The sequence below is a fragment of the Amphiprion ocellaris genome, chromosome 16 (assembly GCF_022539595.1).
Source record: "Amphiprion ocellaris isolate individual 3 ecotype Okinawa chromosome 16, ASM2253959v1, whole genome shotgun sequence".
Taxonomy (NCBI): Eukaryota; Metazoa; Chordata; class Actinopteri; family Pomacentridae; genus Amphiprion; species Amphiprion ocellaris.
Genome location: NC_072781.1, coordinates 16,702,397 through 16,817,214, shown reverse-complemented (window position 1 = coordinate 16,817,214; position 114,818 = coordinate 16,702,397). Strand labels below are relative to the sequence as shown.

Sequence of the window (114,818 nt, the reverse complement as noted above, 5' to 3'; positions counted from 1 at the left end):
AGTCAGTGTGTGTGTGTGTGTGTGTGTATGTGTGTGTGTGTAAATGTGTGACTTCAGGTCTCAGCATTTTGAGGGAAGTGTTTTGATGCTCGGTATGACTCACATTTCCCTCAATATATCGCACTCAGTGGGTGTACTTGCCTTCCCTCAGCAACAGCCAGTCAGACACTGAAGGCGGTTTAAAGCGCAGGTGCAAGTGAAAGTATAATCCAGGCAGAGCAGAAGCAGTCGGGGTAAGATGATGTTTGTTGGGGCTTTGTGCCAAAGAGGAAGTTATTCTGCTCTCGAAAGCACGGTTGTGAAAATACAGTACAACTCGCACAGATGGCCGCGATGAGTCACGTCACAAGGCTTCCTCCTTTTCTGCTGGATAATCCTCATCAATTAGCTCTATTGTCAGCTGGCTTTTCACACTAGTGAAATTGATGCCTGAATGCTCGACAGCAGAGAATCTGGGCCTCTTTTTCCTTTGAACGGTGACTCACCCGTCGGGGAAGAAAAATCTTTTATTGTTGGAGCTTTTCTCTTCAGTGACTCTAGATGATTTATTTACGAAGCCAGAGGCATCCGCAGCTAAACCCTCCCACTGTGTACTGTCATGAATAAAGACGTAGTTGCATCATAGTGGTTTTCATCAGTTCACACCAAAGGCACACCCAAAGGGGTATAAAAACTGCACTTGTGGGAAAGACGGCGAACAGGCTCTTACCTGTCCTTGTCCCGCTTTTAGTGTTTGAATGAGGTTTTGTTATCGCTGCGATTGCTTTCATGGTATCAGTGACAGGAACTGGATACAGCCACATGAGATTTTCGGAGGCAGATGTGCGACTGGAAACGTTATCCCTTTCTCTGACACATACAAAGACACACACACACAGAGTTAACACTGAAAAGGAATGTCAGAGCTTCAGAAACAAAGACTGAGCAGCAAGACAGTCTATCACTTCCTATGTTAAACTTGACCTCTGAACCTAACGTGTGCTAATACAGCTGACAGGTGAGGTAGGAAAAGGGCAGAATCAAGAGGTGAACAACAAATCTCTTCTCATAATATTTCTCACACTTCACCATTTTCATGCACTAGTAAGATGAAAGACTGGAATTGCCAAATATTTACTGATAGTGCAATTCTCTTTGGTCTGTTGCAGAATCTGTTTACCACCTACTTTGCGTCAGATTAGACTACTGTTTTTAAAGCTGTACAAACCAATATTATAAAAATTATGACTAATGTAAACTGTGCTGGTTATACCCTAAAAGAATCATCACCTGGTCAGTAAAGATTCTGATAAACTCATGAACCCAACACCTAAAAATTGTCCCTCAGGAGATGGTGGAGACCAAAACAGAAGTAAAATGAAACAAATGTTGGACTCTATGTTCTGGAGCCCATTATCACTCTTCATACAGCGGCTGCTTTGTCAAGACCCCTTGACATTACATTTGAATGCATTGGGTATCCTTAGCATCATATTTAATGCCCAGTCTAACAGATCTATAATAGTTTTAGCGAATTTCCTGAATGTCTAAAATAGATGCCATGAGACATAAACAAATGATCTAAGCTGGTGTCATCATTAAATATGTTCCCATATTATTTCATTTGAAACTTTTGAAATATAGCAACAAAAAAAGCTAAAATAAAATTTGCATTGACTGCTTTGGAGAGCATAAACTATGCTGTGTGTTGTTGTCAGACGGTGGCGTTACTGGTTCCACATAGCTGTAACAAGAAAAGCACTGAGAGCACAGTACTCCGCCAAGGCTGCGCAGTCATTGTATCATTTCCCACGGCTGCAATCTTAAAAAAATTCATGGCAGAAATCACAGCACTATAGAATGTGGCCATTTAATAAAGATGCACCAACAAACAAAATGACCTTGGGCTAAGCACAGGCTTGTGTTATGCATGTGTACGGATACCGAATCACTTGACCTAAATACAGGGGTGGGTAGAGTAGCCAGAAATTGTACTCAAGTAAGAGTAAAAAAGTATTTGGTGAAAAGACTAAAGTACTGAGTAACTGTTTGATTGTAATGTCGGATTTATTTTTTAGAAATTATGTGATCAGACAAAAATGTAAAATAATGTGCAAATACAGGTTTTTCCAAATAATAAAATAAAAAAATAGCAAAAATAACATCTTTACAAAATGACAAGTTAAGGCACAAGAAACACAAATTTCCAAATCTCAGTGTTTCACAACATAAAGCTTTTGAAACAAATACCTGGAGTAAGGGAACGTTTTTATGTTTGAACAGTGCAAGATACTTCCAGTCGTCCCCATCCCCGATGAAATATACAAAACTTTAGCCATCTATGAGTTGAAATTGGAGAAGCCATGTCAACTGGTGTTATTCATGTTTTATGCCATCCGAGGTGAAGACAACAAAAGATTATATGAATTATCTCGTTTTTGAAAAAGTCAGAAACTACTTCAAATGAGAGTATGACCTTATTTGTGAGGCTGAGTACATTTTTTTTCTAATTTTGTCATTACCATTGACTTTTTTTTAAACTGGATACTTGAAAATGTGCATCAAAACTGGAACCACAGCTGCTTCTTTTCAGGCAACGGGAAGTTTGCCTTGCAACAAGTGTTTATTATTGTGAAAGGGAGTATTTTAATCCAAACCAGGATCTTTCCTGGATGTAACCAAGTAGTTTTGGTGCTTTCACTTAACCAAACAGCAAGTGAAAATGAAACAGCTAACAAAAAAAACCCAAAAAATGTAAGTGGAACCACCAACAGCTCTGCCAATGATTCCAAAGGAGACGTTGTGTGTGTCACTCAGATAACAACAGCTTTGATGAAACAGGAGTTTTTCACACTCTGGGAAAGAGAACAAGGTATTAAGAAACAATATAAACTAACTTTTAAATTTGCTCCATCTCTGTGTGGTGATTGAATAGACAGCTACTAACCATAACATATTTACAAAGATGTTGTATGTCAGTTTTGTATTCGCATATAAAATTTTTGCCATTTCGAAGATTTTTTTCACTTAACACATACATGTAAGACATTGTTAATATGAAATGATGACTGTGGAAAAAGATGTGGTTTCAAAGGGATATAAAAAGGGGACAGTAAGTGAAGTCTAAAAACAGCTGATAGTGAATAAGTAGAGGTCTTCCATCTTGACTTAACCTCTGGGAGAAAACAAGAATGAGATTTGGGAGGGTGAGGCCAAATTTCTACAGAAAAAAGGCAACAGCGCTTCCTCTCTCATTGCTCATAATCAGAGTGTACAGTATTAGTAAGTGTAATCCAGTGTGACTTATAGTCTGTCTCGGTGAAGCACCGTCATGGAATCTGTGAATGATACAACGCATGTGTTGTTGTGGTGTGAACAACACTTACATCATGATGTAGGTGTGTGACAGAGGAGAGCTTCGCTATACAAGAAATGAGGACACTGCATCTGTTCGCTGCTGAAAGTGGGACAGCTTCAATAACTTACTGCATATGTGGTATCAGTCCACGTTTCTCTCCTCAGGCGGTACGCAGATTTTGTTTTTGAGCAAACTTCTCCTTTGCTACACTTTGTACAGAAGCCTTGAATATAATTTGCGGGGCAGTGGCACGATGTTGAATTTCTGAGGGCTGTTTCTGTTGATTCAGGGGAAAATCCATTTTACAACATGTGCAGCCGGCCAAGTGTCCAATTAGTGCTGTAAAAAAAAAATCCTCATCGAGGCAGAATTGGAATTACATTCTGTGAATTCTGGAGCCGTCCTTGCCAAGGTCTGACACAAGGGAATCAATGACTTCACTGAAATATCAAACTGCGCCATAAATTATAGTGTTTCATTGCCTACAACCTTGATCCGCCGGAGTGAGGCAATTTCACCATCTTTGCTGTTGAAGATGAGCCGCGGCACTCCAGCTGCACTCCTGCGGATATTCAAATAATTGCCCTCTGCGCTGTGTGAGAGAGAGAATGAATTTGAATAATGTATTGCAACGGGAGTGAGGCCACAAGGCCTCTGAGGTCGTAAATTCTCCTGCTACATCAGCTCAGCCCATGAGAAAGGGAGGCACACAGGGTTGTTTATAAAATGCCCTTGGAAAAATGAGTCTAATCCCCAGCCAAACCGTAAGCCATGGGGAGAGCATTAGATAACCCACAAGCTGCAGAGTAATGAGAGTAATGAGGGAGATGGAGAAGCAGAGCCAGGACAGAGAGAATGCATCCATTTATTGGCTGTATGCTCTGATTGCCCAGACCATTTGAGACAAACTGGAGCCTGACACAGTGCTGGAGTCCATTTCGTCTGATCAGCAGCAATAAGCGCTTTCCACAGCCAGTGAGTGCTTCATGCTGGCTGCAGCCATACATCATGCACATTGTATAACCTCTCAAATTATGTCTGGTTTTGTACTATCAACATCAGTGACCCTCCGTGACTGCAAGCACAGACACACTGACTTTCAGACGTGTCAATCTTGAACCATAAATAAACTCTTACTGGAAATGTAGCACTGAAGATAGTGAATGTATTTTCTGTTGTTTTTGGGAGGGATGCAACAGCGCTGAAAGTCAAAACCTGCTTTTCCTTAGAGAGAAACATCTCGGAAGAAAAGTAATTGTTGCCTGCTGCCCAAATTGCAGCTCATGTCATCGCCTCACCTCTGTTTTCAAGCCGCTAACAAGTCTATCACCCTGCTATGTGAACGCCAGCTGCAATGCAAATATTGCCGCTGTGATACTTTACACACCTCGCGGTGTTAGAACGTGATCAGATGCTGAAGGCGATGACGCACATGAGTTCGGCTGCAGCCAACTTTTCTGTTCAGGCAACTTTTTTTCTTTAGATGTACAAGATGAATGCATTTTACAACGCAACACTTCTTACGTTGCTAGTTGTGTAAACCACTATACTGCTTCATCACTAGAGAGCACAGGAAAGCAAACACAGGCTTTTTACTCGCAAACAGCACAACAGACAGGCCTACCAGACTCAAAGCCCACATTCCCCCAGCTCCCCTTGATGTCTCATTAGCAGCAAAAGCAGGCTTCCTCCTGTTCAGACAAAAAAATGAGAGGGGCAGGACTGTGTGTGTCGGTGTTTTCTTGGAGTTGGGGGTTGGGGAGGGTGTCCTAAAGGATAGTTTTGCAGAGTGCAGGTGAGCCGCAGGGGCTGCCTGGCTGGCTGGCAGGGTGACTGCAGTGTTATTGCCTCCAGAAGGGTTCCTGTAAATGAGGACTGCCTGCCTGCATCCCCCCAGCCTTCCTCTGGCAGCCCACCCCATAAAGCCTGGGTGACGGAGCAGGTAATAAAGGGCCTGAACACAATGAGTCAGCACTTTAGCCTCCATTTAATTTCATCTGAATGCAGCGCTGACCACCCCCACCCTTACCCCTTCTGTCTCCCCATACCTCCACTGCTCCCTCTGCTCGCTCTGCAGTAGACTTAACCCATTCCTGCCTCCTGTGTGGGACTTAACTGGTAGCATGAGGGCGCTTTAAATTCAAACCTGCAGAGCAAACACTGTCTCATGGCCATGTGATTTTTTCTTTTTCTTTTTTTCAAAACTGCATTCCTGTCACCTCCTAGAAAATGCAAGTAAATCAAACCGATGTGCTTTGAACGTTTCCTTCCTTTGTTGGTTTTGGTATGCCGCCTCTTAAACTTGGTCGTGCTGACAGTGAGTGTTAGTGCGGGAGAAACGGAGGCGGGGGCTAGAGAGGGAATGTAGGCCACACATTCCTTTCCTAGGAGCTGTCTGTGCTCATGCAAACAGTGGTGCACAATCAGACCAGGATTTCCGCCATTCCACAGCATGGGCCAGACTTTTCGAGTTTTCCTCTTACTTCGCACGAAGCCCCAACTCTGATCTCCACTGATGCCTGCAGCTTCCAGTCTTGCATGACATGCAACTTTCCATCCCTGAAACTGCTCCATCTCCTTCCGTTAAAATTATTGCCTAGCTGTTGCTCTTTGCTCTGCATTTGAATCATAATCTCTCTAGACTGTTTGTACGGTCTGAAGATAATTTTACAATGTGGGTTTGCTCTAGTCCCAGTTTTAACTCCATATAACACCAGATCCTTCGTCATCCAGTGTCTAATTATGGCTTGTCCCTGCACTGCTCCTTCTTCTGCTCCACTGGGCTCTCTAATTTTTACTTATTGTTTGTGCCGTTTCCTGGAAAGGACGGTTGACATTGTCCAGACCTCCTCTCTCCTTTCGTTCTTCCTGCTTCTCCCCCTCCCACCATTACTCTCTCTTTCTCCTTCTGTCTCCCTCTCTTCTTCCTCCTTAATATTTCCATCTCTTTGCCTTTGTGTCTTATGCAGCTGCTGTACAATAACAGTGTTTGACTGCAATAGTCCAGACAGGACTTTGGTTTAAATAAGCACCCCCGAGGCCATGTAATAACCCAGCAACCCCCCGTCCCTGTCTCTGGGTTGGTCCCTCAGTGCTAAAGCCCGCTCCACAACACATTCCTCCTCATGCACCCTGCCAGCCGGTTAGCCAGCAAGCCAGGCAGCCAAACCACCATAGGAAAAATACAGAGCATGGAACTGTGATTCACAGCCCTGATATAGAATATCACCTCCTCCCTTCTCCCAAGTCCAACAGCTGGTTTCCTGGAAGCAGACTTGTGTGGTGTGAGTTCAGGCCGGGGAGGGACGGTGGTGGGAGGCGGAGAGGCCCCGACTCTGCTCCTTCAAAGGCCTCTCACATCTGCAACTCTCAGCCACAGTGTTGCAACATCTTCATGAGCAGCCTGTGTTTATGTGATGGGGAAAACATGCGTTGTAGAAAAACAGGATTTGACGTAATGCTGGTTATCTCATAATGACATCAGTGGAGGTCACGGCTTTCACTTGCTGAAGGTTTGGAGGTGAAGTGGAGGTTTGACTGAGATAGATGGTGGCGCCTCAGAGGGATGAACTCTTTAGGGTGCCTGTGTTGATGACAATTGAGGAATTATTAACTCATCACTGAATAAGACCGTCTACTCAACGTGTATAATATCAGTGTAACTGTTAGCGTCAGAGTGTGACAGTATATCCATCTGGAACAATAAAGCCCAACTTATTCAAACCCCCTTAGCGATTGATGTCATCCACAGCAATAAAGAAACCGTTTGCCTCGAATGCACCACAGGTTTTAAAAAGTGTTTTTTTCCTGCATTTAAATGTTTTATTTATTTCTGTTACATTTGCAAATAGAGTGTCCTTAACCTACTTTAGAGAGCATGTCAAGTCATATGTCTCTGTGGCCTTTCCTGTCTACACAATGACCCTCGAGTAGAGGAGAAGAATAGGAGCAGGGCTCACTTCCCTCCTGTGCATGAACAGCCTAATTTAGGAAAGCGTGTCAGTGTGAACCTTTGTCACATTGCTGGGCTCAGAATATCCATTGTTCCCTTGATAGAGTCATTCCACTTTGAAAAGGCTTTTAAGACGGCGGAGAATATCCTGCATCCTGCACCCGTGCAGTCACATCTGCATTTGTATGCATGCACCCTGCGAATTAGTGCACACATACCGGCGGGACGACTCGTATACACCCGCACACGCATGCACGATATAGGGAGATTAAGAATGGAAGTAGGCTAGCACGAGATCATGTGTGCTCTGGCTCATTAGGTACATTTAATATAGTCTGCCTGAAAAGCCATCTGTTCCAGGCGGATGGTGCCAGATATGATGTGATGCTGGCAGCCATAGTTGTTCCTGTTTACCATTTTGAAAGATGGTTATGTAGTAAGGCTAGACTATACTCTTTAAAAGGATCACAATTCTAATCCACCAGACAAGGAAGCCTTTAATACAGGATTAATATTAGATTTGCATAAACATAGTTTAACATTTTCAGAGTTATGATTATTTGCTTTCTATTTTACAGTTAGAAGAGAAGATCGTCACAGAAAAACTCACATTTGTTTGTTAGCTATGCATAAAAACTGCAAATAGGGAAACCTGGCTATGTCGAATAGCACCTAAATCAGTCTAACAGCATTTATAAATCTCATTGCTTAATAGATGGTTGCTTGTTTAATGCGTACAAAGATACCTTTCTGAAGTTGCTTTTTTGTGGGGTTTTATGCCAAACTAATTCTTGGTCGCAACCATTCTCTGTTGACTGTGCCAGCCAAGAAGTATTAAATAGCCAGACTTGTCATTTTTCTGTTTCCAGTTTTTATATAAAAAAATTCTTAACTTGCTTGCTAGCACAGATATTAGAGTTATAGTTCCCTCTCTGATTGCCCTGTCTCCAAACTCCTCTGCTAGCCAGCATTCACATCACATTAACGTTAGATAATTGAGTATGCTCATTAACCAAATAGCACAGCAAAAATGTTGCCATTTCAAAAATGCAGTTCCTGCGACTAACTTCACAATAGAGTGCTACTTCATGTTGCTGCTGCTTTACTTCTGGGTGAACTCACAAGGAGGTCATTCGACACACTCGCCTGCCTTCAAACCTGTCATGCAAGGGAGTGGAAGCAACAGTTTAAACCTGCACCTAAGAAAAGAGGTGCTTTTTATTGCTTGAAAATGTAACAGACCATGGAGTGATGTTGACATCATATTCTCAACACTGGAACACTTCCTGATTTTGGTACAGATAGCTGTCACAACCACACACTGTATATAAAACATGGACGCCACCCACTGGATCCATCCTGCTCTTGTACAACTAGACATGACGAGCAAGGGATGGATCTGACCAAGAATTAGAGAACACTAAGTAGCCTTGTCTGTTTTATTCTAAATACGACTATAATTTGCACAAGGATCATTGTGCTGCATTCAAAAAGTCTTAGAACTAGTGATTGAGACCATAAACTTACAAGAAAAATGTTTACTGCAGTAACAAATCAAGAGAGAAGTAGGATAATTTTCTATATAATCTGACTTCTTCAGACTCTTCAGAGGAGTCGCCCCCTGCTGGCTGTTAGAAAGAATGCTGGCTGAAAACACTTCTGGATTGGCTTCACTTTTTAGATCCAGAGGTAATGCAAACATCCAAGTAGGTCTCACCTTAACTCCCCCTCTTTCTCACGTAGCCAGATTAATTCATTGCACTGTGTTAGTGCTGTAGAATGGTCTGACTACACCTCACTGTCATTCTGCTATAGAGGGGAAAAACACTTTTGCATGAAAGGACATGAAGACTGTGATTGGAATTCTAAATTTAGTTTAAAAAAAGAAAAAGAAAAAAACAGGCTGATGTAAGTAATGTGTCTTCCGTCAGACATTTCATTTCAGGAACATAGCTTTGCTAGCATTGACACAGTGAAGGTGAAAGATCTCTAATTTACCAAACTATGGTCTTTAAATGTAAACAAAGAGATGACTATGCAGCTGTAGTTGATTTTAGCTCACCATTTATGTCTGGCTTACTAGATAAAGTATCTATATTTTCACCAAAAAAGTACTAAATGAGATGCAAATGCCCAGTAGAGTTTGGTCAGGAGGTGTTTCATATCTGTGAGTCTGTGTGTCACTTTTGCAGCTGTGTCTATTTCTGTGGCTGTATGTGCGTGTATGTGTCACTGCAGCAGGATTTGTGTGTCTGCATGTGAATCCGCAGAGACAGAAAGCCCCCGAACCTCTTTGCAGTTGCCAGCAGCCCCCCTCTTCTCGTCTCTGGCTGGGGGGGTCTTGGGGATTAACTTTCCACTTCTCTGATCCACTTTTTCACAGAGCCAATAGCTATGCAGGTCTGGAAATGTGTTATGTGGCTGTGTGTGAGACAAAAATCAAGGCCAATTCCAAAATAATTTATGAACCCTGTCTCAAGGTTATTTCTGTTCTTTACCTTTGCTGCCTGTTCGTTCCAGTGACCTCATCTTCATTATGAATCTCAACGTAAACAAGGGCATCATTTGCATTCAGAGGACGTTTGTAATTTACGGAAAATGTTACTTTGCCTTCTAAATAGTCACCTGATATATTTTGGAGTTTCTCACTGTTGCTAGCATTAAATTTAATCTGCTGTTTGTTACATAAGCTTGTTTTGCATATTTCCATTAGGTTTTTGTATTCATGCTCCTTTCCAAATCACAGTAATTGCTTCCTCCTCTTGCCTTTTTCAGTGTGAAGAGATTACGCTCTGCAGCTGCAAATGATTTTGTTTTACAATTGGACGGGGAATCCAAAATTAGAAAGGGTGAATACATAGTGACAAAGCTGAAGTTTCATACTATAATTTCACATCCAGCTACCATGGCTCTTAATGCACTGCGGTTTATTAGCACAGTATATCTCGGATTTCAGGAAGCACTGTAAGATTTTAGCAGAGCGTCATTTAAACCGCAGGGTAGAGATATAAAATGGGTGAGTCCTTCAGGAGACGGGATTGAAAGCCTCCATCAAGACAGCCAGAGAGGAGGGAGCTGAGGTATTCCTTTGAAGTGGGTGGCTCAGATATTAAATAATTGAGTTGTAGGAGATTAAAGTTTCAGAAGCTAATTTGGTCCCCTCCACGGCCTGTCACTCTGGGGCTTGAAGAGTCTGCAGCCTGCAGACGAGTGGTGAATAAGTGTGACTCACTTCCGGTGTGTGGCTGAGCTGGAGAAACCCTATATCTGTGGCAGACTGAAACGGGAAGTTCATCCAGGGCACACAGCGTCTCTGACTCAGAGCGAGGGTGACGCCATTTTTGCTGTCCGAGTTTTCAGGAATCCAATCCTCCATGTGCTCGAGCAACAAAGAGGCACAGAAGGGTTTCACTTCCCCTCCTTTTCTGCCCCATAAACACTCACCGTAGTTGCTGACAGCTCAACTGTTATGTGGAAAGAAGTTCATTTGCTGATGCAATAGGAATACGTTGCTTGTGTAAGACTGGATTTCAGTGTTATTTAGATGGGAGTGCTCAGTCGCTGCGTCCTGACGGGGAACAGCCTGAAGGTGAAAGCTCCCGTCTTTTTGTCTGGAATGTGCCTCTCAGCTGACATTGAAACCTAATTTCCAAGCACCTTGAGGATGACACTGCCCAAGTGGTACGTAATTGATATGTATGAGGGCATATAAACACAAGCACATTGTCTTTGAGGAGAAACAGCAGAGTCTGTTGAAGGAGGTGTAAGGACATGGTGGTGAATTACCTATCTTGCTTTCTTTTCTGTCTCTTTGTGACTTATGCTGGTGCAGCAGCACCACAGCGGGCCACAAGTCTTCCACAATGACTCAAACCCCTGCGGCGATAATGGAAAAGAACAACTCTATCTTCCTGCGGCAATAGATTGGCTGGATAAGGTCTGACTGTAGATTTGTTTTCCTGAGTCTTTAACCTTGCAGAGATGAATCAGACTTACAGTAGGTGTGGCCCAGCTGAGGCCTGAGCTGTCTCTGTGGCGTTGAAATATGAGACTCTAATGTCTGGTTCTGCAGCTCTCCCCGTGGCCCTGAGCTCACACTCTGAGCTCTTTTGTTTACAATTCCTCTTCGGAAAATTGCTATTTAACAAAGCAAATATGTGGTATCTGCTCATCTTGTATATTCAAATCTCCTCCAATGACATCATGTCAGCTCAACAGCCGGTGTGAACACTTACAGCATCCTACCCCTGGAGTATTTATATCGCTTAGTGCAAAGCTCCTGTCACCTGGGCCAATAATATGTTTTGACTGTCAAGGTTCAGAGTTAGCTCAGGGCAGTGTTGCTATGTTGCAGGGAAAAACAGGCCGGCTGTTGTCATGTGGGCCAGAGGGCTGCTGGGATGGAGAGCCAAAGCCCTGCGGTGAAATCAGTTTATGGAGGAGGACTATGTTTAAGAATGAGCCCCTGTGGGCTGTTTACACCATGCTGAACCAGCATTACTCTCATCTTGCTGGAGGAAAAACAAATAAAGCTTATAAACTGAAACTAAAAAACACATTATTACTGCTGCTCTGCTGTATTATTACTAGTTGCTGTCGGTTGCATCATCTCCTAAACAAACTACATGTCTTTTTGTATCAAGTGTATTTGCAGTCTGATGGGGCAAAATGTGCTGCAAAATGGAAGTGTTTTATGGAGAATAAGGACATTTATTGTAACGTTCTTATTGTTAAAGCCTTTATTGAATTTATAGGAGATGTTTGTTAGTGCAACATTTTCTCAATATTTCATCACAACGAATGTAGATAAATGTATTACAAGACCTCTTATGATCTCGTATTTAACCTTTAAGATGTGTTTTTCTTATATCTCAAAGAATTTCCCCAATGTGATGAGACAAAAATGGGACTTATTTGCAGTTTAAAAATTTCAGGACGTGGATCACTGAGTTGTCACTTCATCAGTTGATTTCAACTTACTCTTATGAGTAAAAAATCAGATTAAACAACCTATAAGTCGAATACTTTGGCTTTAAGATCCAGTATCAGTGCAGTGATGACTGTGTATTTGTGTGAGCGAAGATGGTTTCCCTTTTAAATCCTATGGAATAGAATAGGATGAAAAAAGCACACACAAACACAGAAAGGATTGGCAAATTGTTCCAGACATTTATTCATTTTCTGCCCAAAATGTTACACCAGCCGTTGATGAAACAGCAGAGCTGTTGAATACCAGTCACCAAGGGAACATCTGCATCAGCTCCAGATAAACACACATTATTATGACTAAAACAATAACCCCGACAACAAACACGGGGGTAGACTTCAGCGAGGAGCCGCGACTCCTCACCTGCATCCCCCTTCTGTTCATCTTAATCCAACTTGAAAACTTTACTGTGCCTCACAAAGAAAGAAAAAAATAAAGAAACAGCCCAAGGGTTTCTGTGGTGTTTTCAGCGAGGCACTTAAAACTATCTCTGTCACTTTACCTCTTGCCTTTACTCCACTGAGATAATGTCTTCACTGCCTCGAGGGATGATCTCTAGGATGAACCCTACAGATGAAAGAGAGCAGTGTGACGACAGGTGAAAAAAGAGAAGAGCAAACACGACCTGGCGGGGAGTTTTTGGCGGTGGCAGCTAAACAAAAGGCCCACAGCTACGTAGATCCCTCCCTCCTCTGGTATGGTGTAGCTCTGTCTGTGTCTGTGCTCCTGTGCAGACTAGCTCCACTTTAGCTGCAGGCTAGGAGGGAGGAACCGCGGCCAGGGTGTGTCTGCTTACCATGGAAGCAGGTGGGAAGCTTGCACTTAGAGGTAGGAGGGAGGGAGGGAGGGAGGGACTGGGAGCAGGTGGTGTGGTGCCACTGGCTTCATCCCAGCAGCTGTGGAGCACCGGGATGACGTGACGCCGCCCCTGACAACATCACGCTGACATGTAGTGTAGCCAGTCACCTTTTCAACAGGAGACAAAGACGTGCCAGATGAATGTGGAAGGTTGACATAGTCGAAATACGTCCTTTCAGAGCTACTCTGAACATAACCATCTGCTCCTCTGTGTTGCAGATTTGCGCTTTCTCCTCATGGTTGTTTCTGGAAAATAAACATATGTAGCATTTGTCAGGCCATCTGAACACCGATCTTCATCAGTGGCGCTTCAGTCGAAAGAGGACTTGCAGAAATTTAATCAACAAAATATACTAAAGGATCGAAAATAATTAAGAGAAGAAGAACTCATTATGCATAAATCGGCCCCTATGTTAGACATATTGTTGTATATGGCATTAAAAATACACTTACTTTATATGCAGTTAGGTGTTTTACCCTGGTGAACACAAGATAAATCTGAGAAGTGGGAGATCCCAAAAGTGGCGCAGCAGATAAATGACAAAATAAATGATAAATTAAAAAGGAGCCCTCGAGACACGCACCATTAGAATTTCAACTGGCTCAGTGCTTAATTATATTGTCTGTATTATATTCATAAGCTTATTAGGTGTTTTGGTTTGTAAAATAAAAGTAAAGTTTAAACTGCAGTGAGGAACCTTTTCCTCCTTCTGGCAGTGAGAGTAATTACACAAACACTGTCGGTTCCATACTTATTACATTTACATCTGTGCACCCAGTTTCTTTTTTATCTGAAGTATCAGAAATTTTTCTTGGACACGTCTAAGGCTTTCCCACCTGCTCCCCTCTTCATAGCTACCTGTGCACCAGGTTTAAAACTGCAACATTCAAGGAAGCGCTTAAACGTAATGGCCGTTCATATATATGTAAAAATGACAGCTTTAAATATAGTGTTTTAAAGCTGAGGTAAGTAGAAATCTAGAAAAGTAAAAAGGCTAAATTTCTGAAGCTGTAGTAGACGTCTTGTGTCCTCTCAGACCACTTAAATTATACAAAATGCTGTAAAGTTGGTGTGTACCTTTTGCTAAATGATGCTAAACATCCTGCCTGCCCCAGTTTTAAACGGTAAATAATCTACACTTATATAGCCATTTTCTGCCTGAGCAGTACTTGAAGCACTTTAATGTGTTTCTTATTGATCCATCCATGCTTACCAAAAGTGGTAGAGTTGCCATACAAGGTGCTCACCTGTCATCGGGATCAACTTCATGCTCAGTGTCTTATTCAACATGTGGAGAGGTCAGACTGGTGTCATTGGAAGACATGTTCATCACCAACAAAGTCACTTCGAGTGCTATCAGAATGTATTTTTGCTTTTGCCGTTTGATTGCATGCTATGTATTTGCACTGTAGCTGTATTTTAACACCCTAAAATGACACACGAAATGTGTAGACATGGCGTGAATGTTCATGAAGTGGCGTTCTATTTATACACAATCCCATGATATTAAGTTAGGAGTCGACACTGACTGGTGAACTACCTGCTCTACCATTTGAGATACTGCAAGCAATGTTTAAGTTAGACTTAAATATAGTATTTCAGTAAATGGACTTAGTTTATTTTTATCTTTCCATATTAATTTTCACAGCTTTCAGAACATTTACTATATGAGGCAATGCTTCCCGCTTGGTCACTTTTACAAGACACTCCTTTTTTTTTTTTTTTTTCCCAGAGGTTGTCCCAGATATCTGGCAATGTTTGATCTAGGCCAGCTCCACAGCAGGGTAGCCAAGGGGGAAACCAAGGAGCCGAGTTAACTAGTTCATGTCACTCATCAACTTATTTTAACAGATAGAGGCTACAGTTACTGTGGCGAAAAAAATAGGCAGCTACTTTCACAGAGTTCCTACTTAAAATCACTTATGACCTGTTTTCAGAAACACTTTCTCACATCCCAGAAGGATTTTTCTGACACTAAGCAGCTTAATTTGTATATAGTCATCTCTGTTCACTTTTCCATTGCGTTTGCCAGGTCAAGAAAAAATAAAAAGGATAGTGAAGTTCAGGCGAGGGCTAAACAAAGCAGCTGCTGTCAGCGGCCATCAAATTCTAATAAGGCATAACCTAGTCCTGGGTGGGCGAGGGAAGCCGCTGTTTTTCTGCTATTTCCATTTATAGACTGCACCAACGAGCCCCCTGGGAGACTGCTTGCCATGACTCATGTCTCCAGTGCTTCTGGTCCAGACTAACCCCCCCCCCCTTCATCCCTGAGCATCACTGTGCTTTCTTTTTTTTTTTTATGTTACCTTGAATGTTTTTATCTTCTGCATGTTTGTCTCACCTTTTCCTATTTTCATTGTTTGCTTTGTATTTTTCAGGAGGCTATGTTTTCATTCATGCAACATAAAGCCTTGCGAGAAGAAAAGAAAAAGGGGAACGCGAGGAGTGAATCAATGGGAGGAGGGAGGGTTAGACAAGCCACCGTTAGCTGATGATGAAAGCGATAAGCGGGCTGAATCAGTCCCATGTAAATAGCAGCTACAGTACAGACGGCGGCCATTTCCCAGAACTGTTGTTGTGGTTAAATGGCAGCGTCAATATGGGGGGATGTCTCTGTCTGCCTCTCCCAGCACAGCAGCCTGCAGGCTTTTCACCGTCACGTGGTCTGCTTCCCCCCCCCCCGTCTCTTTGGTTATATTCCAGTCACGGCAACCGCCCACCCCTCTTCCTCCCCTCTTCATCTCTCCCTCCACCCCACCCCACCCCGCCCCTCTGTGCTCTGTCAGGTCACCCGCCTTGTTTGTTCAGATGGAACAGAAGAGGAAATGAAAGCTCTGGGTCTGCTGTTAACCCATCCCTGAGACTTTGCTCCATTATTGTGTGCATTCCTGCTATTTTTCACAGCGCTGCTCGTTGCTTTGTTTGATGATGATCTATATCGGGATACAGAAACCGTGTTATTGTAGAAGTAGGGTATAGGAGGGGAAGGGGGGGTGAATCTGAATAAAGGACTCTGCTAAAAATACAGGCAAAATCTCAAGCTACTTCGAATATGGTGACAAAGCTATAACCACAGCTGAAGATAATAACTGTGGTCTACTTAATGTGCAGCCTGGGATATTCATGCATGTATGACTTGACTGGAAAAGTGCTGTGTCAGAGTCTAGCTGAGGGTAAAGCCAGAAGTCGTATCCCTCTCCTTATTCTGTTTGCGAAGTTTCACACTTTCCTAAATGCATACGAGCTGCTGCGTGTGTGCACTGTACAAGCAAACAACGTATGTATGTGTGGGTGCATATGAGAGCTTGTGCTCATGCTCATGTTTATCCTCCAGTCTGCCACGTTCTTGCTTGGTTACTATGCAACCAGGTCAGAACAACATGGACACCGCAGTAGCTGAATGGCCATTTTGGGTAAAAGCACTCTGCAATAATAAACAGCTTCTGGCACTGAGAAGTTGTTTCCCAGCTGCAGATCAGTGCCAAAATACAGAATTAACTGCAATACCATTTACTGCTGTGGAAAAACATCAGCCGTCCAAACCCACATACCTTCAGAGGCTTTGAACAGCTTGTAATCCCTCAGCAGCTAGATGGCTCTCAGAAACACGCCAGCTCCGACTGCTGCCAAAGAAATTACTGCGCACTTATAGTGTTACATTTGTGTAAACTAAAGTGTTTTTTCCTCACCCTGCTGGAGAGAGTTTTTCAGGGTACCAAAAAGTAATTTTGTGAGCTTAAAATGTGCTGCTTTTTATCTCAACTTGGCCACAGCTGCCTATTGTGTTTGCTGGGAGCCCGGAGATGTCTTTACATGGGGAAGATAAGCCTTAAAAGCACAAAACAGCTGCCTTGGATTTTTATAATGTCAGAGCAGGAATGCTTCATGCTTATTTTGAAGTGGCTCCAAAGATATTTGGAGCGATTTGAAGGGAGATCAACTGAACTTTGCCCTCTCTCAGAGGAAGGGAAGAGAAACAGAAATACTGTTGCTGCCAGAATCTGTGAGGCTCAAATAAATTCTAAATTAGACAAAGTGAGGCTGTGCGGTCGTACATTCCCATCCTGTGGGTCATTTTATTCAAGCGTTTCATCCTAATCCACCAGTTATGTTCTGTCAGTTATCCTTTATTGACTTGAATCAGTGGAAGCACACTGTGAGTACAGCTTGTGCAAGCTGTCAAGGCTACAGTTTGTGCTGAGTTGTGACTATAAGGCCGTGCTTTGTTAGCCTTGCACTGACATGTCATCATCATGGCCTCCATGACTACTATGCCAGGTTTCTTGGAATCACTGGGAACATGGCCTTTTCCCTGGCAGCGAGCCACGTTAAACAGATCACTCACAGAGTGTGTTTTGTAATTGAATCAAACAAACAGGATAAGCCGGACAGTAAACAGTGTGGAAGGAGGGCAGGGCGTTGCAGGAGACCTCAGGTGCTGCTGCTCCACCTACGCTGTTGGGAGTTTGTGTTGGTCTGCCACCCTGCTGTCAGCAGCCCTGTGCCCATGCACTGTAATGTACACAAGCTGAACAAGCAGCTTGGTGTTACAGTTTCATAAACGCAAGCACATTTCTGAGAAGAAGCAGACACCATGTGACCATATCACATTACACCACTGAGATATTCTGCAGCGTGATCACAACCTTAGAAGTATCTAGACAATGGAGGCTGTGTTACAACAGAAATAAATACCTTCACATTTTGATAAATTTGCTGTGGAGAAATGATGATGATGATGATGATGATGATGAAAATTGTCATGAAGTCTAGATGAAGTACAGAGCTAGACTTAACAGGAAGTTAGTGCACCTTAACACTAATGGCTGGATGTAGGGGGAAACAGGCAACATAGTCAGGATGTTGCTATAAGCCTGCCATTTGCTGCTTATTTCATTTGGCTTCATACAGTTTTCTTTGCTACAAAAAACAACCTCTGGGCAGCAACCCACCACAATGAAAATGTAAAGTTTTGCCAAGGATCTGGATAAGGCAGCTATCAGCTTTCAGTGAATTGTCCAGTTTACTTACAGCTCCTGTCTAACTGCAAGCAAATGTTGCTCCACAACAATTCCACATTACACTGTTTTGAGGCCACGCGAAAGCAGCATCTTTCACTTAGCTTCCCCCATGATGACTGTAATTGGTTCAAGGAAGTCCAAACAAGCCAGAGCATTTTAATACATCATTTTTAATTGTATGTACAATCATGAAATCTGGTGTATATTATACATTAGTGGGCAACATGGTGGTGTAGTAGTTAGCAACGCTGCCTCACAGTGAAAAGGTTCTGGGTTTAACCCTGGTGGTCTGAGGGGGCCTTTCTGTCTGGTGTTTGCATGTTCTTCCTGTGCCTGTTAAACTTTTCTAATGGTGCAAAGTCCAAAGACAAGCATGTTAGGTTAACTGGTGATTTTAAGTTGGAGTTAAGTCTGACTCTATCTAGGACTCTGGCTGAAGTCTATCTAGGATAGACTTCAGCCCCCTGCTACAATTTACAGGTTAAAGCAAGTGTAGATAATGGATGGATGTTGCTTAGTGAGCTTTACTGTGATTAGTAGACATTCGTTTTCAACTCAGGAGAGAGATAGGTAAGCTGCTCCTTTGTTTTCAGTCTTCATGCTAAACTAAGCTTCATCTTGCTCTTGTCAAAAAAGTGTATTACTCTAATAAAATGTCAGACAGAAAAGATGATATTTTAAATGTTAAAATGTAAATTTATTTTCTACATTTTACAGTCTTGTATCACATATTGTGAAGTTTTCTGAACTGTGTAGTTTGTACAGTACACATGGATTCACTGTGATTCTCCCAGCAGTAGACAGTTTAGTTAGACTAGCTGGCTAGCTGGTCATTTTCAGATTTACCTTTACAATTTATCCAAGTATATACCTTTTAAAAGGCCTGCCAAGGAGGATATCGAGCTCGAGTTCAGTATGTTTGCTAAAGGCTCTAGTTAGGGGTTTGAAATTGTTGGTATTCTGAATTTAACCACAGGTTAATATTGTCATATCTACTCCCTGCTAAAGCTTTGTCAGGTTGTTATTGAGCTGCCAGTGACTGAGTTTTAAGTTAGTAGAGACAAGAGTGAAGAGAAGGGAAATGCATTACAGATTGCTTGGGGTCAGAGGTCATGATCCAGCCTGAGGAGAAGCTCACCTTTGTGGTTTGTGGATAAATACATGATGGTGTTTTGCTCTGGGCTGTATCCAGGCAGGACTTGATTCTGCATAAGTCCCTCCCCCTCTGTGATCAGTGGGCCTGGGCTGTTGTGACTGGGCCAGTCTGACAGATAGACCGTAATGAGAGTCGAGGCTGAAAGCCAGGCTCTGTGACTGCAGGGCCAGGCCAGGCCAGGCCAGGGATGACGCAGACCCCGGGAAACAGAGAGCACTGTGGACAGCGCTGGCCCCGGCCCTGGGGCCCCCCAGCCCCTCCTGTGCCTCGGAGCACTTCCTGCCTCTGTCATTCTACCAGCAAATCCAATCCCTGATCAAAGGCCAAGGAGAAAAAAGGGGAAGAGAAGAGCGAGGAGACAGAGAAGTGAAAAGGGCGAGGGAGATTGACGTGTATGTTGGGGGGAAAAGGGAGAAAACAACAAACCGCTCTTTATCTGTCAGGGGAGGCAGCTGCTCGGGCCGGGGCACCTGTGTGCCTGCTGCCTCCCAGGATGACGCCAAGCTCCGCCCCAGTGCTCGATAGTGCCAGAGCCATGAAAGGTTGCCAAGGCAACACCCCTAGCCCACAGTCTGAAATAAACAACCTTTCAACCTCATCTGAGGAGGGTAACCTTTAGATGATCTGTGGCCAGGCTGAGGCTGTGCTGGCACCACCGAAATGACTAATTACACCTCTGCCAGGTTCACATTGTACGTGTTTTTTGTGTAAATGTCTGTTTGTGGGAAATTAAAATTAGGAACACTCAGTTTCTGGAGGCAAAGGAGCAAACCCACCTGTTCTTACACCTGCCCGAGGCTACACCGAAATCCTGCAGGACTCAGGCAGCACCATTGTTTCAGGGCAATTACCCAGGCCAGATTAAAAATCAACTATCATTGAGCAGATGTCCTGGCTCTCTCTCCCAGCACGGGAGGGAAATCTTATTACATCTCACCAGGCAGGGCAGGGACAGTAGAACCCTTTCCTTGGGATTGGATGTGTCCTCTCTGTTTAGAGTCGACACTCACGCGCACACACATGCTCACCGGTGTAGAGGACAAGGCTTGTGCTTCTAAGCAGAAGTGACATCCCATTCATTTGAGCTGGTCAGGGTCTGATGTCCCCCATCTTATCTTACAAGGCTTAGCGCTGTGAAATGACATTGGCCCAGCTCCAGCAAAGACCAGTGCAGTGGCTAGCATCACTGAGGCTGGCTAACGCTGCACTACATGCACACACACGCTCACAGGGAGTAATGCGCTGCTGTCTGTCTGCAGCTTAATACTGTGTTATGGTTAAACGCTGCCATTCAGCATCATTTCACAGCTGTTAATGTTCTGAAGCGGTCACTGTCTGTCGTTGCTAAAAATACCCCTGACAAGAGCTCACTAATTGATGTCAAATGTGAAGCTGAACTTGTCAAGTAATATGAGCTGATTGCTTCATAGATTGGTGCCATGAAATTGGACAAGTACACTTCAAATGTTAACTTGATAACGTCTGCACTATGAATATGAAAAAGGCACAAAAAAAAAAATCCTCAATCAAATTTACCTGAATGTATTCTCTAGCTTGTTTATGACGGTCACTTGCTGGCAGTGATGCAGAAGGATGAGGAGACAGTTGCCATGGTAAACACACTCACAGGAGTAAAAATCCTTTGTGTGACATAATTGCTTTCATTAATTTTCTTGTTAGGAACGACACAAGATGTGCAAATATATACAAACAGACAATGTCTTGCAGCTACATTCATACGCATATGAGCGTGCACAGTATGCGAGCACAATCACATTCGCTTATGTGCTTGTTGGGTGTGCACATATTGAGCAGACTGTGGTGCAGACTGACATTTTAACAATATGTCGTGTGTTCAGTCGTCAGCAGCATCACACCATGTTGTTTGACTGGAGGTAACAAATGAAATCCTGTCAGCACGGCTGTGCTTTAGCCTGCTATCCGTGTCAGTAGTGTCATTTGTCCGGCTTGTCCGCGTCGGTTCTTTTGAAGGTTTTACTCTTTCATCCCCCTTCATTTAATCTCACCCATCATGACAGCAGCACTGCTGTTCCTGAGTTTCCATGCAGGGTGGGTTCACAGGGATGAGTGCAGGGTGGGAGGGTGGATGATTGATACCGGCGGGCAGGCGGCTCTGGTACAGCCGTGGAGCAGTGAGCGTGAGGCGCCACAAGATGATAGAGGTGGCATATGATAAACGAATAGGTGATGAAAAAAAAGCCTCTGAAGAAGAACTATTTCCTACCCCAAGGGTTCATTATTTACCTTTCGCGTTTCTGTTGAGGCCAAAAACAGTCTGAGATGGTATAGAACCCTGAGGAATTTGCCTGTTTACATCTACTGTTTTCCAAACTTGAAGGAAAAGCTTTGAGAAGATGCTGAAATAAAAACATAAAACCCAGTTTTGCTAGTCTGAACATCACTGACAACACTGTTTGACTTATTTTGCATTCATCCACTTGATTACTGAATAAATTTGCCTGGGCTTTGCTTGTGCTTTGCTCTGCGTAGTCCATTAATATTCCAATCATCTCCTGTATCAGATAAAGGGAAGAGACAGACTCCTCTTCATCTCTCAAAACACCAGCTGTGCAGAGCTGTGAGACATCCACACATGCACATAGAGCTGTAAACAGAGCACTGCAGACACATTAATAGATTCATACATGCAGGCAAACTTATATAATTGAGGAGTTTGCAGGCAGCTGCATCAATATTGCATGGCGTTCATCCTGCATGATTCATCACATGCACAGACTCTTTTTTCCTTAAAAGAATTCACCAATTTCAAATCGAGGCCCTTGGAAGAAAGTGGAGCGGAAGTGAGCACCTACAGATATCACCTTGTGCAGTCAGGTGGGTGATGATATGCTGCTGGCACCCCCAACAGTCCCTCCTTTCATAGCCTACTCAACTCGCCCGTCCTCTTGCCAAACCTTCATCTCTGAGAGCCTCTCTATCACTCATGCTCCACACTATCCTTGTGTTTTCCCCCCTTCAATGTAGAGAAGCGCAGTAAAGCAGTAGTTTTACCCCGTGCCCCTGGGCTTTGCTGGTTCCCGGTCCTCCGAAGCGATTAGTCACTCAGGCATTGAGTGGACAAAGAGTCTGGAAGCTTCTGATAGAGGACCGCTCGCAGCCCAAGTGACAAACCCAAGGACGTTTTAGTGTTGTTGTTGCTGTTTGTTGCAGTTGTTTATGGGGATGACTGCGTGAGAGTGTCCAGTTCCTGGGGGCCGAGGCGAGGCAGTGAGCCGTGGTAATTACATGCCACTTGTCACAGTGCTTTCTCCCTCTGCTCTGACCATCGCCAGCAAAAAGCTAACAGCTTGTGTGTTATCTTCGTAATGATTCACCCATCAGTTCACATGGACACAGCACTCCTCTGTCTCCCCGCACACAAACACTCACCCCGTGTTCTTATACGAACCCACCCGCCGCACAGCTCAGTGTCACAAACGCTGGGCTCCGCTTCCCCACTGAATTCAGATTTTCTGCACTCTAGTGCCTCATTTAGTTATATTTAGGATCAGCTAGATGAATCTGAAATACAAACCCATCAGCGTGCATCTTAGCACACACAGGGTAAATTGTTAAGGTTGCTGAGCAATACAGTGGGTTACCTTGTTTCCCAGGAAACAACAAAATCCAATTAAAGGAGCCCATGAACCATAGAAACATGTGGTAAACACAGCATGGCACTGCTGCGAGGTTGTTATTCAATCATCAGAAGTAAAACAAACAATTACTGCAGAATGACCCTAATGCAGGAACAAATGAGAATTTATGCATGAGGAAGCGTGGGTTGGGAATGGAAATGATTCATCCCTCATACATGTCGGCAAGAGTCTGCTCGAGATCCTTATTCACAAGAATAATGATAATACTGATGAGACAAGCATTGTGGGAAATTTATTATTTTGCTGTCTAAATGTCTTTCATGTTCAGGACAAAGCAGTTGCAGAGGTTTTGCATTTCAAAGAGACTTTGCGGTATTGTTGTTATTAGGATTGATGCAAGAATGTTACCAATGCTAATAAACCAATGCTAATTATGTGATTGAATAAATTTTAATCAGAAGGATGGCTTTTTAGAGTTGAAAAATGTTTCATAATGCCTCATCTTTTTTTTATTGTGTGATATCTTATTTTAAATGTTGGGAACATCTGTGGAAGGACTGCTGGCTGTTGGCAGATGGAAGATGACTGAGTAAAACACAGACACCTGGATAATTTGCTGATAAGAATTCACACGTCCCCACCTCTTATATTACACCGTCAATATAGATCACCCCTACAGCTGGATGTGTATTCTCATCACATGCTGGGGCAGTGATGAAGAATCCATATGAATAGGATTCATTGTGATTTTATGGAGGAATCGCATTTCAAAGCTGGCTCACTCTCCCAGTTGCCATAGCAACAGTCTAACAGCGCTGGTGCTAGATGAATGGATGGGTGGACAGACAGACTAATGCAGGGAACATTTACTGCAGATGTTTGTAACACTTTAATCCCCTTCATTTACCATTTATGCGCTGTACATAAACACTTAATGGTTAACACTTTGTGATGCTGTAGCTGATATAAGGAACAAAGTGTTATTATTCTCAACCTCTTGACACTCTGTGTGAATTATGGGTGTGGCAGAGATCCACCCTTTCCTTAGAGCTTTTTGGTAAATAAATGATGTGACATTACTGACTGCCACATCGGCAACAGGATACCATGATGATACCCTCTGCTACTGAGGGATGTGAGGACGACCGGAAGAAGTGGCCTTGAATAGTGATTAAAGGCAGTTAATGTTTCCCGCTGAGCTGCAACAGACTGCAAGGATTCGCGTGACATCAATTTTGTCATCCACCGAAATAGTGCTTTAAACAAGGGCTTACTATGAACGGAGACAGTATGGGGAGATTCTCCATTATCCACACATTTTGACTTTCGAGATGCTTTGATTTGTACATTCATTCAGTAAATGGAGCCCAAAAACAGCAGGATACTCTAAATTCTCCAGACATCCTGTGCTTTGTCTACCCACTGTGTTCGGCACACCTCAGAATAACTACTGACACAACGTTGGAGTCTAATTTGTAACTAGAGTCCACATTGGTCATGCAGAAACCATAAATTGGTAAGGACAAAATAAATTAGCTTAGTGTAAATTCATGCTTTGAACACAAACCAAAAACACAAAAGGCAAAATACACTCGATCCTCCTGCTATAGTAATATTTATAATCCTCAGAGTGTTTCAGATTATTCATCGCTTCAATGTTTGTAGCTACAGAATCAGAAAAATAATTGCATTTTCTGAGGCCTCGTCTCCAGATTGTTCATTGGTTAATGTATTCTGATTTTACTGCATTTTTGTGGTTTAGCTAAATTATAGCAACAAATTTGGAAGGGAGCAATTCATTTTAAGCCCCTGTGTTTAGAATATGAGCAGTTGTAAGTGTTTCTTTAGTAGATCTATTACAACTCTGTCTTCACAAAATTATGTTCCAATACAGCTTAGATGCATTTTCAGTTATGTTTTAAAAGAAATGTATTTTCTCTAAGTAATGTTACATTATAATGTAGAACGGGGGCATTTCCACTTTGACTAACCAAAAAAAGTCCAGATTTAGGGGTTAGAGGGGTGGTTCGTGGCTCAGGTTTGACACAACACTTTCACCCAAGAGACTGAAGGTTCACATCCTGTGTGAGACTTTTAGTCTTAGACTTCAGTTGCTCTTTTACTCACTGTTTAGTTTCATTTTCACTCACTGTTTGGTTAACTTCATACTTCAGATTAAAATACACCCTTTTACAACACGTTTGAAGCTTTTCCATTTTCTGGGTTACTACGGTGCTGAGTCCCAGCTTTTCTAATATTTGACTGGTCGGCTGAAAGTGAGTGACAGTAAAGCAATAAGACAAACGGCAAAGACATGTTAATTAGAAATGTATTCGTGAGACATCACAGACAAACATCATCCAGGAGATAATGCATTTCTCTGAAAATGGAATTAAGAATGCAGTTTAGCTGTACAGGAGACAAGGCTCATTTGTTAACAGCTTTAACTCAATGACCCACAACATAATTCATAGAGATGACTCACAACATAGTAAAACACACTTGCAATAATAAGGTTATAATTGCATTAAAAAGCACTGAAATGCTCTTTAGGTGCATACTGCTACAATAATATATGTTATAAACTATTTGTTAAGGGTTGATCTGACTCAAAGTAAGGGGATACCTACTTGGAAGTGCTAAAGTAATTGAAGAAAAAAAGATTAACGTGGAAAAAAACTGGTTAAAAAGCATCGGCAAGGCTGCTGCACATTCATCATGTCATGACGCCCTTTACATATTTTCCCTTTTTGGCTGATAGCATCACTGGTGAGTTAGCAGCCAGATGGCCTGTGTGCCTCTACAGCTGACTCACACTAACTGGTTCTGAGGCTTTGCTCTCCACTACAGGCTGTTAATCATGCTATTCTGAGGCACAGTCAGCCGTTTCTCCCTTTCCCCTGATATACGGCGTTTAGCAGAATGGCAGCAAGATGATTAAATCTTGTGTTGCAGGAGTGTTGCACAAAGAAAGAGATTGCCTGTGTGCAGCCGAGCCGATGCTGGATGTGATTGAGTCGTCCTTGTGATTGGAACCCGGCCTCCCCCGGCCTCTCGCCTGCCCTCCCTTCATCTCCAGACTGGTTGTGGCTTGTAACCATGGCGACAGCTGGTCTTGTTACCTGCTCAGAGGGGGAGGGAGGGGAGCTCGTGACTTTGAAGCTTGGGTTACTAGCCACGGTGGACGGACCGAGGTCGAGCGGAGATGTTGGGGGGAGGGGGACTTCACACAAAGACCATACTGTTCTCCTCACATCCATTCACTGCTCCAGCAGCCAGAGAGGGAAACAAGATCAATAGCATGAAGTAGTTGATTAGAGTAACTCAATATTACGAGTTAAGTTTCCAGAGATGCTTTTAGAGCAGCCGTATCAGCCCCTATCTGTCATGTAAGCAGACAGAATCATTGCCAAGCTCCACACACCATGAATAAACTCCTAAAAGTAGGACTGACTTCATCACTCCCAACGGGTATCCTAGTGACACATATTTACCTTAGCGTCATGCCGCAATCACATAGCTTACACTGGAGGGGAGCAGCAGTTTAATGTGCTCTCCCCGGAGATCTGAAGCAGGTTTCATTAATTGTACGCACAGAAATGAGCATGCGCCGCAGCCGTCAAACAAACCATCTTTGAATTGCTTTGGTGTAAGTTTTCTCTCAATAGTCTCAGTAATTTGTCTCTCAGCCTTTAGTGGATCTGCACTATGTACCTCGCCCTGACTAGTCTGACTTCAAGGCCCCCTTCAGTCTTTATTTACACACTGACTTATTATTGAGAGGCTGCTTTACACAGAGAAGTAATTAATTTTTGACTAATGATGTGCCAGTTGCTTGACAACAGCAATTACATCTTAATGAGTGAAAAGCTTAGTGTCAAATGATTGAGATGCAGCTGGATTGGTGTTAAATAGCTTTTAAGCCCATAGAAAAGCCAATATGACAACATGTGTGGGCTAAATACACATTTTCATCTTCAAACATTATCCTGTGGAGTGTGATTAATGTGGGGGCACTGAAGTCTGGCTTTGGTGAGTTATGGATTTTCTAAATGATTGAAGAGTAATATTTAAAGTCTGAAGGCTGAAGGGCAACAGACAGACTACAATCTTTAAAGCCGCAGTTTTCCGAGCTTTTCAAATACGCCACTAAGATGGTCGGAGGCTCACCTTTGTGTTTTCTGTGTGGTTTGCTCTCAGCAGAGTGAGGTGAAGTCAACACTGAAACTGTACATTCACTCAGCGCCGAGCAGCTGCGCAAATGGCCTCAGGTCTCCCCTAGAAACAGGCCAACGCATTCCAGAGACGCATCAATGGGATTTGTTGTTCTGATGGAGCGAGGCAGGCAGTGGCCAGATTTGGAAGGACTGTTGCCATGGAGACCACTCCAAGGGCCAAAAGCAGCTGTAGACAGTCAGCTGATGCCCTTTGGGTAAATCCTTTCAAACATGATTTGCTTACTTCTTTATTTATTTGTTTCACTTTCAGCTAAGAGACAAGCCTCTCAGGATGCTCAAATTGCCTCCACCATTTTGTATCTGGTGAGCAGACGCAGGTGGAAAACTGCTTTATTGAACCTTTCCGGATTTTATGTGTATGTAGACATACGCTAACATTCAAAAGTTTGGGGTCACCTAGAAATGTTCTTATTTTTGGAAGAAAAGCAGCTTTTTTCAATGGCGATAATATTAAATTAATCAGAAATACAGTCTTGTTAATGTGGTAAATGACGATTCTAGCTGGAAATGGCTGGTTTTTAATGGAATATCTACATTGTTTCCAACAACCATCACTTCTGTGTTCTAATGGTACTTTGTGTTAGCTAATTGTGTTGAAAGACTAACTGTTGATTAGAAAACACTTGTGCAATTATGTTAGCACATGAATAAAAATGTGAGTTTTCATGGAAAACACGGTATTGCCTGGGTGACCCCAAACTTTTGAACAGTAGTGTAAATTTCTGATGTGAAAAGTATGATATGTGACTAAAGAGGTGAAATCATAGTCACAACAGAAAGACAGTGGGCTATAATTGTTGTAGTCACCTTTCAAGCAACTGAACCAAACATATTTGCTGTTTTCTCTGTTTTATATCTTTGTAAACTGAATATCTTTGTGTTTTAACTGTTGGTTTAGTAAAAACATGTCTGAAGATATCTCTCTGGAAGACTACTGTAACTACATCAGTAGGTTTTTGGCCTCTGGAAAAGAGGCCCTCAGTCTCCAAGCATACTTCCTTATGTTACACTCCGTGTTAATGTATTCAGCATGTCACCATGTGAGTCACATGTTGCATGTGTTTTGTGTCTCTGTCGAACAGGCCGCTGTCTGTGTGAGCGGTGGCGAATTGGACCTGTTTGAACAGATAATGTGGTCCAGCACGTCAAAGAGGACAATGTGATCTTTTCTGGTCCGGAAGAGAGTGCGTAACACTATCTGCAGCTTAAATGGAGCGAGATAAAGAGTCATGTATCAGCACTGCTGCTATCCTGCAGGAGACAACAGTGGGTGTGGGTCATCGCTCAGTTTCCAGTTGCTGTTTTGTGCAAGTCATGAATGATATTCTTACACCATGTGAGCCGACCTCACCTTATTATCAGGGAATATCATGCTACAAGCAAGATAGGAGCAATGTTATGTAGCCTTATAGCTCACTAGTGTTTTCTTTCAGGATTAGTCAGTCACAGTCAGAGTAACCTGGTTTGGTGTCAGGACTGCAGGTGATTAAACAAAGCTGCAAAATCTTGCTGCGCTTATTTGAACCTCGTGGAGTTTACACAATTACTGATAGCCGGTGACATATTTTATCTGCCGTCAGCACTGTGCACTGTCTGAACGGCCGAGAGGACAGATGTGGCTGTGAGTAACTGCAGTTTTGTGTTAAATGGAAGTTAATGTGCTTTGCATGCAATTTCCGATGATTCAGTATCTACATTTTCAAATCCCACTGCAAAACTTGTGGTCACTTCGCCACCACAACGGTGACGTTCCAAAGGTCTGGCATTTTAACCTGACAGCAGTGAAAGGTTGACGTGGGTGTGTGTTTGTGTGTGCACGATGCCGTTTGTTTGCACTGCAGCTAATCCGGCTCACCTTACCTTGCTCTACCAGTAATCGTGGGAAAGAATGCAGCTCCTCCACTGTACTTGTTTTCCTTTGTGTCGGAGGTGTGGCTGGGTCATTATGTGGAGCGCTGCCACTGCTTCTCATGACAGTCATGCCTCCCAGGTGTCACCTTTCTAGATCATCATGTTGATACTGTAATGGGGAAAGACTCTAAACAAACTGGAGCTTGAGTGACCTCATTTGCCTCAGGAGGTTCACAGCAAACAGCCATGGTTTCCTTTTACATTCATCATTGTGCTCTGAAACTGTAATTAGTCTGAAAGGCAGATTTGGATGAATGGATGGAGCTGGTCCAGCTTCACTCTGTACCAGAAATGATTAGGATTTCATTGCTAAAACTGTATTAGCAGAAATGATTTAATGATGCAGATAGATCATTACATAGAGCCCAACTTACAGACAATCAAACATAGTGCATAAAATTGGTAATATGTTTTGAAATATGTCAACAGCTCTTTCAGTTCGCTGCATTTACAGTTTATACACAACACAACGGATTTATAGCTGAAGTCCATTTGAGGCCCCAAAATTCAAAGCACTTCTGCAGCTTCACTTCTCTTCTGTACACATCAGCAAAAGGCCTCAGAAGGGTAAATGTTGGCCACTTGGCTGAAGTTTGGTAGTGCTCCGCCACATTTGGGCCCATTTAAAGCAATGTTTCCCAGCCGTCAGCAGCTGCTTTCCATCGAGTGGCATTTTCCTTGTCTACCACCCCCCTTGCTCCTCCCCGATGCTATCCCCCCTCCACCACCACCACCATCCCCTCTTTCTTCACGTCAAACTTGGCAGGCGAGTTTACACTCCGATTTTCAAAGCCGCCCTGTTCTCTGTCAAATGTTGCGTGGCAACATCAAACGCTCTGCCGGACAGAGCCTTCCTGGGATTCCAGCGTGGTGGGCGGATAATTGGAGGCAGGCCTCAGCGGATCTGGCAGATGTGTGATGAGTTTTTACTGGAGCGTTGTTTTTTTTTTCTTTTTTTTTTGGAGTGGTGACTATGTGTGTGTGAAGGGGGAGTGAGAGATGGTGTTTAGAGGGAAAACATAAGGGCTTTCTTTGTTGTCATCCCCTGCTCCCTCCCTAAAGCTGGTCACAGGGGCGTCGTATTGGCCAAGTGGCCAAGTAAGGGCTGATTGTGGCAGTAAACATTGCATACAGACACGATATCTGAACCCAGCATGTGGAATTTGAATGTCTTAGGTCTGACTCACAAAGCCTTTCAGTCTCCAAAAAAATTCCACATGTCCTGTTCGTCTTTTTCTCGGTTTCACTTTTTCTGGAAGCTGGATTTTTCTGTTACTTTTGCAAGAAACACCCAGATAATTACTGGGCACCCTTGTCTGGGGGTTGACCGCAGTTTTGGATGAAGGTCATTACAGTCGCTGTCAAGCATATAGTGATTGCAAAGACATGCAGGAATTCCTTCCCACTTTTCCCTCCACCCGCACACCCCACTGTAAAAGCAGGAATGCTGGACTTGGATTCTTAGTTTTCCTGTCCATCCATCATTGAGCAAGCATAACAGGGACCCAGACCAGCTCCTCCCAAGCCAAGGGTGGGCTTCCATTGAAAGTGCAAGAGGCCAGGGCTCTGTGGAGGGCTGTGGAGAGGGAAGAGAGTTTGGGGGGGTTATTGGGCTCGGGAAATTGTTAGACAGAGAGGGAAATGGACAAAGGAAAAAAAAAAAAGACATGCAGACAGAGTTCCAAGAAAAAAAGAATGAAACAGCCCTCCCATGTTTTGGTTAAGTCCCTTGGGCTCATGCAGACAGTATTAGGTTTAATTTTTTTCTTTTTACACAGGAAGGCGGTGCAGATGTTCCTGAGAGCAGGCCTGCGGTTTCCCTGTTTTCCTTTTGCTAGTCTGTTCCTGGCTCTCCAGCGTTGCCAAGGCGCTCCCTTACTCGGTGCTGGCGTTTTTGTTTTTCCTGAGAGTGGGGCTCCAACAGGAGGGTCATCTCCAGGCCAGCTCCAAATGAGAAATAGTTGGCCGGCTGCCCTGGCGGCCGCTCAAATCCGCCCTTTTGAAAAGATTACTGTGCTGCTGCTGCCGCCGCCTCCTGTGGGGCATGCCAGATCTGCTGAGGGGAGAGGAATGTGCAGGAGGGCTGGAGGAGGGAGGGTGAGAGCAGGGAGGAGAGGGGGGCACCGAGGGGCCACATTTCATTCGACCTCTTTCAGAAAGTTTTTCTCATTACTTTTCTTCTCCCTCTCCTCCTCAAATGTTTCAATTTCTGCTGCACAGAACAGGCCGCGGACTGTTCACAAATAAAACCTGACAGGGTTTTTCCACTCAGCCAAGAGCTGTGTGACACAGTCCAGTTCAGCCGCCTCCTCCCTTGGTTGTCTTTTGGCTGCTTGTTTTTGTTTCTTAGGGACTAGTGATGAATGATCGATTGATAGCGTTAAGGCCCACTGTGGGACTGCCGCTGGCTATCTCTGCTAAGCTGCTTTGCCCGATAGGCTGCTGACTGTGGAGACTCCAAAGCCAGAGCAATAAAAGTTGATTTGTGGGGGCACTGTGAGAAGCCCCAGACACTTAAGAGAGGTGTGCATGTCTCCTCTGGCCTGTCACAATCAATAGTACCCCACCACTGCTGGGCCTCCCTGTCTCCACCGTGTTTACTCTTAAATAATGCATCACACTCTCACACAAATACCTTCCATTCACACTCGGGATGGAGACCATTAGCCGTGGCCATGTGGAACAATGAAACACAGCTTCTGCCTCTTCTTTCTTTTTGTACAGCCAACAGATAGAGCATTTTCCTTCTCCTAAGTGCTTCTGCAAGGCATCATTTTAGTGCTGCCTGACCTAATTGAACAACCTCAACATCCAATCTTTTCAGGCTCAGATTACACACCCTCCTAGTTTCAGCTCGGATTAACCTCTGAAGAGAACTCTATAACAATTAGTGGAACAATGAAGATAAAAGGCCTTGCCTGAGCTAGGTTGTCAGAACCTGACATATTTTTCCCCTCTTAACAACATGCCCAGAGGGGACACATGCCTCCATGTTGTATTTATGAAAAGGGTTACCACAGTAGATATAATGGTATGTTAACAAGGTGTCAAGCACAAGGAAACACTTTCCCTCTATTGTATGTCATTGTTTATGATTTTTTTAGTGATCATGTTACTGGAGACTTTGATAAATGCTGAGTAATTACATCACTCCTCTGCCATATGAATGTGGGAGCCTCCTCAGGGATCATTAGCTGCTGACAGATTTGGAATGATGAGGCCTTGGTGGGTGGTCCTTATCTGAGAGTCAGGAAACAGGGCCAGACCCATAAACACTCTGCTCACCACAGAGGAAGCACCCGTGTATGGAGACCACACCCTAAGTTGCTGTAAAGCTTAAATGTGCCAAAAATATAAGGGGGCCTAAATCTCTATTCAGATCTTATTGTCTCACAGCCCTTCTGGGCAGAGAAACAACAACCCAGCTTGGTTTAATTTGCGAGACTGGTCTGTTCCAGTAAACATCACCGTGCATGCAGGCAGAGTTAGATGACTGCTATCAGCGTGTCTGCTCTATGCTAACACTATAAGAATCACAGTGTGTGTTCCTGAGTCACATCATCTGCTTAGCAACATGCACGCTGGGGAGAGCAGGACAGAGCGATGTGATTGGGGGAGACCAGGACCCTCAGGACACAGAGCGCTAATTGCAAAGCTGTTTTTCTCCTCCATTTTTAACAGATGCAATACGCCAGCCACAGAAAAGGGGTTGCATAACAGGATTTTACAGCAGATACCTCCTCCTCCGTGGCTCTCCCTCCATTTCCACCCTTTTATGCACTACCCCCACCCTCTTCCTAGCAACTCCATCTCTTCCTCTCCATCCTCTCATAACAGCTGGGGCTGAGCCAGATAGTTCTGATGCTATTTTAAAGCTTACACACAGGCAAAAGAGGGGGAAAATTCTGGTATTTGTTTTTACTGCAACCAGTGTGAAAAATGCACTTTTATACGTGTGTATTTAGGACACAAATGAAAAATCTTTTGTTAATTGGTTTGGAGGCAGTGTTGTTGACCTGACTGGGGTCTTTGGCAGTGCTGACAAAGAGCTCAGTATGGCCAGCCTTTGTGCAGCAGAGCTGGAAGAGCGGTTTCCATATTGAGACAATATGCACCGTGACCCCTGACCCAGCTCAGAGGCGGCGGCTAGAGAGCACTCAGAGCCTCGCTATCCAGAAACACAAAGCATTCCAGGCTCACACACATCTACAAATAAGAGAAACAGAAAACATGTTGGCACAAGCAGACGACGCACACATGCACACCAACTGTTACTTTTCGTTCATCAACCCTGCGGGCCAGAAATTACACATGCAAGCGTTTTGCTGTCTGACGGGGGCAGGGCAGACTTGGCTGGGGGAGCTGAGAATATTTGCAACACACACACACACACACACACACACACAGACTGGTGATCTCACTTTGTAAGGGAAGGCGAACATGAAGTATTTGTTGCCACGGGGCCAAGAGAGCAAGAGAGAGGGTGGTGGTGGGGGGATTTGTTGTGCTTTGTGGGAGATGGGAGGGAATTAGACATAGCTGTTATATGACTTTTTGTTCAGCGCAGTTTCCACATCGGTCCCAGGGAAAACAAACAGGAATTACGCAATGCTAATGTTACTCAACCCTGATTACAGCCTTTCATGTGAACATCAGGGAAGGGATGGTGCTGTGTGTCAGGGTGTGCGTGCATACATGTGCAATGAATACACAAAAATAAAGGACTTCTGCTTTTGAGCACAAAAGCCCTTCTTTTCTACATCTCTGCTGTCTTCTTTTTGCATGCATGTTTATATGTGATGGTGCATGTCCCATATCCTAGGAACACACTATTATGCACTCTTTCCATGTTTGGATGACTGCATCTGCCACCCACAATATCTCTCGCAGTGACATCCAGTGTGCTGAGCGTGTTTTGATGTTTGTGTGCTTGGCTAGCGAGGGTGATAGGAGGATAGTCCAGAAATAGAAATGTTTCATGAAAACATCAGAATGGGGAATCATTTCACTGTAAAGACTAGTTTCATAATCGCCCTGGAGGAACCGAGGCTTGTCTGTTCCATTTGAGCTCCCTTTTTGCCCTAATTCACTTCTGCAACTCGAATGTATTTAACCCAATGTCAGCTCTGACTACCCTCGATCCCTTATCCCAGCCTTTTCTCCTGTCAGGTCATGTTTGTTACGAAAGAGTTGAGTGCATTTTTTTTTTTGTCAGTGAAGTGCTGTTAACATCAGAGCTATGATGATGACTGAGTTACAGTATGAGAGGATGCAATCATCCTCCATCTGAAAGCTGGTCAGCAGAGAGGAGGACAGCCATGAGTAAACAAGGTGTGGCTCCGTTGAGACGATTTTCAGAGAAATATATTTTCCTGACCAATCATTCTCTGAGTCATTCTGTTTTTGAGTATTCTCCTGAGATTTGTGTACACTGAAAGCAGCCCAGTCTCACAGCCTCCCCTAGCAGGGTGCTATGAAATAGACTTGTCAGGGCTCAGGGCACAACAGAGAATGTTTATGTAAGAGGTCAAAAATAGGCAGCACATTTTGTCATGTTTAACGTTAGTCATGAGTTCACCAACTCTCTCAGCACAGTATCAAGAGGCCATTCAATGTGGCCTCCACTTTCTGTTTTTTAAACTCCAGTAAGAAATGCAGCCATGCTAGCTCATCTGTGAGGCTATTGTGTGCATTTTATGGACCCTAAATAACCTCCAATATAATGCACTGTATTATTGCTTGTGCTTATCACTCGGTTTGTTCTTTTGTAATTTCACATGTATTATGTTAAATTGCAATTACTACTGTAATGTTTTAGTGGGTTAATTTATTATTACAATGACCTACAATCACACAGGCACTCTGGGCAGCTTTGGGGTTAATTGAGTAAAACATAGGGGCGAATATATGTCACCCTGACAGCATCTAGTATGCAGTCATGTTACACTGTTGTGCGAAAGAATTAAAGAAATTATTTGTGTGTCTTCAAATGTTCAACATTATAATTAGATCCTTTTAGCTAAATGCTAACATCAACATGATAAAATACTCACAGTGACAATGCTATCATACTGCCAAGGTTGACTGTTACTCTGGCAACCATCTTGATTCAGTGAAACAGCAGAAAGCAAAACTAAAGCTGACCATTTTCCAGGGACTAGGAATGTCTTGAACATTTGTTTTCCCCAATCCATCCCACTGTTCTTTAGATACTTCAGTCTTGATTCTGGACTGTATAAATGATGGACATAGTGACTGTGGCAGTTTGTGGACTACTGTTTTATAGTTTAGCATTTGGTCTTCTTGTTTTTTGATAACAATGAACGGGGTTTGACTATTTGACAAAGAACTTCAGGATGGTGATTTCGTAACGACCTGTCAATTAAAACATATCCTGCTGTATATCGTATTTTCCTCTAAATGGGACCATAATTTAAAAAAATGAGCTTAAAACTGTACTAAAGAATACGTGAAACTAGCCTTTAAGACCATAAACGCATTAGGAAAATGTTTACTGGGGTAATAAATCAAGTGAGAGTTAGAGGCATTTTCTCATACGCTTCTATGCAATCTGAATTCTTTTTGCAAAAAGAGGAGTCGCCTCCCGTTGGCTGTTGAAAATGTATGTTTAAGGCACTTCTGTGCAGGGTTCACTCTTTAGACCCCGAGGATATTTCCATTTTTTTATGTACAGTCTGTGTTCTGAATCAAAGCATTGGACAGAGCAACCAACCAGCACAACAGCCATCAGTCCATACGTGATGTCCCATATGACTTACTAAACATTAGTGTTCATACTGTGGTGAGTCAAGCAGAAAATTGAGTCACATATTTCATAACATGAATGAGTAACAGCATCTGACAAACTCAGCATTTCATGCACCGCTTTATTATTGCAGAGACTGCCAGTAAATTCCACAGGGGTGTCTCTGCTGACCTAACATAACGCCTCTTTCATCATATACATATATTGAATATGTAAACTGTCCCACGGCTACCATCCTCAGCATTTTCAATAATGTGAAAGCCATACACTGAGAGCTGTTAATCACTATGATGTCCTCGCTTGCACAGAGAGAGACAGGTACAATGACACAGACACAAGGCCTCACATATAAAGCCACCGTCTGGGGTGTGAGGTGTTTGTATGGACTATTGAGCCCAGTTAAGATGAAGTCTAAGCTAATCCTCATAGAAAACTCTGTGCTTTGTTCCCTAAAAATGACCTATATACCAATTCCAATCTCCTAAAAAGAAAGACCTGATTGTCAAATGGCAAATCCAAACCTATCTCCCCTCACCGTTTACCCACACAACCTGCTAACCCAACCCGGCTCCAGCCTGAACGCCAAATCAATGTGGATCCAGATCAATAGGCTTATTAGAGCTGCAGTTGAGTGGTGAACAAAGCCGATTAGCTGAGTCTACACAGCATGTCCCCTCAGGTTGAAGAGAAACACAGAGAAGGTCACCAGTCACAAGGTCATTACGCCCTGTGGAGCTGCTGGTTGTACATACTGAGACGACCCTCTGCCTCTCAGCACATATGATTAATAGAATTAGACTCTGGGAAACATTGATCAGCACTCTCTGTGCTTGCTCTGATCCATGCAGAAATCCCATTGATTTTTAATCATGTTTAGCTCCCTTTTGGAACAATGCTCGTTCTGCCTCTAATGCTAATGTTTGAAGGAACCACTTGAACCAATAGATGTAAAGTTCTAAGATATGCAAGCTTGAAGAGAGCTTCCCAACTAGCTTTGCTTCAAAAATTTGCTGTGAGCCTTTTAAAGGTCAATGAGTGCAATAAGCCTTCTTTTGTGACTATTTCCGTGGACGCCTGAGGCTGATCAGTGAGGTGCGAGCTGATGGCGAGTCAAAGAAAGCAATGTTCTGCATTCAAAGGATATGACATGAATGTCCTGAAAGTCACAGCTCGGCTCATTTTTGTTACCAAAGAACATGTCTGAAAAGCTGCCAAAAGACACTCAGCACTTTGTGAGTTCTGCCTGTATAGGTGGTATAAAACTGCATACATGGGGGGAATGAAAGAGACATATTCATGCTTTCAGGGTAATTTCATCATGATGGGAACCAGAGGCCTTATAAACCTTTTCAATCAGCAACTTTCGTGCAACTTACGGGCTTTCCATGACCAACATGAAGGTGGTTTCCTTCCATTAGAGTATACAAATTGATAAGACTGAGTCAGGTATAATATAAATGGAACAAATGCTGAATATGTGATTTGTAAGGTGGGTAACACTTGGTGAGCTTGTGAAAAAAGACAAGATAAACACTATGGGTTCAATGTAAAAACAGAGACCACTGTGTTTAATTGGAAAAGCAACTTTCCCAGGACCTTCACATGTGTGACTACTATGTGCGGCCAAAGATGAATGGGCTGCTCTTTCTCCTTTTCCAGAGAGATACAGGCCTTGTGTTATGATCCCAACTTTGTGAATAGGCTCTCTACACTATCCTGAAACTAATAGGGGGAGTAGGACTGTCTTTGTCTGCTCTGACCCCCCTCCCAGCACAAAGGCCACCTTTGACTGGGAGGCCTATAATGAGTTAGAGGCAGCAGTGGAGCAGAGGCCAGGGGAATATTTGATGACTAAGAGGCTGCATATGCCACTGTAAGAACTGTGTGATTAATGAATGCAGCATCATCACAGATTGGCCTTCACCCAGTGCTCTGAGATCATCACCTCCACTCCCGCTTCCCGACTCAGCCCAGATTAATCTAAGAAAGGAAATGTATACTTGAACATATGGATTATTTCCCTGCAGTGAAGTAAACTTGCATGTCATTTGGGTAGTTTTTATAAAGTCAGTGAGGTGTGCTGTAGATGTGCGGATATTGATCTGGAGCTTTATATCTTGTGTGCTTGCTCAGGGTTTATTTGCAGCTGCTGTTACTGGAAATGCATCCCTGGAGCGATCTGGATTCAGCTGATCCAATTAAAACGCTGTGAATAATTGATCTGACAGTGAAACTGAGCCCTGTCACATGGGAGCGGTGACATCATCATTTAAGGGTTGAAAAAGTACTCCTGTGCAGCTGGACTGCCCCGGGTCGTTTGTTCCACAATCAGTTCACTGTATCTGATTACCGCCTGTGAAGGACACAAAGCAGACAATGTGGACAGAAGGGGAGGTTACACCAACATTATAACGCTCAGCAAGACTGTACCAAGACAACCGACTCACTGATAGCTGGGGCCTGGAAACTCACGAGACTGTCACATTGCAGTCTGCAAACCTGACCCCACTATGCAGAGAGAAATTAACCTCTGATTTGATGTGGCTACACTGCTGAAGCCGAGGTTACTTTCTGCTAAAGAAAACAAATCTTCCTTTGTTTCCTTTCTCACAGTCATTGTTTGCCTCTCGTTTAGGACTTCTTCTGCATTGCGTGCTACAAAGGCCATTCCTTAAGAAGACCTCCATATGAACCAGATGTACTCGTGGGTCGATTATCTTCTTGGCCATGAAATAAGGTGCAAATAGAAGCCATGTTTGGCCCTGGCCTTGGAGGAAGCTTAGATTGTAATATCTAATGAAACCCCTCCAGAGAGGTCTGCCCCTACCGCTCACCGCTTTTTCATCTAGATCTGCACCACAAATGAGAAAAGGAGGCTGTTGAACATCCAACATCTTGTCTGAATTAGACTCTAACCCTTGGGCAGGAGGGGGAGGCTGTGGTAGGGGTGCTCTCCATCTCTTCCTTCAGTTTCTCACAGGGGGAGGAAAGGGTGTGGGGTCCCACTTACAGCTGAGTCTCATGCTACAAACATTTTGCTGGGTTGGCACTTCTGATCCGGTCATAGTGAACTCACAGGTCTGATGAAATCATCCAGTGTTTGTTCCCACATGGTCACACAGTCATCGTGCATCACTGTGTAATGTCCAGGTTTGTAAAGTGGCATTATTGCTGTCTGGCTGGGGAGAGCTTGGATAATCACCATGTGAGCCTGATTCAGAGACTCCAGTTTAATGTGGTTCCAGTCTTAATTTGCCTTCTCTGTCTGGATCAAAAGCAGAATTCTTTACCACTTTTGTCATTAAATGAGCTGTGTTTGGCAATTGGGTCGCTACAAGTAGCACCACGACTAGTTGAACCACATGTCTAAATCGAAATAAATAGCTTTTAGGAGCAAAGCTCTTTTATTGATCAAGTAGCATGGTAGGTAGCGTCCATGCAAGCTACATTTATCTGAACATTTCTAAAGCGAAAAGCACAGTCGAGCTTTCATTGTAACCTGAAATAGAATTAAAAATGAGTATGTGAAGACAGTACCATACACTGACATATAAAACCAACAGCAGAACTTCTATTTGACCATGGCATCCTGCTCACTACTAGCTAGCTAAGTGTTTTTCACTCACAAATTAAACATAAAAATAAGCTGCTTTAGACACATTAATGCAACATAGCCTGCCGCATTTGTGCAGGGGTAAATTTAGTGTAGTGAAGCTTTATTTAGCGCAGTGTAAACTGCTAACTTAGCATGCTACACTTTTCAAGTAGCTTTCCTAACAGTAGTTATGAGACTGCGACTATATATGCTAACACTCCATAGCTCAAATTGTGCATTAACGTTGGTTAAAAAAAAGAAAAAACAGAAATGCCTCGACTGCTGCTGGAGGCATCAAAACATCTTGTAACATAGTAAACTCTACAGATAAATAAGTGTTTTTTCAATTTGGTTTTTGAGAGGAGCTAAATGAGATCAGAAACTGCTCTCATGTTTGCGTATTAAGTATGCAAGCTAGCCTTGTAATCAGACTGAATTATGTTTCTTGTTAATAAATCATCCAGACTGTATAATTAGCTCTTTCTTATTGTGAATGGAACTGCTACTAGCAGAAATGAAAACTTTCACATTTTTATTATTGTATTCATAACTGAAAGTCAGCTTACAAGACAGTCGTGTCAGCTCAATAGGCCACATCACACGTATAAAAATTGTTAAGCAAGTTGGAGATTTGGGCACAAATTTAAGCCTTATCTATGCAAACAGATATTTTTTTCTAGACAGACACACCTCATCAGTCTTTTTACATGTCTCCATACACATGAAAATGCAAAAACAACTAGGGCGCTACAACAACCCACCTACCAGCACATCTACATCTTATTTTAGATGTCATTTCTTTATTCCACAAGCAAACAGAAACATGAAAATGTGAATTTATAATCATGTACTGGAACGATTTCCTTACAAACAAGCTTAAAAAACCCATTTCTGTACATATTATACTAACAACATACCAGGTATGCTGGTCAAAGCCAGCCGAGATGCTAAGCAATACATTTTAGCACAAAAAGCATATATTCCAAAATGTTTAACTGATTCTTTAATTAATAAGCATTTGAAGGGAAATTTGTCTGGACTGTCATCTCTCTAGTATTAACTGCCAAACAATTTTGAGTAAAGATGAAGTTGATTTAAATACTTCTTTCTTCCCCATTTTGAGAAGGTTGGTCATAGCAAACTTGGCCACACATTTCTCCATGAATCGAGTCATTGGCACTTCAAGCGTAGAACGAGAGGACCCTGTCAGTTAATTAGAAGAGGGCAGTGACGGCTCCATCCATCAAATTACATTTTCTTTATCCCCCAAACCAAGTCTAGTTGGAAAATTTCCCTCATCCGTCAAATCGGAGAACATGTCCAACTGCAAAGACCACAAACGAGTGGAGAGCTGGAATGAAATCTTTCGAGCAACACACTGACATGAGCTCGACCTCCCAGAAAAGGTCATGCGGTGTTACCATGGCAATGGGGAACACCACCGGTATGTTAAAAAGGTAGCCAGGAAGGGGAGCAGGGGGTGTCTAAACTAAATCTACAGCTGAGGTATTTCAGTGGGTGGGTGCGGATGCATGTTGAATATTAAAATATCTCCTCTAAATGAAGTCAGAGTAGCTGCGCCTCCATTCATTACACCATTCTGATGTTCCATAACCATTAACATCTGTTAAAGCCCAATACGCACCATGACACATCCAGTTCTCTGGACAAGGAGGGTATTTTTAGACATGTACTCATTAGTGCTAAGAGATCATTTGTAATGAAAGACAGGAGGGGAGAAGGAGGCCAATAACACTGTGAAAGATGGTATCCATATTCAAATACCTGAGGAGCGGAGTGGATTTAACTGGTAGTGAAAAGAGCAGAGGTGAGATGTGAGGGGCAGGCCAATCAAAGATTCCGAGGAGGGCAACGCAATAAAATAGTCAGGGCAAGGTCAAGAAAATTATACAGCACATTATGCAGTATGTGAATGCTTCTAGCTCCGCTTCTAAAATATAGACTACACATGTAACCTCTAACTAATTACTTATGCTCATAACACTGCAACGCTCTCTGGACTGAATCTATTGTTCTCACTGGGATCAACATTCCTCCAGTAATTCACCATAATTCAAATGAGCTCGTCAGTTCTATTAGCAGAACGGCTATCATTCAGAATCAGGCGTGGTATTGATTAACGGACTCTCCTCATTGAGAATCGTTCCATTATTCCTCTCGGGGATGATATACATCCTGCAGTCAACATGTACCATATTTCCTGTTTTGGTCATACAACGGTGTTATCAAATTGTGGAAGGGTTATCTGTTTTTCTGTAATGGCATTCTGATTTAATTTGCTGCAGGACGGAAAGTGCCGTGCAATCCGTCTCTTTCTGCAGGTAGAGGTTAGATTGGATAAGAATACAGTGCCATTGTCTTACAAAGTGAGGACACAAACACAGATAGGATGGCAGACAGTTCTGCCGCTTCCCTCCTCCTGCATCTCTGTCAGTGGGATGTACCCTGATACAACAGTGACCCCTGGTGGATGCACTCGCTACTTAAACTGTCAATGAACTTAAAGCAACCACGTGTAATTTTCCAGGTGTTTTTACAGACTAAAAACGATTCCAAATATAACGTTTATGAACTGTCATTAGTATGCTGCTCTTAACTAAACCCTTATTTAAGTACCAGATGCTGTATCAAGCGCCAAATGTGTCAAAATGAAGCCAAAAAAGGAAAAACAAAAAAAGCGCAAAAGACTTGGAAATGGCAGGCAATCTGAATATGCTTTTGCATATTTCATTGTAACTATGACCCACGAGCCTGGCACTGTCACTGGCAAAACAGGAAAACACAGTGGAGTGATGGACTGACTCATTTTGCCAGAGCGGCCTTTGTGACCACACAATTAGCCTCAGAACAGTGAGCACACCAAATATCCGAGTGCCACTCCACAGGGATGCCAAGTTGGTCTGTGGGCACAAATGGAGTTGGCCAGTTTGGCCGGTGATTTCACTGCCATGTGAGGCCAGTCATTGTCCTCGCAGGCAGCCGGCAGATGGGACAGAGACGTGGCCAGGTGCTGAGAAGTCAATGATGGAGTAATAATACAATAATGTTAGTATTAATAGTCATTTATACTGAGAAGCTGAAACATCTGATGAAATCCAGATTCATCAGTAGTCCTGTGCTGTGAATTCAGCCAACTGTTTGGCTTTGGAAAGGAATGTTTCACTCTATTTTTACAAGTTGCAATGCTTTGTAAACAAAGGTCTTACAAGGTTGGAACAATGAATATAAATATGTGAAATGAACAGAAGGTTAGGATTGGGGTCTAAGTGCCATTTGGCAGTATGTACATGCATATCAAAATTATGGGATCCTTTTGACTCTTAACATGCTTATATTAAACGTAATTTTGAGTGTTTATCTCATGTCATGTTTATGCATACTGACTTTATAGGTATTCGTCATTTTGGGAAAGAGCTTATTTGCTTTGTTGCTGAGAAATAGATAAGAATATTAATACCACATTTATGATTGTACAGTAAATATGTAAATGATCGAGCAGGGAAACAGCTGGTGTGGCTCTATACAGCAAAAGTGAGCCTGTTCCCCAAAATGTTGAGTTATCTATCAAAAATCAAGCACTGATTGGGGTCTTATGCATGTTTGTTGAATAAGCACAGAAGATGCATTGCTTTGGTTTCATGAGGTGGTGGTTTATTTGGATCTTCCAATATTTGAACAAAAATAGAACTGTGACTAAAAGTGAAATAGGATTCAGTATGAATCCTATTTAACAAAGAATCCTTTTCCACATCTGTCACCCACGCCTCAAGAGTCTACAGATTTTATTGTGCACAGAGCTGTCATAAAGAGGATGCTGAAGAAGGTACAGATGCACTAAAAATATTGTAAAGAAATGGATGTGATGTCAGTAATCAATAGGACAACACTGATTACAGAATCCTCCAGCCATGAAACACGGTGCCTCTCATGTCGCTGTGTGCCATTCACTGGGGATAACATACGGTGCAAAAGGGCTCTTACATGGGCAATATTATCTGTAATGTCCCCTGTAGAATGACATGCCTGTAATGACCACACACAGCATGCATGTAATGGGAAAAAAAGAGAAAGAAATGCAGACGACAGGATGGCGAGACCACAGGGTGTTGATTTCTGGGAAAGTGGCTCCGGAGGTTGGAAGTACGAAGACAGATGGCAACATGGTGCCCCGATTCCCCTATGAGGCTTCACACACAACAAGAAATCCATTTATGAGATGGCTCTCTGAGTATAATGCCACTAATTTGGGTCTGATGAAGAACACAAGAGCAGGGCGCCAGCGATGGGGACTTTCAACCATCTCTAAAAGGATTTTTGAGAGGCCAGATGTGCTGTGCAATGAATTTAATTCAGCTATGTTTATTCCTACAGGGGATTTTTAAAGGACATCTTATCAGGTTACATACAGTATATCGAGTGTTTTATATACCCAAATGATTGTTGTTTAATGCTTACTACTCCACTACAATACAGAGGCAAAAATCCTAATTTTTAAATGTAATTATCCCAGGAAAAGCATCAATTCCCTGGAGAAATTCACAATATATAAATGAATCCAGAAAAGGCCTATAGAATATCCTGAGATGGCCTATTCTGCATTGTGAGTATGTTTACTTTTGGTTCTTTAAGTAGATTTTGATGCTAATACTTTCATATTTGTACTTTTACTCCCTCTGATGCTCTGCAATTTACATAAAAGATCTTCTTCTTCTTCTTTTCTCATTAAGGAAGACAACATGCAGTTCAATTTCCTGTCTAAGTGCCGCCACAATGAATTTAGTCTTACAAAAGGTTCACCTACTTTGATTGGTATTGATTTTTTGGAGATACCAGACAGACAGGACTCTTTCAATAAGGATCAATACAGGAGTCTGGGACAGTCAAATCTGTGAATGGATCTGTGATCAACTCCCCAACCCTTGTATTAAAATAGTTCATTTGCAGTCAGGCTCGAGGCATGGCTCTGGGTTTGTTTGTCAGTCGCCCACTTCAATCCACAATGAAATATCCCACCAACTATTAAATGAACTGCCATGACATTTTCAGCAAAAACTTGCTGTTCCAAAAGGGAACCTAATGACAGTGATGATCCCCTGACTTTCCCTCTGGCAAAACCAGCAAACCGCTGACATTAATGATTTTGAGTGAAATTAGAGACAGCTGGATTGCCATGAGATCTGGCTCACACTTTCAAGTCTGCCCAAGGTTAAATTGCAATGACCACTTCTTACGTAGCATCAGCATCATGTCAAATTTTTAATTTGTCCAGTGTAATTAAATAGTAAAACTGAGTGGCGTCACTAACCTATGGGGAGCGCTGAAGAAAAAATCTTACAGTGTTGTAGTCAGTCTGACAACCACACAACCTGGTAGAAGGATATGATTATACTCATCTGAAGTTACATCCAGTAACTACTATTTTTTGGAACAGTTTCCCTAAAGCAGTTGTTCTTGTACAGATTTCTATTAACAATATTCAACTATGTGCAACCATACAGGAAGTTCTGACCAACCAGAAAATGTTCACACTGATTCTGTAGCAGTTCAAAAATGTTGTATTGTTGTCACTGAAAGGTGTACAGACAAATGCATTTACTTCCATCCATCCATCCATTATCTATACACCACTTAATCCTCGTTAGGGTCATAGGGGGGCTGGAGTCTATCCCAGCTCACTTAGGGCGAAGACAGGGGACAACCTGAACAGGTCACAAGTCTATCACAGGGCTACATATACAGACAAACAATCACACTCATATCCTTACCCACAGACAATTTAGAGTTACCAATTAACCTGAGCATGTTTTTGGACTATGGGAGGAAGCTGGAGAACCTGGAGAGAACCCACACATGCACAGGGAGAACATGCAAACTCCATGCAGAAAGATATTGGGAAGGCCAGGATGTGAACCAGGGATCTTCTAGCTGCAAGGTGAAAGTTCTAACCACCAAGCCATTGGGCAGCCCCATGCAATCACTTTTTATATGTAAATAATCTGTTTGTACATGCTTTTATTATTTAAAGTGTGTATGATTTAGGTTCAGCTGTGGCTTTAGAAGCTCTTGTAGGCTCTTGAAGAGTGCAGGGATGAAACCGTCTCTAAAGAAATCTTGAAAAGTGGTACAAACTGTTGAACAATGAAAGACTGACCCAGAACCTGCAGCGAAAAAACTGAAAATGCAAAATAAAAAGCTGGACAAACACAGCGTGACCTCTCATTTGACAGAAATAGCTTCATGTACTTTTAAAATGTACTAATTTAAGTTACATTTACCTCATGAGCTTTATCAGCGATTAAAAAAGCCTAACTTTAGCAAGTTTAGTTCCAGATTTTTAATTGATTCAAGCTTACACATACACAAAATATTATCCTGTATACGACCTCTCAAGTACTTCTACATGGTAATCTTGCCTGTATAAGCAAGTGATAAAAGTGAGTGACAAAAAAAAGACAATTTCGACTGTATCACTTCAGTAATTTCATGTGAAAAAATTCTGAGACATACACCTACACCTAAATAAACTGTCTTTCTCTACCAGTGATGTTTGTGTATTAAACTGAGGACAATGTTGTAAAAACTACTATGTGTTCTTACCATGTATGTTTATCATTATGTTGCATGGTGATGATGTTTACCATTTCACTGTCATACAGACAGTTAACTGGTGAATTTATGAGAAACTGGCAAGGATTTAATTTATGAGTAAAGGATGAAAAAGAGCATAAAGAGGAAAAAATGTTCAGATCTGTGACTGAATGATACAAATTGCCGGTGGTTTCACCTCCTCCTTCAAATCCCACTCATTGTGGTGGGCTCCTTTATTCACGGGCGATGATGTGCTGAACACTGTAAGTAAGACATGATCTGTACTGATTTCATAGGAGACCCCCTTCAAGAAGACCAAAATCCAGATAAAACGATGAAACTGGGGGGAAAAAAAGGTATATTTCAGATTCATCTTTGAAATGTACAACCTGAAGGGACCTTTCACTTAAACGCAAGTAGCCCACTCAGGCAGAAAAGAGGTTTAACAGCTCTCAAACACAAGACAGGCGGACTGATTGCAGAGAGGGAGGCAGAGAGTGTCTGCTTTTAGAGGCTGTGTTGGCTCGAGTGAAGTCGAACTGGACACAAATCATCTGGAGCACCATCCAGAGGGGTGGGCGTGTGGGTGGGTGGGAAGGCAGAGCAGATAAAACGAATCCTAAAAAGCTCCTGGCAGCTGAATAAAACAGCCCCAAAGGCTGTCTGTCATGGCATGGTGTTCAAGCGTTGGCCCCCTCTCTCTGTTTCTGGCTTTGTTCATGTCCTGGTTTCACACAGCTTTCATCTCCCTCCCTGCCTCTCCCATAGGTGTCTGAGTAATTACTACTGACACAAAGAGAAAGAGGCAAACATGAATCCACAAACATTACAAAAGTAATTAATTCCTGTCGATTCACTCTATCTTCCAATTCATCTGCCAGTTTGATGAGCTTGCCTTTTTCTGTCCTATTTCTCTGCAACCTTCTTAAAAGAACAGAGTGCTTTTGGCTCAATTAATCCCCACTGCCATCACACTACCTGAATTTACTGTCACTTACCATTTAAATTACTCAATGAAGCCACCTTGCTTGATCCTTCCAGCTCTGAATTTTCTCATTTGTAGACTATAAACACTTCACTCTGCATCCTTTAATAGCACATGGAGCATGAATCTTATCTCACAGCTTCAGTGTGCAGGTGCAGGTGTAGAAGTAGACACTTCCTACTGAATCATTTAAAAGCAAATATAATTGTAACTTCACAGTCTTTCAGAGAAGTGCCTGTTGCCGAGTATTTACCACAGCTAGGATGTATTTATGACAGCAATGAGGAGGATGTTCAGATGTCTCTGTCCTTGATTTGGAAGAATCCGTCGAGCTGTAAACAACATCGGCGTTGGTGGTTGCAGTGGGTACATATTGTAATCTTCAGCTCTAGTGCTGATAAAGACACAAACTCTGACACCAAGAGTGCACTTTATATTTCTACACAGACCATTGTGGCTCTTGTTTCAGGAAAACCTTTTGTAGTCTGTCCTTTCTTTGCATTTTTTCTTAGAAATCCACACAATCTAACATTATGATTGCATCATCTCACACGTCTTTCCTGTGGGCTTGAAATCAGCACAACAGCTGGGCTGTCAGAAGGTGTCATTTCTGCAAAGAAAGCAGGGGAATAAAATGGCTGCACAAGCTTTCAGAGGATCCTCCTGACACGCTGCCTCCTCCCCTGCTGCTCTGCAATGAACTGCTGAACTCCAGATGGAACTGACTCTTTGACTTATTAAAGATTTACCAGGTGAGTGTGCCGTTGTGCCCTTGACCTTCAAAGCTGCGAAGTGGGACTGCAACTGCACCGAGACAGTGTGCGTTTGGGGATTCAAGGGTGCACAGGGTTGACAAACGACTTTGCTGGCTTTGCCAGTCGACAGCGTTGGCAAGCTGTCAACAGAGAGAATGCAATATCATTTGTAGTAAATTACCATCCCACACAAAGTGACACAAGGCAGCGTAAGTCTGACAGCTCCTTCAGCTGCCACGCAGAGAGCAAACCTGCCAAGAAAAGAACACACACACACCCACATTCTTACCCACATGTGCCAAGAAAAAACACACACCAACAAAACAAAATCAATTTTACATAAACTCCAGCAGAAAATCAATCCACTATTTTCTTTGGAAACAGTCAAGGTGGAATTTAACGGAATATTTCTTTTTGGGATAATGATTGCAGCCTTTTCCCGGCCTTAATGAACATTCTATCTAGATTAATTTAAGATATATGAGAGTAAACATACCTCACTGTACAAGGACATTTGTTTACATTAAATTAACAAGAGAAGAAAAGGCACAGGAGCAGCCACTGTGACAGTGTCTGCAGCATGGATAAACAGCCAACCAAAACAATCCTCTGATGTGTAATATTCCTTCTGACAGGCCTGCTCTCAGGGGATAGTGGTATGTTTGAGGCATAAATATAAAAAGTGAGGATGGGTGAATACCTCTGTGGAATATTTCTCTGACATAGAGGAAAGTTAGTCAAGGGTCTGATTTATAGTGGGTTTAATACAGACCAGTTTGGAGTTCTCATGTGAAATGAGCTTTATGTAACTCCAGCACAAGAGCCTGGGGGAGGATGTTCTGTGGGTGTCATGAAGAGGATCTGATCCCTGCTGCCAACTGGAGCTGAATCAGGTGGATCTGAGTGAACCAGGTGTTTTCCTCTAAATGGAAGCTACTTAATAGAACATGGGTAAAATTGAAGGCTGTAAACAGTAAATACAATACAGGTGGTTTTAAATGGGATTGTGTGTAGTGTGTGGTTATGTGGGTATGTACAACACAGTGCAATCTGGAGCTAAGTATATATTTGTGAAAGAAAAAAAATAGATGAAGAAATTAAATTATGTGTACATATACATATATTTATATTGTATTTTTTATACTATTAATACTACTACTACTTTTACTAATACTACAAATACTACTACTACTTTTACTAATACTACAAATACTACTACTACACTAATAATAATTATTATTATAACAACAATAGCATTGATTTAACATTTTTGAAAACCTAAAACTTAAAAACATATTGCTTCACTATTTCTAATTAAGGTGACATTTAAGCAGGTTGCATTGATAATACATTGCATGTGTACATTTAGTATTAATCAGGAAATACATTTTATAAGTCACTGGTCCAAAATCCTGCAACATGCTAACCCTAAAAAAAGGACAAGAGATCAGATACTGTCATAATTATTCTTGTGGGCAGATACTGCATATTTTAGGAGTCAAATTTTGTCTCAAAAAATACAGTAATATAATATAAAACAATAAATACTCTAGAAAAATGTGCAGAGGACAACGTCTCATTGTCTCCAGTGGTGGTCATGTCCCTGCTTGACATCAGACTAAATGGGCTGTACTGTAACTTTAAAGTACCACTGAAAGGGATTTTGATTTTTTTTTAATCCATTTACTGAAACTAATGAATTCATATCTGAATTGTGAGGATAGAAGGTGTCATATAGTTCATATAGTTGTGTAGTGTGAGTTAATCAAAGATTTTTTTCTGGAATGAGCTGTGTGCTTTGTCTTAAATTTATACTATGACAACAGCTAGAATGAACCAAAACACTAAAGCGGGCAGCAAAACCAAAGCAAACAACAAAATAATATGTTCAGACAAGGGAAAGTGCAGGGGTTGGAGCAAATTCTCAGTGGGTTCACTCCCTTTTTCACATTACATGCAGTCACTCACTGTTAGCTAAAAATATTGATTAGAGCAGCTTTAACATCAGCTTGTTTTCTGTGTGAGATCTAAACTATAATGATGTTACAGAGAAGCGGTCTGCACAGAGGGGAATGGAAAATCCAAAATCGTTGGCATGGTCCTTGAAACAACACTGGCAGTGCTCCTTAAGTGGAGTGGACAGTGTCAGGATGTGGTTCTGGAGAGGTGGAAAGTCCGGAGTAAAAGCCAAGTGGGGCCTCCGGCGAGGCACAGCATGTGGTCACGCTCCAGTTAACTGGAGTTCACCAGAGGTTAAGTGGGCTAACTTAGTAGAAACTTCTGCAATATACAGTATGTGCAGGCAGGCAGGATAACAAAACTATCTGACAGCTCACATGTATTTTAAACTGTCATCCTGATTCTGGTGTCTGCTGGTGGGCAATAGTTTTGTCTTTGCAGCCAGGCTGAGTCCTAAAACACACAGAGCAAAACCAACTCTGGTTGCTGCTTCTGAAATGAGGCTACGCACAGAGTAATCGCTCGCTCTAACCCCTGGGACTGTGGGGAGACACTCTGACTTGTGAGTCCATTTTACCCCTGGCTACATGGTTCAGGCCACTGACTAAGAGCGCTGCTTCAGTGGCCACACTGCTCTCAGAGGAAGTGACCTCAATACATCCAATAACCCTGCTCGCAGAAGCGCGACAGCTGCAGAAGATTGGAAACGCACCAGGTTTCTTATCTCAGATACAGCTGAAATGAGAGGAGTACATTGTTTTGGTGGTGTAAATGTCAAGGGAAGAATGGCTCAAAGTTTCCTCATGCAGTGGATTTATAAACGGAAAATAAGAAAAGGAAGAGTCAGCTGCCAAGTTTTAAAAAGTGATTACTGGGAAATTATAGAATATTTAATTGCAATTAAATAAATTTGGATTATCACAAAAATCTAGCAGTTTAATTTAACATTTTCTTTTTTTTTTAAACTCCCGCGAGGTTACCTGACCAGCACCTGACCCGACCAGCAAGTAAATAGAGCAGATAAAGAGGCAAATATTTCCCTCAGGAGCCTCTGAATATTGGACTTAAATCCATCCAGATATTGCTAATGCTGCTCCCTGTGTAAATAATCAATAACTGTTATTTTCCTCACATCTGGTAATATGTCAGCGTTGTGTTGTCAGCTGTCCTGTCCCCTGGAGGCTTAAAAAAAATCACTTGATCCAGATGATTTTGTGATGTCACTGGCATTTCTCAGTGAACAACGAAGGCTACAAAAGTCCTCAGGGCATCTTAATAAAACCTCCAAAGATCTGAATCAGTGTGCAAGGTTCAAAATATCTTAAGGATCTGGATCTGCAAGCTGTGCATTTCATCAGCTTGTCCCTCCTTACTGCTGCTGCCACCATGAGACAAGGCTGTGGCTGACAAGATAGAAATCACGCAGGTTGTTCCACCCATGGCCTCTCTCTCCACAGGTGCTAACCAAATTTCAGTGCTCTTTGCAGTGTGGTGATTGTTGAGGTAACACAGTGAGCTGCAGGAGCTGATTTGTGCTGATTTCCGGGGCCTGTGCGACTGTGTGCACCACGTCTAGGTGATTGTGTGGGATCCTGTGTTTGGCACTTGTGACTGTTGTTTTCCATAGAGATGCTAATCATCCAGCATGCGCCGGAGGCATGATTAAATGTCACACAGCTCCCTCTGCTTTGGCCCTCTCACTGTGAATAAATCTTTCTCACCCACAGGCTGAGGAGGCCTGGAGTCTGCAGCCACACGCCCAACAGCCTGAGCTACACAGAGCCACAGCTCCCCCTACAGGCTGCACGACAGAAGACAACCACAATTTCCAAATAATTTTTTCCCCCCTCCATCTTCCCTCAACAGATAATACTGTATGTTCTTTCTTATTTATCCTGTTGAAGTTTCCTTTTATGTATTTCATAAAGTTGCATCCACCAAATCACAGCAACCCTGAGAAAAAAAATGGGGATTTTTTTTTTTTTGGTTGTATAAATGGTGAAAAACACCCTCGTGGTGTTTTTAGCAAAAATCTATAAAGATACCCGTCTCATTGGAAATTGCCAGCAATGTAAGCTCAATATTTTGCAGTTTTCAGAACTTGAAATAACACATAGGTGCAACAGTAAATAAGCAGATTTTAAAGCCACAAAGTTGTTTTTTCCTGTTGTAATGTGACCGTAAGTCAAACTGTTGCATGATTCAAATGTTTAAAAAATTGACATTGACTTAAAATTTAGCTGCACCTCATTTTAGTGAACATAATGTACACTACCATTCAAAAGTTTGTGGTCACTTAGAAATGTCCTTATTTTTGAAAGAAAAGCATTTTTTTTCAATGAAGATAACATTAATCAGAAATAAAGTCTAGACATTGTTAATGTAGTAAATGACTATTCTAGCTGGAAACAGCTGATTTTTAATGGAATATCTACATAGAGGTACAGAGGAACATTTCCAGCAACCATCACTCCTGTGTTCTAATGCTACATTGTGTTAGCTAATGGTGTTGAAAGGCTAATTAATGATTAGAAAACCTTTGTGCAATTATGTTAGCACATGAATAAAAGTGTGAGTTTCCATGGAAAACATAAAATTGCCTGCGTGACACCAAACTTTTGAGTGGTAGTGTATGTGCCCTCTACTGAAATGACAATCTACTGTATACTGCTTTAGGGCATGTAAAAAATATAATGTACAAGATAACTTTGACCCATGGCTGTAGTCTAATAGTGAAAGAAATTTGTCACTGTCAGTTCATACTTTAAATGTCACGTAAAAGAATAAAATCAGTCCACAAAAATAAAGATTTGACAGGGCCAGGCAACTCAATCTACAGGAGTTTAAGGTAATGTTTAATTTTGAGAATTATTATTTAAATTACACCAACCAAGTAACATAACCCATTAAATAAATAATTTTCTGTCAACAAAATTCACATCACCTGTACACACTGAGGTCATAATTGAGAGTTTCTTGTTATATTTTTGTGAATTTTCACCACTTCTGATAGAGAAAAAAAATCATTATCCATACTGGCCTTGAAAGTCAGTTGATGTAAATACAAGAGGAGCAAAGCAAGTTCCAAAACAGTTACTTTTTTTAAAGGTGTAACATGTAGTCTCCAGAGCTCTGCACAAAAATCATGTTTTACTACAGCAAGACAGTATTCTCTTCTGTTGTACCTCAGAACAGTGACATGGGAGCGATGCAGTAAAGAGGCTGATACGTCTAACAGTAATCAAACGATGAGTAACAAAGTTGTTGTATCAAAAGCAGTGGCTGGATGTTGAAGGGATTAATGGCATAAGGAAAACACAGACACACTTCAAGGTGACGTCATTTGACTTTCTGAGCTGGTGAAAGAAAAATGTAAAAGCATGAAAAAAACCCACATGAACATATGATTTTATGCTTTTATTGGAGTATTTCATCAAAAGCAAAATGGCAGTGGTTGTACAAATATATAATGGACAATAAGTCTGACAACACATTTCCCAGTGAAGGTCTGACAAAAATTATGGTCAGCATAACTCACATTATGTTTTCATATAAAACCGATTCATTCACCCCCACCACACCCCTGAAAAAGCTCAGTGCATCAGTGAGTATTTGAACCCTTTCATGTTTTTGCACTTTGTGTCGTAGATTTCATTTAAACTGCATCAAAATTGTATTTTTTTCCTCTCAATAAAGCTACATTAAATGACAATGTCAAAATTATTTGACAAGGCATAGTTTAGTGAGGCACATAACCCAGTTTATGAACATAGGGTTCCACAATTTACACGGCAAGTCAGGGCACAATACAAGGAACCTACCATAGACCACTGGCATAAAATCATGGTGGCTGGTAGATAAAGCAACGTATAAAAGGTATAAAACCATTTATAAAACTGTGTGATCCCAACAGCTCAATAATTGCACAATGAAAAATGTGTGGAATGAGTCTTGCTTCAAGTACTTTATCACAGGTTGACATGGTTTAAAAACTGTCTAAAATATCACAAATGCATGATTTAGAAAGTCAAAAATATTAATTAACCTGTAGATATTCTTCTGAGAAACATAGCAGACCACCTTCAAAGTGCATGCATAGGATATGATATAAAATGGATACCCTGGCCATTTTTGGTGTGCTTCTATTGTTCACATAGTCCTGCTATCACGCCGCTCAGTTTTTTGACTGATGAGTTTGCGACTGAACTCTTCCAGGTCCATCTTGACCTTACTTGCTTCAGGTCGGTCTTGTGGCTCCACGCTCAGTAGTGGCATTATGATGAGGTGCTGTGAAATAAAGATAAAAATAAATCAGTTACATAAGACTAACAACTCTACCAAACTGCAATATTTCCACAGCAACACTCTATAATATTCCCAACATAGGTAAATAGCATAAACACATCAACCAAATACTGCCATATGTCCTTACTGATGTTTTGTCATCAGTGTGAGATGTATTTGGTCTCCCCATCCTATGAAATTTGCCAAACAGATGACTATTGTGCCAGTTCAAACACCGATATGTCAGCCTCCCACCTCCCCTGCTTGGAAAACTATCCACTCCACCAGCACATACAGGAAATACTATCTTATATTTCCATATACACAGAGAGAAAGCTGATGTACCTCTTCAGTGAATCTGTGTGCAAACTCTTTCGGAAGTTTCCTTTCTCTGATGTGCTTCCAAATCTGAAATTCATGCATTCATAAGTAAGTAAATAAATATGTAACAGGCTTGGCAAACTTGACAACTTAATCAACAACTACTGTGTTAAACAAGCAAGTTATGGACTAGCATATAAAACTACTCGACATGACTAGTTCTGAATAGTGTTGACAGCTCACCCCGTTTCTCTCATGATATGTGGAGATTTTCCAAAGAAGCTCAAAGTAGATCAGCCCCAAAGGAAATATATCAACCTTTCTGTCATAAGGCTTGTTAGCCTCCTGTTGTAAAGCAAGAATACAGAGTTACCAAAAGACAGGAGAAACCAAAAAAAAACATACAATAACATTTTTGCTTTAAAAATAGCCATATAGAAGAAAGTCAAAGGTCCCATACTGTGCCAGTTTTTAATAAATTTAAGTCTCTCATATCCCCAGAATGTCTTTCAAATTCAGCTCATAATATAATTTAGATGGTTTAATTTACAATGACTGTATAACTTCTGGTTCAACCCTGTTCTAAATGGGATGTTTTAGTGTCGGTAGCGCCGTCAACGCCGCCTTCAGGAAGAAGACTCTCACTGTGTCTGTGATTTACAGTACAAAGCTGAACAGTTGACCACACAGCAGCTGACATACATGAATCAGTGAGTGACAGTGAGTGAGTATTTAATAGTGCAGAGCTGCAGATTGGAATGACTCTGAAGTGACTGCTGGTTAACATGTAATCTATAAGAGCTACACTTAAGTCATCTTTTCATACCTGTTGTGTTGTCTGATGACAGACAAAAGAAGTAAATGAGAAAAACATAAAAAATATGTAAATGAGAACAGCTTATGGTGCCATTCTGGTCACATAACTGTGAAAAAGAAGATCTGTTGTCAGGATGTGGAGGTGCTAGTGGTGAGTTTAAGACCTTACTATGGGCTGCGAGAGGTCTCCCACATTGTCGCCATTACTGTTTAGATTCCACTACGTGCAGACCCCCTCTGTAGCATGCAACGTCATTTAGGACACAGTAGCAAGAATCCAGGCCCAACACTCGGATGCACTGATTGTCATTTTGGGGAATTTCAACCATGTGGACGTTAACCCTCACTTAGGTGGATTTACACAATACGTCAACTGTCCCACAAGGCACAACAACATTTTGGACCTGTGTTACATTAAAGTGAAAGACGCCTACAATGTAAATGTCCTACCCCCACTTGGCAAGTCGGACCACAACCTAATCCATCTCAAGACATCTTACAGACCTTGTGTAATGAGACTCCCTGCCACCACCAGATCTCACAGGAAGTGAACCCCGGAGACCATCGAAGCTCTGAGGGACTGCTTCCAGTCTCCTGACTGGAATAGTCACGGTCGCTGCAGGTGACCGGCATGGACTAGATGAGCAGCAGCAGCACACCGGCAGCTCATCCCATTTTGACACTCTATAAAGACCGACGCTGCACGGAAAGCGGCGTCAGATCATTTCAGCCTCTGTCGCCTAGGAGCAGGGAGCGACATTGAGCCACGGAGCAGCCTGTTTACTCCGCAGCCATCCTCGCTCCCGAGGACGTGGACTTTACTGTGGGTTGTGAGTTTCTGGCCAGTGTTGGCATTATAGCTTTGTATTTTTGTATTTTGTGAATATATCCTGGTTAACTTCGACCTGCCTGCCGCCTGCTCTGTGTTGCTTCTCACTTTGGGTTCAGAATTTCCCTGTTCTGTGACAGGAATACACTTCTGGATACACAGGGGTCTGACAACAACTTGGATGAGGCAGTAGGCATCATCACTGACTACATAAAGTTCTGCACAGATGTGGTGGCCCCTGTTGAAACAATTTGGTGTTTCTCGAATAACAAGCCCTGGATAACAAGCAGCCTTAAGTACCAACTGAACCTGAAAAAGGAGGCCTTAAAAAACAAGGGACAGAGACAGGATCAGGTCTGTACAACGTGACCTGGAAAGAACGATGAGGCAAGCCCAAAGAGAGTACAAGGGAAGGCTGAAGAGAAAGCTGCAGAATAGGAGCACAAGGGAAGTGTGGAAGGGCATGAGAGCCATTACTGGCAAAAAGGAGAATGGGAGTGTGACACCAGGTGATGCTGCTATGTCCGACGAGTTCAACCGCTTCTACAGCAGGTTCGACTCTGTCTGTGCCCTTCTACCACATCCACCCAGCGGCTGTTCCACCTCTGCTGCTGGGGTTCCCCACAGAGATTTCTTCACTGTGGATGAGGTGAGGACAGAGCTGAGAAAAGTGCATCCTGTCGGCAGGTCCTGATGGAATAGCACCGAGGCTTCTGAAGGAGTGTGCTGCGGAGCTCGCGGTGCCTCTGCACACGCTCTTCAACCGGAGTCTCCAGTTGGGGAGGGGGCCGAGTCAATGGAAGACATCCTGCATTGTGCCAGTGCCTAAGGTCGGGAGGCCATTTGGGGTCAAGGATTACAGACCAGTGGCCCTCACGTTGGTGATCATGAAGACCTTTGAGAGGCTCCTTCTCCGGCTCCTGGGGCCACAACTGCAGAGTGTGTTGGATCCCTTACAGTTTGCCTATCAAGAGGGCATGGGTGTGGAGGATGCCATCCTGTACATGCTTCACCAGACCCTGTCTTTTCTCGATGGTACTCGGGGGTATGTGAGGCTGATGTTTTTCGATTTCTCAAGTGCTTTTAACACTATTCAGCCAATGATCTCGAGAGACAAACTTGAGGAACTGAGTGTGGAGCCTGCTTTCATTAAATGGATTACCAACTACTTGACAGAAAGGCCACAGTACGTAAGACTGGGGGAAACAGTCTCTGGAACTGTGGTGATCAGCATCGGAGCTCCCCAGGGAACTGTGTTATCCCCTTTCCTCTTCACCCTTTACACATCAGACTTTGCTTATCAGTTGTCATCACATCCAGAAATACTCTGATGATACAGCTGTGGTAGGCTGTGTGAAGGGATCGGGGGAATACAGGAAGATCATTTCGGACTTCACACAGTGTAACAGGTGCAATGGACTGGTGCTAAACATGTCCAAAATGAAGGAGATGATAGTGGACTTTGGCAGGCAGAAATCGCAACATCTCCCAGTTCGGATCGACGGTGAATGTATTGAGGTGGTCACTACCTACAAATATCTGGGTGTCCACCTGGATCACAAATTGGACTGGTCAGTGCATGCTAACACAGCATACAAAAAGGGTCAGAGCAGACTCTACTTCCTCAGAAGACTGAAAACTTTTAATGTCTGTAATGAGATGCTGTACCTTTTTTATCAATCAGTGGTGACTAGTGCTGTATTTTTTGCTGTGGTGTGCTGGGGAAACTGCATGACGGTCAAAGAGGGGAATCAGTTGGACGAGCTGGTCCGGAGGTGTGTGTCGGTGATGGGGAGGGGGGTGGGCTCTGTTGGAGAACTGGTGGAGAACAGAATAAGGAGCATGCTGAAGTCCATCTGCAGTAACAGCAGGCACCCCCTGCATGAAACTGTGGCCGCTCAGCAAAGCTGCCGCAATGTGCGTCTCCTGAGAGGTTCAGGAGGTCATTTGTACCGACCGCGATAAGACTGTACAACGGATCTTGCTAATGCGCACTTTATTACCATCGATAATAGCTTTTAACCTGTTATTTATCTTTTTTACTATTTATCTTTTTTACTGTGTATGGATGAGTCTGAATGTATGCTGCATACTGTGGGCTGCTGGACACCCGAATTTCCCCTCTGGGCATTAATAAAGTATCTTTAACTTTATCTTATCTTTTTTGAAAATTTGGCTATATTAAATGCAGAGAGCAGAAGAGAAGGAAGCAGATAAACACTGGGTGAATTCAGGTTCTACTGAAGCACAGCATTCGACATAAAAATACAGGAACACACCCAGGCTTTCTTTGTTGGTTTAAAAACAGTCTTAAAGTTTCCACCACCTCTGAGTGTCCCTCAGCATTATAATTTTCACAGACCTCTGACCTGTGGTCGTATGATCAAAGCTAAGTAAGCTAGTAATTAGCTATATTAGCCACACATGGTGCTAACACAAAGGATTTTTCTATTGTTTTGGTTTCGCAGGGGGCTGCACAGTGAGGTAGTGGTTAGCACTTTCGCCTTGCAGCGAGAAGATCCCTGGTTCGCGTCCCGGCTTTCCCGGGATCTTTCTGCATGGAGTTTGCATGTTCTCCCTGTGCATGCGTGGGTTTTCTCCGGGTACTCCGGCTTCCTCCCACAGTCCAAAAATATGCTGAGGTTAATTGATTACTCTAAATTGCCCGTAGGTGTGAATGTGAGAGTGCTTGTTTGTCTATATATGTAGCCCTGTGACAGACTGGTGACCTGTCTAGGGTGTCCCCTGCCTTCGCCCGAGTCAGCTGGGATAGACTCCAGCACCCCCTGCGACCCTAGTGAGGATTAAGCGGTGTATAGATAATGGATGGATGGTTTCGCAGGTTAGATCTTGAGTGAGTCTTTTTGAAACTATTGCTGTGGTCACATTGCTTTAAAAAAAAAATTCCTAGTCTTCTGTTCTTCTTATGCTGGCAGTGCATGAAGACTCATGTTCACTCTTGTACCAAACAGCAGAACATTTGGTGTGCTTTGCTTATGGCAGAAGCATTTTATAGTTAGCAGAAGCAGCTCTAGTAAGTAAATAAACCTGGTGGACTTTGAGGATTTTTTTTGCTAAATGGCCACTTCAGAAGCAGCGGGCTGCACGGGGGGCAGGATTATGCAAAGTTTCAGCTAGATGACTATTGGTTCCTTCAATGGAACATAGCAGTTCAGTAAAACTTGTATCTAGTATCTAGCTGTGGTGGGCCTGAGAAATGGCAGACGTAAACGTCGTCAAATCTTAACACTTCCAAGTTCATTGCAACCATAACACAAAATAAAAAAGGATTTTCACCATATGGGACCTTTGACGTAAATACAGCTGGTGTCACCTGCTCAGGAGCCATGTAATTTGGGGTTCCTTTGTTCACAGTTCTCTTCATCAGTTCTCCACTGTCATCAGTCTCATCAGTGACCAGACCAAAGTCACCAATCTTCACCTTTCCATCCTGCCCAAACATGATGTTGGAAGGCTAAAAAGATGAAACAAACATGGCTTTGTGACTAGTTTGCTGTAACAATGAGCGTTTGTCAAGCACACATAAGTCTTGAAAGAACTTTTCATAAACATAAGATAAAAATGAATGTGGTTTCTCGGGCCAGCTTGTACATGAACAGGCCTGTGCACCAGAGGTGGGTAGTAACGAGTTACATTTACTCCGTTACATTTACTTGAGTTACTTTTCGGAAAAAATGTAGTCTGAGAGTAGTTTTACTCTGCTATACTTCTTACTTTTACTTGAGTGGATTTGTGAAGAAGAAACGCTACTCTTACTCCATTACACTGGGCTACACTCAACTCGTTACTTTATTTACCACATTAGATATGCTCTATTTTGCCGAAGACATGCCCCAGTGGATCTACCACATGACTGTTTCACCAATCAGACGAAGCAACAATAATCACGTGACTCCATTTCACCAGACGTCGCCCTGCGGTCACAACCACCAAATATTCGGATATTGGGGTCCAGCCCAAGTTGTATTGTTATTTTCTATCTACTGAGCCTGTGCCATTTGGAGGGAAGTGAAATACAGTATATCTTGTCACTGGAAGTAGTTTGCACTGTTCAAACATAAAACGTTACCTTACTACAGGTATTTGTTCCAAAAGCTTTATGTTGTGGAAAAACAGATTTGGAAATTTGTGTTTCTTGGGCCTTAACTTGTCATTTTGTAAAGATGTTATTTGTTTTTGCTATTTTTTATCATTTGGAAAAACCAGAATTTGCACATTATTTTACATTTTTGTCTGTCTGATCACATCATTTCTAAACAATAAATCGGACAGTACAATCAAACAGTTACTCAGTACTTGAGTAGTCTTTTCACCAAATACTTTTTTACTCTTACTTGAGCAATTTTTTGGATGACTACTTTTTACTTCGACTTGAGTGCTATTATTTTGAAGTAACGTTACTCTTACTTGAGTACAATTGTTGGATACTCTACCCACCTCTGCTGTGTACTGCCTAAAGTCAGCCTGCTGTACACTTTGTCTCACCTTCAGGTCTCTGTGGATTAACTTCTTAGAGTGAATATACTCGACTGCACTGAAAATTTGCTGGGCAATGGTCAGACTTTTTTCTCTTCTCTCCGAGTCTCCCTGGGATCTTCTCTCATTCATGTCATCTATCCACTCTCTAAGCGTTTTGCGGTCACATGGCTCCATCTGAATGTAGAGGAGTTTTCCAGATGAATCACTGGTAGATCTAGTAAGAATAAGAAAAGGAAAATGGTAACAAGATAAACTTCTGATAAATAAGGATTTTATTTAGTGGACGGGACTGACTGTGAAGAGCTGCTGCTGTCATATGTGCTGTCCCACGGGTATCCTGAATCCTCCACCCAAACTGAGAAACATCTAACAATGTGAGGGTGGTTGAGGTCTGAAATCGCCTTCGCCTCTCGTAGAGCTTTCCTGATCCCAAAGGCAAGAAAAAGTATGAACTGAAAATTTGAGCTTGTTTTGCATTACATCTGTATCTAACACATAAGTACATGATGAAAACACTAAAAATTACTGAAAACTTGACTTACTCATTGAAGGGGACAATCTTTACAGCAAAGGGTTGGTTCAGCAATTTATGTTTCACCTGGTAAACCTGACCATAGCCTCCTCTGCCGAGGCAGTCTTGCCAGATGAAATACTTGGTACTGTAGAGAAACATCTCTTATGGAATATCAACTTGGAATAACTAAAAGAAAAAGCAATAATCTAATATCATTGTGATTTAATGATTTTCTTTTACACACCTGATTTTTTCTGAACAGGTTGACGTCATCTCACTGGGACCATTTCCTGGATTTGTTTCTTCAGTAATATCCTTAAGGAAAAAAGAAATTATGGTAAAGCGTTTACATGGACAAGAACAAGTGTTTTGGAAACTTGCATGAAAACAGCTTAGCAGGAATACTGTCATTTTTGCACATTTTTAATGGCTTAATGATTTGTGAAATATTATAGACTGTAGCTTCACACTTTGTCTGAATGTGACTTGCTCTCTTTTGGGCTTAACATACAGATTTAGTTCTTTTGTGAATTGGAAGAATGTAGAATGACGAATAAAGAATGAATGAAGAGTCTTTTAGCTCTATTCGACAGCCTATCAATACTGAAGGATGAATGTTTAAATGATCTTTTGGTTAAAAAAAATGCAAAAAATAAAGGCATTTATCAAAGTTTTGTGTGGGAGAACATTTTCAATTCAAATTAGGGCTGCAACAACGAATCGATAAAATCGATTATTAAATGCGTTGGCAACGAATTTCATTATCAATTCGTTGTGTCGCGCGATTCATGCGTCACACGTCGCGGAGCCGTCTACTCCACCTGCAGAGCTTTGTCAATGCTAGCTGTCTAAAATAAAGTTTTTAAAAAACTCCACCTGCAGAGCGAGCTGAACAGAGCGAAGTGGAGGAAGAGTGGAGGGGTTATTTTCAGAAGGAAAATAAATTCAGGAAATAAAACATGACAGACATGGACAAAACAGTTCAACCAAAGTACTCAAAAGTGTGGGAGCACTTCACTCTTCACAAGACCAAAAAATGTGTAACATGCAAGCTTTGTAAAAGTGACATGAGATGGCACGGGAGCACCACGGCGATGCTAGAGCACCTGAAAGGGAAACACGGAGTCACCAATGAGGATGAAGGGACCTCAACAGCAGGGTAAGTCACGACAATATCCTACGTTTGTTCCATTTTAAAGTGAGGAAACGTATCGTTAGTCTCTCTGGTAGCTCTCCTGATGCTAGCGATTGCTTGTTAGCTGATTAATGACAGTGATAGGGCACACGTATGTGTGTGTGCGTGCGCGCCTGTGTGAGAGATACTTTTTATTTCACTTTAATCAGCTTAAGCAGGGTTTAAATATGCTTTATAAATAAACTTAACTTGCACACAATGGTGGTAACTAAGCCTCAAGTTTTAATTTTCTGACAAAGTCTGAGTGATGATACTGGTCTGTGTTGGAGTGAGGCAGGATGAACTCAATTTATGCAATGAAGTATTTTTTTTATGGTGTTTGTACTTTTTATATATGTGCATGTGTGTGCGTGTGTGTTTTGCTCTTTGGACTACTTACTTGCCTTAACTGATACTGCAAATAAAACAAGATAATTATTGAGTTGTTGTAAACTGTGCTATAATACATACTCATACTATACTTTCTCATTTCATTAGAAAACAGCAAAAAGTGACAGGCTTCGTGATGAAAAAGACATGTACTCCACAGCAAGCAACTGTCTTGACTCAGAGCATCCTCAATATGATCATCACTGACATGAGGCCTCTGTCAATGGTTGAAGACGAAGCCTTCACTGCAATGGTCCACACCTTTCATCCAGGTTACCCTCTTCCCTCAAGGACACATTTTACAAAGCTCATGGGGAAAAAATATGAAGAGACTTTCAAGGAAGTGAAGACTGCAATTAACACAAACAGCAGCAAACTTGCTCTCACTGCTGATGTATGGACAAGTGTTGCCAATGAAGCCTACCTTGGGGTTAACTGCCACTACATCACAGAGGACTGGGACATGCAGTCAGTCTGCCTCACCACCATGCCACTGCAGGATAGACATACTGCATCTAACATTGCAGAGTGCTTGGAAGAGGTAGTAGCTAGGTTTGAAATTCCTCCTGGTAAAATCATCGCCATAGTGCATGACAATGGTGCCAATATTGTGGCTGCAGCAAACATCCTGGTGGAGAAGCATGGGTGGTCCTCTGTGCGTTGCAGTGGCCACACCTTGCAACTTGTGATCAATGCTGCGTTGAAGCATTCAAGAATTGAAAAAGCTATCAGGGCTGCAAGATGTCTAGTTGAGCATTTTAAGAAAAGTGAGCTTGCCTGCACTAAGCTGAAAGAGAAACAACAACAAATGGCTATACTTGAGCACAGCCTTGTTCAAGACATTAGCACTAGGTAGAACAGTACATTCTATATGATAAGCCAACTGCTTGAGCAGAGGTGGCCTATAACAGCAACATTGTCTGATAGCTCTGTCACACAGAGAGGCAAAAGGTACCTGGATTTGAAATCAGAACAGTGGAGCCTGCTAGAAGAGCTTTCAGCAGCTCTTAAGCCTTTTGAATGTGCCACTGTGTTCGTGAGTGGACAGAAGTACCCAACAATATCTACCATACCTCCACTTGTGAAGGGGCTATTGAGGTCCACCCAGAGTGCTGCCTTCGAGTCAGCCCCACTCCGGGCTTTCCAACTCACTGCTACAGAGCAGCTACAGGAGCGATGGAAAGGGGACACTTTTTTCTCAGCTATAGCACCTAACACTGTGATTCTTGCAACAGCCCTTGACCCAAGGTTTAGGAGATTTAAGTTTCTTTCACCTGATGAAGTCCGTCATGTCCAAACTAAATTGCACACAATAGCGCTTGCAGAGAAAAGGGAGATGGATGTACAGGGGCATGGCGGTTGCAGTAGCACCTCCACCGATACACCAGCTGCTAAATGAGCATCTGTTCTCCGCAGCAGGAAACATAACCTCCAAAGAGAGCCAACCTTAGCCAGGAGCATGTTGACATGCTAACATTTTTGCATTGCAATGCAAAGTTCTTGAAGAAAGAGAGTGAGTGAGTGCATCTCAGAGTGTGTGCATCAGTGAGTATGTGTGATAGTGTTCATGTTTACTTGTTCTCCACAATTATAGAAATACACAAATGTTAATGTTGAAACAAACCCTGTTACTGGGTTTACTGATTTGCATTTCTTTATGTATTGTTCCAACAGTTTGGGTCTCTTAAACAACAAACAACCTCTTTTTTTTCACTTTACAAAAAAAGTAGCCTACATATTTTGCAAGTGTAAATCATACATTTGTATGTATTTTTGTGTACTTTTATTGCTTTACTGAAGCTATTTGACAATCATTTAGATTTTTTATTATTTAATATTATTTTAACAGAATATTCAAGCAGCAACCTGTTGTTTGTGCACTTATTTTCTCTGTCACTCCAAGTCTTTTTCCGAATAAAGAGGCAGAAATTAAAGGTGGTTTTTTTTTTTTATCCAATTCATCAATTAATCGAAAAAATAATCGACCGATTAATCGATTATTAAAATAATTGTTAGTTGCAGCCCTAATTCAAATATCAGTAATCAATTTCCTTCATGATAAATAATCAGGACTGGTCCTTAAAAAAAAGAAAGAAAAAAAACATTCGGCCCTAACTAGAAACTAAACTGAAACATCAAATATGTCATCATATTCTAGTGCCAGCCTATCATTTAAGAGGTTTCCTCGGGTTCCCAGCATTACTCCAGAACCACGAGACAGACAAAGATACAGAATATCTCAATATTGACTAAGATATAAACCTATACATATACCTTTTTAGGGGCTTTGACTTAAATGAGGATCAGACCGTGGACTTTACACATAGACTGAAAGGTAATACCACACCTGAACAATGGGATGGTTCGATGCATCAGCAGTACTTACCATGATTTCTGATTCTGCATCACATAAATCGCTGAACAATACAAAGAGAGGCATTAGTAAAAAATTGCATTAGTCACTGTATTAGCATTGATAAAAATTTAAAAGAGAGCCTTACGGATTGATTTGTAGCCTGGAGAGCTTATCAGACACCTGAAATGAAAAAGAGTCTTTAATTTCTGTATTGCATCTTCTTTCATAGTAAATTTGAACTGAGGTTTAGTTACTATTCATAGTAAAAAAAAAAGACTATCCCATTACAAATGTAGTTCTATAGAGAAATTCATTTCGTGGTTGTCTTAGAGGTTTAAAAAAAGAACATTTAGCATTTTTTCTACATTTAGAACTAATTAATAAACTAGAGTGTAGCCTACAGATTCTCAGTATACTTCTTTCTTCTGTAAAAGACTCCTTGCAACAACATCATACTCCAGTTTCCACCCCTAATGACAAACTTCTACATGTGTACTATTGTATATTAACTATACTATAGTGTATTACTACTTACCTCTGTCATTTTACCCACACATGCCTTCTCACATTCCAGCTTGGTTGCAATATTTCTCTGACGAAGTGGAGCAGCAGGATTTTTTGACATATTTTTTGCCTGAAAGAAATAAATTAAACAATGTTTAGCAACAACTGCCAACCAAATGATGCTTGCTGTGTATACAGTCAATCTTACCACTGGTCTCCGATTTTCCTTGTCATTCAAACTTCTCAGAGCACTTTTTGCTGCATTCTGCTTGGCTTCATTTTCATTCCTCCCAACACCAATGGGAAACTCTTGACCGTCGATTGCAGCCTTCATGATGACTCTGTTAAAGAATTACACCACTTTTAGTTAACATGACCAACTCTGACATGAAAACACAACAATAAAAAGTACAGTATCTACATTGCAGAAGCTACATTTTTGTTAACGGTAAAATGTGTTGATTAATTGCTTTCAATACATTTACCAATAAGGCAGAAGATATTGTACATTAGCTGTAGTACTTCCTACTGTAGAAACAAGAGCAGGAAGTCACTATGGAAATTTCAGTGTCGGAAGGCGGAGAGCATTGTGGGGGTTCAGCTAGCAAAGGACCCCCATGGCAGAGACTGTTGTGATTGTAAAAAGCTTCTGGCCAGAGCTTATGTACTGAAGAATAGTTGAAATTTACTAATAGGTTTATATATTCAAATGGAAAAAACTACTACTCCTACTATTATTGTGACTGATATCACAATATCTGTCAAAGTAAGAGTCAGCAGCGACTTTTCAGCCCTTGGACAGTGCGATCCGGTGCGTCTACTTGGAGCGGGCTGCAGCTCATTTGCATAAAGCAGACTGGACTTCTACTTTATACAAATTCGATGCGACAGTGCTGGGATTCAGGCTTGCTACATATTTTGGAGAAAGGAGGAGCTGGTTTTCTTGCTGAAGAGACATGCACAAGGCAAGCAAACAATTTCACCTCGTGAAGTGATTTGTTGCAAACATGACCGTTTTCCTGTTGTTTTTTTTTCCACTCCGACAATGAAATCATATTTGCAAATGCCTTGCTCTGCATAGAGTTGCTAAGCAAACTAAACAAAGCAAATACTGATCCAATTTCATGATAGTGTGATGATAGTAACCACACAACCTTAGTCTTGGCTGTGGCATTTTGATAAGTAACACATTTGGCTTACAATAACTTTACATTGTTGCTGTGCTCTTTGCTATAGATAAATTACTATTTCGTGTATTTTTTATCCTATTAGTATTTTAGCATATTTATGCTGATAAATAAGAACCTAACTTAATGTTATTGTTTTTTTAAGCAATTACATTAATGTATCTTTTCTATTTTAGGTGATAGAACCCCATTATGAAGTTCCTTCTCGTCCACACTTCAGCCAGAAAGTCATACCAGCTGTGTATGAAGAAACCAAATCTGCTGTGGTTCATGATTTGTCCAAGGCATCTGCTGTAGGACTCACAACTGATGGGTGGACATCCAGACCTACAGAGAGCTACATAACAGTGACTGCCTATCACATCACCTCTGACTGGGACATAGTTAGCCATGTTTTACAAACTCGCCCCATTTGTGAACAGCACACAATTTGGACAAGTTAATCTTTCTGACAAAGAATAAGAAAGTTGAATGAAACCGTGTAAGCCACACCTACACACACCAAGCTGGAATTGGTAATACTTCTTTCATTTATTTGAAAATTTTTCTCTTATTCATTATATTTATCGCTGAACTTCACTGTTGGCAGCAGTGTCTTCCTTTATATACTTCAAAAGCAATCTGAGTTATAGTTACAGCTGACCAATAACCTGGAATTGTTAATGCCGCACTTGGACTTTTATTTATTCTATTTTGTTTTTTTTTATTTGATATTGGGGACTATGCAGCAGTATTTCTAACATTTGAAAACATTGTACATCTAATTTGATTTTCGCAGTTGCGAACGGCTCTTTGGTTTAGGAAAATAAACACACTTTGGATGAATTATGAGCAGGTTTTTGCTGGACCGCCCTAGGTACAAAGGTAGCCTTCCTCCTCTGTGTCCTGCATGCACTGCAGTGAAGCCGTCGACCAGAAGGAAGCCACTCAAATGCTGAGAAGAGAGCATATGAAGGGTCACGGATGATCCAGTTAGCCAGTCTACAGGTTAACTATTTGTATACTGCAGACAGAGAGGTAATCCCATAATTTTTGAGCAGACAGTGACAGTCTTTTGCAGGCAGTTTCTGTTCTGGAGGCTGATGGAGTAGAACCAGCAGGTGATGGAGAAGGTGATGGTGTGCTATCTATGAAGGAGTAATAGAATGTCTGGAGATTTTTTTGCGCCATTGATATCAGGACTTCAGACTGCGACTAAATGGTAGCATTTTGTGACTGAAATTTGAGACAGTGCGAGTAAATTTTTCATTTACTCGCGCAGGTGCGACCAGTAAATTTGCCGATTTTTTAAAAAAATTTTATTGAAAGGTTTTTGTTGCCGACAAACTTCTGCTCCACACTTCAACCCAGTAGTTGACAGTAATGCGCAAATGAGCTGGTTTGCTAACTGGCATTAACTCCAAAAGAAGAAAGGAGATGAACACCAAAGAAGAAGAAGGCGGGTCAATGTGTGTGAGAGCGGAGGGAAAATGACGGTGAAGCACCTGTTTCACAAAGCCTTTATTTATGTTCAGCCGTCAGCCTTATTTTGAACACAAATTCACCTTTCTGTCCTTCACTCATTTCTTGTTCCCATTGCAGCTAGGTGCTCCTAAGTTTAGACACATCGTTTGCTAGACAGCAACAGCATGGAATCGTTTTCTTTCATCTTAATGTGAATTTTCTGACTTTTCGGCGGTGTCTTCGTCATGTCAAGAAACCGCTTCTTAGATAAACATTTCCTGTTCCGCTGGACTGGTGACAAAATAAAAGCCCGTACCATTAAAAATACGCCTTCAAAATAAAAGCATGGCTTGAACGGCTATTTTAACACTAGCAAAACAAAGGCTTGCCAAAATTGATGAACTGATCAACAGACCTTTATAAGAGTACTTTACATGCAATTCTGTATCCATACATAACATGCACATGCATAACACATGCCTGTGCTCAGCACAAGGTCATTTTTTATTAAAAATTTCATTCGTCGGAAATTATACGTCAACTGAGCAGCCTTGGCGAAGTACTGCGCTCTCTGAGTGCTTTTCTTTTTATGTTGTGTCAACTGCTGCACAATAAAATGTGAACTGAAAATATTATAGTTTCTGCATTTATATTTCAAGTAATACAATGAAAATGAGAGGAAATGTGAATATTTACTTTGCAAGTCAATTCTGGTGTGCGCCCCTAAATTTTCTGCTTGCGCTCCTAAAATTTTGAGTTAGGGGCCACTGTGCTCTTAGGAAAAAAAGTTAGTCTGGAGCCCTGGATATATAAATTTTGTGTTAAAAAAATAAACAAATGCACAGCCTGCATTTTAAAATACATGCATATGGTACATGATGCATTAAGCAAATAAATATGTATTTGTACTTGTAAACTATGTTTACTGTGCATCTTCCCACAGATATAAGTCCAGGAATAATGTCCTAGTACATCCCAAGCTTAATATAATAATATACTAATATTAAAATACCACTCTCTCCTGGCTCAGGTCTTATCTTTCAAACAGACAACAATTCATCAGCATCAATAACTGCATCTCCTCCGTTGCTCCTCTGCTGCAAGGCGTCCCCAGGGTTCGGCGCTTGGCCCCCTCCTGTTCATCCTCTACATCCTCCCTCTCAGCAATATCATATGTAAACACGGTCTCCACTTCCACTGCTATGCCGACGACATACAGATCTACATTTCAACCAAATCCATCACCCCAACAACCTGCTCCACCCTGACCAACTGCCTCAGTGAAATTGAAACATGGATGCAAAATAATTTTCTACAATTAACCTACGACAAATCAGACATAATAATCATCGGCCCCAAATCCCTCACAAAAAACACTGACAGCTCCACCCTGATCATCGACAACTCCACTCTGTCCCCATCACCTCACATCCGTAATCTGGGACTCAATCTTGACAGCAACCTCACCTTCCCACAACACATCAACCAGATCACCCGGACTGCCTTCTTTCACCTCAAGAAAATCGCCCGCCTCCACAACTCGCTCTCCTTCCCTGCTGCCGAAACCCTCATCCATGCATTCATCACATCCTGTATTGATTACTGCAGCAGCATTCTTTGTGGTTCATCTTGTCAGGAGGGCCGGTTCTGTCCTGGACTGCTCCCTGGAATCCATAGAGGAGGTGGGTGAGAGGAGGATGTTGGCAAAGCTCACATCCATCATGAACAATCCCTCTCACCCACTGCATGACACTGTGGGGTCTTTAACTCTCCTGTTGTCTTCATTTACGAGCACCAAAAAATATTGTTTCCTTGTCTGAAAAGAATCCCAACATTCAGCAAAAAATTCCCCAAATTTTGGAAAATTTGCAAAACCTTCATGAAGAAAATTCCAATAATTCCTAAAAAGTTTCCCTTAAAAATTTTATTTGAAAAAAAAATCCCCCAAATTAGGCAAGAAAATTCTTGTAAATAATTTTTAAAAATTAGTAAAAATTTTCCCCAAAAAATCCTAAAAATATCTAAAGTGATTACATATTTATCAGGAAAACTTCTAATATTTTCTTTAAGAACATTTACAGAAAAATCAACCATAATCCAGTGAAATTCGCTGGATTTTGGTAGATTTTTTTTTGTGAATGTCCTTAAGAAACATTTTCAGAAGTTTCACTGTGAAAATATATTTTTTCCCCCATTTTCAAACTTTAAAACGGGTCAATTTTGACCCGCAGGACGACACGAGGGTTAAGCAGCTCCTTCAGCAGCAGACTGACGCATCCACCCTGCAAGAAGGAGCGCTATCACAGGTCATTCATCCCATCTGCTGTAAGACTTTACAACATCAGCATCAGTGGCTGATGCTACCATATACTGGACTCGTATCATATCACCCCAAACCATAAAATGTGCACAGCAATTCAATTCAATTTTATTTATATAGTGCCAATTACAGTCAAATTGTCTTAAGATGTGTCCTGCCCTCACACTAAGCTAGGCAGGCAGATAACCATCACCTCAAAAATCACACCGTTGTTCCTTTTGTCGCCTATTTATTTGCAGGATGCATGGCATGAATTTTTGATGAATGAGCGAATGGTAAAACTGTAAACAAGAAACAGAATATTGTGTATAAGCTGATATGTAAAGAATGAATCACTACTAGAGCAGGAAAGTAGTACTGGGCCAGTTAAAACCACTGGACCCAGTCAGACCTCAGAACCAACAGACCCGAACCTTCAGCAGAAAAGTACTTCAGTACACAGCAGAGCACATCTAAAACAGGCTAACGCGCTAACAGGCTAGCGCTAGCGAACGGCTAACTAGCGTCTATGCTAACGTCTCATAAAACACATTATTTTGTATAAATTACTGGCATGAAACATCTTAAACAAATCGTAGCAGTTAGTACTATGCTTACAATTGCAAAATATATCATTTCAGCAACTTACAGGTTGTGCTGGCTTAAAACACAAAGTGGCAGGTACAAGAGAATCTTAGCCGTTGACTGCTGTCTGTTGCCGTTAGACAGGAGGTGGTCGGCAGATCACTTCTTCTTCTTCTTCTTCTTCTTCTTCTTCTTCTTCTTCTTCTTCTTCTTCTTCTTCTTCTTCTTCTTCTTCTTCTTCTTCTTCTTCTTCTTCTTCTTCTTCTTCTTCTTAATTTCCGGCAGACTGGATGCCTTGCGGCACATTGCTGCCTCTCGCAGGTTAGGGGGAGAATGCACAATTTAGATCGTTCCTACTTCCACAGATGTAATCCTGTGGAGTTGATAAAGTGAAGGACTGCGTTCACCGTCCTTGCCTGATTCTCTCTGGGATTAAGGAGACTCCTGATTGTGATTGATTCCATTCCCTCATGTGACACCTTGGCATATAACTGTGTTCTTTGTTCCTCAAACAGGCTGCACTCCATAAGCAGATGTTTCACAGTTTGCTGTTTCCCACAGGCTCCACACAATCCATCCTTATGCTTGCCGATTTTAGCTAAATCCCATGCCAGTCCACAGTGTCCAAGTCTTAGTCTTGTCATTAATACAGAGTGTTTTCGCTCATGTCCAAGGTAGCACTGGTCTGCCTTTACACTATTTTGTATTGAGAAGTAATGCCGTCCTTTCCCCCCATTCTCCCACTGCTTCTGCCACTGATCTGTAATGACATCCCTGATGATGGAGCGACATTCAGATATCCCGATGCCCACAGTCAATTCAACATCCCTCCTTAATGCCCTTTTAGCCGCCATATCTGCCATCTCATTACCCTCTACCCCAATATGGGCGGGCACCCACAGAAACCCTATCATGCCTCCAGCCTGCTCAGTTCTATACAACAGAGTGAGGAGCTCCACCACCAAGTCTGGTCGGGCCCCTGGATTGCTATCACTCAAAGTCATTAGGACTGAAGCTGAGTCTGAGCATATGACCACCCTCTTCAGCTTGACCTCCTCCACCCACTGTAGAGCCCATATTATGGCAACTAACTCTGTTGTTTACACCGACACCCCCTCAGCCAGTCGCTTGAGCTTCACAATTTTAAAATCTGGGATGAAATAAGCAGACCCTGATTTTCTTGTTTTGGGATCTTGAGCCCCATCTGTATAGATCTGTAGATAATGCTTCCAGTTGCTTTTTAGTCTTTCCTTTACCAAGTCTGAGCCAACAGCACTTCCCTGTTTTTTTATGGTTTCCAGTATGCTGAAATCTATTTCTGGTGTTGGTAGGAGCCATGAAGGCACAGCTGGCCAGAGGACTTGAGGGGCCACCCGTACCTTTTCCAACTCCAGCTTCTCCACTTGTTTACCCATATTAAAAATGAAACTTTTTTTAGACTTTTCTCTCACTCCCCACTCCCAGGCATCATCAAGTACAGACTTTGCTGGGTGCTCTCCTTGATGTGCCTGCAGCTTAACAACATACTGCATTGCCAGTTTAGCCCGCCGAATTGCCAGAGGAGTTTCACCCATTTCAACCAGCAAAGCTGGGACTGGTGTAGTTCGGAGGGTCCCACAACATATTCTGAGTGCCTTTGCCTGAATTAAATCCAACCGTTTTAGATTTGAATCTGCCGCTGTTCCAAAGCACACACAACCATAATCTAGTCTTGACCTTATCATTGCCCTGTAAATCATTAATTGAGTGCCCCTTCCAGCACCCCAAGAGCTTCCTGACAGAGAGCGCATTACATTCACCACTTTCTCACATTTATTCACATTAGCAATATGTTTTTTCCATGTCAACTTTTCATCAAAAAAGACACCCAAAAATTTGAATTCTCTTACCCTCTCAATTGCTTGTCCATAAATATATAGCCCTTGAGGTCCAGCTTGTTTTTTTTACCAAACATCAGGCAGCATCACTTCCGGTGTCCCACCAAAATAAAACGGACAGTGCCAAACCATCACAACAAAGCAAATAGTCTCTATGAATAAATTTAACACACACACAAAAAACATAAGTGGGTCTTTTGGAGCCTGAACAAGATGCTTTACACAACCATATGCCTGACCCCCAGAGCAAGCCCTAAGGTGACAATGGCAAGGAAAACACCCTTTTAACATGGAAAAAAACCTTGAGCAGAACCCGGCTCTGTATGTGGGGGGACCCATCTGCCTGCTGGCCGGACGGGTTGAGAAGGACAGAAGAAGTAGAGCGGTAGAGAGGTCGAGGTAGAGGGGGAGAGATGGGAGAAGGGGGGGAACAAGGAACATATAACACACAGTTGGATACATGTATGATAAGCTAGATGCTACATACAAAGTATAAGCTAGCATTGAAATTTATTCATAGTTTACTGTTATGATGTACGGCTCTGGCATAAATATACTACATATATAGCTGGTAGTAAAATTCAAACAGTAAGTTGATGAGCATATCAAATATAGTGAGGGTGATGCAGAGTAGATTGGTGGAAATGGGCAGCTGGAAGCAGTGGGCTGGAGGATTCTTGCACTGCTTCATCTGAATTTTTTAAACTTATCTTTTCAAGTCACTTTATGTTGTATTGTTTACAGTGTGTCAATACTGTACTATTTCATTCTCAATTCTCATCCCTGTACATATTGTAAATATTATTACTACTATTTTATTATTATTTTATTACTATTGCTATGTTTATTGCTACATAAGCTGCTGTAACAATGTGAATTTCCCCTGGCGTGGGGAGAAATAAAGGACTATCTTATCTTATCTTCAAAAGTCCTCAATAAACTTCAGTATATCCAGAACTCTGCTGCCCACCTCCTCACCCACTCCCGTGAACACATCACCCCTGTCCAAAAACCTCCGCTGGCTCACTATACCACAACGCATTCAGTTTAAAGTCCTCCTGCTGACCCACAAAGCCCTTCATAACCAAGCCCCCCAATACCCCAGAGACCTGCTCCACCGAAACACTCACACCACCAGCCTTCGTTCCTCTGATGCAAACCTTCGCTCCCCCTCTGCTCAGAACGAGGCATAGAAAGAAAGTCAGGGCATTTTCCATAAATGCCCCGACAGTCTGGAAGTCCATAAATGCCCCTACAGTCCGGAAGTCCCTGCCACACACTTTCAAATCACTAAAGTCCCACCTGTTCAGAACTGCTTTTAATACACAACACAAACTTACTTTTATGATGTTTTTTTTTTTTTTTTTTTTTTACTTGTTTTGTGATGCTCCTCTATTTTTAATGTTTGCTGATTTTATATGTAAAGTGTGAGTGTTTTGAAAAGCGCTATACAACTAAAATGGATTATTCCCAACCACTTTGATGGGGGATGGGAGACGGTGCTATAGGCCAGTTGATGCATTGTTTTTGTAAAAAAATAGACAGGAGGACGACATTCAAACAAAAGACGACATTAAAACAAGGAAATGAGCGTCCCCGGCCGACAAAGTCAAATTATCACTTGGCTAAACTTTACTATGAAAAGAAAGTTTCTATCTAGTAGCAGGCGGTCATAACGGTTTAAACTCACCTCTCGGCTTCCTTCGACACAACCTCATACTTGAGCACCACGCCAGTTCTTCGTGCGTACTCCTTCAGTCTCTGTACGGGCTTTTTTCTTCCCATCTTAAATCACAAAACTTGTACTAATACTGGATGTGGGGCTGCAGTAGAATCCGCTGTATCAGAGCTTTAAAGTTCCCTCGTCCCTGCGTGCAGATTCGGACTTCCGGCCTCAATAACTCATGGGATATATGTTCTGTGAACGTCTTGCCAACTGTACCTAACTACCACAGTTAGGTAAAGGCAAGATATTCACAGATTCGGACTTCCGGCCTCAATAACTCATGGGATATACGTTGTAAAAACATAAACAATGCCTCTTTCAAATCGTTGTAAGCTAGACAATGTGCTACAAGGCCAGTTTTATCAAAAGTCGCTGTCTTTCAAGCTGCAGAAATAACATTGATGTCTATGAGCAGCCGGCTGTGCGACGAGTGAACAGGGACCGTCTGCAAATAGCAAAACCGCTGCAACAGCGAAGAGACGCACTACACAAATATTCAATAACTTAACTTTTATACACTGTAGCGTCACCAAATTTACTGGAGCCATCAGTTGTGTCTTGCTGGTCATACTACAAGTCTTGGTTTGATGCTAAATACAAAATCTGAATTTTAAGGAATTTTTATTATTTAATTATTATTTTATTAGTCATAAAATTCAATAACTTCACTCATATACTGTAGAGTCACCAAAATCATTGGAGCCATCAATTGTGTCTTGCTGGTCATACTACAACTCTTGGTTTGATGCTAAATACAAAATCTGAATTTTAAGGAATTTTTATTATTTTATTATTATTTTATTACTCATAAAATTCGAACTTTATTGACACAGAGCAACGTTACAACAGAAACAGCCGCAGAGGAAGCATTAGAAAAGCATAAAGTGCCAAAAAACAAAACCACAAGCAGGAACAAAGCTATACAATATAAAACAATGCATAATACAAAAAAGAAAATCCAACTTAACTTTAAAGGGGGAAGTAGTATTTCTGCAAACCATTTTAAATCATCCATTGACAATGATTCTCAAGACAATGTTTTTTTAAAACATGTTTCATTTAAGATAAAGTCACAAAATATTTAAAGTTAAACAAAAAATAGCTTATGTCGGGAGGAAACTGATATTTGCCTAGAAGACACAGCTATTATGAACATCATTGTTGCTTCAAATATAATACATGCTTTCTGTATTAGGGACCAGGACCTTTTTTATCACTAATTAGCATCATTAGCATCATTAATTGGGTAATATACAGTACCACTATTGAACACCAACCAACCAGTTTGGCTTCTTTGAAAAATTTTATTCTGTTGTGTTTCAAATAGGATAAAAGCTTATCCACTTCGTATTACACAATCAAATATCTTTCAATGTAAGCAGCATAAATGGAATACAGTATTAATGGTCCTTCTTCCATTAATAATAATATATGTCTTTGATTTATATTGCAATTAAAACAGGAAAAGAAGTTCATGAACAGTATCTGGGAAACAGGGAAAATTGAGTGAAGTCTAGGACTGGTGATTTGATCCATGGCCCCTTCACATGTCACAGTATCCTTTGCTAAGACATATTGTCGTCTTAGGGCTTGCTCTGGGGGTTCAGGCATATGGGTTCTGTAAAGCGTCTTGAGACAATTTAACCTGTAATTGGCGCTATATAAATACAGTTGAATTGAACTGAATTGAACCCCAAGTTGGGCCTGATCACAGACAAGCACCTTGCATGGCAGCTCCACCATCATTACTGTGTGTGTGTGTGCGTGTGTGTGTGTGTGTGTGTGTGTGTGTGTGTGTGTGTGTGTGGGTGGGTGTGTGTGTGTGTGTGAGTGAATTAGAATGACTGTAAAGTGCTTAAAGGTATCAGCATCAGCATAAAATATTCTCCCCTTTGCAGGACAGCGACAAAATAAAACAGTTACAAAACAGCAAAGGCCACAGAGAGAATGTAAAAGTTACTTCTTAAAATCATGACTGATTGATTTCAGTTTTCATTCCGTGAACCCATGAGAATATCCCTTAATTACATGGTTCATGATTTGCCCTCCATCACATGTAACAGCAATACATTAACATTTGTCCAAAAAAATGGATAACACAACAGTGTATCGAATCCTGTCCTTAGATGAAACACATCGGAAGACACAGATTTCCATAATGCCAATAATTTTGACAAGCTCTCTCTTTCACATTCAGACAGTTACATTTTCCTGGCTATTTCTTTGTGCCTTGTATATCTTAGCACACTCCTCCAGTTCTGATTTCAGTGCAGCTGCTTCAGGTCGGTCTTGTGGCTTCTCACACAGCAATGACTTAATAATTTGGTTCTGCAAAAAAGCAAGAAATTGATTGATATGTTTGTACCAAACATAGTAAATGCAGTCATGTTGCCACACTACTGAGGCTCAGTTTTTCTGACATTTAATGTTTTGTTCAAGAAACTGACCAGTCAGTGAAAATGTATTGAATCTGAGTCAATATGTATATGTCAGCTGCTCTGGTGTTGTTATTATGACCAAGGCTTATGTCACATATACACAAGAATTCTTTTAAAACTGTCTTTTACTCCTTGTTCTGAAAAAAACAACCTCAACCTACATGAAAAGGAAAAAATACAATTGGGGCAGTGTGAAGAGCACGCCCAAACAAATGGTGGTGATATAACCCTAAAGCCATGTTGGCCAATCAGAAGTCTGGTTCCAGTATCCTCCTGACAATGGCATATCAAGGAAGGAAGTTGTGGAGTGATTCTAACATGACTGTTCCTCAACATAGTGGCAGAAACTATATATTAAAGTCCTAGTAGCAAGGTTACCAATAGCACTATTTTGGCCACATATGCCACTGCACAAAATCACCTCATGTAAACAAAGGAGATAAAGTTACACATTTCATCTCAGAAAACTCCATTCCTCCTGCCCGCAAAGCAATTATTTATGTGATATATTTTAAACAATACCCGTGTAGATTCGGACAAAGCCTAGTCTTGTGAAAAATACTGTTTCATGTGGCAAGTAAATCAGTATAGTAAAAACATGGTAACCTACCTCTTGGAGAAAGGTCAGTAAAAACTCTTTGGGGAGCTTCTGACTTCTGAGGTCATCCCATATCTTGACATCACACAGCAATAAAAGGACAAAAAAGCATGTTATTTCCTTATAAAAAAAAACTAGCAATCTGAACGAAGCTCTACTGAATATTGCAAATAGATACAAGAATAAATAAGATGTACAGAAAAATTAGAAAGTTCTGTCATATCTGCTTATGCTGGACACCATACTAAAAAGAAATCAACTATATTTATGTCTAGTTAGCTGTACAAACAGTTTACACACACTTGTAAAGACCATGTATATAATGGCAGTCCTGGGTTTAAAATGACTCCTGCAACTTTGAATATTCTGCTATGGAATTAGTTAAAAACAAACAAACAAACAAAAAACACTGCTCTTGATATAATTGGTACAGTTAAATTCATTTTGTTGGCTTTCTGACACAGACTTGTTTCTTCAGCACAGTCCACAAATTCTTGATGGGGTTTAAGTCAGGACTTTGAGAAGGCTCATCTAAAACCATATTTACAGCCTGATTTGATAATTTCTTTACCACTGCACCAGTTCCTTGACACCAAAACAGCCCCAGAGTATAATACTACCACCACCATGCTTGACAGTAGGTTTGGGGTTCTTTGGGTTAAAGGCCTCGCCTTCTCTCCTCCAAACATATTTCTGGTCATTGTGGTCAAATAGCTAAATTTGTATTTCATCTGACCACAGAGCTTTCAGCCTGAAGTCCTTTTCTTTGTCCATGTGATCAGCAGCAAACTTCAGTCAAACTTGAAGGTCTTTAGGGGCTTCCTTCTTGCCTGGCACATCAACATACAACACACTTGACTGAATACTGACATCTGTGTTCCACCAACTTATAATTCATTGCAGATCTGCTTTTTGGTGATTCTTATTTGACTTTTGACCATCTTGACCAATTGTCTATCAGCAGTAGGTGACAGCTTGTGTTTCCCTCCTGATCATGGCAGTGACACAATTTTATACTTCAATTGTTTGAAGAGATGATTTTGGGATCTGTAGCTGCTTTGAAATGGTTCCAACAGACTTTCCAGCCTTATTGAAATCAACAATTTGCTTTTTCAAATCTTTGTTGGGCTCCTAAAACTTTCCCACTGTAGTGTTTGTGGTTGAGACTAATTACTGTATCAAATGGGCCCTAATTAAACTGTCTCAAAGGATTCAGCAGCTGTAGTCAATCGTAATCATTAACAAGAAGTTAAGAAACCATGCCACCAGGAAAATTCAACTGACACAACTCTCTACGTCACCAAAATTAGGAAGTCAAATTGCTATATGTATGTATTTTGGCCCAGCAGATGTCATATTGCCTCAAGGCCTATAATAAATCTATGAAAGAACCAAAATGCATGATTGTTTTCTTGTGACAAAGACGCATGTGTTTCAATTCCATCTTACAAAATTAAAAATTGTACAAGTCACTAGATTGCCATGATATATAAGGTCTATACAAGTGTGTTTAAACTTTTGTTTACAACTGTATCCATAGGCCTAGGTAACGCAGTAACATTTTGTGGCAAGCAATATTTAAAACTTTAACAATACCACATTGTGTAAGCTTCTATTGATACGAGGCTCACCTTTGCTCTTTCAAAGCCAGTGGAGAGTTTCCAAAGAAGTTCAAAGTATATCAGCCCCAAAGCAAACATGTCCACTTTCCGATCATACATATCAGTCCTCTGGAATAAAATGATGAGGTAAATTGAGTTAACTAGATATCTTTGCTTATATATGCAGAAAAAAATAAATGTTTTTCTACCATAAAAGCTGCAAACAATGCAACTACCACTAAAATAATGAGACTAATGTAGAAGGTGAAAAATTACGACTAAGTCATTTAGTTTGCAACAGCACATAGAAATACATCCATTTTAAAACAACAATGGAAGAGAGTCAGATGCTTGTGTCAACATGAAGTGAGTATCTCACTTGCTCAGGAGCCATGTAACTTCTGGTTCCTGTGCCTTTTGTTCTCTCCATCATGTTTTCATCGTCAGTCTCAACAGTGACCAAACCAAAGTCCCCAATCTTTACTTCTTCATCCTGTCCAAACATGATGTTGGCAGGCTAAACAAAACAGCAAATAAAACTAATTAATATCAAGCTACTTGTAAAATAAGAAGTGAGCTGGTTAATTTAATGCCTTAGCATGTTTTCAAACACTCAGTGCAGCAACTATTTTGTTTAAATGTTTAAATGACCAGCTGGTGGGCTTGTGTTTCAGTGGTGGAAGAAGTATTTTGCTCTTTTACTAAATAAATGCACTGATCCCACACCATAAAAAAATTCACCAAGACAAGTACCTCCAATTTATACTTAAATAGAGTAAGCAAGTAATTCTACTTGGCTACATTCTGTCATTGCTACACTTATGCATACAGAAATAACAAACTATTTTCTGCTTTACTTATTTGACATTTAAATTGCCACTTTGGTTCCCGAGTGAAATAGCCTGACAATTAGTTGATGGGTTGCCATTAAAATCAGGTGGGGAAACATTTAATACTAGCCGAAAATATTTTCTGAGAATTACAAAAAAATCTGAAGAATAAAAAAATAAATCATAACTTGAGTGACAGGACAGTTTCCAAAAGCAGTTTAAGTTAGCTGTCGTCTCAACATACAAACTCAGTAACCTTAACCAGAGAGTAACATTCACTGTAAACGGGAATACAACACAGTATGTTAACAGTACATAGAGGAGTAGAACCCGAAAGAGTTAATACTTCGTGAGTAACACTGAAGGCTCACCTTAAGGTCCCTGTGGATGAGTTTCTTTGAGTGAATGTACTTGACTCCACTGACTATTTGCTGCAAAATCAGCAGACTTTCTTCCTTTCTCTTGGGGTTTTGCAGCGTTTTCTTGTTCTCCTCCTTTATCCAGTTTTTAAGTGTTTTGGAGTCACATAACTCCATCTTAATGTAGAGGTATTGTGGGGATGAACTACTGTTAGATCTAAGAAAGAAAAGAAAATGGTGAAACATCTTCATTGTTACAAGAAGTGGAGTACAACAAGTAATGAGGATGAGACTTACTGCGAATCGCAGTAGTTGATGTCTATGTAGTCCGAATCCTCCATCCAACAATCGTAGTATCTAACAATGTTGCTGTGACGGAGGTCTGATAATGCCCTCACCTCTCGCAGAGCCTTTCTGTTTAAAGAATTACATGTAAGGTCAGGTTGAAACTGTCTTGTAATGCATGTACACTACTGTTCAAAGTTTGGGGTCACTTAGAAATGCCCTTATTTTTGAAAGAAAAGCAGTTTTTTTTCAATGAAGATGACATTAATCAGAAATACAGTCTAGATATTGTTAATGTGTTAAATAACTATTCTAGCTGGAAACTGCTGATTTTTAATGGAATATCTACATAGGGGTACAGAGGAACATTTCCAGCAACCATCACTCCTGTGTTCTAATGCTACATTGTGTTAGCTAATGGTGTTGAAAGGCTAATTGATGATTAGACAACCCTTGTGCAATTATGTTAGCACATGAATAAAAGTGTGAGCATTCATGGAAAACATGAAATTATCTGGGTGACCCCAAACTTTTGAACAGTAGTGTGTTACTGAAATACTACTGTGCCTCTACACTGAACAGCACTACAGTGACCTGCACTTTACTTACTCTTTACCACGAACAATCTTCACAGCATACCACTTGTCAACGAGTATTTGTCTTGCTTTGTAAACACGACCAAATCCTCCTTTGCCAAGACGCTGTCTAGAATCGTAGTCTAGCATAAATCTATAGACATTCACAAGAAATAATAGGGCATAAATGTAAAAAGCAGTGCCTTATGCATGATTGTACATCACTTAAATTAGCATTGCACCTGAATGCTTTTTCATACCTTGACTGGATTGTTGCATCATTTGCGCCGTTTTCCACACTCTCGTTTGTGACAGCATTCTTAAAGAATAAAACAAACACATTGTATGGATTTAATATGTTGAAAAGTCCTCACTCACTTTTAGAGCAACATCTCTCCATGGAGATCAGAAGGACTCATTGGTATTGCATCACTGGGACTCAACTGCCAGATGTCAAGGACATTTACCAGGCCCAATGTAACAACCAGGCACCCACATCCTGCACATCACACCCTGCTCACCAGATATCACACTCCTCTCTTCAGGCAGGAGATACAGGACAATTCACACATACAAGACTGAAAAACAGTTTTCCTCTAGAGCAGTTACACTGCTGAAGACTGCCTGAACCCTCCTCCCCCCCAGCTCAACCTACAGTCACACACCACCGCACAGAGACTTAACTGCCTCTTGGGGGAAATAATCAAACCAAGTTTAACATTGTACCATTATCCATGAATCCAATCACCTTTGTTGGCACTACCTCATCATGTGTTCATATTTCCTAGATATTATTTAGACACTGTCTTCTACTGTGCATTGTATTATATATTTCATTCTATTTTGTCTTGTCTTTTATTCAGTTTTAACTCAGGGAGTACCACCATAATTTTGATGTATTGTTATCTGCAGCTATACACAATGACAATAAAGGTCTTCAATCTTGAATTAATCAGATTTATTCTGCATCTATTTTCTTTACAAGAAAAACTACTAGAATTTGTTTAAAACTTAGAAACATTAAAAATAGTACTATTATTATATAGATTATACAGGAATGAACTTTGACAGAAATAACAGACCTGATCCTTGGAAGGGGTTGATGGATCTGCAGATATTACCCAGTCATCAGTACCTGTTGCCAGACTCTGTGCTGATGGCTCAACACTCTCTCTTAAAGAAAACAATGAGAGACATTAACAGCCTACAGTGCTCTGAGCAATATTGTAAGCTCTACAATCTGCTTTAATACAAATGTAAATAAAGAGACTTACAGTGAAGTTGGTGTTGAGAACCTGGCTGATGCACTTTTTTCTGACTTAGGTGAACCGACGGAAACCTAAAATGTACAAAAAATGTGGTTGGTGGACATATGTTAGGGATTAAAGTCCCTCTCTGAAAGCCCTAAAACTAAATTTTTGTTAATCAAAGTTACATAGTTTCATTATGATAAATAAAGGACATGCTCCCACACTATCACTATAAGTCAGAATCACAGCTTACAGTCATCTCTGTCAGACATTATGACTCAAAACCAAAGAAGAAAAAAAGCACTGCTTGACTTTAATATTTTATCTGAACTCTTTTCATGTAGTTCACACTTGCATCCCTGACTACCTGCTGCAGAAAGCAAACCCATACAGAGAAAGTTGCAGTCCTTAAATATTCCTCTGAGGGTAGACTATTGCCTTGCCTACTACAGATTTCTTTGAAATTAATGAAGAAACTGACCTGGCCCCTGGAGGGGTTTGATGAATCAACGAATACTATCGAGTCACTTGCACTTGTGTGCATGTTTTGTGATGATGATTCGTTGGAGTCCCTAGATATAGAAAAACAAGCAACATAACTACAGGTTCCTCAGAATATAGTGCTGATTATACTATTGCAATTCTGCTATAATAGACAGAGTCCCTATTGATCCCCTAAAGAAAATTTCAGCATTGCAGCAACAGTTTACATATCAAAAACACATATAACTAACATTGAGCTGACATGAGGTAGGTAAGAAAATAACACAATCCTAAAAATATAGAGACATTTATATAAAAATACTGTACTGGATAAAACATAATAATAATAATAAAAAAAAACATAGAATAGGATAAGACAGAGATAAAATATAGACTATTTAACAAATCAATCTGCCATCCAATGAACATCAGTAAGTGCCTTACTGTGTAGTTGGAGGTGCTGATGATACAGATGATGCTCCATCGTCTGACGCTGTTGACGTGACAGACACCTTAAATGCAGAGAAAAGGAGTTCAGCATTATGTTACAAAAGAGGTGTTTTTAAAAAAATATTGCTACCATTGGTAACATAAGACATCATCACTAACTACTGCCTGGCTTAGAAAATCAGTAAATTAAAATGATCATTAGCAATACATTTGATGATATAAATAAAGCAGAACAAATTAAAATACCTTGCTGTCATAGTCTGATTGTTCCTGAAGAGCATCCCAGGCCAACTGGGCTGCATTTTGTTTGGCCTCCTTGACACTTTTACCCTCACCAACAGGGTATTCCTTGTCGTCGATCACCGATTTGTAGAAAAATCTGCATTGTGTTAAAGTGGAAATGGATAAGCTCATTGCACTAACAGTTCTAAATAGTTGAACATCATTCCAAAGTTAGTAAAGAGCATCTGCAGTGTTTATTCAGGTCACAGAGGTTCAGTCATACTCACTTGGGGTTATGAGGTGGGCCAGATCTCTTTCTGGCTTCTTCAAATTTATGGGAATGATTGGTTTTCTGACAGTAGTTATTAACAAGTCCTATGAAATTAGTCTCTGTAAAGCTGTTGTCTTTAGACGTCACACTCAGCTCTCTAGTCCCATCACTGTAATAAACAAGTAACAGCCACACCCATGAAGATGTCAAAATGGAACAATCAATCACCATTGTTCTTTACTCACCAGATATCAGAAACACTTTGACTGAATTCCTCTTTTTTTTGACTTGGTGTATTGTTGCAGTTCTCATCTGCAGGCTTGAAATGAGAAACAGTGTGACTGTGAGAAGACTCACACAGGCGACTGTGGCCCTCTAAGTATGTTTCAGGTGTATGATCAAACCAGGATGAACTGGTGTGTATTACTACTACTTACCGCTGTCGTTCTACTGCCATGTATGTAATCATATACCAGCTTGGCTGCTTCCTCCTTAGCTTCCCTCTTTGATTTCCCACACACCTCTGGATACTCCTTATCACCAACTATGAAGCTGCAGCATCTAATACCATAAAAACATTTAATTAGTGCAATTTTAAATAGAGACTAATTAGCTGAGAATTGGGTTGCATTTAGGAGGCTTACGGGATAGCATTATTTGGACCGGGTCTTGTCGACTGCACAGGTTTTATATTCAGTCCATTCTTCTGGCCATATTCATTGAGCCAACATATGTAGTTGATACTTTTCTCCTGAACTGATGCTGATGTTTCTGATGTGTTTTCTGTCTGTCAAGATAGCAACAAATATACATAAAGTATGCATATACGATACATGCAGATTTCCCTGTCTCTGTGACATAGTCTAGTTTAATGAAGAGGAACTAAATCTTACTGAGTCAGCTGAGTCCTGATGTTCATCCTTAAACAAATATTGCAGGGCTTTTTGAGCTGCATTCTGCTTGGCTTCCTTCTTCGTCTTCCCTGCACCACTGGGATAGGGTTTACCATTCAGAACTACCCTCTGGGTGAATCTGTAGACGAATTGTCAGAGCTTTGTTAGACAGGAAAGCGAGTTGGGTTATAATAAATGACATGAATCTCTACATTTCCAGTTTCAGCCAGTGGGAGGCAATATTTGAACACATCATCTATGTTGTGGCCACTTTGAGACAGCAGGACATTCATACACCAAAGTTCTGCTCAGCTGTGCTTACAATCATAGGCTGAAGCTGTATTCATTCACTCACTACTTAAAGTCCCAAGTCAAAAATGAGCTTTGTTCATTGTTGCTTCTTTTGGGTGTTGGATCTTCACTGTAACATTTGCCTCTTTGTGTCAGTCCTGTGGTGGACTGGGAGCCTGTGCAGAATGTAGCCCACCTCTGAGACTCTATCATAGACCCCAGCCCCCCTACAGCCCTATACAATAAAAAGCAGGTACAATGGAAAAACTGACACATAAACTGAGACTATATTAAGCACAAATGGACAAAAAAATGGAACAAATGGACAGAGTAAAGGACTGAAACCTCTGATGTGGAAATGGATCAAGGGAGGAAGTAAGATTAGCAAGACTGATTAGGAAAGCAGATATTTTCTAACCCAAACATTTTTTACAGGATTTTGTGTTATTCTATTTTGGTTATGAAAATTAAATAAAAAAAAATAAAGCAGGTACAGCTGATGGAGGGTTGGATGGGTGGACCGTCACTGTGCAGAATGGTTTTCAAATTATTGTGCTCAAATTGGAAAGTTTCTCTGGGCTCACCTAAAATCTGAGTTCATGGTATCAACCTGCAGACAGGATTCATGGCATCACAAATCCAGTAGGCTACTTAAATATGTGGAACCTTGAAGCCTGCTTTGCATATCAGCTCAGAAAGGACTTTCACAGATGAGACATCCTGAATCCAGTATTTGCAAATGTGATGTTAATAATTTCTAACCAAGTAGTGGGAGTTAATTATTATTATTGGAAGCACAACAGTTCATACATCAGGAGGATATCTGCAAGTATTTGTGCTCAGGTTTTTATAACTCTTTCTAACATGATCACAATTTACCATTCAGGAGCAAGTTATTCTGGTTAAGTCAACTCTTAAGATCAACATGTAAAAATGTCTGTTAGTGCTGTTATTATAAAGCTATGAAAAGTTACTATGGGCAAATGTGTGAATAATGTCAGTAATCTATCCTATAGTGCCATTATGGGATGCAGTTGTTGTCTCGAGCCATCGAGTGGGATATTGAGGAGTTTTCTGACAATCAGGCCTCTTGGTTAAATGTAATCATTACCAGCTTTCTGTGCTGACTCAGAAGACCTACAGTTACCAGAAGCTCAGCTCACCTTTTATCATGATCGGGACCATCGGAGTCCAGTTCATCGTAGCGCAGCACCAAGCCGCATTTCTGTGCAAACTCGTTCAGCTTAGCAACGTAGTTTCCAGTTTCCATCAGAAATGACACTGCAAATTTACACACACACACACAAAAAACGTGAACAGGCCGTTTCAATCTCACCTTATATCTATTTATTTACCCTCCCATCTTACTTCTGCTCCCGGATCCGCGAATGCCCGAGCTCTGTTTCGATTCAGCTGGCTTTAAAAATCTGTAGGTTTCGATTCCTTCGTATTTTATTAAGACATGAACAATCGAAACTGAAACTAGACTCCAGCTGAACTACAACTCCCACAAACGAAGGATGTGTTGATATTCTGTGTGGAAAAGAATGAAGCTGTCCAGTGGTCTCAGGGTAAGGGGGACATTTTTAAAAGGGACACCTCTCCAACATGTTGGGTTCATTTTTGTCATAAAGTGTCTTAGCTCCTGTATAAAATATAAAAGTAACGCTTTAGAGTTATCGTATTAAAAATACACTTTCCACAGTGGGAACTCAATGCAATAAAACTCATTACTGAGATTGAAACATTGTATTTCCAACATTTCATGGAGGAGACCAGATTTATCAAGAGATGTTCAGCCATTCTTCAGAGACTATTGTTTTCAGCTTCTCTTAGCTGGAGGGTTGTATTCTTCTACATTTCTGTTTCAAGTCAGTACTTTGTCGGGCCCCAGTTTTAACATTGAGGTTCACATGAAGGAAAGTTCTCAACACTGTCTAAGCTGTCACAGAACTTTCAATTCCACTAATAATATCTGTGCCAAATTTAAAGTGCTTGCCCATCTGTTTTCCACAGCTGAATTGTGAAAGTATGTTAGGCATACTGTGATGCAAATTCTTTTTGTACTTTTGCTTAAGTGTAAATTTAAATTCATTACTTGTATTTCTACACTATAGCATCTCCCACCTCTAAAAAACTGGAGGACATTCTTCCCGCTTGTACAACTGTACATGCAAAAAACTTACAAAGAAAATGAATGACCATTACACCACAGTTGCAGATTGTTTTATTTTTCACTTCCACCTTCCATTATAAAAAGAAAAGTGCCATGAGAAATGTAATATAACGTCATTGTAAGTGTGAACACACATTTAACTATTCCAGCAAACAAAAGTTTTATCCTAGCTGACATAACTAAAAAACATGATTATTTGTAAAAACGGACCGATATAATTCATGTCGTATTCACTGATTATAAAATTAATGTCTTTTTTCATCAAGTACAGTTCCACATAGTAGACAAGCACTCAGAGAGCACAGTACTCCACCAAGGCTGTTCATTTCTTGTATCATTTCTGACAGCTGAAGTCTTTAAAAAAATTGTGGATCCAGACTACAAGTCGCATCCCTGCCTAAATCTAATTAATTGATCCTTGTGTCATTTCTGACCTTCCCTGAAAATTACAAATTTATTTATCTGTTTGTGAGTAATGTTGCTAACAAAGAGACAGACAGACAAGCCAATGGCAATCATCACTTAACTCCACCGAGGAGTCCGCTTGGCGGAGTAATTATGTATGATGTTAAATCATGTCATACTAGTTATTAAAAGACATTCCCCTTATTATTTAAAACCTTCACAGCCTTATGTAGCGTTACAGTGTATAAACAGTGGTACTTGTTGGACTTTGATGAGTGTTTCTGTGTTTCCTTGCAGTAATCAGACAGTGTGACTGTCACGTTGTATCTTTTTAGGCATTACGAGTGACCGTTTGCACTCTTCCATGTCGGTCTTCAGCTTACTTGCCTCTGGTCGGTCTTCTGGATTCACACACAGCATTGACTTTATAATTTGGCTCTGCAACAACAAAACAACAGAAAGAATAGCTGATAAGATCTCCATAATATTCACAAATACTAGTAATGTGTTTGAGGTTCATATTAACTATACTTCTATCAAGTTCACTTCTCTCCAAACTGTACCTGTCCTGCTTCATATCGAACACTTTTATACACACATCAACAATCTACTTCTGATCATTTTGGAATTCAAGATTCATTGTTCTACCAGAGAAAACCCCCTTTTTTAAAGCCTCAATTTCTGCCTTTTCAGTGGTCTTCACAAGTGACTATCATCGACTAGAAAATACCGCTTCATGTGTTAAACAAAGTGAAATAATGTTGATGTACCTCTTGATGAAAATGATGAGAAAATCCTTCAGGAAGTTTCTGGTTTCGGACATCCTCCCAAATCTAAAGTTCAGGAAGAACATTTCAATAGTGTGACACAAATAATAAACAAGCTCTCAATTAAACTTTTCATATCAAAGCAGACATTTAGATTCAAAGCTCAAATGTATATGATGAAGTTAGTTTTGGCTGAAATCCATTTAGCTGCTTAAGTTTCAGGGTCCTGGTCTCGTGCATCTCGTGCATTCTGCCTCACTGTCACAGTGTAATGACTTGATGGGACACTTGAACAGAACTGAGCCATTGATTGTGTTTACATGTGCATCAGTATCAATGTTGTAATGCTCATCGCAGTTTTGATATTATCGGAGGTATGGTGTTTACATGGAGCACAGACAGCATTCCAGTTACTACTGTTTGTGCAGCTGCCTGTGATGTTTACAAGACAAAATTGAAATTTAATCTGGATTTCCGTTAAGCCTATCCTTAAATTAATTTCAGTGTGGCTATTGAAAATGAAGCCAATTTGGTTATAGCAGGCTTAGCACTACTAAATCTCAACATTGCATTATGGATTTGGCTTATACATCTTATTGCAAGCACTGGGAGATAGGACTGACAGGAAAATTAAACCTGATCTCCACTTGTCAGGCTGTCAGTGTCACTGTGTAGGACAAGGAACAGCTGGATGAAGATACTGAGCCATGACTGGTAGGATAGCTCAGTCTTTCGTTAACCTTGCACAGGTTGTGTGACACAGTTGAACCATTAACGAGACCAGAGGAAACAACAGTGTGAGCGCGAGTTCTATTACAGAGAAAAGTGGCCTCAGTCAAAGTCCTTATAGGCAAGTCTCATCACATGGCAGCCAGCTAACAAGACTTGATTCCAATCTCCATAAATAGGCAGTCATAATGACATTTTAAATGGTCATAGGACAAAAAAACTGCAGGTATAGAAACACAGCTTGAAAGGTTTAACGACTCTGCCCTAAAATGAGGTTTAAAAAGTGTTTCCCCCCGCAATTTACACTTCTATTTTTTTTACACAGTTTTACAACACTGCGCTTGAGTCTGCACAACAACACAACTGCCTGGATGTTTCTCAGTTGGGCTTTGGCAGTGGTTGGACATATGTCATGCAACTACTATATTTATGGAACACTCCGATAGATTTCTACTCATTATTCTATAAGTGGTGAGTCTCTCCTTTATCACGTCTCTGCCAACGTGTTGTACAAACTGGGAAGTTGTGATAAATATTACTTAGTTGTTATCTAGTTTGAGGTTTGCAGAAACACAATCCAAAAATGTCTATGTATGTTCTGTCATGGTGTTGAGGACAAAGCTATGAGCTGCTATATAAAGTCCAAAGTGAGGAGGAAGTCCTTTAGATGTTTAGATGTTTGTGTTATGTCACTTGGGTGAAGCCATGTCTGTGCAGGTAGCAGGCAGCAGTCAGAAACAGAGATAAGATGCTAGATGCAACAGTATCCTGACTTCTTTTAGAATACTTCAGCAGGCATAACTTCTCAAAATCATGGAAAGGGCTTATCCATGTTTCCAAAATGTTTACATGTGTAAATATAAAAGGAGGAAAAAGCAGATCATAGTCGGAATGTTTAAGTCCATGTAAACCAGTAAATGGCATTAGTAAATTCTGTGGTATCCTATGACCTAAAATGAAAAAGACACACCAGGTTCTTTGGAGTCTGACTGTTTGATACTTTACCAAAATGCCTGATACTTTACCAATCTTTAAAACAAATTCATAGACATGTGATAGTAAACAATTAATTCTAATGTAAATGTAGCACCCTTCTGGAAGGTGTCTCTGAACAACTCACCACTACTCTTTCATGGCCAGTAGAGACGTTCCAAAGGAGTTCAAAATATATCAGCCCCAATGCAAATATATCCACCTTCCGGTCATATGTGTTTCTGCTTTTCTGTTATTAAACCAGACCACAGTAACAACAAAATCAATTCAGTCGTTAAAATCTCCACAGCTACCTACAGTGTAATGTTTATTTATACAGAAAAAGATGAAGTCAATGTAAATACAGCTGATCTCACCTGCTCAGGAGCCATGTAAGACGGGGTTCCTTTGTACACTGTTCTCTCCATCAGGTTCTCAGCATCATCATCATTCTCAGCAGTGACCAGACCAAAGTCTCCAATCTTCACTTCTCCATCACGCCCAAACATGATGTTGGCAGGCTGACCGCAGAAAAGAAGTGAACACACATTTTTACAACTGATGTCAAATAACAGGCAATGATTTTACCCACTCTGTCTCACCTTCAGGTCTCTGTGGATGAGCATCTTGGAGTGAATGTACTCGACTCCGCTGACTAATTGTTGGGCAATGCTCAGACTTTCTTCTCTTCTTTTGGAGTCTCGCAGAGATTTCTTAACGTTCTGAGCATTCTTCTCATAAATCCACACTCTCAGTGTTCTGGTGTCACATAACTCCATCTGAATATAGAGATACTTGGTAGATGAATCACTGGACGACCTAGAACAGTAAGAAAAAGCAGAAGGTGAAAAGATCTCTGTGTTTATAAAATGTACACACATTATTTTAGTAAGTGGATGAGACTTACTGTGAGGCGGTGCTACTATCAGTGCTACTGTCCCAGTGGTATTCTGAATCCTCCCTCCAGCACGTGTAGTATCGAACAATGTTAGAGTGGTCGAGGTCTGACAATGCCTTCACCTCTCGCAGAGCTTTCCTAATCCAAAGGAGTGCAAGAAAGTGACTGAACTAATAAAGCTTTCCACTTATTTTCCATTTATTTTGAATTTATGACCTCATAAGAACGCCATGCAGCGCTCCAAAAAACACAGTAAACCTCATTTAATACTCAACTTACTCTTTGTAGCGAACAATCTTTATAGCATAATACATGTCCAGGAGTTTATGTTTTGCCTTAAAAACACGACCGAAGGCTCCTTCACCGAGCTGCTCTATGGAATCAAAATCAGATGTAAACCTGTTGGAAATATGAAATTGTGTTTCAGACTATTTATTTGTACACAAACAGTATGCAACATGTCTGCTGTGTCTTGATTTTCCATACCTTGAGCCTGACTGGCTTGGTGTTTTCTCACTCTTTGTACTTTCTGTAGTCTTGCACTTGAAATTGGGCATTAAATCCTAAATGAAAGTCATCATATAGAAGCTAAAATATTAAATGAGAACAAACTAAATAAGCTAGCAGGATTAATGTCCTTACTTTACCTCTTTGCTGCTTTCGTTAGCTTTTGGGAAATTTGCTGCAATACTAACAAGAAAATGTATAATTAGTGGTATTATCAGATGAACTATTATGTAGCTTTACAGTGAGTGTCAAAGGATGACTAACCTCATTTTGGGCTTCACATCAGGGCTTGCATGCTTTGAAATAAAAGGCAGAAAAGCAACTGTTATATTTAAGCATACAACCATTAATAATCCATTTTATTAAATAAGAATATGGCACAAGGTCCTCCTTAACTTATCAGTAATCTGGGATTTTTAGAGCACAATGCAAAAATATGATGTGATAAAACTGTATCCTGAGAACTAGACTAACTTTCCTAAAATTACTGACACACTCTCAGTCTTGTAACACTATTTGTTACGTGTAACTCTCAGGGATCACTAATCCACTCATGTCTTTGCTACCGTCTGGTATATCAAGTAATTAAAGTCAGTTTCAAAAAAATTTATCTCACTTAAAACTGATAAATCTTGACACAATTTTTGCAATTACATGAGAATTACAAACTGATGAACCATGGCAGTATTATATTCATATACACTCACTGGCCACTTTATTAGGTACACCCGTTCAACTGCTTGTTAACAGAAAAAGCTAATCAGCCAATCATATGATTGCAACTCAATGCATTTAGGCATGTAGACGTGGCCGAGATAACTTCCTGAAGTTCAAACCGAGCATCAGAATGGGGAAGAAGGGGGATTTAAGTGACTTTAAACGTGGCATGGTTGTTGGTGCCAGAGGGGCTGGTCTGAGTATTACATAAACTGCTGATCTACTGGGATTTTCATGCGCAACCATCTCTGGGGTTTACAGAGAATTGTTTGAAAAAGAGAAAATATCCAGTGAGCAGCAGATGTGTGGATGAGAAGTCAGAGGAGAATGGGCAGACTGGTGGGAGATGATAGAAAGACAACAGTAACTCAAATAACCACTTGTTACAACCAAGCAATGCAGAATGTCATTTCTGAAGGCATAACATGTCGAACCTTGAAGAAGATGGACTACAACAGCAGAAGACCACACCGGGTGCCACTCCTGTCAGCTAAGAACAGGAAACTGAGGCTACAGTTCTCACAGGCTCACCAAAATTGGACAATAGAATATTGGAAAAATATTGCTTGGTCTCACTCTCGATTTCAGCTGCAACATTCAGATGGTAGAGTCAGAATTTGGTGTAAAAAACATGAAAGCATGGATCCATCCTGCCTTGTATCAACAGTTCAGGCTGATGGTGGTGTGATGGTGTGGGGAATATTTTCTTGGCACACTTTGGGCCCCTTAGTCCCAATTGAGCATTGTTTAAATGCCACAGCCTACCTGAGTATTGTTTCTAATCATGTCCATCCCTTTATGACCACATCTTCTGATGGCTACTTCCAGCAGGATAATGCATCGTGTCACAAAGGTCAAATCATCTCAAACTGATTTCTTGAACATGACAATGAGTTCACTGTACTCCAATGGCCTCCACAGTCACCAGATCTCAATCTAATAGAACCTTTGGGAGTTGGTGGAATGGGAGATTGGCATCATGGATGTGCAGCCGACAAAATGCCTTACCTACAGTAACTGCATGATGCTATCATGTCAAGATGGAAAAAATCTCTGAGGAATGTTTCCAACACCTCGTTGAAAGTATGCTACGAAGAATTAAGGCAATTTTGATTGCAAAAGGAGGTCCAACCTTTTATTAGCAAGGTGCACCTAATAAAGTGGTCAGTGAGTGTATAGTGTAACTTTACAATGAAAATAACAGACCTGATCCTTCGGAGGACTTGGTGAACTGGGGAAAATAATGGATTTACTTGGGGTTGTTATGCTGGTTGATTTTGGATACCCAGAGTCCCTTGAAAAACACAATGAGACGTAAGTGGTGTATTCTCAACGTTCAAACTTCATCATCCAATATACTGCTCAGTCAGTGTCTCACAGTGAGCTTGAAGGTATGGACGGCTTGGTTGACGCACCATCATCAGACGCAGCTGACCAGTTTATCTGAAGATACAAAAGAAGTGTTTGGGCTGTTAGAAACTGTAGTCATGGTACCCAGTCAAGTTGTTTTATTCAGCCCAAGGTTTTTAATTTAATTTTTACTGTATTTTTCTGTCAACGAACGCCATTAAAACGCCAGATAATCCATGTTGTGTAATTCTACAAAAAGCAGGTTTTTTTGCAATAAACATCACGTATGCATGTGGGACTGATGTCTTCCAAAGATCAGAGGCAAAGGTGTGAAGTTACACTCAGTCTTACAGAGAAGTTTGTCACTCATACTGCAGAGGAAAAAAAGGTGGTGGTCGGTCTTTTGTGTCGTTGTCTAACTGTTAATACTAGAACATTGTGAAATCGCTAAAATGTAGAATTTCCATCACATCCTATCTATCTAACATATTTCTCTGTTTCAGACAGCCCCACTGTTGACAAAAAACTAACAAAAAAACACATCACTGAGTCACAACGCAGTGCTGGGTGATGGTTTCTTCCAAATAGAAAGCAGCAGTAAAAAGTCAACAGTGTGGCTGGGTGATTCTTTTTTAGTAGTTTTTGAACAACAATAGAACTGTATGGCACAGTGGAATAAGCTAATTCAGGCTATGGATACGCCGACTATATTTTTGGGAACAATTCATTTTCTGTTTTGCTGTTTTCATAGGATTAGCTGACAATAAGGACAACATGAAAAACGTCTCCAAAGTTATCCTTCAATATTTGATTTTTTGTATTTATTGCCTATTTCTTCTGATATGTTTGAATTTGCTTAATTTTAAGATGAGAAAAACAAAAATTCGCTCAGAAAGCCTGGCCAAAGTATAATGTGGGTTGTAGATTTTCATATAAATGTCGAGAAAAAATTGTTTTAAAACAATGATACAAAAAAATGTATACTGTAAAAGTAACTATTAGCAAAACTGCCAATGGTATACCAAATAATACTAAAGAAACAGGAAAAAAGGTGCAGATGGGAACTCCAGATTTAGCAATAAAGTCAGAGGGAATGTGAAACCTTGTTAACCTTACAAAGGACATGGCAAGAATGAAGATGAGGACGGAGTTGCTAAACGAGACAGTAAAAATGTAGAGTTACGGATGTTTTATCATGAATCTCCAATCTGTATGATGCTAAGGGCCTGATACTACAGGAACTTTCAGGAACAAGATTTGAATCGAATTTGAAGTGTCACTCTACAAATCTTGCAGCATGCTGAGTCCTTAAGCTACCTCGGGTTGCCATGGTGCCTGCTGAGGGAAACATGCATTCAACAATCTGCTCGATGAAGATTTGTTAAAATCAAAAGTAATAACTGGAATAGAAATAGAAAATAATAAATACCTTGCTGTCATAGTCTGATTGCTCCTGAAGAGCATCCCAGGCCAGCTGGGCTGCATTTTGTTTGGCCTCCTTGACATTTTTACCCTCACCAACAGGGTATTCCTTGTTGTTGATTGATAATTTGTAGAAAAATCTGCAATGTTTAGATCATCATCATGCTTCCATTACCACCATTCAGATTTTTTTAGTGTCTACTCAGGTTACAGAGTTTCAGTCATACTTACTTGCGGTTATGAGGTGGGCCAGATCTCCCAGCTTCCATAAATGCACAGGTGCGGTTTGTTTTCTGACAGTAGTTGTGAACAATCCCTATGAAATTTGTCTCTGTAAAGCTGCTGTCTTTATTCCTTACAGTCAGGTTTTTTGTGAGATCACTGCAACAACAAGAAAAAAAACAATTATATCTTTATTAACCAAACAAAAGCAAAAACTAAACAATATTTTACTCAGCGTTTCACAGTCAGAAAGAAACCAAAGTGAGACCATGCATTCTGAGCTCACCAGACGTCTGATACATTTTTGTTCAATTCCTCTCTTTGTTGACTTGATGTGTTGCTATCTTTCTCCTCTCCAGTCTAAAATACACACACACACACACACACACACACACACACACACACACACACACACACACACACACACACACACACATACACACACACACACACACACACACACACACACACACACACACACACATATAAGACTAAAGTAAAAAACATACTTAAACATTCAGTGTTTCCCCATCATTGACTGCTTAGTTTTTGTGTTGCCTTAAGTTGGGTTGCAGTCTGAGTGTTACAAGATTGCATAGAGTTGAATAAAGCGTATGTTTTTATTTGTTTTTGCACATTACTCTTGTAGCACCAGGAGGAGTAATTCCTGTCTGATAGCCAGGATAGGTCAAAGTCTATCCTCCTGTGCTTGTAAGCTGGTGTAGATGTGACATTATCAGCAGTAGAGCTCCGACTGCCCTGCAGATATTCCAGTCTTGTTGCCACTGTGGCCAGATTCAGGTTATATTATTATATTATTAGGAGAGCTTAAAAATGTAGATACTTTGGCCTAACTTTCAGACATTCAAGTTTGCACTTCAAGTAACGCAGTAAGTTGCGTCAACTTGAGTTAGGTCTTGTCGTCACTTGTTTCTTACCTCTGTAGTTCTACTGCCACATATCTCATGGTATACCAGTTTAGCTGCTTCCTCCTTAGCTTCCCTCTTGGACTTCCCAGATGCAGTGGGGTACTCCTTATCACCAACCACAAACCTACAATATCTAATGCAAAAAATACATATATATTAATCGATTTTAAATAGTGAGCACACAGCTATAAATGAAACTGGATGCAGTGTAGAGACTTACTGAGTTGTAAAAAGTGGTCCAATCTGAGATGACTCCACAGGTCTTACATTCACTCTGTGCCTCTGACCGTATTCATTTAGCCAACCTACGTAGTTGTTACTGCTTAAGGTTGTCTGACGAACTGGTGTAGTAGAAGCTTCAGCTGCATGTTCTGTCTGTCAGGAAATCAACAAACTTAGAGTACATCAACACAAAAACCACACATACAGTCAATGACTAAATAATGTCATATTCTTACAGAATCCCCTGTTTCCTCCAATAAGCCTCTCAAGGCATTTTTAGCTGCGTTCTGTTTGGCTTCCTTCTTGTTCTTGCCCACTCCATCAGGATAGGCCTTACCATTGAGGACAGCTCTGAGGGTAAACCTGAAAAGTAATGAGGAAACCTTTGTTAATCTGACAAGAATGTGTTACGATGGAGGAGCAGAAATGAATCTGCACAATTGACATGCTATCCTGATAGACCATCCTCATGTGTAAACTAGAAATGCTGGAACACAAGAATACAGTCATACATTCTGTTACATCTGATTCACAAGGGCAGCACACAGAGCATTGGCTGTCACCTCACAGCTAGAAGTTCCTGGGTTTGCATCTGTGCCTGGGATCTTACTGTGTTGAGTTTGCATGCTCTCCCTGTACAGTGTGGGTTCTCATCGGCTACTCTGGCTTCCTCTCACAGTCCAGAACCATGCTGAGGTTAACTGGTGTTTCTAAATGTCCGTAGGTGTGAATGTGAGTGTGCTTGGTTCTCTGTCTCTCTATGTGTAGCCCTGTGATGGACTGGTGACCTGTCCTGGGTGTCCCCTGCCTTCACCCTAAGTCAGCTGGGATAGACTCCAGCCCCCCCACGACCCTAATGAGGATATATGTATAGATAATGGATGGATGATTCACAATGAAGGGCCACATTATCAATGATTGTTTATTAAGTTGGACTATAAGGGTGATTTTTAATCAGAGGTAAGGGCAGCGGCTGTGGTGTGGGGAGGCCTTCGTTAAAGATCAGAGGCTGCTTCCAGGCTGGTGCATCCCCACCCAAAAGAAAGAGAAGAGAGGCAGCGGAAGACAGGGGGAGGGAGGAAAAGAGCAGATCAAGTGGGTGAGGCAGGCATTTCTAAACATGTATGACAGGATGGTGAGTTTTTGGGGTGTGGCCCTGCTCCTGAGCTTTAACATTGTGATGTTTACCTCCATGAAACGATGTGTATGTGTATTACAGTTAAATTACTTTTAGTGGAACTCATTTATTATTCTGATACTCTCATATCAGGACATAATCATATTAATAATCTTAATTCAATCTTGGAGGTATATTAGGAATGCATGTGTGACAAATACGTTAGTTGATTTGTGAAAACAACACACTAAGGAGGTGGGATCAGCATACATGGGGACACTGAATGTCATAAAGCAGCAATAATAATACAACTCATGCCAAATTAGTAAAATATGGCAAACATATAAAACACTCTTTGAAGAGTTACGGTGCTGACATTCATGTTAAAACACTATTGTGTCAAACACCCACATGTCTCCATGCTGTCTTCCAGTCCTACATGTCTCTGCAGATGCAGCAGTAAATGTGTTTAACTCACGTTTTAATGTGATCAGGTCCAGCAGATCCCACGTCTTCATATCTCAGCTCCAAACGTTTCCTCTGGACGAACTCGTTCAGTTTAGCTACGTAGTTTCCCGACTCCATCATGAAAACTCATACCTGGCAGTCGGAATGCTAACCTATACTACATGAAAATTACAGAATAAAATGCTCATCTCATAATAAAAACTCCATCTTTTCCGTTTTCATACCGACTGCACTTCCATGACGTGCAAGTTTCGTTTTCTTCATAAACGTCACGGTGCCTTCATTTAATGTCGGAGATATCAGATGCTCTGTTGTTCAATAAAGTTAGAAAATAAAAAAATAAAAATGTCTCGACTATCCAAAGTGGTTCAGCAATGAACCAAGTGGAAGCTAACTCCATACAGTCTGCGGGTGTAACACTGCGACAAGCTAGCTGTTATTTATTAAGTCGGTCAATAACTAGTTTGGTAACGGCTTTCTATATGTAGTTTTGATTTTTCCTCCCAATATATTTCCATTTACTTTTTGGGACTTGTAATAAAAATATAAATCTCCCTGCTATTTATCTTGTCAAACAAGTATGTCAGCATTAAACAACTACACGTCCCAAGAGGTTTTCATGCAGCTACTACAGCCAAGACTCATGGGAATTGTAGTTACAACACAATAGGTGACATTTTGACCTGACAGTTCTCACCATGAAACATTAGGACAATTATATTAGCATTTAAAGTTATGTTGTGTTTAAAATATGTTACGTTGAAATATACACACTAGTCTCACATATCTAAAATGTTATATTTGCATACATTTTTTAGGAGGGAATTTTAGATATCTTATCACTTCATACATAAGAAACTAGTGTCAACAGCCAGATTTTCATCGTGCTTTTAGAAATAGATGTTCTGGCTGTACATGTATATGAACAAACCCCTGTGCACATATAAAGCTTTGAAGTTTGGTTCATGTCATTGTCACAAACGTAGAGATATCTAGCTTGAAGATGAGAGGAAACAGGCTTTAAAGATATGCTTGTAAAATCTCAAAATTTCTATTTAAAACTTTTTTTTTTTTTACTGGCAAAAATGTAAACTAAGAGATGTCATTCTTAAACTTTCAGAAGTGATTAGTCTAAGACAAATATAGAATAAAAACAACTTTTCAGAAATGTTTACATGTTGAAATGTAAAAATACAAGCATTTGCTACTTAAAGTGATTTTTTGGACCTAGCTCATTTTTTTTCACGAACTCATTTAAATGTAATGATGAAGCAGATCATCAGTGAAGTGCTTCAAAGCCTCCAGCACCAACTGAAATTCAAAACTTGTACAACACTGCAGTATTTACAAGACAAATGACAGTTACACTCTGATGGTGGATTGTTTTATTCTCCAACTAAGCCTATTTATTACAAAGCAAACTTCATAATATGATATCAGTTAAAATACATGACCATTTCCAGCACAGAATATTATGTAAATTGTAGGCAAGAAAATTATTCAGCACATGATTATTTAGAACAAAGGCAGACAAAGGTGAATCAATGTAAAAGTGACTTTTTAAAGGTCCCCTCCAGTGAAAAGTATTTTTTTTTATCTTGCTATATGTCCATATAGTGTTTTTGTAAGCCTAAAGCATAACTGAAATAAGGAGTCAAAACTATAGCCAAGCACTTCCATCTTAAACCTGCAGTGGACCAATGACAGTCCTAAAAACATGGATTCCGATGTTGAGGGTTTCATATGGAACAAATCAATCCTGTCAACATGGGAAGTAGGAATAGTAGGTGAGCTGGGGTGCTCAAGCTGCAGTGAGATGTCGATAGATGCATACATCTTCCTATGTCTGCTCATTGTGGAGGAAGCAACACTGTAGAGCTACATCAAAGGTACTTTAGAGGAGGAAGAGATTGTTTTGATGGAAAAAGGTCTAAATGTGTAACCTTAATACACCGAGATTTAGTTGCGTAGGTTTCAAGTTTTTAGGGTTTTAATCAATCACTGGAGAGGGCTTTTAAAGTCAATATACATTGTGATTCCATATTTTGTAAAACTCATAATCGTCTTCTTGTTAAGCTGTCCAATGTTGACATGGCTGGTAATCAACCCCTGTCAGCATTTTGAAGTGCTCTTAAGAAGAACACATAACCATGAACCGCTGTCCTTTGCATAGTTGTGGCTCTGAAGTTAAGAGCGTTATGTTGATATCAAACTATTTCATGAAAATACAGATATCAAAAGAAACAGATTTTTGTACTTTCCTATAATGTCTCACAAGTGTTTAAGTTATTCAGCTGCATTTTTGGAAAGACTTTATGTGGTGAATGAGTGAGTCCATTTTTCCATCTCTGTCTTCAGTACACTTGCTTCAGGTCGGTTTTCTGGCTTCTCACTCAGCATTGACAGAATTATTTGGTTCTGTAAAAAACATCAAAATGACAGATACGGAGATCACTGTACCAACAGCAATATGCATTACTTCTGAAATGTGTTCAAACACAAGATTCATTTTCTCAAAATATTATCTGCTCTGTCTGATCTTTGATGAAAATCTTTTTGAATGTGCAAATCTATGCATCTCACACTCAGCACTGCCTCACTAGGGACAAAGTAACTGATCCTCAGTCAGACACTCCTTCATGTGGCAAGTTGATCAGTTATGAACATGAGAATATTACTTGTAATAAAAATATACCTCTTGGGGGAACTTTGGTGAAAATTCTTCAGGGAGCATCCGATTTCTGGCATTAATTAAAACCTAATATTAAAATGATACAAGTTGAAAAACACGTTAGTTTGAAAAAAAAAAACAACAACTAAGAACTGCAATGACAGCCATTGCAAATAAATGCAAGATACATTGAGGAAGACATGTTAAAAATCAAAGAAACATCATCTTTCAGATTTTTTTTACCGTGCTTTCGGTACCTATGGAAAAAGCATCAACCATGGAAAAGTAATTTTGCATTTGTATATAAATAGTCATGTATTTTAAGCCAACATTGTTAAGACTGAGCAAACCTTTATAAAATTTAAAGCACAGTTATATTACATTACATTATAGTATATATATATTATACTATATTACATTCAGTATTGACTCACCTTTCCTCTTTCATGTCCAGACGAGAGCTTCCAAAGGAGCTCAAAATATATCAGCCCCAGTGCAAATATGTCCACTTTGCGGCCGTATCCTTTGCTCCTCTGTCACAAAACAGCAACACAGTGTCTTACGTTACCCGTCAACCAGTGTGAGAGATTATATTACCAATTTACACTTGTGAAGTAAAAGGAAACTGGCCATTTTCACTACTTAGATACTGCAGTTAAATTTTAAAGTTGAGATCTATTGGCCTAAAGCTGTAAAGAGAACATGACACTGCAAGCAATACTGAAATAACAACAACAACAATAATAATAATGACAATAATAAATGAAGATGGTAAAAAAAAAAGAGTTACAGTTGTCCTATCATACATGTTCATTATTCTGTATACAGTTTTTACTTCAACAGTGAAAAGAAGCTTTTCCCCAGGATGTCTACAATTTAACTGTCTCCAGACTCCTATAACCTTAAATTTGTAAGATGAAATCTTGGAAACACATTCACCTTTGTCAAAAATATGGGTGATCAGACAAAAGAATCAAAAGTTAATGTCAACATGGACTATCTCACTTGTTCGGGAGCCATGTAAGATCTGGTTCCTGCTCTGTCTGTTCTGTCCATCAGTTTCACGTTGTCATCATCAGTCTCAGCAGTGGCCAGACCGAAGTCTCCAATCTTCACTTTTCCATCTTTTCCAAACATGATGTTGGCAGGCTGACCGTTGAAAAGACAAAGCAACATTTTAAACATTATCTAATTTATTTAATCACAGACATGTCTGTCTCTTCCCGGGCTTATTCAACAGTAGAATCCCAGCAATTTCTGTACTTTGAATAAATCACAGTAAGATGCAAAAAGGAGAAAAAGTTAAAGCACCAGTACTCATGTGAACTAGCAGCAGCTGTCCTCTTGGCTCTCACCTTCAGGTCTCTGTGGATGATCTTCTTGGAGTGAATGCACTCAACTCCACTGACAATTTGCTGTGCAAGATGTAAACTTTCTGCCCTTCTCTTTGTCTCCTGCAGACTCTCCTCATTCTTCTTATTTATCCAGTCTTTGAGTGTTTTGGTGTCACACAGCTCCATCTTAATATAGAGGTACTTTGGTGATGAATCACTAGAGGACCTAAAAAAAGACACGTATAATTACAATTCTGGTTTTTAAGTCACATTTAATACATAAATGCAGTAAAGCAAAGACCTAAACAAGGAGATGAGACTTACTGTGAACTGCTGTAAGTGTCAGTCGCATTGTCCCACTCTGGTTCTGAATCATCTATCCAACAATTGTAGTATCTAACAATATTATCGTGAGAGATTTCACCTAATGCTGTCACCTCTCGTAGAGCTTTTCTAAATGACAAAAAAACATGTCTCAGTTAAAATGTTCTTGCTCATCCTGCTGTGTACACTGAAAACTTCCAACGCACACTGGACTTACTCTTTATAGCGAACAATCTTTACAGCGTAATACTTGTCCACCAGTTTCTCTCTTGCTGCAAAAACATGCCCAAAGCCTCCTTTAGCGAGACATTTCCTAGAATCAAAATCTGAAGAAAACCTATACAGGCAAGAGGATAAAAAATCAATTACAAGAAGAGAAGTCTTCTTGAAGAAGAAGACCCATCATGTGAATGAAAGAATTTTTTTCCATACCGTGACTGAGCTGATGTCTCACTTTGTCTGTTTTCTGTATTTTTGTTTTTAATAGCATCCTGAGAAAATACATGAGAAGACAAGATAAGGATTTCAAAGATTCAATATTGCTAACAAAATCCCATGAATAATTAAATCTAATGGCTACTTGGGCATCATATAAAGTAAAGGCGATTGTGTGCTCTTTCAGAAGTAGGATGTATGTTTTTCACTTTGTTGAAACAGTCAAAATGTAGTTTTTGAGAGCTGCTGGCTTTATAGGCAAAGGAAGATTCTGGGGTCAAAAATATACATAAAGCAATGATAATATTTGATTAAATGTCATTTAGCCATTTTGACCTTAATTAGACATGTTTGCTAGCCTCCCACAAACTTCAGGTAAGTTTCTGGTTGAATCTTTCTCCATTCATCTTGACGAAATGTCATGGCTTTCTGACATAGACTTGTTTCTTCAGCATAGTCCACAGGTTCTTGGTGTGGTTTAAGTCAGTACTTTGGCAAGGCCCATCTAAAATCTTTATTCTAACTTTTAGTTCTAAGTGCTTCCAAGATCAACCTTCTGGATGATGATTTTAGGTTTTCCTGAAGAATGTGGATGTAATCCTCGTTATTCTATTTACTTTGTGTAAAGCGCCCGTTCCACTGGCACCAAAACAGCCCCCCAGCATAGTACTGCCACCACCATGCTCGATAGTAGGTAATGTGTTCTTGGGGTTAAAGACCTCACCTTCTCTCCTCCAAACTTATTTCTAGTCATTGTGGTCAAATAATCTCAATTTTTTGTTTCATCTGACCACAGAACTTTCCCCCAGAGGGCCTTTTCTTTGCCCATGTGATCAGCAGCAAACTTCAGTTGAGCCTTAAAGTGCCACTGATAGAGAAAAGGCTTCCTTTTTTCATGGAAGTCTCTTAGCCCATGGTAATGTGAAACACACTTGACTGTGGATACTGACATTTCTGTTCCAGCAGTTTCTAATTCATGGCAGACCTGCCTTCTGGTGATTCTTGATTTACTCTTGACCATCCTGACCACTTGTCCCTCATTAGCAGGTGACAGCTTGTGTTTTTCTCCTGCTCATGGCAGTGGCACAACACTTTAGGCTTTATACGTACAGTTGTTTGCAGTGATGATTTTGGGATCTGTAGCTGCTTTGAAATGGCTCCAACAGACTTTCCAGACTTGCTCAAGTCAAAAATTGCTTTTTCAGAGCTGTAATCAGCTCCTTAAACTTTCCCATGTAGTGTTTGTGGCTGAGTGTAATGGGTTTATCAAATAGGCCCTAAATTAAAATTGGCTCAGAGGAGTCAGCAGCTGTAGTCAGTCGTAATCATTAAAAAGAAGTGAAAAGGCAGTACCACTAAGAAAAAATTACTACAGCTTTCTACATCATCAAAACTGATATTTCAAGTTGCTACATGTATATTTCTGACCCAGCATATTTTCTCTTATTTCCAGAAGACCTACAATTATTCACCAAAGAACCAAAATGCATGATTGGTTTTTTTTGTGTGTGTGTGTGTGTGTGTGTGTGTGTGAAAGCCACATGTTTTGAAGATTCCATCATACAGAAATCAGAATTAAAGGGGTCAGTAAAAAACTCAAGACTGTCCTGATATCCATGGTCTTTTTAAGTGTATGTAAACTTTTTTTTCCCACAAGTGCACCTGCAGCTCTCCATATTTCTTGTCAATGAAAATCATTACTACTTGATTTCACTGCTATCTTTATATACATAGAAAGAAGAATATAGATGGTAGAACATTATTTTTGGTCAATTTCAGACTTGATAAGATTAAGAACAAAACAGCAGACCTTGTCCTTGGAACGATGAGATGAATCTGTGAATAATACAGAGTCACTTGTAGACGTTTGCATGCTTTGTGATGATGCTTCAACAGACTCCCTGCGAAAATACGATAAAGGACATGAGTGCAGCTTTCTCAGTTCTAAGCAAAACAACCGGCTTTAATACTAGTAATATAAAATGTCTTACAATGAAGATGGAGTTGACAAAATGGATGGTGGACTGTCTACAGACACAGCTGACCTGAGAGACCCCTAAAATCCAATCATAGTCTGTGTGAAACTGGGAACCATGTACATTTTTTAATTCCGAAAACAAGAGAAAGACACCATCCAACTCTTTGTGTTCTTTGACCTTACAAGAGGACATTAAAAACAGAGACCTGAGTCTTAGGAGTGTTCCATGAATCTGTCAATGCTACTGATTCACTTGTGCTTCTTTGCAGGATCTGCGAGGATGCCTTAATGGATTCCCTTGGAATTACAAAGGGAGATGTTAGTAAAGAATTTTCTGTATCAAACTGTATCATCTGCTCTACTATTAATCTAGTAATTGCTTACAGATTAGCTATTGGTGACGACACTGTTGCTGCACCATCTTCGGACATGGTTGACCTGAGGGACACCTAAAATGTGGAAAATATGCAACATTATTAAATAGCTGGTGTTGAGATTTTCTGCCACCAAAGTTATAATGTAAAGTTCTAAACATGGCAGTCTGCATCAGTTCAGACAGAAATCAGGAAATATGTTGCTCCACTGTCTCAGACTCATTCAGATTTCACTTATTTGTTGTTTGGGATTGAAAAGTAAGTTCTGTAAAATATTCAGGTTAAAATTTCAACATTTCATGTTTTCAGACTTGGAAATTTTTGTATTTTCACCCTCATTTTAGGGTGCAATATCTATGGAAATATAACTCCCACAGCCATGAAATTAGGTGAGGACACAAACAACATTGTTCCAAATGACTGAATGGCCCTAGTAGAGGCCAGTATAGAGCAAGTACAAAATTTTCAAGTAAGGGTGACATTGGGACCCAAAATGTGCCTCTGTGTGTGTTTTTTTATATATATATATATATGTGTGTGTGTGTGTGTGTGTGTGTGTGTGTGTGTGTGTGTGTGTGTGTGTGTGTGTGTATATATATATTCAACAGCTAAAAACAGTTTGAGGACTGACTACGAGCACTGAACATTTCTGCAACTCTGCTAAAGTGTCACAAAAAGTAAATTTTAAGATAAATATGAATGTTAATCTAATTAAGTGACACAATAAAGCTATAACAGCACATTAAAGTAATGAAAATATAAATACCTTGCTGTCCCAGTCTGACTGTTCCTGAAGAGCAGCCCAGGCCAGCTGAGCTGCCTTTTGTTTGGCTTCAATGCTATTTTTTCCCTTTCCCTCAGGGTAATCCTTATTGTTGATCACTAATTTGTAGGTAAATCTGTGTAAGCAGGGATGAAATATTAAGATCTGAATCAACTCTTATACGCTTTCATATTCATCAAAGCTTCAAAAAGTGTGTCTTTCGCTGGAATTCAAGTAACAAATTTTAGTCACACTTACTGAGGGTTGTGTGGAGGACCAGACCTTTCCACTTCAATGAAATTAAGGGTTCGCTTTGTTCTTTGACAGTAGTGGTTGACAATTCCAATGAAATTTGTCTGTCTTTGGTCTGTGACACCCAAACTCTGACATGCGAGCTTGGCTGCTTCCTCCTTAGCTTCCTTCTTTGAGACTCCATAGCCTGTTGGAAACGTCTTACCGTCAACTATGAAGGTACAGCATTTTCTGGAACATCATAAAAACCTTGATTAATTTCAGAACTAGAGGCATAATAAATATGATTTCCAAATCAGTGTGGAAGTTTACCTAAACGTCACAAGACATAGTGACTCCCGAGGTTTAACGGTGATCTTCTTCTTCTGACAATACGTATTGAGGCTGGTCACATAGTCGGTATCAGATATACTTGTCTGAAGAAGTTGATGTGTTACATTTTCAACAGCATTTTCAACCTGAAACAAACAAAAAGAAAGAAAACAGAAACTTCACTTACACTGTAAACTATTCTTTTAGTCAGTTGTTGACTACACAAGAAGTGCTAATCTTACAGAGTCAAGTGGAGCTTGTGCCATCTCCGACGAGTATCGCCGTTGGGCTTCCTGGTTAGTCTTCACTCCACTGTGGACGGAGTTTACCTTTCAGGACTGCTCTACGGAGAAATTTTCAAAGCTTTGGTTATACAGGCAACTTCAGCTGTGGTGACGTTGGTGGCAGATACATTAAAATATGTAGCTAGAATTAACACCAAGGAAATGTATCAACAATCTTTTTAAGAATTTAAAGGATTAATTTTGGAGGAACGTTTGGATTCCTGATAGTACGCTGTACTGGATGGGGGCTGTCACACTAAATGCTGCTTTGGGGTATTTTGCAATATTACTGAATACTTTTCCTCCACCACACTTATCTCTACAAGAAAAATGAATTGATTTCTAATATTGCAGGATTTAAACTGTGGTATCAATAAGTTTACAAATTTCCTGTGTGACAGTCACAGTTTAGATGGTGTCTCATGTGAGCCTCCATCACGTTTTCAATATGCACACAGGAGCTGAAACTTGCCCTTAAAGGTTTTTTTAAAAATTGCAAATCGAAAAATGGCAAGATCTGTTAGAGAAATTGCAATCAGATACCAACATCATCTTGTAAATTATCAAGGCTCGGAAACAGGTTATTCCAGCACACTAGTTGCTGCTGCTTCTTTATTAACACACCTTATTCTTATTGTCATAACACGTGACTTTATAGTCTTTTCTCAAACCATTCTATTGACTGAAGAGGACAACATCTTTTTGTACTGGTACCTATGAAAACCTTGTGAATGAAGTAATCCATCACATCGCCTAAAACGTTTCTTATGCTGTGGTAGTATACAGCACTTGATAGATAGTAATGTCAACTGAAACCACAACTCAGATGTATTTTTATATGACTGCAGCTGCTCTGATTAGCGCTGATAATCCAACAATAGGATGAAATAAACACGGCTACGGAAGGATTAGCATTAGCTAAGTGTAGATCCAAGCTTAGGTGCCAAAATCAGTTTCATCTCACGTTTCCTCGTGGTCCAGGCCTCCACAGCGAAGTTCCTCACATTTCAGCTCCCACTATATATCCAATCATGAACGACGAAGCAGTGAAACTTCAGTTTAAAAAGCCGCAACAACAAAGTGCCAAACGTTTATCTTTTTTCCTTACTTCCACGTCTCTGTGACTGCAGGCGGCAACATCCAGCTGCCCTTTCCTACTTTAACTTTCGATTTCTCCTTGATAACGTCATGTCCACGCCTTCAGTATACACGACAAATATGAAGGCGGAACTTCATCCACAGAAAGTCCCCGGCACAGGAATCGAACTCGCGACTTTCGAGCTCTGAGGCGACAGAGCTAACACACTGCAATATTCACCTGATGCTCTCAGCAATTATGTGTTTAATGTCGACAAGCTATCACACATATAGCAGGTACTTGAACTCACAGAATATAAATCATTTCTTTTCTGAGTTTGCCCGGTGATGCTGTGAAGAATTTAAATGTCTGATCCTCCGTAATGCTAAAATAATTATAAGAATACATCGGTGCAGGATCAAAAATACATCATTTGCTCCTAAAATGTCCCCAGGTCTTATAAGTACAGTCTCCCCCCTCCAGACAAACACATGTGAAAGTACTAAAATAATTTAGTCATATAGGTGTTTAAGATCACATTGCAGTCATTTTGTGACACTGACAAAAATGTTTTCATTGATTTGCACAAGTCCACATCACTTTTAATACATATTTGCAATCTTTCCCAAATTGGAATAAATTATTTGTTGCAGGAGACAATGATTTCCTGAGGCAATGGTTCATACGTTGGTAAATGTTTTATTCGCTTACTATAAAATTTAATTGAAGAACCCTTTTCTACCACGTAAGCAGTAACAACACTGATTTTATCATTTGGTTTCTGTAGTGACACAAACCAGAAGAACATTGTGAGCTCTCTGTATCAGTAAATGCTGCCATTTGGGCTTTAAATGGGAAACTAAGCAACTGTTGTGGCTTTCATGTTGTGGAAAAAAGTCCATACTGAGGCAAGGCATGTTGTAAGTAAAACTGTAACAGATGTTCATACTATCGCAATTCAAATTTTAAATTATGAATATACAATGTTGATTTTATGTTATAAATGGGTGTGTAGTAACTCGTAGGATCAACATACCTGCATGTAAAAGTATGTTATGTCCCAAGAGGTTTTAGTGCTGCAGCTAAGACTTATGGGAACTGTAGTTAGGACACAACAGGTGACCAGAAAGAAACTTTTAACCAATAGATATCACGCTGAAAATTCCCAGTTGATGGCTTACATTAATACAATTATGTCTTGTATTACACATTTTATAAAATTTGATGTTGTATATAAAACATAAAATGTCTGAAGTATCTAAAAATGTTGTAATTTGCATTAATTTCCACAACAGATATCTGAACACTGGGGAAAGCCAGCCTCAGTATTGTTTCTTTTATTGCAACATTAAAGTTTCTTTGATTTGTCGGTATAAAAAAAAAAACAAAAAAAAACGTTATCCTATGATAATAAACAACAAAATGAACATCATCCAACTATTAAAGTCAAGAGTCTTAATTGAGGGAATTTTAAGTATCTCTTTTTGGCACTCCATAGATCAGAAATGATTGATGTCAACGGGCAGAAAGAACGCATTTTTACCACATATTTAGGAATAAATTGCATTGTAAATCATCATGACTGATATATGAACACAACCCTCTGTAATAATTGTCAAAATACAGATAGTTTTTGTAAGTGCCAGTGAAGTAGAGATTTGTCTTAGATGAAAAAAAAAAACAATTTAAACAAAATGAATGCACAGTAAAAAAAAAAAAAGCACAAAAATCTACTTTTTAAATAGACTTTTGCAGGTGATAACATGAATTTAGAGTGGTATATTTCTTTTTTGTATTTCTAGTTTTCAGAAATGTTTATGCACATGAAGTATTACCTCATTAAACATGCACTTTTAGCTAGCACTAACCAAAACAAAGTACATTTATTCTGCCACTGTTTAGTCTCTCTCCAATCAGAAATGTTTGCTTCTTTTGAATGTTTGACCTGAACTGAAGTGTGCACTGTTGTCTATCTCTGTGCTACCAATGTGATGGACTGCTCATCTTGCACAATGTCATAGATCCTACATCTTCATGTTAACAGGGTTACCTTGCAATTACTATTTTAAGAATTAATGACAAACTCATCCAGTACAAGCATTTGCTTCATGACGGGGATTTTCTGGAACTAGCTAATATTTTTCTAAAGCTTTATTTAAATGTAAAGATGAGGCAGATCATCAGTAAAGTGCTTCAAAGCCTCTAGCACTGACTGAAATTCAAAACTCGTACAACAATACAGTATGTACAAGACAAATGACAGTTACACCCTGGTGGTGGATTGTTTTATTATCCAATTTAGCCTATACAAAGCAAAGCTCACTTTTAAACTTTATTTTTATTTTTTCTGTTAAGCCACTTTATCCTCATCTCTCACCCTTGTATATATTGTAAATATTACTACTATTGTTCTATTATTATTTTATTCTTATCACTATGTCTACTGTTACATAAGCTGCTGTAGCAATGTAAATTTCCCCTGGCGTGGGGAGAAATAAAGAACTTTATCTTATCTTATCTTATCTTATCTTATCTTATAATACGACATCAGTATGAATACATGACCATTTCCAGCATAGAATAAAATGTAAAATGTGGCCACAGAAATTATCCAACACATGATTACTTAGAGCAGAGGCAGACAAAGACGAATCATTTCTTAAGTCACATTTTAAGCAGCCAAACAGTAAAATGAGTGAGAAATGAGTGAAAGAAGCAGTCAACATTACTGCCAAGTATTTCCACCTTAAACCTGCAGCAAATCAATGACTCTGACAGTGTATGGTTACATCAATGCTATTTCAGTGGAGGAAGGGATTTTTTTTTATGCATTAAAAATAGATTGGCCCCCCATCACCACTCTGAGGTGCTCTTAAGAAGAACACATAACCATGAACCACTGTCCTTTGCATGGTTGTGGCTCTGAAGTTAAAAGCATTATGTTAATATCAAAGAATTTTATGAAAAAAAACACAGATATCAAAAGAAACTGATTTCAGACTTCTCACAAGTACTTAAGTTACTCAGTTCCATTTTCTGAAAGACTTTATGCATTGAATGTCTGAGCCCATTTTTCCATCTCTGTCTTCAGTACACTTGCTTCAGGTCGGTCTTCTGGCTTCTCACTCAGCATTGACAGAATTATTTGGTTCTGCAAAAAAAAACATCAAAATGACAGATATTGAGATCACTGTACCAACAGCAATATACAATATCACCTGTCCTCCCTGATCTTTGATAAAAAACTTTTGTAAGTGTGCAAATCTTTGCACCTTAAACTCAGCACTGCCTTGCCAGTGACAAAGTACCTGATCCTCAGTTATGAACATGAGAATATTACTTAGAGTTATACCTCTTGGGGAAACTTCAGTGGAAATTCTTCAGGAAGAATCCGATTTCTGACATCAGGCCAAACCTAGTATTCATGTGTGGATAAAAAAGTTGAAATAACATGTTAGTTTGCTTAAAAAAACAGCAACAACTGATATCTAGACTGTGCTTTTGATGCCTTAAGAAAAGGTATCAATTACTGAACAGCAACTTTGCATTTGTACATAATAGCCATGTATTTTAAGCCAACATTGAGCAAACCTTTATAAAAATTAAAAGAAGACTGCTACATTCAGTGCTGACAGTAAAGACACCTTGGCCTTGACCTTGACTCACCTTTCCTCTTTCATGTCCAGACGAGAGCTTCCAAAGGAGCTCACAATATATCAGCCCCAGTGCAAATATGTCCACTTTGCGGCCGTATCCTTTGCTCCTCTGTCACAAAACAGCAACACAGTGTCTTACGTTACCCGTCAACCAGTGTGAGAGATTATATTACCAATTTACGCTTATGAAGTAAGAGAAAATTGGCCATTTTCACTACTTTGATATTGCAGTTAAATTTTAAAGTTGAGATCTATTGGCCTAAAGCTGCAAGCACTACTGAAATCATAATTTAAAAAAAAAAATTAAAATGGGAAAAAAAAAACATATATATCATCACTTATATATATATCGAAGTTTCTGATGATATAACATATATATCATTATTTTTCTATATATGTTTTTAATGTCATCTGTTAAAAAATTAGGCTCTCTTCCAGGATGTCTAGAATTGAAGTGTATATTTAAACTTAAAGGGTGAAAATAAGACACAAGCTGTGGTAGACTATCTCACCTGTTCGGGAGCCATGTAAGGTCTGGTTCCTGCATTGTGTGTTCTGTCCATCAGTTTCACGTTGTCATCATCAGTCTCAGCAGTGGCCAGACCGAAGTCTCCAATCTTCACTTTTCCATCTTTTCCAAACATGATGTTGGCAGGCTAACCGTTGAAAAGACAAAGCAACATTTTAAACATTATCTAACTCCTCATGTGTAACAAGAAGACAAACCCAGAACCTGCATTTTAATCTGACTGATTTACTTTCCTCAACAACAGTAACATACATACCAACATTCAGCATCACAGACGTATCTGTCTCTTCCTGGGCTTATTGGACAATAAAAGGAATACCGGCAATGTATGTACTTTGAATAAATCACAGTAAGATGCAAAAAGGAGAAAAAGTTAAAGCACCAGTACTCATGTGAACTAGCAGTAGCTGTCCTCTTGGCTCTCACCTTCAGGTCTCTGTGGATGATCTTCTTGGAGTGAATGCACTCAACTCCACTGACTATTTGCTGTGCAAAATGTAAACTTTCTGCCCTTCTCTTTGTCTCCTGCAGACTCTCCTCATTCTTCTTATTTATCCAGTCTTTGAGTGTTTTGGTGTCACACAGCTCCATCTTAATATAGAGGTACTTTGGTGATAAATCACTAGAGGACCTAAAAAAAGACATGTATAATTACAAATCTGGTAAAATGACATACCTTCACATTCAAGACTTACTGTTCAAGAGACGTACTGTGAACTGCTGTAAGTGTCAGTCGCGTTGTCCCACTCTGGTTCTGAATCCTCTATCCAGCAATTGTAGTATCTAACAATATTATCGTGAGAGATTTCACCTAATGCTGTCACTTCTCGTAGAGCTTTTCTAAATGACACAAAAACATCTCGTCTCAGTTAAAATGTTCTTGCTCATCCTGCTGTGTACACTGAAAACTTCCAACGCACACTGGGCTTACTCTTTATAGCGAACAATCTTTACAGCGTAATACTTGTCCACCAGTTTCTCTCTTGCTGCAAAAACATGTCCAAAGCCTCCTTTAGCGAGACATTCTATGGAATCAAAGTCTGGAGAAAACCTATACAGGCAAGAGGATAAAAATCTATTACAAGGAGAGAAGTATGAGACCCATCGTGTGAATGAAAGTATTTTTTTTCATACCGTGAATGAGCTCATGTCTCACTTTGTCTGTTTTCTGTGTTTTTGTTTTTAATAACATCCTGAGAAAATACATGAGAAGACAAGATAAGGATTTCAAAGACTCAATATTCCAAAAAAAAACCCATTGTAATATTTCAATTAAATGGCTAATTGGGCATCAGCTAACTATATAAAGTAAAAGCGGATGATTCTAAACAATATAAATTATATTTGTTTGCTCTTGTATTCCAACTTGATGTAATTGTTCTCTCCATACACAGAGCTTACAGAATATAGATGCTAGGATTTTATCTATGACCACTTTCAAAGTTGTTAGGATGATGAGCAAAACAACAAACCTGGTCCTTGGAACGACATGACGAATCGGTGAACAAGACAGAGTCACTTGTAGATGGTGGCACGCTTTGTGACGATGCTTCAGTCAACTCTCTGGGAAGATTCAATGAGTGACATGAGTACAGTTTTCTCAGAACTAAACAATCAGCTTTAATAATAGTATCATTAAGTGTCCTTAAGTGATGATGGTGTTGACAGCCTGGCTGGTGTGCTGCCTTCAGACATGGCTGACGTGACGGACCCCTAAAATGTGCAAAAGTCAGAGATGACTAGATGGTCTTGAGATTTTCTGCCACTACTGTTAGTATGGATCACTATTAAACATGGTAGTTGTAAAGAAAAAATAACAAGAATTAGGCAAAACATAAAACATAAATACCTTGGTGTCCCATTCTGACTGCTCTTGAAGGACATACCAGGCCAGCTGAGCTGCCTTTTGTTTGGCCTCCTTAATTTTTGTTCCCTTCCCCTCAGGGTAATCCTTATTGTTGATCACTAATTTGTAGGAAAATCTGTGTAAACAGGCAGGAAATATTAGGATTTAATGAACTTTTATACACTTTAATATCCATGAGAAACTCCCAGAGTGTCCTCTTTTGTTATATTCACTCAACAAAACTTCAGTCATACTTACTGAGGGGTATGTGGAGGACCAGACCTTTCCAGTTGAATGAAATTATGAGTTTGGCCTGTTTCTTGACAGTATTCATGGACAATTCCAATAAAATTTGTCTGTGTTTGGTCTTTGATACCCAAACTCTGGCATGTGAACTTGGCTGCTTCCTCCTTAGCTTCCTATTGTGATTCCCCATAGCCAGTTGGATACGTCTTACCATCAACTATGAAGGTACAGCGTTCTCTGTAACATCATGAAAGCCTTAATTCTTTGTAGAATAAGACATGATAAATATGATTTCCAAATTAGTGCAGAAGCTGACTGGTAAGTGATAGGACTGGACTCTTCAAGTGTTATAGCGATGTTCTCTCTCTGGCAAAAATCATAGAGCCTGTCGACATAGTTGGGATCAGATACACTTGGCTGAAGAAGTGGTGGTGATGGATTCCCTGCAGCATTTTCTCTCTGAAGCAAAAAAATAAAATAAAAAAAAATCCCATTCACTGCAAAGTATACTTTTCTCTTACCATAACAGATAATCCAATATGTACTTGTTCAGCACGCAGGAGGTGATAATCTTACAGAGTCAAATGGGGTTTGTGGCTCCATCTTCCACAAGTATTTTCTGTTCAGTTTGGTCTCCTGCTAAGTCTTCACCCCACTGTGGACAGGCTTTAACATTCAGGACAGCTCTTGTGGGAAATCTGATGGGAAATTTTCAAAGCTTTGGTTATACAGGC

The 114,818-nt window shown here is 40.5% G+C and overlaps 3 protein-coding genes and 1 pseudogene across 5 annotated transcripts; all 4 read right to left on the bottom strand.

The window, feature by feature from the left end:
• Nucleotides 1–53,152: 53,152 nt before the first annotated feature.
• LOC129350808 (eukaryotic translation initiation factor 2-alpha kinase 3-like) lies at nucleotides 53,153–74,684 on the bottom strand. 3 transcript variants are annotated; one of them, XM_055018411.1, is made up of 13 exons: nucleotides 74,520–74,684; nucleotides 65,647–65,779; nucleotides 65,470–65,568; nucleotides 65,080–65,114; nucleotides 64,965–64,995; nucleotides 61,259–61,329; nucleotides 61,043–61,159; nucleotides 60,795–60,923; nucleotides 60,507–60,714; nucleotides 59,335–59,475; nucleotides 54,599–54,700; nucleotides 54,380–54,442; nucleotides 53,153–54,037 (listed from the first exon to the last, which is right to left on the bottom strand). In XM_055018411.1, the coding sequence occupies exons 1-13, from the start codon at nucleotides 74,612–74,614 to the stop codon at nucleotides 53,900–53,902; spliced, it is 1,362 nt and encodes a 453-aa protein (XP_054874386.1). In that variant the 5' UTR covers nucleotides 74,615–74,684; the 3' UTR covers nucleotides 53,153–53,899. The 3 variants fall into 3 exon arrangements, with proteins under 3 accessions (XP_054874386.1, XP_054874388.1, XP_054874387.1); XM_055018413.1 differs by lacking the exon at nucleotides 74,520–74,684 and adding an exon at nucleotides 71,017–71,204; XM_055018412.1 differs by lacking the exon at nucleotides 74,520–74,684 and adding an exon at nucleotides 69,582–69,655.
• A 637-nt stretch (nucleotides 74,685–75,321) lies between these two features.
• LOC111573734 (interferon-induced, double-stranded RNA-activated protein kinase-like) lies at nucleotides 75,322–86,582 on the bottom strand. Its single transcript, XM_023278030.3, has 20 exons — nucleotides 86,470–86,582; nucleotides 86,265–86,382; nucleotides 84,811–84,949; nucleotides 84,562–84,704; nucleotides 84,355–84,478; nucleotides 84,163–84,236; nucleotides 83,934–84,086; nucleotides 83,671–83,803; nucleotides 83,419–83,486; nucleotides 82,973–83,063; nucleotides 82,516–82,580; nucleotides 82,324–82,414; nucleotides 81,502–81,560; nucleotides 81,276–81,395; nucleotides 80,679–80,795; nucleotides 80,394–80,598; nucleotides 79,572–79,709; nucleotides 79,223–79,321; nucleotides 77,604–77,666; nucleotides 75,322–76,883 (listed from the first exon to the last, which is right to left on the bottom strand). Coding segments are annotated over exons 1-20 (2,136 nt in total). The 5' UTR covers nucleotides 86,471–86,582; the 3' UTR covers nucleotides 75,322–76,748.
• A 729-nt stretch (nucleotides 86,583–87,311) lies between these two features.
• On the bottom strand, nucleotides 87,312–107,880 carry LOC111573721 (uncharacterized; annotated as a pseudogene).
• A 175-nt stretch (nucleotides 107,881–108,055) lies between these two features.
• On the bottom strand, nucleotides 108,056–114,536 carry LOC111573720 (interferon-induced, double-stranded RNA-activated protein kinase-like). The gene is given in 11 exon segments (XM_035951790.2): nucleotides 108,056–110,958; nucleotides 111,160–111,222; nucleotides 111,474–111,572; nucleotides 111,976–112,119; nucleotides 112,419–112,623; nucleotides 112,704–112,832; nucleotides 112,924–113,043; nucleotides 113,127–113,185; nucleotides 113,842–113,974; nucleotides 114,097–114,257; nucleotides 114,498–114,536. Coding segments are annotated over 11 exon segments (1,257 nt in total). The 3' UTR covers nucleotides 108,056–110,853.
• Between the last annotated feature and the right edge of the window lie 282 nt (nucleotides 114,537–114,818).

Coding starts and splice junctions, on each gene's coding strand:
- LOC111573734 (XM_023278030.3), bottom strand. Junction 80,796..81,275: donor AAGATTGTTCGTGGTAAAGA/GTAAGTAAAGTG, acceptor TTCTTTAAACAG/AAAGGCTCTGCGAGAGGTGA. Junction 79,322..79,571: donor GTTACATGGCTCCTGAGCAA/GTGAGATACTCA, acceptor ATTTTATTCCAG/AGGACTGATATGTATGATCG.
- LOC129350808 (XM_055018411.1), bottom strand. CDS start 74,614: ATGGGAAGAAAAAAGCCCGTACAGAGACTGAAGGAGTACGCACGAAGA. Junction 60,715..60,794: donor GACAGCAGCAGCTCTTCACA/GTCAGTCCCGTC, acceptor TATTCTTACTAG/ATCTACCAGTGATTCATCTG. Junction 54,038..54,379: donor CACACAGATTCACTGAAGAG/GTACATCAGCTT, acceptor TTTATTTCACAG/CACCTCATCATAATGCCACT.